Source organism: Patiria miniata, unplaced genomic scaffold, assembly GCF_015706575.1.
Source record: "Patiria miniata isolate m_02_andy unplaced genomic scaffold, ASM1570657v1 HiC_scaffold_7, whole genome shotgun sequence".
Taxonomy (NCBI): Eukaryota; Metazoa; Echinodermata; class Asteroidea; order Valvatida; family Asterinidae; genus Patiria; species Patiria miniata.
The window spans coordinates 11,768,042-11,910,221 of record NW_024037074.1 but is presented as its reverse complement, the minus strand read 5'-3'; the positions used below and the strand labels follow the sequence as shown (position 1 = coordinate 11,910,221).

The following is a 142,180-nucleotide window of genomic DNA, read 5'->3' as shown; positions in this document are numbered from 1 at the left end:
TTGTTGTTTATGTTCATTCCTGAACCAAAGAACTTGAGGACAGTAGACAGTCCAACGAAAAAAACCCTGTTTTTTGTTGTTGTCAAAATAGGAGTCGTTTATAGAGAACATCGGATGGCGTACGCGCAACTTCTTATTACTTTCTTGTGTTTGTAAACATTACACTACCGCCAAAAGGCAACAACGCGCACGCGCCTTTTCGTTGTTCATTGATGATGACGTCACTTTGGAGAGTGATGTCACAGTTAATATATTGGCAACTGTTGCTAAACCGCAACTGATGACGCAATTAAACACTTTGCTAAATTAAAGTTGAATCAAGGCATGCGCCTTTCCAAGGTTTAATTGTTAGGTCATTCACTTTTGTAATTTTGCTTAAAGATTTCCTAAAGCTAAAAATGAACGACACTGTGGAAAAGCCTATAAAGATTAAAGTTTCGCTTTTGATGATTTTTTTCCCTCCTAAATGTTATCCCCTAGAATCACGTTTGAATCGGAGTTGATCGAGCTCGAGGCAGCATTCGGCCGAATAATCGCCAGATTGTGCAAAATCATCCTTGACATCATAGGTCACGAGACTACGGACACAGAGAGCACCGACTCAGACGACGAACCGGAGAGCCGTCGCAAGAGTCGGCTGCAGACGACGCTCGATAGACTCTCCGACCAGTTCAATTCCGTCATCGAGCTGAGTTCTAGCTTGAAAGCCCAGAATGAACCCGCAGATGTCGTCCAGAATACATGGACGGCAGACGGCACGTTCTCGATGAGTGGCGGTGACACGACAGGACGACTGGAGCGGGAGACCAGCGAGACGGATCTCCCCCAGTCATGTGATTTCGTCACCAAACCCCATCAGCTGTGGGCTGAGAACCAATCGCTCCGCAAGGATGTCCGAACTCTTGAAATCGAACTCCAGCAGCTGGAGCAACTTCACAAGAAAGTGGAAGATCAGTTCTTTGAGGCTGAGACTGAACGGGTCGACGCCCAGAACCAGCTGGTGGCCACTGCCGCCGAAAATGAGGCCCTGAAGAAGCAGTTGGACCGTGCGACAAGCGGGAAGGGAGGGAAGTGTGATACGGAAAGTTTTTCGGAAGGCAGTGCCACCAACTTGCTGAGCCGGTTTGCCAAGAGGTTGTCCGGGTCGTCGAGACAAGCATCGCCGCCCAAGAAGGCCCCTTCACCATCTTGCTCGTCTTCAAACGAAGGGCTTAACGATGTTCCAAGCTCAGATGCTATAAAAGAGAAACAGCCGGACCTACTTAAGGAATTCCAGGCGTTGGATAGACAGCACAACCTCCGCTCTGAGATGAAACGCCTACGACAGGTCTACAAGAACATGGAGGAAGACATGGAGAAGTTGGGAGAAGAGAACAGGTCACTCCGCATACGGATTCAGAAAATGGAGAGGGAGAGCAAAGACATGAAAGGGAAGATCCGAGATGCGGACGGCATAGTGGAAGACAGAAACAGGGAGATCGAACAGCTAGACAGCGTCAACTGCAAACTTGAAGCCAAGTGCGCTTTCCTGGCTTCCGAAAAGGTTTCTCTGGGAACAGAGCTCGTCAGGGTCAACGCCCTCTGCGCCGAAACCAGTAGCCGGCTGAGGACAATGGAGAGGGAGTTGACGGAGCTTGAGAATAAGTACAAGGAGGCAGAGACTGAGAAGCAGCAGTGCCTGGACAAGCTTGATCTGCTGAACCAGGCTCATCTCGAAGAGTGCAACAAGACCTCCAAGCTGCTCAAGGAGAAGGCGTCTACCGAAGGGCAGCTTAGCAGATTGAGACGGGAGCACGGGGAAGTTGCTGCCGAGTTGGACAAGCTGCGAGTGGAGAATGCTGCCAACGCAAAAGGTCGACTACAGGCAGAGAAGGAGAGAGACAGACTTGAGCTAGAGCTTCATGACTCCGAGAAATCACAGGCAGAGCTGACCGACGACGTGCTCCACCTTCGCCGGAGTCTGGCCAAATCGGAGACAAGCTGCAAATCTTTAGAAAGGGAGGGTGGAGATCTGAGGAAGAGGTGCAGCAGGTTGGAGGCCGAGGCTTCCGAGTTGCGCTCCACGTCGGAGGACCTGTATCTAGGCAACCGGATGCTGGAGGAGGAGAATGCTTGCCTGAAGGAGATGAACCGGCAGCTTCAGAGAGAGAACGCCGAGATGCAGGAGACCGTGTCATCTCTGACAGACACCAATGCCGGCATCCGGGCAAAGATGAGGCAGTGGAACCGAGATAACGTCAGCATGGAGAACAAGATGAAGCAGCTGGTCCGGGCCAAGGCTGAGCTACACGGCGTCATCAAGCAGCTGAACACCGTCCACTCGGACATTGAGAACCGCTTCGATAAGCTGGACAACGAGTACGCCGACTTCGAGTCGCGTCTCGCCAGGGGAGGGAAGACTTTATCGGCAACCGGTGAGGAAGACCAGGCGCCTATTCCGGAAGAGGACATCCAGAGGGAGTACGAACAATTGAAGAAGCAACTCCACAACCAAGACCAAGCAACACGTGACACGACACGTGGTGAGAAGGTGACAGATCGGAGATCAAAGGTTGGGTTTCAAATGTCGCCCTCGCGGGCAGTTGCCAACCTGAAGAACGAGTTTTCAGAGCTGGAGAAAGACATACTAGGAATAGCAAGAAGTTCGGGAGGGAGGAAAGCCAGCCCCCACAATGCGAATGATGTAACTTTTGTGTCAGCCTGTAGCGATTTGGACTCGGAGGAGCTAGGACTTTGGTGGGACGACACGGGTGAAATTAACAGCTTACTGATATCCGGAAATACGAATGAGGATACGACGCGCAAATCAATGTAACCGCGATCGAGCGGGCTAATTGGTTTTCAAAACTGCTGATGCTGAACACTTTCTCCGTCGTGTACAGCTTTTAGATGAGACAGGGGAGAGTAATGATATTAGATAACTAGCAAGCAATATTTTTCGAGGGGGAACAACTACATTTTTCGAGAAGGGCCCGGGACGTACTTCAGTAGTCCGTGCATAGTATTATGTAGGCCTGTGGGCTACATCAATGACGATAATAGTTCAATGAAAGTAAATGTCGAAATACTTTTTCTTGAGAGTAAAAAAACGGAGGGTGGCGGTGGGGGTGGGGGTGGGGAGGGACCTGAAATCTCGGTATATTCTCGGTATGCTCAAGTCCTTTAGTGGTACGCTCCTGAACAGTTTAGCTGAACAAACAAATGCTTGGCAAATTATCGCACTGAGCAGAAAGTTGTTGAACAATATTAGGAACATACAACTTTACCAATAGTTTTGACTTTCTAATTTCAAGTTTGGATTTCAGAAGAAGGAGCTTTAAATCATTGAAGTTAGTTATGTTCGGCAAATTAATCGGCTTATATACAGTTTATTCGTGCTCTGTTAAATAAACCACATATATTTCTACCTTCAGTTCTAGTAGTGAATTACAATTTAGTAAGTCAAGCGTCGTCTACTTAATCAGGGGTGTTTGCATTGAATTGAATTGAAGGTTTTTATTGTTCATACCATTCTCGCAGTCCAAGGACTGAATTGCGATGGTTTACAATTTTCAATATGACAGAAATCATTTTAGAAGAACCATATATACATATGTTAAACATTAAAATATTCTAAAAAGACTATTTATACATACATGTGCACTAAAAATGTTAATATTCTAAACAAAACTAGTCAAAAAGAATTGGAAACGTTACTTTTTTTCTTTTGGAGCCAATAATTTCGATGTTCCTAAAATTCTAAGTGTGAGTTTCAAAAAAGGTTTGAAAAAGGGGCGATTAAAAGATCTTCGTTTCATCATTAAAAAATATCAAACATTTTATACCGTGAATATGTTGCAGGGAAGTTTTTTTTTTATTACATGTATTCCAAAATAAATCGATGAAATTATTAGTACGTCCGTGAAAGTTATGTGGCCGATAAATTTGGGTACGACAAAATTATAAACAGCGCCCTCTCGTGTTCAGTCTGTATTTATTTCCTAGCAACACAGCCGTGCGACAACAAGATGGCCGCTTCGTAAACTTTTCGAAGCAAAATCTTCAACTGTGAAAAGCGGTTTACAGATCGCTATCCTTTTTAGAAAATGTCAAAGAAGAGAGCAAAGAGTGGTGGGTCTGCTGGCGTCTCGAGATGGGACTCGGGGATTGTTCAGGCGCCCTTTGAAGAGGTAAAACAGGACTAAAAATCACGCCAATTCATTTATCGTCTGCTCTGAAAAACAATCATCAACAACAGATTGTGCAACTTTGTTTGTCTGCAGCTACTTAGCAGCTTAGTGCTAGCTCATCTGACAACTTTGGTTATTACTGTTATTTTGTTAATGTTTAAATTAAAAAAATTATCTTCACTCACGTTTGGGTACATAGTTGCAATATTAAAAGAAGAAAAGGTAAACAATCTGGGGCATGCTTATGCCTGGAAATGGGGCTTTAATTATTGAAAGGATGGGGTGGGGATTTAAATTTGTGCCTTCAGTCAGTCAGCATGTTCAGCATATTTAGCAGTTATTTGAAATTAAAGTTGAACTTTTATTTTGCTAGTCCAAAATTATGGTAATCGTGTAGTTTAGGACCCTAATCCGTATAACTTAAAGGGAACGAATAGGCCTAGATAATTATGTTTTGGGACTTAGGCCTAATAGAATACCTTAACATTAGGCGATGATACAAGCAGGAAAAGTCACTTTATTTGTTTGGAATCATCTAAATAGTTCGCTAAGCCACCATGTTGAATATCAGCTAGCTTAATTTTGTGGAAAGAGGGCAGGGTTTTGATTTATGAACAGAACTTCTAAAACATTACAGATGTCCTAAACTACACAATTACCCTAGCTATATTAATATAATTTTATTTCCATTCACAGGAAAACTGGAAGGCAAGCATTGCTTTCATTGTCGGCAAACGTTTGGAGGACTACGAATACACTCAATTCCTGTGCAGTGCTGTGCATTCTGGCCTCAGAAAACTCTTCAGCGTTATTTCCAAGGGGCTCCTTTTCCAAGAGGTGGGTTTATTTTTATAATTAATTGAAAAATTACTGAGCAATGAAGTGCAATATCCAGGCCTTGATGATATTTGCAATATAACTTAAACAATGTGAAAAAATATTTTAAAACTCCAGGTTCAAGAATTAGGCAATGCCAAAGTCAAGAAGCCTAAAGACGCCGCCGCGTTCTCGGAGATCTGCGAGGCGGTCAAGCCACACTTGGACAACAACGAGGACGTGCCTCTGCCCTTGTTGGCCAAGCTGCTGAAATGGAAGCTGTTGGCTATCAAACAGAAGGACATGAAGAGACGAGACGACGACAAAAAGGTAGGAGTGCATGGGCGGAGATTGTAGAGATGGGGGGGGGGGGGAATCGGACGTTACTTTTTGGCGTTACTCGCCCCTTAAATTTGAAATCATACTTACAGAGTATTTAAAGAACATCACAACATGAGAAAAATCACTGGTTTGAACCCTCGGTAGGAACTGCTCATTAAATGAACAAATACTGACTTAGCATCTTCTTCTTTTTCATTTCGGAAGTCCACTGATGGAAAGGACGGCAAGGACAAGAAAGGAGGCAAGGACAAGCGAGCCAGGAGCAAGTCTCCAGCCAAGGGCAAAGGGAAGAACAAATCTCCCGAGATCCCCTCCCCGAAGAAGGAGAGCAAACTGAAGAAGAGAGGGGAGGAGGAAGATGACAATAAGTACATCGGTAAGAAAATATTGCCAATTACCAAGCAAATTTGTTTGCATAGCGGAATATCAGCTCAGAACCAGTTAAAGTTAGTGTGCATTGCATTACATTTCGGCTGGTAACCTGTTCTTGGTACTCGGCACAGAAATTTGCTAAGCATGAAATATATTTGCTTAGCAAAATTGGGTTACCAGCCAAAATGCCATTTAATGCATATTACCTTTGACTGGTACTTGGCTTATTGACGTTCGGCTTGTCTCCATTACCAAACTTTCAAATTCAGTTGACACAAGGAGTCATTAACATGGAGTTCCTAAGCATGGAAATTTGCTTAGCAGAGAAATTACCCACTAAGCAAAACAGGCTACCGGCCAAAATGTCATGCAGTACATACCTTTAACTGGTGCACAGCTGTTAAGTGCTAAGTGGAATTATGCAGTATTTTCTGCTTAGTAGCGCCATGAAATATGGCCTAGCAGAGTTACTAAGCTCTTTATAGGCTCTATTCAAGATAATTAACATGACATTTTTTTTGCAGATGATGAGCCTGATGACGGACCCCAGCACTACGTCATCATCGAGGGATTTGACCTGGCCCCCTTGCTGGCCCTCCTCAGTGACCTTGGGGTCAATGTGGACAGCATCATCAAGGTGGGCTCGGAGGACTACCAGAGATTTGAGAGACGGAAGGCGCAGGAAGAGGAGGAAGAGGAGGAGAGGCCACCTGAAGGTCAGTCAAAGGGGTCTGAGGTCGATACCAGGGTCAATTAGGGTCAGAGGTCGATGCCGGGGTTAAGTTGGATAGAGGCCGATGCTGGGGTCAATTTGGGTCAGAGGTTGATGCCGAGGTCAATTTTGGTCCGAGGTGACTGAGGTCGATGCCAGGGTCAGTTTAGGTCAAAGTTTGATGTAAGGGTCAATGTAGGTCAGAGGTCAGTGGTGGGGTCAGTGTATTGGTCAAGGGTCGGTGACAGGGTCAATTTTGGTCTGAGGTCAGTCTTGCATTCTATTGGGGTCAGAGGCTGGGTCTATGACGGGGTAAGTTTTGGAGCCAGTTGTGGGGTCAGCGGTAGAGTCAGTTTGCTGCGGAGGTGGGATCTTGGCAAGACTTGGTCAGTAGAGTCAGGACAGGGTTAGTTTGGGTCAGAATCTGGATGATGGTAGGATCAGATTGGGATCGAGTCAGTACACGGGTCTATTTGGGTCGGAATCTGGCGCTGTTGCAGTGTCAGTTGGGAAATGTGCGGGTCAGTGACAGGGTCAGTTTGAGTCAGTTCATTGGTTATAAAGTCACATTGTATTTTCACGAAATTGTGTTACTGATAATCCTCCACAGTTCTGGAAGCTGAGAAGCTCAAACGAGAGAAGGCCGTCCAGAGACTGGAGACCTTCTGGAATCAACACGAGCCCTTGCTACGCAGCGCCCCAAGGGACTCCAAGCTCCACGACCTGGCCAGGCTGACCTACACCGTCAAGGAGAAGATCATTCCAGATGACATGGAGGACAATGAGCTCAGGGTGAGTACAGTCCAAACGCTGCCTCAGTCTCTCAAATTTAAGGGGTGTCCAATCTTAGCTTCATCTCCAGTTGCATCTAAGAGCTCTAAGCCTAGGGTAAACTCCAATTTAGTGAAAGTGTTCTACTCTTCTTCCAATTAGCTTAGGGTGAGTACAGTCCAAACACTACCTCAATCTCTCAAACTTAAGCGGTTTTCAAATCGTAGCTTCACCTGAAGGTGCATCTTGAAGAGATTTAAGGCCTATGAGTTGGGGTAAACCACCAATTTAGTGCATTCTTTTCTCCTCTTGTTTACTTGCAGACGGAGTTTGGCACGGCTCTGTTCGAGGACATCGCCTGCATGATGTACGACTTGCTGGACTCTAAGCGACAGTTCCTCAACTATATGGACAACATGAAGCTCATCCAGATACCATCGGCCTCTGGACCCGCCATGCCTCCTGCTAGTAAGTCCAAGACAAGGTTGAACTAGGAAAATCACTTGACCTGGCTTCGAACCCGAGGCCTCCCTGAACCACTACCGCTCTACTTACTAGCCGCTCCACTTACTGAGCTATCTAACCCGAAACTTTAATTTGTTAAACAAGGTAAGAGTAGGATATTGATCTGATAGGGATTTGAACCCACATCCTCTAGAGCACTGTACTGGTGTACTACCAACTAAGCTATCCAGCCCTTTTTTTTCGCAGTCTCCTGGTTAGTGTTTTAGTTCTGGGACTTGGAGAGAAGACAATACCCCATTATTTGCTGTAAGTCGATATACAGCTGAAATGCTCAATGTCAAGAAAATTGGTCGGAACGGGAGTGAAAGCTCTTGAACACTGTCATGATGATTTGTCAACTGAGTTATCCTGCCCAGCGGTTTAAATAAATAAATACATACAAATATTTCCTTATTGCCAGTGTCTGAGGTGCAATCTGGAGCCTCGCTGACCACGTCAGGGGCCGGAGCCTTGGCCGCAGGGGCACCTGCAGACGCCCAGGGGTTAGGGGTGGCAGCTGAGCAGAAGCTCCTACCTCCCGAGGTGGACATGCGATACTACACCGAGCTGATGGACAGCGTGCCCCATGAGAGCGTCAGCATGCCCATCATCATGCATTGCATGCTGGAACAGGTAGGTGCAAAGCCAATCACGAGTCAATCGCGAGTCACTAGCCAGTCAATCACAAGTTAATCACAAATCAGTTCACAAGTAAGAGGAGACGAATAGTGACTAATTAGTGCCTTTGTCACAGCGTATATGAATAGCTTGTGACTTGAGTGTGAACGACTTGTTAATGACCTGTGATTGTCTTGTGATGACTTGTGATTGACTTGTGATGACTTGTGATTATCCTGTGATACCACTTGTGTTACTTGCTTGCAATCACATGTGATTATTGTGATCACTTATGGTTGACTTGCGATCACGATCACTAGGGATTGACATGTGATCGCCTGTGTTGACCCTTGTGAATGACTTCTGATCACTTGTGACTCGACTTGCGATGATATCAGATTGATGACTTGCTCATACCATTCTTGGCAGGCTTTAAAGCTTGAATATTCCAAGTACCTAATTTTTGTGAATACTACAAAATGTTCTTTCTCATTTTTACATTTGTACAGATTACTGCCACAGAGGAAGACATGCTTCCTCCTAGCGAGAAAGCCCAGACACCCAGAGATGACGGGCTGGATCCCAGCCTAGCTGCCCACATCGAGGGCATGACCTCCAAGCTGCACATGTCAGCCAAGGAGAAAGAGGTAAAGACGTCTGTACTGCAAGACAACTGTACGCAGGGATTGAGCATCCGGAATAAGAAAACTCTAAAGCCCTTTTCACACTAGACAAATCTCGGCGTTGACGCAGGGTTGAAAACATGCATCGCTTCACACTTGAAGAATTTCAACCCTGCGTCAACCCTGAGATTGATTTTGCCCTGGGTTGAACTCAACCCAGCACTAGACCAGGGTTGAGATTTTCAACCCGGGTTGAAATTCTTGCCAGGGTCAAAACAGTAGTAACTGAGCATGATAAGCTTGACTTGCATGAAACAAGTGTGAAATGATGCGGGGTTGAACGTGGGGTTGAAAAATAAAAAACTCAACCCGGGGCGGCACTGGGTTCGTCCGGGGTTGAGTTGAACCCGGGTTGAAAGGCTCTAGTGTGAAAAGGGCTCAAAGGGTCCTTGTCCCATCGAGCAAAGTGAATATGGATTCAAAATATCTACAATTTTATAGTTGCCAATCTTAAAAATTCGCATTCATTTCAAATGGACCTCAATTTTTTTTTTATCTTCAAAGGATCTTGAGAACAGCCTGAACAGTCGGTCTTCCAAGTCATCCCCCGCTACCATCAACGGGGTCAACAACACCCCTTACTTCTACCGCTGTGGGGATGACATCGCCCGGCGCTTGCACCATCTGCGCCCCTTGAACGGCTTCAACCCCTCAGAGGCCGAGCTAGCCATGATGGACTACATTCCAGTGGCTAAGTTGAGGGAGTTCCCTCGGCCCTGCCAGGCGGTGCTGAAGCAGAGGGCTGCCCGACTTCAGGTTGGTAGATAATTGATTGAGTGCTTTAGCTGCTTACATTTTAGGTTTTACTTAGCTTTTAGGGCCAATTTGCGGAGAACTGCATGGAGCCCTTACTTAGCCTATTCAGAGGTTTTTCAACTTTGAAAAGTGCATCAAAGAGATGCAGACAGCAGGCAGGCTTGTTTGTGGTAGAGTGAACTTTTCTCTACGCAGTCTCTGCTGTCGCTCATTATTGAAGCATGCCCTAACTTTCCATTCTATCGTCCCAGGAGTTGCTGCAGCATTGTGCAAGCGGCGCTGTAGACCAGGCCGAGGTAGACCACGCCTTCCGTCAGTTCGTCTTTGAGAGCCTCAAGCTGCGTGGGACGGATGCTGACGGGCAGATCCTGGCCAGCGAGACCAAGGACACAAAGGTCATCTGGGACGACCCTTACCCTCTCTTTGTCAGCAGAGGGGAGGATGACACAAAGCTGGAACAGCCGTTTGAGATTGCAGTCCCAGCGGCTGTGGCTGATGGTATGGAAGAATTGTACCTTTTTAAGGCAGTTTAAAAATTAAAAAAAAAATTAGTTGCACCATTTTTATGAAGAGACAGGTATTGCCAAGATTTAATGGAACATCCTTTCAGTCAGGTTCATCGCCCCTCAGTTAAAAATGCAGTATTCCTCAAAAAAAATTGTACAAAAAGCTTCAGGCCTTGAAGGAGAACAGCACTTTTAAATGAACAAGTTAAAATAGAGGTAAAGCGCATTCGTGTAATTGAAAATGGTGCTTAGGAAATATATGCGCTAAGCAGGAATCAGTCGGGAACCAGTCACAAGCAATATTCATTGAATGCCACTTTGGCTGGTAACCTGTTTTTGCTAAGCAAATTTCTTCTGTGCTTAGCAAATTTCTGAAAATATGAGCAGCCAAATAAGAAATGAATATGGATATATGTACAATATGAATTGTATATATGCTTTTTCTTTTAGCCAATCAAGTGTCATCTGATGAGCCCAGCTCCAAACCGGGCTCAGCCAAGAGTACACACAGCGATCAGACTGGTACAGGGATCTTGAAGAATGAACCCGCTGGGCCTAAATCACGGCAGGGGTCGGCCAGCAGCGCCAGGTCAGCTAGGAGCACAGGTACGACAAGAATCTAGATTGCTGTGGAACTACATTGTATTACATTGTGTTTATTCACTGAAGAATAAAAAAACCATGGAGGGCCTTGGTGGTTTCGGGCGCTACAGTGAGTAATAGGCAGAGCGGATTGGGGCAGTACAGTGTCTAAAGGGTTGAAGGTCTACAGAAGTAGAAAGGGAAAAAATGCTACAAATGATTGTGAAACAACGATGAATATAACGAGTTTGGAGTATTATTTTAGTAATTTATCAAGACTCAAAACACAAGGAAATCTGTCTTCGTGCCCCCGCCCACAGAAAAACCTCCTTTTTGTCTGTGACGTTATCGGCAAAATAACACAAAACTGACTGGAAACTCCAGGGTTTTGCAATTTAGGGCAAACAGGTACAAGTAGGCTGTTATATGCACAATGTACATTGATGCTTTTACCGTTTTGTGAATTCATTATGTGCGTTTCCTTTGGGTTGTTTTCCATTCATTTCTTTGGCGATATGTGTTTAAAATTCTTTAATTTTGTTCGTGTGTCTGTGGAATTGAAGGAGATTTTACCGCGCAGGAAGACACAGAAGGTATTTTGGATAACAGATTTATTCCTGATATCAGAACTTTTTGGTATATACATGCATGGATTAGTATTTTAATGGATGCATGTTGTTAGAAGTTCAGACCATCTATTGTCTGTCTGGTATGTTGTGTCGTCAACTGATTTTTAAAGTTACTGGGTCGTTTACAGTTACCCTGAAACTCAAAAGTATTGACAAACCCTATATTAGTTGTGTAGATAAGACAAAATACCCCCCATAATTAACCTGCCTGGCATGTTTTCTTTTACGAGAAGAAACAGTTAACGGTAGTTACTGTAGGTTTTCACAAAAGTATGTGGATGACAAACTTTTTAAAACTCTGCAAAGCTGTTTCCGATTTTAGTACTCTATGAAAGCATAGTATCAACACCTTATGCTCTTGTTCATGAAATCGGCAAATGGTTCTATTTAATCAACTTAGCAGACTATGGTAATGCTTCATCTTTTAATCTAAGTGCCTGCTGCACAACAACTTGTTTAGATAGCGTACAATAATTACATACATTTATGACAAGACATTGACGTATACTTATTTTAAATGTAGCATTGCATGTGTAGTAACTTTCGATGCTTGTCATCAGAAGAACAGTTTAGTATAAACTGCATGCATAAAATGTTAATGTTAAATTATTTTGAATATTTTTTTTTGGTGGGGGAGGGGGTATTTTCCACAAAGACAATGATAAATTTTGAAGAAATGTGATGCGATCAAGCTAAACGAGTCGTTTGTCCACCAAGTTCAAATTTTTTTTATAACAGATTTGAAAAGAGCACAATCTCAGTATAACTGCTTTGAAAACCGCATGCTGATACCATCTTTAGTTCAAAAATTATGGAAGTTGGAACACCAAGAGATATGCGATGAAGTGATGTGATGAAGTGGCCCTATTTTGGCCTGTATCTCCAAATGAAAATTCCTGACAAACGACTCATTTAGCTTGATCGCATCACAAATGATGAACAATTTTTTCTTTTTGGATACTAATCCACCGTTGTTTTGTTCACAGTCCACTTTGAGAAAGACGCCTCTGGCAACCCCATACTCCCCGCAGTCAAGGACCCCCAGCAATCCTCCTCCCAGCCCCCCTCGGAGAACTCCCTCTCCTTGGAGCTTCCGGGTGCTCCCAAGGGTCAGAGGTCGCGACCCGGGTCAGCCAGCAGTGCCATCGGGGTGCAGGACATTGGGGAGAAACCCGAGCGCAACCTGGACGAGTGGCGCTACGCAGAGTATCTGGAGCCTAGTGTTCTCTTACAGGTATGGAAAATATATTGATTTTGTTTTGATATCAAATTGGCTCTGTGCACATCTTACTGTCTCCCTAATATTTTACTATTTTACTAAGGAACTTTACGGTCGAAAGTTGATTATAATTATGCCTTAAATCGAGAATAGTAAAATTGAAAATTTTGGTTGGGGAACGTTTTTACTGTGTTTATGGGGGAGGGCTGATTGTGTATGGGAATCAGGCATGCAACTTTTCCTCGGATCAGCTGATTTCCTCGTTTTTGACTTCACAGTTATGCCATTCAAAATTGAAAATCACTGTACAGAGTCTGGTAAAGATTAATTGGAGTTTCCTCGTTTTTTCCTTCTTTCAAGTTGCATGCCTGGGGAATGTGTCCCTAAGGTACTGTTCTTGGTAATCATAATTATTAATTTTACTATGGATATTATTTCTGGTTCATTGAACATTTAAATCGTTTTAGGTCTTGCAAGATGCTCGTGAGGTATACCCCTACATGGACACTTACTACCACAAGAGGGATCATTCGCTCCTAGTGGTCATGCACAATCCTGTGGGTCCTGATCTCAAGAACCACGAGCCCTGGAGCGCCAAACTCCACTCCAATGTTGGATTCAGGTAAAGAGGGACAGATTGTAGGTTTACACAGACAGCAGCAGTAGTGTAGAACAAATTAACTTTGACACTTTTTACTGCTAAGCTTCAGATGTACTAATTTTTGTTTTTCATTTGAGCACTAATCATCGAGTCTGATGTCAATTCACAAGCTAGTCAAAATCAACTGTGATCCCAATATCTCAAGTCCATCAGAAGAAAACAGTCCTCGACTCGGATATCAACTTACAAGCTACTCAGATCAATTTTGAAAAAGGCATTTGGCTGTAATTGTTCATGCCCAATTAATTGTGACCGGAATTTTGTTTTATCACAAGTACGTTGACTACAAGACTGCCACTGGACAGCCCAATTAGTAGGGTGCCATTTCAACATTCAGAAGGTTGCAGTGGTGGATCTGGGAGGGGGGAAGGGGTCAGGCAGTCCACCCCCCTTGGGCTACAAAAAAATAGGATAATCACGTAGAAAAAGTACCACATGCCTGTTATCCCCCCCTTGACAGTTAAACCCCCCCCCCCCCTTGAGCAAAAGCTGCATCCAGCCCTGGGTTGCAGGTTTAAATCCCAATTCAGCAAAGTTTCTTTATAATACTGACAATTTAATTTAAACATAATGTTTGTACACATCAACTAGGAACTACATGGAGCACGTTGCCGATCATATCAAGGACTGGACGGCCGAGGAAGAAGAGAAGTACCAGGCGGAGGTACGGCGCAAGGAAGAGGAAGCCATGAGGGCAGCAGCCTCTACCCCGTCTCCGTCTGTCTCCAGGCCCTCTAGTGGCAAGAGTAGGGTCAGGTCTGGGTCACCCAAGAAGTCTCGCTCCAAGTCACCCAAAGGTCAGTCCAATCATTTGAATCAAAGCAAATCAGTTGAATCAAAGCAAATCAATTGAATCAAAGTAAATCGTTTGAATCAAAGCAAATCGTTTTGATCAAAGCAAATCATTTGTATCAAAGTCAGTCATTTAGATCAAACCAAATCGTTTTGATCAAAAGCAAATTATTTGAATCAAAGCCAATCATTTTAATCAAAGCAAATCCTTTATATCGAGTCATTTGAATTACATTTATAAACTGTTTTAATCAAGTAAACAAAAGGGAAAAATAACTAGGTTCCTCTTTTTAATCAATACGAGATTGAATTAACATATTGACTGAAGTCGGAATCGAACCTGTAACGTCAGGAGAACCATACCAGTGATCTACTGACCGAGCTATCCACGTCTATTTTGGTGTTCTTTCAAATTGTTTATATATCTGTCAATATAGACAGTCTTGATGATTTTTTGAGAGTAGTGCCTATTTTTAAAGACCAATAGGCAAGTGAAGTGAGTGTTTCAAAACTCTGATTTCTTGGGCAGGCAAACGCAGCGTAAGCCCCACCCACTCGGTGGACAACCTGGACCCCAACAGCAGCAGCTTCATGCGACCCAACTCCATGAAAGCCTGGAAGGTGGAGCAAGACAAGATACGCGAGGAAGAGGAGAAGAAACGGACGGAGAAGGAGAAGAAAGGACGACCAAGGTCAGCGAAAAAAATCTGAAAACACGAAACCTTTCTCTAGAGTATTAAGAAGTTTGGACCCGGGTTCCAATCCCACCCATGACAATTAGTTGACTTGGTTATGGCATCTGCCTGATTTCATGGATTCCCCTGAAAAATCCATTTTTGGTTTTCTTCCACCTCTGCAACCGAACATGTAAAACATTACATTCTGCTGTATGCTTCTTCAGGCTTCCCAGCCATTGTAACAGTGCAATTTTTCAGAAGCCTTGTAATTAAAATGACAAATCACCTAAAACCTATTTTTCTAGTACCATCTATTTCACTTCTCTCTTCTGAGAAAAAAAGAAAAACCAATAGCTAATCCTGCAACAGAAAGTTGTTCCAAATGAAAATCTGTGTACTGTGATCTTAAGATGATGAATCAAGAGTTTTAGTTGATTTCTAACACAACATCTCAATCCAATCTCGTATCATGAAGTCTCAGGGGATAAGCTATTTACCTTGACCAACACTTGTGATTTGACTTCCAGTTGACTTCTGATGTGACTTACGATGGCCTGTTCTACAACTTTGGGTTTTTGAAAAACTTTTTTGTTTTCTCCTAAGGTCGCGTTCCCGCTCTGGCTCCCCGAAGAAAGAGGACAAGGAGAAAAAAGACGACAAGAAGGACAAGCGGGCCGCCTCCCCGTCCAAGGAGAGCGGACGCAACAGCAAGAAGGGGACCAAGGGGGACAAGGGCGGGGCCGGAGGGGCAGGGGAGGAGGGAGAGAAGGCGGACGAGGGGGTGACAGAGGAACCCAAGGAACCAGAGAGGGAATATCCGGTAAGAAAGTGACCTCATTTCATCAAGTTGCCTGATAGTATAATTTGTGTCAGGAAATTTTTGCGACCTTCTTGCAAATTGTTCTGATTTTATGTGAACTGGGCCAAATTTCAGTGTTTAAGCAACAAACAATTTACTTACCACAGAAAATGATTGCTTAGCTAGGTTACCAATCAGAATGCCATATAATTGCAGTGGCTCATAGCTGGTTCTCAGCCGGTTAAGCAGATAAATTTGCTAAGCTGTATTTTTTTTTTTAGATAGGTATATTTTTGCTTAGAAGAGAAAGCAGTCACATTGCTGGTCCATTAAAACATATTAAAAACATATCCTGTTTTTACCAAATTAATTTCAGTGTTATGTATCATGTTTCTTTCATTTCATCCCAACTTTTAAATCAATTTTCAGGAAAATTACCCAGTTTGACCTCTCTTCAAATCCTGTCCTGACTGCTCCTTTTTCCCTTTATTGTTTCAGTTTGTTGGCTACAATGTGGGGAATGATCTGATTCATGCCAGTGGTTTTGTCACCACCCTGTTTCCTTGCGACGGAGGCCAGATACGCACTGAGAAGACAGAATTCATTGATGGTAAGACACAGTGAATATTCCCTTCCCCCTTTAAAATTAACTATTTATAAGGATATCCGTTTACGTATTCCTCTGATGCTTGTTAGAGAATAATGACCAAAAATGAAGTTCTTCTTAGAACCAAAATTGTCTCAAACAGTTAGCTAGTTAACATGGCATATCTGCAAACTTCAAAGCTGCAAATCATAAAGTCTCAAATCACATTAAAAAGTTTTCCCTAAAATTTGTCTTCGAAAATAAATTTGGAAAAAAGTGGAAAGTTTTTGTCCTTTACCATGCCGTTATAACTTGGGCGTATTTTCTTATTTTTCCAAAAAGGCCCATCTTTTGTGAAGACCTCCGTTCTGAAGGACGGCCACGTCTTTGTCATCCACCTGCTGAATCCGCGGCCAATCAGCGAAGACGAGCTGACAGCCAAGACCAGCCCGGAGGAGGGGGTGGTTGAAAAAGCCGAGCATGAGACACAGGAGAAGGACGAAGGTAAGCTTAGCACGGGAACAATTAGCTTAGCAAAATGACGGTTACCGGCTAAAAAGTCATATGACGCATATCGGTGCCGACTGGTTTACTACTATTTTTGGTAAAAGCAACAGTGTCTGCTAAGCAGCTCTATGAAAGGTTACCAGCCAGAATCTCATAAGACCTACACTACGCCTGACTGGTACTCTGCCAATTTTTCGCTAAGTACGTTAATTTGGTATAAGCAGTATTTCTGCTCGCCCGCATCTTTAAATATTTATAAGCAATATTTGTGCTCGGATGTTATATTTGGAATGGCATTTTTATATAAAGACCTACCCCTCTTCAGCCCCCGTTGCCAAGGAAGCCAGCCTTCTTCAAGATTTAATGGACGAGGACGGTGCCGATAGTCTAGCCAGTGAGGCCATATCGGTCAAGTCTGGGTCGATAAGCGGCTCGCAGTACGCCGACTCGCGCGATGGTCAGTGGCGTGTGTGTGTGACCCAAACTTCTAAACACTGATTGCAGTTGCTTTGGCACTACTTCTGTTTCCTTTAAAGGAGTGACATCATGTAACTTCTTAAACTTCTCAAAAGGCTTTTTTTCTGGAAAAGAAAATAACCACTTGCACTTTAATGCACTCTGTGTGTGTTTCATGATACCAACACAATTTGGAATGCAAAATTAATAATGCTTTTGTAACAAAGTGCTATGCGTAGCTCCATACAGTAGTAATCTATAAGTATAAATGTGCAACTTTTAATTTTTATTCAAAATCCTCTTGGAATGACGAACAATGCATTGGTTACAACAGGTTTGCTTTCCAGGCTGAACAATTTTTTGAGGAGGCGACAAATCTTTCTTGCTTAGAGATAAATGTCTGGTGTTGGATGTCTGTCAATCGCTGTGGCCTACTAACTTTGTGAAGTCTGATGCTATGATGCTAACAGTTCAAAATTATTTTAAAAATTGTTTTAAGTGCAGTGTTTATAATGTAGCAATGGCATTTTGTTTAATTTAATGCGAAGGGAAGTTACTTTGAAAAAAAATGTCGGAAGAGTTTTGTTCAGGTTTTCGGGGAAGGGGGTCTATCCTTGTTTCTGGATCTATTCTATTGCCATGGAAATGCTCTTCAATAGTTTTTTTCTCAACAGTATGTCAAAAAATGATTTATTCTCTAAAGGAGTTCTAAAAAAGTGACCCAAATTAAACAAAGAAAATTACTCTTTTGACACTTGATTAATTCACACTTTTGCATTTCTGAAGTCTCTGGAATGTTTTTTTTTTTAATAGTCAAGATGAGCTGAACTTGTTGTTGATAATTTCTTATTATCATCTGTGTAGGAGACTCCCCAACCAAGGGTGTAGGCCAGATGCAACGGGACGCCCCATTGGATGACAGTAAAGCCCCTGAACCAGCAGAGGAGAAGCCTAAACCAATCAGCAGCTTCGGTTCATTCACGGCCACCCTCAGCGACGGCATGGTGTTTGCACTGAGCAACTACGGCAGCAAAGGAACTCCTTTTGGAGCCGGTAAAAATTAACCATTTTCAAAATTTACTTTTGTTTTTAGTTTTAAAATTTGAGCCGAGCTTTCAAAATATGTACACAGAGCTACAGTTAGGTCGTTAGAAATTGGTCCCAAATTGGAGATATCAACAATTTTCTTGCTTGCAAAAAACCTCGAACATAAAAAAAAATGTTTTCAGATTTAGTGTTGAATCTGGTTTGATTTCGTAATAACAACATTTTGAAACAAGTTAGTGTACACAGTGATTCAACTCTTAAGAGTAAGGTGAGTGGATATATCGCCTGAAAATGGCACCCTCTTCAGATAGTGAGCTCATATATTGGGTTACCCTTCATGGTGCACTTGCTTTAATTTCCTGTAAATAAGACGAGCAATACCATATTCAGCTTAAAAAAATAAAGTCAAGTATTTCACAGGGCAGGGTTTAACAAAGATAGTTTCATACCAAAATCGAAAACCAGACCGCCATGTTTTATAAAGGAAATTTCTTTGCATTGCGTTTTTTTTTCTTTCTTAGAAGAGCCCAAGCAAGAGGTTGAGATCTACGTGCCCCCGCCCACCAGCCCGTCCCCGCCTCCTACTATCTCCTCCCCTAAAGGCACTCGGGCGGGGTCAGGGAAGAAGGGGAAGAAGCAGCAACAGCAGCAGCAACAGGAGGCAGAGAAACAGGCGCAGCTGCAGCTGGAGCAACAGCAGAGAGAGGTAATCATAAGTCAAGTCATAAGGCAATCACAAATCAATCGTAAGTCAAGTCATAAGGTAATCACAAGTCAATCGCAAGTCAGTTACAAATCAATCATAAGTCATTGACAAGTCCATTATAAGTCGGTCACAAGCAGTCATAAGGCATATCACAAGTCAGTCAGAAGTCGATCACAAGTCAATCACAAGTCAATCATATGCCAGTCTTAAGTCAATCACAAGTCATATCATAAGTCAGTCACAAGTGAAGTCACAAGTCCACACAAGTTTTCACAAGCCTTCACAAGTCAGGTGAAAAGTAAATTTCAAGTCAGTCATAAGTTAATCACTAGTCAATCACAAGTCAATCACAACTCAATCATAAGCCAATCACAAGTCAATCACAAGCCAATCACAAGTCACAAGTCACAAGCATGACAAGGCAATTAAACTACATTGAGGTTAGCTCAAATTTTCTGCAAACCGTAAAGTTGTGTGCATGGAGAAGTTATCATTATGCTTTAATAATCCTCTTCTAAGAGTTTCACCTTTATAAAGATTTTCTTTGGAAACTTTTCTATCAGGAGGAAGAGAGGAAGAGGGCGATGGAGCAAGCCATGAAGAAATCCAAGGAGCCTGAGGAGCCTCCCTTCCAGCAGCTCTTTGTCTCCTGCCCAGACGGCCTGCATGTCAACTACCTCCTGGAGAAAGATGCCGGTAAGCGAGTTTGATGGCTCCACTAAGCACCGAAAAGTTTTGCTTAGCAAAAATAGGTTACCGACCAAATCCTTTGTTATGTATATTACATGTGACCGGTCCTCAGCTGATTTCTGCTTAGCGCATAAATTTGCTAAGCAATATTTCTGCTAAGCAGATCTGTGAATTTGGGTCCTCTCGGCTAAGTTTCACGGAGAAGAAAATACAGCTTATCATATTTTTGTGCTTAGGCAAAGTCAGCCGAAAAGAAGTTAAGCCTAAGGACCCAATGTCGTAGAGCTAGTAAGCACATCATATTTGCTAAGCTCAAAATATTATTTGCTTCAGAGCCAAAACAGGTTTACCAACTCATGTCATGTCATCGGCAGATTGTGTCTTCAAGGTTTTTCTGAATTGCATGCTTACTTCCAAAGTTAAGAATTTCGTAGCGTTTATTCAAGTTTGAGATCTCACATTGATTGATTCATTACAAGATGAGTGAATATTCTCCTCCCTTTTTCTCTACTGTCCCAGGGGTCGTGATGTCCGATCCCGGGTCTGCAGGCCTTCTGTTGGTCAGGCAGAGCTACCCCTACAAGACATCTGGCAAGCAGGAGTGCGAGTCTGCCCGCCAGGTACCGGCCATGCAGGAGAAGTCGCGACTCATCACCAGCGACGGCAGCGTCATCAAGATGATGAAAGATGGAACCGTCCAGGTAAGTAGAGAAACTATAAGGGATAAGGCTGCATTCTGATTATTTGGCTATGACTTACAATAACACATGCCTATGGAAGAGCCGCAGCCACTTCTCATAGACACGTGTGTTTACTGAAAGTCGTAGCCGCATAATTCAGATGCGGCTGAACTTAGTAAAGGACCAGGGCCCAATTTTCACGGCATTGCTAAGCACTAAAATTTGCTTAGCACAAAAGAAGTCTGGCTTATAAAAGCAGGTTATCAGCCAAAACTCAATGTGATTTTCATGCTAAGCAAACAATAACTGAATACTAATCACGAGCAATATGCATCACGTGGAGCTTTGGCTGATAACCTGCTTTTATAAGCCAGACTTGTTTTGTGCTAAGCAAATTTTTGTGCTTAGCAATGCCGTGAAATTGGCCCCAGGGGTCAATTTCATGTCACTGCTAAGCACAGAAATTTGCTAAGCATAAAAAATATTTGCTTAGCAGAAACGGGTTACCAGCTAAAATGCCATGCAGAGTAAACGGCTGAGTTTTGCTTAGCGCATACATTTTTGCTTAAATTTTAACAAATTACACAAAGTACACTTGACCAATTTCCATCTTGTGCACAAGTCTATGACATCTTTGTGTCATCTCTCTCAGTTAGTTTTGGGGTACTTGTGAATTAAGTCCATCGTTAGCATGACATTTCTGTTGATAGTTAATAGTAGCTCTTTGAAATCAGCCCCACGTGAATCTCGTTTGTCTAATTTTCACATCAACCTCAGGTGTTGTTTGCGGACGGTGCAGTCAGCATCAGCCAGGGCCCCTCCTCAGGCCAATCCTTCAGCCCCGCCCACAGCAGAGACCCTTCCCCTCAGCGTGGAGGTAGCGCCATCAGTACCCAGGTATCTGAGGCTGCAACCAAGAAAGGTAGGCCTATATTGCCTCTCCATTGCCACAAAAACAAAAATAGCAAGTTAAAAAGGCGGAAGACAATATTTTTATGTATACAAAATTATGGATTCAGAATTTTGAAACTGTGACAATCATTATATATTTCCTTTTTAGAAATTGTAAAAAATAAAATTAAGTTTGTTGCTGACATTTTTTAAAGTTAATTTTTCGACCTGGAATATTTTGTATGAACTTAACTTTTTAAAAGTACATATCTCCAAAGAACATACTCCAAATTGAATACTTTATTCTTGAAAATTTTTCGTCTCCAAAAAAAAAATTGAACTCCAAAATAGATATTAATTTTTTTTTTTTACAATCTCTTCTGTCTAACACAAAAAGGCAAACAGTATTTTTGTACAAATGTCTCCCATTGACCAAAATTAAGTAGAAAATATAAATTCTTGTGACCTTGCATGGATTGACTTGTATAGACTTGACTTCAAGCCTGCCAAAATTTGGTGTAGGTTCTGAATCCACACTTATTTGTTTGTTTGTTTTTTATAGGGTCTGTCCGTGGAGCACCCAGCAAGTCCGGCACGGCCATGGGTGGGGAGAAACCTGAGGATCTTCAGGACGTCAGCGCTACGGAAGACCCTGGTGTCATCAGTGAATGGGTGACTACTGCTAAGGACGGAGTTCGTATTGGCACCAGGGCCGACGGCAGCATGTATGAGCTGAAAGCATGTATGATGTACTCGGCCACGGATCCTATGACTTACGAGGTGAGTAACAGCAGTTGTGTTGGCTCTGTGATCAAGCAGAAGTATAGTACGAGTCAATCACAAGTCAAACTCAAGTTTATGTCCAGATCACAAGTCCATCAGAAATTAATCCCAAGTCATATCAAAAGTCCATCAGAAGTCAATCACAAGGTAATCACAAGTCAATCACAACCTCTCAGATGTCAGATCGCAAGCTAATCACAAGTCCCAGATGTCAGATCACAAGCCAATCACAATTCAATCACAAGTCAATAACAAGTCCATCACAAGTCAATCACAAGTCCATCACAGGTCAATAACAATTCAATCACAGTTCAATCACAAGTCCATCACATGTCAATCACAAGTCCATCACAAGTCAATCACAAGTCAATCAAGAGTCCATTAGAATTAATCACAAGTCAATCACAAGTCCATCACAGGTCAATCACAAGTCAATCACAAGTCAATCAAGAGTCCATTAGAATTAATCACAGGTCAATCTCAAATCTATCAGAAGTCAGTTCACAGTTTGTGTGGACAGCCAGTCACTTGACAAAAGACAAAATGACGTTCCACTTTTCCATTTCAAAACATTGGTCCTACATACTGGCATGTGTCCCGTGCACTAGCTCCCATAAGTTGTCCACATAGTACCACCTGCCAATTTCAATTTTTTAACTGGTAACAGGTGATGAACACCAGGGAAGACCGTGTGGTAATCTTGCTGCGTCCAGACGGAAGCCGTATCGTAGACCACAATGAGGGAACACGGATTACTACCTACTACAACAGGGTGGAACTAGCCGCCGATCACGAAGAACACGCTGAGACAGGTAATGGTGGCTGAAACTTTCAACTTTGACCTTTTTTGAATTTTTCTGTTATTGCTGAGTCTGTGAATTATCAATTTTTTGTTTTAATATTCTAATAGGTGAGGAACCGACGCCCAGATTCAAGCTTGTCAGGCACTACAAGGTTGAGTGCCCCGGCTACGCTACTGTCATCTTCAACAGTGAGGATAGTCTGGCGACCACCATCTTCGGCAGCGGAACGGAGATCATCAGCATTCCAAACGGCTCCTACGAGGTGCTCCATCAGGAGGGCGGTCGCGTGACTGTCAAGAGCGACGGGATGGTGGAATACATCCCGGGTGTCGAGGGGCGTGAACCCAAGACCTACGTCATGAGACACCAGAATCCGATTGTCTTTGAGACGGACGATCCTGTCGGGAATCGCTTCACTGTCCGCTCAACGGGAGAAACAGAGGTCAAGAAGGCGTCGACGTGCGACGAGGATAAAGTCGAGATGGGCGTGGTCCAGGAGTGCCATCAACACCTGCCGCGGTTCTTCGTGATCAACGAGGACGGAAGCGGCGTGGAGCTTCTCCGGGGTGAAGACATCGAGGGGTACCTAGAGAGAGCTAACTTGGACCCCAATACTGCCATCTTGTGGGACCCGCTCGCCGACCATCCAGACGTGAACGGCATCACGGTAATGCGACCTTACACCACGAGTCCCAGCAAGGTGTGGTTGATGTCCCTGGACGAGCCCAACATTGTCCCGCCCAATCTGCGTTCCCGAGACTTCGCCAAGTTCCCCGCTCGGGAGCTCAAGCACCCAGGCCCTAAATTTGGCACCAACGTCGGGAAGGGGCTGGCTGTCGGCTCGCGCACCTCCAAGCCGCGAGCTCTTCCAATCCCGAAATGCCCCAGTGAGTTAGAAATCCGTCAGTTTGTTGAGTACAAGCCCATCAGCGAGGAGCTGAGGCAGAAGATGAGGGCGGGGCTTGAGGCTTATGCTAATGAGATGCAAATTAAGGATCAGCAGTGGGCGGAGCAAGAACTGAAGGAGCCAAGAGATGAAGCAGAGAGGGTCAAAGCAGGAGAGCTCTTGGCAAGCATCTTAGCACAGGTAAAAAAATTGTGCCATGTCCTCATTCTAACTCTAGATTCCTTTATACCAAAATATCTTCGCACTAAAACATTTTTGACATAAGAAAGTGAGTCAACAATGCTTAAAAGTCTCAAACAATGTTTGTCATTTTTTTACCAATCTAAAAAAAGTTTGTCACTGTTTGGATTTTATTTGGTCTCTGACTTTTGATAGTTTGTATTGTTTCGGGTTGATGTAAAATTAAGCGTTTATCCATCACAAACGTGCTATAAGCACGGTACTTGCTGTGTAAGAGCTAGTGGGAAAAGTTACAAGCTACTAAGGTGAGACTCGAACCCACAACCTCCTGGTTACAAGTTCACATGTCTTAACCACTCAACCTCGGACCCTGTTGGCATTGGATGGCTGTTTCAAATCTGACACGGCGTATACAGAATCGTAGCTTTACTTCAGTGAAGATTGAAACCTAATATTAAAATATCTTGTTACCATTGACTTTAGGATGAGCGAGATTTGGTGGCCCAGACCGATGCGGCAACAGACACTGTCCCTCAAGAAGTGACGAAAACCGCCGCATCTGCCACCAAACCCAGAGCTGTGACGAGCAGTGATGAAGCCAAGGCCCTGTATGAGAAGGCAACTGCCCCAGCCCCACTACCTCCACAGCCCAAGCCCAAGAATAAATATGTGCAGGAGGATTGGGACAAAGTTAGGTATGACATTTCTCCCTGATTTTGAACCCTACCTGTACCACCCCAAGCTGCCCTGTATGTTACTCCCTGCACTGCCAAAACCTGCCCTGGTACTCTATGGTCTTATGAATTCATGTAAGGTATGAGATCCCTTACCGCCCGGTTCCCAGACGGTCTGGGCTAAGCCTCGCCCACTCCGAGAAAGGGATTGGGACTCCTCTCCAAAGTGGGCGAGCTCGGATTAAGAGAACGAAGTACAAGTCTGACTGGTGGGCCCTCTCCTGAACCTAACAAAAGAAGCAATTTGCAAGGCGATAATCCTCACTGCTGGGTAACAAAGACCCGGCAAATCAAAGGGCGCGCCGCCGGTAATCCCTCCCGTGGACTGCTATTGTTGTTGACCCATTGCCCTCGCAGGCCTATTGAAAAGCTTGAGTGATCAGTGAACATGGGTTTCAATTAGTTACGTGGTACGTTTTTCTCCCCTTAAATGTATACAAATGTATATGGACTTGCACCGATGAATCCCTGAATCTGACTTTTAAAGCAAACGGGTTTGGTATTTTGTTCAGTATTAAGATCAGAATTCCCCAGTTTGTTCTATTTACGTGCATTAATTAATTTTTTTCGTTCAACAGATAGTCCAAAGGCAGGAAAGGGAAAGAGGTATATCGATGATGAACAATAATAAAGACGGAGAGCTTTCAACCTTTGATTTTCTTTTCGTCTTTTCGTTTTATTGTTGTTATTACCATTACCTTTATTATTTTCCCTTGATCTATTCTGATGGTGGTGTGAACATTTCTTCGTGATGATGATAAAAGCCACCGAAGATCATTAATTACACAGAAAACTTTTTGTAAAAAAAGCATAAAAAAATAAACAACTGTATCCGTAATCTAGTGATTAAAGCACACTATTGATTTGAGTAGACGAAGACTGAACATTAATAAAAGCTTTCCGGTTAGCCCAATATCCAAATACATATATAGACGTTATTTAAATGCGCAATTCAAACAACAACTGATCAGTTCGCTTCCAGGGTTGGGGGGCACAATGTGAACAGATTAAATGTCACTTTTAAGTTGAAGACCTCTCTTTGATTTCCCTCCTCGCTCTCTTGCAGCCATCATTCAACATCTCAACCGTCTTGCACTTGTGGTCGGTGTACCACTCATTAAAGTCTGGGAACTGAAGCTTGGCTTGGCCAAATGTGCTGTGGAGAATCTCGCTATCGATTCGTGGTATTTTGCACTTCTTGTTGTTTTCGTCACGGGAGTTCCCGGTGATATTTTGCTTTGCAAGTGTGTCCTTCGGGATCTCCCTTTTCATGAGGTTCAGACAAAGCAGCCTGGCGCTCTCTACCTCCGAAGCGGTGCGCTTCCTCATCTGTACGTCGCGGAGAATAATCTTGTAGTCGGAGACCTGGCGTATCATGTTGTGATTCCCGCCCAGAAGGTACGTGCCCGGCTCTGGACCCGCGATTAACTTGGACTGGATATTGCGGGATGACACTGGTGTTCCGGTATAGGATGCGGTTGGGTGATGATCTTCAGATGGAGTGTCTGTAGAGGGTGGGTCAGATGTGGTCGCCTGTATTGGAGTGGTGGGCGGGTGCGAACTAGGCGTGCCAGAAACAATCTCGGGTGTAATTTTCATGGCGATGTATTTCACCGCATCTGTCAGCTTCTCTTGCTTGCGGATTGTAGATGCTAAAAAGGGTTGTCAGGCATGGAAAACTGATGATGTAGCCTAGCCTACATGTATTTTGTACAGGCCTACATGTAAAATCGCGTGGACCAATATATCATCAAGGCACATATTTCTTTATTCTCCTCTCACACAGAACTATGAATTGCAATCAAATAACAAATTTAGGGAATTCAATGAGACCCTTTCACAACATTGTTTTCTTTGGAAATATGTAAAAAAACATATTTTTTTTAGCATTCTGGTACACTTGCAATGGCTCCGGGTCAGGGCCTAAATGATCATCGACGGCACGGTTGTAAAGTCTGTTTACTAATTCCCATTACATTCGCCAATGAACCAGTCATGCCATCAAGGTAAACGCAAATGTGACGTTTAATACATGGCTATCTTTTATACTCTGAAGTCACAGGTTTTCTGCGTGTTTGCAATCACGATGACTGTTGTCAGAACGCTGAAGTTAATGCGCTCGCTGCGACATTAGAGTTTCGTTTATCACAAAGTATAGTGAAAGGGTATCAGACTATTATGTTTACAGCGTGTATCACACTTTCTGTCTGACACCCAATCCCGCGTTGCAACAAAGCAGTATACGTCATGGGCTGTTCCTTCGGTTAGATATCCCCCGCTGCGCTGTATGTATTCGATATTAAGACATGAGGGAGACCGTTCAACGAATGACAAAGAAGGTTTGCTCTGCGCTCACTTGACGCCAGTGCAGCATGAATTTAGGTTGTATGAAGTACGGACTCATTGGGGGTATTGCGCATGCCCTTGCATAGACAATTAGGAGATGGACCGGTCACGTGAGAGGGTTTAACCAATAAAAGGGGAAAAGAGTCCGATTTTCATACGAGTCCGATTTTCGTATGACACCGGGTCCCGTACACGGACGACGGGCGGGAACGTGGTCCATGTAGTAGTCATTCACAAGTTGCTTTCACAGCTCAGTGGTTTGATTAAAGAATGTGCGTGTTCACGTACAATTTTGCAATGTCTTATCTTGCATATTTTCTAGATAGAAATTAGAATAGCTAGAAAAAAATATTCCAACTATTAATTGAAATGAGTCTCAGGGTGAACAAAAAATGTACACATAAAAATCTGGTTTCAGGATTTAAAGTGAGTGAAGTTTTTGCGTCAACAGAAAAACTTAAACCTTAAAACAAAGGGGGAAAATAATACGTTGTACGTCAAGCAATCAGTAAAACCCATATAGGCCTACATTTACACGTGTTCATGCAAAGAAAATACTGCCATTCTATACTCTATAGCAAAGAAAATGCTGCAGATAATCATAGCCAGGGCAAACCATAGTTGGCCAGGCGCTGTAATCATCGAACAATAACCACTAATCCGTTGATAGCGACCAAGAGAGCCACTCCAGTCAACCAAGCTCACGCTTGAATAACCGAGCGTTCATACCGATCGGGAGCTACAGAGTGGGTCACTCCCACCTGCTTCTCGAGCGTCACGCTTGAATAAAAGAGTGCCCAGTATTCATACCGATCGGGGCTACCGAGTGGGCCACTTCATACCGATCGGGGGTCAAGCCCGCCAGCTTCTATTCTCAAACGGGTATCAGACTTTTCTGTTTAAAATGCGTATGCATTAACGTGAATAAGGGGCAAGTGCGGTGTTGTAGTCTAAAATTCAACAACATCACATCATTACCACACGCAAAACAATTCATGTTCGTCATATGGGGAATACTTTATTTCAATTAATACAGAATGAGGTATTTCGTACATTTGATCAATTCCGAGAATATAGATATCGAACATCGTATTTCGAAAAGTTCAAAGAAAAAAAATCACACGTTGATCATCTAGCTTTTAACCATTGTTCATATATAGAACTTTGCAAACTAGGCAGTTTTATCAAGTTTATTTGTCAAATGATTTCATGCAAACATAAAATACTTGCATTCTATGAAGATAGAAAAGAATAAAATTCCACACCAACCCAACCTGAGTTGGGCGCTGTAATCCTCGAACAATAACCACTAATCCGTTGATAACAGCTATTGTTGTGACCCAGAGGGCCACTCCAGCAGGCAACCGAGTGTCACGCTTGAGTAACCGGGCGGGTACAGTGTTCGAAGCGGGCGGCAGCTTACTGGGCGGGCCGAGCTCGCCCGGTACTCGAACGGTCCCATTCCGGATCTCATACCTAATACAATGTTATACAAATGCTAATGGGTTTAGTTTGCATGAATTTATTCCGTAGGAGAGACCTAGCCGAGGAGCAGAACCTACGCAAGGCCCTGCGCAACCACGAGGTCCCGCCCTACTTCCAGTCCGAGTGGGGAGAGAGTTTCCTCGTGACCCAAGCCGCAGCGGCCGGCAGCAAGGGTCCAGACATGGACGGACTGACCAAAGACCTGGCCGAGGCTACGAGGCAAGGTGACGGTCAGGGGACGTCCTTCAGTCTGCCTAGTACGCCGTCCGAATCGCCGGCCAGTCAGCAGCAAGGTAAAGGGCAGAACATTACTGAAACCAACTCCAAGATCACACAGTTTTACATCTTAGAAGAAGAAGGGCCAAATTGAATCCAATTTGCTGGGTGCACTAGAGGGGTTATTGAAGTTCAAATTTGCTAGCCATATGTTGTGTCCCTGGGCAAGCCACTGAACAATATTACTAGAGTCGACTTGTGGAACATGCAGTTTACTACCTTAGAACAAGGAGGGCCAAATCAATCATTTCGTACCAAGGAAACGGTGAAGAAGAATACCATTATTTCACTACAGTTTTAATGCAAGGATATAAGCAAAAACAATCTGCTTTATGGCCCATATTTTATTTCAAGGTATTTTTCTTGATTTTTGTCCCCTGCAGCTGCCCCAGATTCTTCCCGACAGAGTGAGCCGTCGGAGAGTGCATCCCCTCAGAAACAACCCTCTCCAGTCAACCCAACCATCAATGGTATGCTAGTCTACCCTTTGTGGTTGCAAAAAATAAACGAGTGAAGAAAATATTTAAAGGATGTCAGTTGTGTTTATAATTTCCAATTTATGTCACTGTCAAAATTTTTGACAAAGTTTAAAAGTAACAAATTATTAATAAGCCCCTTTCATTTTCTAGTTCCCATAACGTCATCCAGTCCTGCCGACGTCCGTCCAACCAACCCCACACCCGCCCATGCCGGGGGTCAGGGCACGCCCACCCCTCTGCGTCCAAACAACCCGACGCCGGCCCATGCCTCACAGCAGCAGGGACCCACAGCAAGGCCAGGTCAGTGCTGTTAAGATAAGTTTCTCTCCCTGAGACACCCTCAGAATTTGGATTGAGTCATTTTAGAGTCATGAAAAAGTTGAAATGACAGCTTTCTCACAATTCCTCACAAGTCAGTCACAAGACAATCACAAGTCAATCAAAAGTCAGTCACATGACAATCACAAGTCAGTCACAAGACAATCACAAGTCAATCACAAACAATCACAAGTCAATCACAAGTCAATCACAAGTCAGTCACAAATCAATCACAAGTCAATCACAAACAATCACAAGTCAATCACAAGTCAGTCACAAGTCAGTCACAAGTCAATCACAAGTCAATCACAATTGAATTAAAAAAGATATATTTTCGTCAACCATTTCAGGCAATCCCACGCCCGGAGGATCCAACGACAACAACGCCAATTCCCAGAATGCCATGCTGCCCAGTGAGACGCCCTCAAGCTACGCGTCGTTCCCCAACCATCCGTCCACCATTCCAGAGCACGCGGAGGAAGGGGCATACACCGACCGCTCCGGCTACACTGGTGAGTTGAAAGACCATTATCTCTGCTGGTTATTCATTTAAGTTAAAAAGTAAAGTCTGTCACGAGGCAATGTGACCCATCAGGCTGGCGTTTATCTCTGGTTTCAGTAGCATGAAACGACTGAGAATAGTTCCTTTCCCCCCTGGACAGGATGTTAGTCCATTGCAGGCTACTCCCCAGCTAATGCCGGTACCCATTTATACTCCTGGGTGGAGAGATCAAGTGGGGGTGAAGTGGCTTGCCCAAGGACACAGCATATGGCAAGTGACTGGCCAGAGAATTGTAAATATTCCCCTAAGAAGTCAAAGCCCTAATTTTGTCCTGGAAAAAACCATGAAATTTCATTTTTAGATTTCTGTGAGAACCCTGAAAGCTAGAAGACCTTGGAAGATCGAACACCAGCATGGTAATCCAGAGGTCCGATGTTCGAATCTCACTTTGGTCAAATGTTCTGTGTCCCAACTGATTTACAGACAGGAACAGCGTCAACCAGCAAGAAGGCCGGCGTTCCTCAAGCCAGGCCAACGGAGACGGCATGGCAGGTGCGGACGGGGACGACGGTATCCCATCAGCCAACAGCGACCTGATCCTGACCAAGAGCCTGCTGGTAGACGTCAACGGGGAACCGAGGAAGGAGAGCGTGCGGCTGCCGGCGGCCATCTTGGGACAGAAGCCCGGCATGGTGCCCAACGAACATGTGAGTTGGCAAAACGTTTATCTATTAAAAAGCTTTCTATAAGCACAGAAAAAAAAACTTGCTTATAAGACATTCTTGCCTTATAGCATGATCGTATACGATCAAATTGCTAAGCGTGGAAACATTTTGCTAAGCAAAATCCGGTTACCAGCCAAAATGCTGTATGATGTATATTGCCTGTGACTGGTTCTCCGCTGGTTTTTTTTTTTGCTTTACGAGTAAATCTGCTTAGCAGTATATTTTGTGTAGCAATTCCATCTGATTGATATCCCAGGTGTGCGGCAATTTTGTTTTCTCAATCTTGTGTTTCTGGTCATTTTTTTCCCAACAGTTCCAAGTTTTGGAGGATCCCGTGCGACGCAAGGTCTACACCTCCTCCATCGCAGGAGCGGAGGCCAAAGGCATCGCCCCGCTCTCCAAGATGCGAGGGTTCGAGGTGGTCCCCGGCGAGGTCCACTTTGGCACCCTGCGGGAAGGCTGCACCTACGCCTTCAGCGTCAACCTCAAGAATTGTGGGATTGATACGTGCAGGTACAAGGTGAAGCAGCCGCCACCGGCCACGGGACTTCAGGTTGTCTACACTCCGGGACCCGTGAGTACTTTCCCATATTTGTATTGTCATATTGGCCTTTCATGGTTTCTAATTTTGATCATGCCATAATTTTTAAAGGTATGTCAAATTACAAGAGGACAAACTCACTCTATGAAGTGTAGCCTGATTTTGCCTATGGCCGTCTGTGCCCAATCCTATGGAAAACTCAGATATTGTAATGGAACGTTTGGAAATCATGATTTGTATTCCCTTCCATGCATTGAAGATAGCTAGCTAGACTGCACAAGTATTGTTAGTTAGCAACATGTTTTGGCCAGCTTTTCTGACGTTTACAAATGCTTAAGAGCTCCGCGCCAAATGGAAATATACGAAAAAAAAATTATGTCAGTCAATCCCAGATTATATACTTTCCCAGCCCTGCCCCGCCCCAAAGCGCGCTAATGGCACTCCATCAAGTTTGCAAGTTACAGGTTTACTTTTCACAAGAGATGGGCGTTGCATCTGTGATTTTCTCCTCTCATTAAATAAAATGCACCAGAGGTTATTTCAAATCCCAGCAAACTGGACCAGTGGTCCCAAACAGAATTTTCCAAATGGAAACTGAATAGAATTGTGAATCTTCCAAAATTCTTGAATTCTATATTCCAACGTATTTGTCTTTTTCTGTGTTGATCCCCACGTTACCAGGTTTCAGCAGGCATGAAGGCCGTTCTAGAGCTCCAGCTCTACGCCATAGCCGTCGGAGTGACCGGGGATAGCGGGCAAGGATCCATCGGGCATCACGTTGAGATCATCACCGAGATGGAACAACTATTCCTACCAGTCACTGCAAATATCCTTATCTTGACTTTATTCTATAAGTATTTTGTCTTTCTTTTTCCATCTTTTGGACCTGCAAGGGAAGTTGTCTCCTTGGTGGTGGAGGGGGGGGGCTATACTTTGCACACATCTAGTGGGCAAAATTTCAAAAAAGATTGTGCTATTTTTTAAGCCGATTTGTTGCATTGACAGGATTGATTTTTTATTAAGATTGAAACCAGCGGCATCGCTTGATCCCTGGTTACATGGCATATACAGGTTTATGGCTTCTGACTAGCGCCCCTTGAACAGAGACTTTGACAACAATTAGGAACTGCCAACATAGGGCTGGATAGCTCAGTTGGTAGAGCACTGGAACGGTAATCCGGAGGTTGCTGGTTCAAACCCCGCTCCAGTCAATTTCTTTGTTTACCTTTACAATTAAAATTCAATTTCCATGGCAGTGACACTCCATTTGGCTTGTAATGTTCTTTAAAGGCTAGAGCAAATCTCATAGGGCAGGACAAGTTTAAAAATTTGGTCACAAAGGTTTTTCGGCTGAAGTTTTTCTTCAGAGGTTTCTGAGTGCAGACATGGATTAGAATCACTAAAAAGAAGACATTGACAAATTGGGTAAACGGCAATATAGGTAGTGCTGGACAGCTGGCTTGGTAGACCATTGATAAAAAAAAATGGGGAACCGCCAACACAAGGCTGGATAGCTCAGTTGGTAGAGCACTGGAATGGTAATCCGGAGGTCGCAGGTTCAAACCCCGCTCCAGTCAGTTTCTTCGTTCAGCTTGTATTATTATTTCAAAGTGGATTTGATGACTATGTAGCTGTTCAATCCTTGACCGAGCACACATATCCTGACAGCCCACGAGTACGATGAACGGTGCCGCACCCAGGGGACGCCCCGCGTTGCTGCCGGGGTCCGTATGATATCGGCACGGCCTCCATCCCGCGAGGGGATCATCAGACCCAGGAAAACACAACAGCCAGGTAAGCAGATTGGGCAAAACTCTGGGTACAAGTTGCACATATCCAAAAAGCCCATTATATAAATATGTGAAATTCCTGTAAACTATAAAACAAAAAAAGTAGATTTTTTTTTTGAAAGTTGTGTTAGAATTTCAGGAACAAAATTGGGCACATTATACAAGACAATTTCAGGAAAGTTTTGCTTAAAACAAATATGCATTTATTTTCGGTGGTGGTGAAGGGGGGGGGGGGGTGGGGAGGGAAAGGCTATGCCAAAACTTGTGGGATGTTAAAACCCCATTGCGCTAGCATTTGTTTCTTATGCCTACTCCAAGACTTGCTCTCTCAATTCGCGAGAAAAAATGTCCATGGAAAACACGGTAAAAAATATAATCAGTAAAACCTGCATTTTGCATGGAAAAATCTCATCAACATTAGAGTGTCTTTCTGGCTCTTAATTGCATTCCTGCATTTAAAGGCTGCCATCCAATGTTGCATTTTACTGAGATTTACTCAAACCATTTTCAATTTTCAAAATATATTTTCCGATTTTTGATTCTTGATTTACTAGGAGCCACCCTCGAAGCCGATTCACAACTGGTCCAGTGATCGGGCCGTCGGAATTGCAAGAAAGTGTGGTTTATGCCTTGACAGCGACCATTCAAGATTGTCTGTACACTTGATTATTTCCTGGCCAATTGTTCCTATTTGACTAAAAACAAAGAGTGGCTCTTATCATAGTGTTGCTTCAGAAATCCTCAAACCCTCATAAATCTTCCGATTCAGAAAAAGATATTAAGAAGGAAAAAAAGCATATTAAGAAGGAAAAAAACACCATGTTGTAATATCTGAATGAAAACACTACCTGTTTGAATTGATACCGTGTTTTTTTTTATTCCTGGGCCACTTTTTGTTGTAAAATTCTTGTAGAAAACAATTAAAATTATCAGACTTTTTTAAAGATGAAATGTACATATTTTGCAAAACAATAATTGATGCCAATGGTTTTCCCGATGCTTATGTATGCTGTGCTGTTTCTAATCCGTCCAACTTCTTTGCAAAATATAAATGAAAGAGATGTAACTTCGAAAACAAAGTCGGTTAAAAAAATATTTACTATTGTATATTGACTTCACTTCTTTTGATTGGCAATAAATACGTTCTTTAGTTTTTCAGTTACAAGAAAATTGTAATTTTCGGTATTCATTGAAGTCTTTGCTTCTGTCAGGTACATAACTTTGCTTGTTCCTTAGACATTTTTGTGCAATTTGTTTTTAAATTCTCGAAAAAGAATTCCTAAAAAGTACTGATGAAAAAGTTTCCGTCTTGAATACGAACAGCATTGGGGGAATGTCTTCTATACGTATTACATGGGCCATAATGTTCACGTGTGTAATCAAAACGAAATAGAACATCATCCAGTGTGTAGTATTATCAAATAAAGTAATACAAAAAGTTGTTCGACTATTACATAAGATCTGTAACTTAAACCAAACCCAATTTAGTGAAATACACATTAATGGCCAACAGTCATTGGCAGACGATTGAGGGAGATTGAACTCAGATGCTCCATCCGCCATCCACTTTGTACTCGGTGCCTGTCACAAAACTTGCCTGCAATATAAACAAAGGAAGGCACCTTTACTACATTGTATTACATTGTATTTATTCCCTGGCCAATCCATGAAGCCATACAGTGCTTAGTTCAGTAGATAAAGAGGCTGGGCGGTTTTGGGCAGTACAGGCACTTATGAGCTAACACAGTATATTAACCAGACAGCTAAAGAAAGTTAAAGCTATTGGTTGAAGGCCCATGGGTGGTTTTATACGGTTGGTAAAACACCGACTGGTTTTTAAACACTTTTTCCAGCACCGCTGCATTCTGCGCCACATTGTGCAGTACGCACAACCTGAGCCCCAAATTGCACAGTATGCGCAACCTGTGCGCCAAATTGCGCAGTACGCGCAACCTGCGTACCAATCTCCATAAGGAAATCTTATTAGTGCAGAAATGCTCTGAACAATACAGTCAATCGTTACCTCATCTGATGCCAGGAATAAAGCAACATTTGCCACTTCCTGGACTGTCCCAAGGCGGCCAGAAGGCTGGCGTTGCATGAAGTATTCCCTGATCTGGTGTAGAAGAAAATCAGAAGAAAGGCAGAAGAAATCTGTGATATTTGAAAGATTGTGTTAAACTGAGGGTTGGGTTGGGCTTGGGTTGGGTTTGGATGGGTTGGGTTGTTGGAATGGGATGGGTTTGGCTGGGTTGGGTTTGACTATTTTTATAGGTTGTGTTGGGTTATGTTTTGGTTGGGTTGGTTTGGGATGGGTTGGAATGGGATGGGTTTGGCTGGGTTGGGTTTAGATGGGTTGGGTTGTGTTGGAATGGGATGAGTTTGGCTGGGTTGGGTTTGACTTTTTATAGGTTGTGTTGGGTTAGGTTATGTTTTGGTTGAGTTGGGTTGGGATGGGTTGGAATGGGATGGGTTTGGCTGCATGGGTTGGGTTGGGTTGGGTTGGGTCGGGTTATAGGATTAGTTGGGTCGGGCTTGGTTGGGTTGGGTCGGGTCAGGTCATGTTGCATGGGTTGGGGTGGGTTGGGTTGGGATGGGTTTGGCTGGGTTGGGTTGGGTTGAGTTGGTCAGGTCGGATTGGGTTGGGTTGGGTCTGGTTGGGTTCGGTTTGGTCAGGTAGGGTTAATTGGGTTAAGATTGGTTTGGCTGGGTTGGGTTGGTCTGGGCTGAGCTGGACTGGGCTGTGCTGGGGTAGCTTTAGTTATGTTTGGTAGGATCAAATTTAAGAAAAAACTTGGATTGGGCTTGGTTTGGTTGGGCTGGGCTAAAATGGGTACTGGGTTGGGTGGGATCGAGTCAGGCTACCGCTGATACCTTCTCTGGGTCCCCTATGTGTTCCATCCTGTCGCACAGCCATGGTGTGTCCACAGTTCCAGGAGCAATGCAGTTACAGCGAATACCATCCTTTATGAAGTCACATGCCACGGCTTTGGACATCCCAATCATGGCTGCTTTTGTTGCCCCGTAGATGCATCGCTCCTTAACTCCTGAATTACCAAAAAAATGACGCCATTGATTACATGCATCAAAAGTCTCAGACTATAAAAAAAAAATCCAGACTAGTTTTCAGAAACGTAGGCTCTGAACTTTGAGCCGACTCAGAAACAGAACTTCAATCAACTGGTTCTTCTCAGAACCACACAACACGCAAAGAGATACCATTCACATGGTGTTACCGCAAACCTCTCGTTCATAACTTCTAACTTATTCAAAAGTTAAAAGAAAAGAATTTTGGGCCATGTTTTCATTTTGAATGTCGTGTCTGTTGCTGAATTGAACTGAAAAGAGCACATATGATAACTCTTTTGAATTATCGGTCGAGCATTTCATATATTTTCGTTACCTTTAAGACTGGAGCATATAGAAGCCACGTTGACAATGCTGCCTGACTTCTTTTCAATCATCTGCACAATTTGGGGGAAAAAATCAAATGAAGTAATTAAACTCCCAATACCTGCACATGCAAACAGACGTTTTATACATTGTAACATTTTATTGTTTGTGAGCGACATGTCTTTCTCCAGAACGCAATATCAAAAGTAATTGCCAATTAAGTTATCGGCCATGTTAGAATAAGTTACAACTTGCAAAAGTATCGGTGACTGTACGACCATTGCAATGACAAAAGTTAAAACTCGACAAACCTTGGGCAGGAACGCCTTGATCATGTTGAACATGGACTTCACGTTTACGTTCATGGAGAAGTCAAAATCCTTCTCCGTTGTCTCCAAAATGGTTCCATGGAACACAAAGCTGTGTAAAAAAATAAAAAGTTCACATTGGTACTTAAATAATTTGCAAAAAAAATGAGAATTCTAGTTATAAATTGGGACGGCATTTAATTATTGCAAAACTAGATCCCCGAATCCCAAATTTGTGATTGGAAAATTTCAAATTCCAAGTCTTTGGAAAGGCTTTTGCCTCAACGCTAATATGCAGTCTGAAACCAAGACTAAGGAAATAAATATCCATTACCCCACACAATTGAAGATAATGTCGACGTGTCCTATCTCAGCGGCCAAGGCCTTGATTGCTTCATTGTCTGTCACGTCCAACTTCCGAATCTCAATTCCTAGAAACAAAACACATAAAACTGGAAAATTATTTGGGTCTGTCCCAACTCTACATGAGATGATGATGCAGTCAGGTCTAGTGTTTACTCTTTCGAAGCATTTCATCCTTTTTATTCATGTGCCAAACCTGGTATTCCTTCCAGCTCTTTCAACTTCTCCACGTTGATGTCCGTCGCGATGACCCTGGCACCTTCTCTTGCAAATGTCTGCAAAGGACAAAAAATGAACCAGCAGAAATATAGGCCTAAGTACAAGTCAGTGAGAAGCAATAAGTGCATATTCTGCATGGGGCTCGGGTCATTCTGCTAGAAACATAAAGGTGACCTCTCCATCTATTTGGATTCAAAGTTTTTACTCTGACAAACATGTATACCAAAAGATATATGACCCTGCAACCTTAGAACCCTAAATTATTTCCACGGTGTCCATAATTTGTATATGATTGTAACTCGATAATGTCTAAAGGCCTACCTCAGCTGTTCCCCTGCCAATGCCTTGGGCAGCCGCCGTGGTCACTGCCACTTTCCCGTCTAGCCTACCCATGTTGACCGTTCTTGTTCTTCGTGGGACGATGGTCCTTCAGCAGTTTTTACGCTGTATAATCAGATCATGGAGCTATAATCAGATAACGTCCGAAAACACCAAGCTATACATAGTACAGTAAACAATATCCATATGGCATGGCCTTGTAAATTACAAAGCACACGACCATATCGGAGGCCTTGGGAATACGGGCGATTCCAAATAGTGCGCCTCCAAGAGTTTGCAACGCGTTGGCCAATCACAATGCGCGAAATCAGTCGACCTTTTCCAAACGCGCATTGGGTCGACAGATTTTGCGCATTGTGATTGGCCAACGCGTTGCAAACTCTTGGAGGCGCACTGCAAATTGTACTTGCGTGCACGTGCGTATCGCTTCTTCTTCCGTCTTTCGAGCTACAAAAACCGGTGTAGACTCCGATCTCAAGTTTGGTATAGGCCTAAGTATCTTCACAACGGCTCTTTTGACATGTCCTAGCTGCCTACTCAGTGAGTGAAAGAAAACAGACATCCGCGATGATGTGCCGTCTGTTCTCAGTCACATGCTGGGCTACCGTGGCTTGAGCCCCATCCGATGTTGGAATTGAAACATCCCATACTCCCCAGTTTGCTCACTTTATCCGGGCATCACGCAGTTCACTTGGCCATGATGGGATTAAAGTGCGCCGGCAAAAATAGTGAAATGTGACTATGCCAGCTTTAACTTTCACTTTTGAGGTCGTTACTAGTTGCTGGAAAAGTTGGTACCCTTATTCTACACAAAACCCTTAGCGCTGGGGGTTGTGCATGCACAACCTTATCAGACGGCCAATCAACCGCTCAATTCAGGGCCTACTATTAAAAGGCAAAAACCGTGAGCCTCATCATAAAGAATAGGCTTAAGTTAGACAGAAGTACCAACTTTTACCAAAATGTACGGTCATGGTTGCTAGTAGCCCCGGCCCTCTGACTCAGTTTCTTTCTGGGAAAATTAAGCAAATAACTTTAATACTGATATGTAATGACGTCATAAAAGTGCGCAAAACCCGAATATTGCTAAAAAGTGATCTTTAGAAAGCAAATCCCGACACTTTGCATTGAGTTAAGGGGAGCTACTTCTCTTGCACATTAAAGTTTATAGTGGAGGAAATTGCTGTTTCATACTCTGCTCTGTCAGTGAGCCTAAAAACGATGTTTTGCTATAGTTAACCCTTAGATGCGCAGTTGAAATTATTAAGGGAATCAATGTGTGTTCGGGAGGTATTATAACACTCTGTTTAAGACCGGTTTGAGTCTGGATGGGCGATAATTACCCGAGGCGAAGCCGAGTAATTATCGCCCATCCAGACTCAAACCGGTCTTAAACAGAGTGTTTAATACCGACCGAACACACATTTATTCCCATTCATAAATACCTTTTTGGTCCAAAATAAAAAAAAATTCAAAATCTAAACGTTGCCAACCATTTTGTTCAACAATTTTGCATCATGTTTTACGAAACACCCCTCTGACTATAATATGGAATGCCCCTTCACAACTCGTTACCTAATAGGGACATTAATTGGCGTGCGCGTCGCGCGTACTGCGCGATGTCGCGCAAAACGCAGCTGGGCTGGTAAAGTGTGAAGTTTGGACCATGAAATACTGATTCACTGGTAGTACATTGCGCATGCATACGGGAGGAATTTGAACGTTCAGCCAATGAAACGTTAAAAGGCACCGGATTTCATAGGAGTCCAAATTTCATGTGACACTGGAAAAGCGTTTAAGACCAGCTAGCCATGTCTTTATCATCCGTTTAAGACCGGCCACGTGACGGGTTCTCGACCAATAAGAATGCGTAAACTGTCTGAGGTATTTATGAATAGCGTGTAAATGTGTTTGATAAATATAAATAAATGTATTGTCGATAATGGTCAAGTTGGACGACTTTTGTTATCATCATCACCAAAAAGACCATGGCACGGTCGAGAAACCACAGTGGACATAATAAAGAACCCATAGACGGACAACAGGGGGCGCAATTGCAAGCCGCCATTTTTAAAAACGTTGTTCGTCACGCTGCGATTCTGGAGTGGTCTTCAAAGAAGAATCGTCACAGTCACAGAGAAAGGTAAATTGCAGTGTTATGTCTTTTAATGAGAGCAGAACAAACCTGACAGAGTTTGTGTATGTTATATGTGGACATAGAGCAAGGAGAGAAAGCAAGTAATTTAGGAAATTGCATTCGATATTTTGAGGAAAAAAAGTATCCAGACGCCACTTTCATGACTTTACATTACATTGGCCCACTCGCCATGGTTTTCCTTGCTTGCATGGTCCATGGCACGTTGCATCTTGACTATACTTGTTTATTAGTTATCTCAATGAAGATCTCCTCGGCATTTCATCCGAATTTGGATGTTGCTGAGCACCACTGTAGAAGCAGAAGTGTGAAGTCAGTTATTGCAAAAAGGGGGAAATGTTGCAACATGACGCCACTTTTTTTCTTCGTAAAATCGTATATCATCTCAATGCATTGCAAAAATGACAATTAGACATGCATCTGGGACTGAGAAACATTTTCAATTTTGTTAGGAAATACTTTGAAACTTTTTTGGTGGGCCTTGGCTCGCTGGACACCACGTGACACTAGGGGGCGCTGTTCACGATACATATGCGCATCTTATGTTATGCCCCTTAATCTTACATCTAAATGGTCAACTCGTACGCGAACCAACTCGTACGCGACCAACTCGTACGCGGGTCAATTCGTACGCGAACCGACTCGTACGCGGACCGACTCGTACGCGGACCGACTCGTACGCGGACCAACTCGTACGCGGACCAACTCGTACATGTGAGTTTAGATGATTGGTTTAGCTCACATGGACAGATGAAATTAGGTTCGGTACGGTAGGTCGGCATAATTTTACCTTTTCTGAAAGGTTGAGATTTTCAAATTAAATGTAGTTGATTTTTGAATCCGCCAGTGCTACTTACATTCGCGATTTTTTAGAGAAGAATTCTGCGTTTGTTTGTTTGTTTTTTTACAAGTTCGCTTGATTGATTGGGAAGTTGTCTTCGCGATAACCAGTATGATTGGTTCCCGCCGCACCGCGCACTGTATAAAGAATGCATGATTGAATCGCTGAAACCTGTGTATGCCGCGGTACAATTGCTGGTTGGTTAGACAAGTAAAATGACAAGAAAACACCGATATTTGCGAGGTCTATTGTATAAAAAGGAGCTACTATAAAAAAAGGAATATAGCATCACGCATGCTTATACAGTTGTACGGACAGTGTCCGCCAGTTTTTGCTTGGGTCAGATAGTTTTTTAGTCCTAATTATTGTATATCCAAATAATATTTTGTAAAAAAGAAAAAATGGGGAGTTGATTTTTATTTTTTGTTAAAATCTGAATTTTATATAATTTCACCGGAAATGCGAGGTTTCTTGGGTCAAATGCGATTTTCTTGGGTCACTAAAAATCAATGTTTTGCTTGGGTCCGATTATTTTTTAGTCCTAATTATTATGTATCCAAATTATATTTTGTAAATTAAAACAATGGGGAGGTCAATTGGGTCAGTTTGACAATGGTGACAATTAATTGACTGACAGGTACATTGATTAAAAAAACACGAAAAATGCAACTGGTACATCGTTGCATTAATATATGGAATTAAATTTGACGTGACAAGGCTACAGTACAGGTATGCACAAAACGATACAACACTCGTCTAACTACAAAAATCAGTTACTTTATTATCATCATTCACGGGTTCACTCCCAATCACACACAACGGTCACACATTGAACTACGGACTACCCGTCACACTATTCCCAAATTCTTCCCAACCATGCCAACCCAATCCTCGAAACCACTCCTAAAACGGCCCGCGTACGAGTTGGTTCGCGTACGAGTTGGCTCGCGTACGAGTTGGCTCGCGTACGAGTTGGCACGCGTACGAGTTGGCTCGCGTACGAGTTGTCTCGCGTACGAGTTGACCAATCCGCGTACGAGTTGACTCGCATACGAGTTGGTTCGCGTACGAGTTGACCTGTTTCCATTTAAAACTCTTGTACTTATTGTCCTTTTTTCAGTACTATTAAAAAACATTTTGCTTACCTCAAATCAAAATCAGCCTTTTTTTGTTTCTCAACATGAAAAGTGGGGGGATGATCCAATGGCCCATCTCCCTGGTCAAAAGGCGGGGGGGGGGGGGGGGGGGGTATATACGCCTCTCCCCCCCCCCTTATTAACAGAGGTAGTCCAGTAAATTGGTCACATTTATGGGGCTAGGCACTGTTGAATTCTCCATCATGTCACATGATCCTCTCTCGACCAATTCAAATTCACAATCTACATGTCATGTACTGTAACAATTTATTTTGTGTTCAGCAGATTGCCGCAAGATCAGACAGCTCGACCAGGGGCTTGGCACAATTCAGATTCCATACGGGGAGGTGACCATTTGTTTGCGGCTGTGAACATGCAAGAATTGACAGGCCTGACGGGATGAAGGACTACTGAAGGACCATTGTCTGAAAGGAGTCAGTATGTGCATTCTTCAGGCACGCATTCAAGGGAAATTCTTCCATACACGTACGCCACTTTTTTTTCAATCAATTTTCAAGCACCAAAAATTAATTTATACTGTTCTTTCATCTATTTTCCCTCCTTGTCTCTCACTCTCTACCCTCTTCCAAACCTCTTTATTTACCAGTTACCTACTTCACCGGGATTCGAACCCGCCTTCTTAATCACACCAGCCTTATCCGCTACACTAGTCAAACGATCATTGCCAGTAAGGGACTATTGGATGTATTTAAAGTACATGTATAAGGCTAATGAATATTTAATAAACTAAATAATCATGACAAATTTAATATTCCTGATGGCGTATTACACTATCATTGGGTTCAGGTGGTGACGTGTGTCAATGTTACCTCATGTTCACCGCATACATCAATAACCGGACCAATGCCAAAGATTGCCGCCAAGACGATCTGCTGCCAAGCTGATGTGTGCATCCAAAGTGTGCTCTAAAAACACATTTTTCCGAAAATGTCTTCACATTTCCAGAGCTTTCTGGATTCGTCTTAGATGAAATCACAAGGTGAGGTGAACATTCCTTCCTCCATGGTTTGAGATAACGTACTAGTGACAAATTCATTCCCAATTTCTTTCAAAAGAGTATATTTTATTTAAAAGCATAGCAAGAATTAGGCTGAATAAAAAAAAACATGTTTCTCGTCCGAGTTTTTGGAAAAAAGGAGGAAGACCGGCTTTTTATTTTTCATTTTAAATTGTTTTCAAGATGGCCACCATTTTAAAATTTCCTGCAACCGTTGGTGTTTCCACTGTTAAAAAACTGTTTAAAATGAAAGACAAGTTGGACGAGAGAACTGAACATATTAACAGTGTCATTTAGAGTTAAATTGGTCTACAATGAGCAGTTTTTTATTTTCCGATGAATTTGTAGACTTTTTCAGTGTTTTTTTACTGCACTTTTCAAAACTAGAAAATAATTTTAAAAATCCAGGCGGCCTCCAAAAAGGAAGCGGGCGGGGACGAGAAACATGTTTTTTTCTTACTTCGCCTTACATGAATTTTGTTATACCTGTACAACAATAAAGTAAGTGGAACAAGACCAATACAACTTTTTAGGGGAACGATTTTGTAAAAGCTCTTTTTTTTTTAAAGAAAGTCCTTTTTCTTTGTTTTGTGTGTGTATGTGTGTGTGGAAATCATGTTAAATAATATTTAATACATGTTACAGGTCATTCTAAGGACATATGACACATGGTGGCCAAAAAGGTTTTTTAATTGCATTTTTAATTTATGCCAAAGCATACATGTAGATTCCCCAAAAATCTAATCTTTACCTCTTAACGTAGCATTCTCCTGCACTATTTTCAAGTTTCATCCCTAAAAAGGATAAATTCTAACTGCTGTTTTTGAAGTATACAAAAGTTCTTCACTTTTGATCGCATCATTGATTGCATCATTGCCCGTGTTAGATTGTTGAATTATTACTTCACAAATTTCTAGTTTCTTGAAGCCTGAAAATAAGTCCATTCTCCTAGGGTTGGCTGGCTTCCGCCCCACAATAAGTATCATTAATGTGCAGACTGCTGGGAACCAGTATGCTCCCAAGGCACATCTGTTCATTTCAGACGGTTGAAGAAATTAAAAAGGAGGTGTTTTTTTTTGGCTGCAATGAAAAAATCAAAAATGTATTAAAGGGAAGATACAACATTTGCAAACATCAAAAGGCAAAACTACTAAATTATTATGAAAGACCTTACTCAGGCATGCAACTTTTCCTCGGATCAGCTGATTTCCTCTTTTTTTGACCTCCCCTGTGTGTCATTAAAATAGAAAAACACTGTACAAAGCGTTGGAAAAAAAGAGGCTTTTCTCAAATCTGCCCACAATTTACCATATTAAGTTAGTCCGCATTTTGTTTGCAATAGATTACACACCTATGAACGGTTACAAGCCAGCTAGACTGGTTTCCTGACCTCACAATCCCCCAGCGTCGCTAAATTGCTTCGTTTCACCTTACAAGTGGGGTCAGGGAACCAGACTTCGTGAATGTAATTTTTTTATTTGGTTCTTCCAGCATCTACAAACACAAACGTTCAAACAAGCCAGTGTAGCAATATCCGCCGTAAAATACTAACCCCCAAATCCATCCATTTCTGAAAATTACAGCAAAGCGATTGTTGTGTATTTCCTTTAACAGAAAAGAAAATGAATTTGTTCAAGAACACACATACTGAAATTTGTATCACTGTGGAGACATTTCTTTGTTCTCGTGTAGTAAAGTTCTCGAGTTTGAAAGTGAAGTTTCAAAATGCTCTTATTTTAACCAGAATTAATTTCCTTGTCTGAAATTCAGACTTAATATCCCTTTTCTAAAACTCTTCCATTTGCGACGGATCAACCCACCTTGGAAATTCCTAGTTTTTGAGTAAAATAAACTTAAATTAATTTCATCTACAGAAATTGCCCTGTGGAGACGCATACAATCTTTTGTTCCGTATTGTGTGCATGTCTCCACAGGGTACGGTGTATCAGATCATCAGGACACAACTTCCATCCCAATTCATGTAGATTTTATATTGCCCCAAAACTCATAGATGTTTGGCTTATTTTGGTTAGTTTCAACAGATATGAAACAAGACAGAAGCAAGCAAGACAGCAAGCGAGCAAGAGAAGCAAGCAAGTGGTCAGCGAGATGTGTTCACTAAGGTAGGACTGACCCTTTGTTTCAGCCGTTAGCGCTCAAATTGAGCCAGTGAACACCCAAGACCCAGGAACTCAAGACCCAGGAACTCAAGACCCAGGAACTGTGTATACAGAGTGAGTCTAAAACGTTTATGTTACACGTATACAAATATTGAATGCTTCGAGTGGTGTAATTCGCATCGGGAAAATAGAATGCTCCATGGATCACCGAGGGAGGCTAGTTTTACTTCACCACGAGATAAAGCATTCAATATTTGTTTTACAACACTTCACCCACAGATTCTGCTTGGTTTTAATATTTCAAATTATTTAAATCTGAACACAGATGAAATAAACTTCAATTTCAATACAAAATTGGAGGAAAATGTATTTCTCTCTTCCACATTACCCCTTCGAGAAATGTTTGAACCTAAGTCTGCAGCGCGCTCTCTTTGGAACAATACACACGCTCTACGCGCAACGTGCACACCAGCATGCATTTGCACACAAATACCGCGCTGTGGATATAGTACTTTGGTTGCTAATGGTATAGTACTTTGGTTGCTACGGGTATAGTACTTTTGGCCGTGCACAGAAAGATAGCAAAAATAGAAAGTAACATGTGACTCGCTCTCGGCCAATCAAGACGCAGAATCTGTGGGTGAGGTGTTATAATTTTTATTATTATTGCCAAGCAAAGTTGAATGTTCCATACAATTGAACGGTCAATTTCCCAGCGACAGTATTGTCACCTATTGCACAATTTATATTGCAAGGCTCTAATATCTAGAGTGCATCTGACTACTTTTCATGCCAGAACTACAATTCCAAATTTGCCAGGTGACCAATGATGCGCATTTTATTTTGATTTTTTTGACTGGTTGGTCAAGTTTGCTTGGTTCTATATGTTTGTGATGTGTGGGTCGGTGGTGGTAGGTGTCGTGATTGTGCAGGGTGGTGGTTTCTCCGCAGGTCATCGGCTCAAATTGAGCACATCTCATCGGCTCAAATTGAGCAAACGTCGCAGGGCTAGGGATCTGCTTTATCCCGACGTCCTCGAGGACCAAGACGGATTATGGGATCAGTTTTATCCCTATGTCCCACCGTAAGACCAGCAGGACTATGGGATCATCTATATCCCTTTGTCCATCCGGGGAAGGATGTTGCAACTGGACTCGTCTCGGTGCTGCAAGGCTCCACTAATTTAATTCATATAGTGCACCGCCTTTAGGGCATAAACACGTACTTCCATAGGGACCTTTTTTTGTTAAATATTGATCAACAATGAGTGAAATATAAAAATTTCACTGAATAAATAGGGTTTTTTATCTCTTAGTTTAGCCATGGGATCTGTTATATCCCTATGAGAACAATAAGGCTATGGGATCTCCTTTATCCCTATGCCGTTAGGGCTTAGGGAGGTGCGGCGGTCTCGATTACTAATTGGGGTCTGACTGGGTGCTCCAATTGAGGTGCGGCGAAAATCCAGCACAGATTCAAGGGGCGAGTTGCGTCCGCGTGGTAGGTCCGCCTTCCACGTGGGGCGTGGGTCCTACGCAGCGGCCTGGAAACCCTAGGATGCCGTGCCATAAAGGAGCAGGTAGTGCGTTCCTCTTTATAGGGGCGTGGCCCTGTATTCACAGCCGGCAAACGCTGCTACTTCCTATCAGACCGCATGAACCCGTAAGGGGGATGGACTTAGGGGGGCGTGCATATAGGTTAGGGTGCTTTCCTGGTCCTTCGGGGCTGGGCGGGCGGACCGGACAGTCGATAACTGTGTCTGGCCCTCCGGGGCCTACCTTTTATCCAGCAATGGGCCTTACGATACTGAAAGCGCGTTGGGGCTGGTATCCTGGGACCTTCTCGTGGTGGCCCTGTTTAAACAGACCTTACCAGGATATTTGACCTGCTCAGTGAACATTAATCACAGTGTTACGTTTTCTTTTTTACGATTGTTTTAGATCTTCAGCTCTTGAGTGAAAATTTTCAGGCTTACCTTACAAAATTGTGCTTTCTAAACTTTAAAATATCCAAACTTTAAAAATCACATTTGCATAGATAAAATGAAATAAAAAGTTCCTTCCGTGCAACATTCTGAGTAATTTTGACTGAGCAGGTCACATTTATTAATGCGTTGTTTCTCTTTCAAACTATGAAAAGCCGCACAGAATTTGGAAAATTTTATATCCACTGAAGTGACAGGAACTCATTGCAGCAATTGAAAATGATGTAGAATTTTAAATATTGATGGCCAGTTCTGTGGACTCGGTTTTTGTAAAAACTTGGATTCTCAAAAATTGCTCATCTATCAGTGTTGAGACTAGGAATGCCTTTTTTGTGAATGATTTTCTTCAAAATTGTTAACACTGTTAGGTCATTAATTGTTTGTTGTATTTTGATCATTAAGTTGTTCATTGATTCAAAAAAGTATTTTCATTTAAAAATGATTGATTGTGAATTTGTTCACCTTTGTGCAGAATTACTGGGTATTTCTTGTGTATGCATTCTTGCCTTTTTGAAGCAAAAAGTTCAATATTTGTTGTTGAAATTTCTAACTTTGTCAACACTGTATCTCTTTTGAATTGCATTTTGGATGAAAGAATATTTGGGAATGTGTTCTAGGGCCATCAGGCGTCTTTGTAGCAAAATTTCAAGCGATTTCATTTTTTTCGCCAAAATTGTAAAAATTGCAAGGGGTTAGCCTTACATTTTTATCAAATTTCGACTTTTCAGGAAACAACTCAAAAAACACTTTACGATGCATGATAAACATATTTTAATACTCAAGTGATATTTTCAGAGATTTTGGCAAATTTAAAGATTTTATGGGAATTTTTTGTGTTTTCACTCAATTTTGTCAGTTTCTGGATGCCGTATTTCTTTTCAATGGCACATCTGTCAAGAGAACGTTTTGGAATGTGTTCTAAGGGCCCTCAGGCATCTTTCTAGCAATTTTCAAGCAATTTCATTTTTCGGCCAAAATCGAAATAATTGCAAGGGGTTAGCCTTACATTTTTATCAAATTTTGGTCAAAAATTTACTTTTTAGGAAACAACTCAGAAACACTTTAGGAGGCATGAGAAACATATTTTGATACTTCACAAGTGATTGTTTCAGAGATTTGGACAAATACAAAGATTTTATAAAAAACAAACAACTTTTTTCCATTCAATTTTTTCAATTTGTGCACGCCATATTTCCTTACAATGGCACATTTGGCAAGAGAAATTTTGAGAATGTGTTCTAAGGGCCCTCAGGCATCTTCCTAGCACTTTTAAAGGAATTTAATTTTTCGGCCACAATTGAAAAAATTGCAAGGGGTTAGCCTTACATTTTTATCAAATTTCGGTCAAAAATTTACTTTTCAGGAAACAACTCAGAAACACTTTACAATGCATGAGAAACATATTTTAATACTTCATAAGTGATTATTTCAGAGTTGTGGGCAAATACAAAGATTTTATGAATTTAGAAAAAAAAATTTACATTCCATTTTGTCAATTTGTGGACGCCATATTTCTTTACAAATGCACATCTGGAAAGAGAATGATTTTAAATATGTTCTAAGGGCCTTTGGGCATCTTTCTACCAATTTTCGAGCAATTTCATTTTTCGGCAAAAATTGAAAAAAATTGCAAGGGGTTAACCTTACATTTTTATCAAAATTTGGTCAAAAATTTACTTTTCTGGAAACAACTCAAAAACACCTTGGGATGCAAGACAAACACATTTCGATACTATAGAGCTGATTATTTGGGAGATTTGGTCCAGTTTTGAGAAATTTTGGAGGAAAAATTACAATATCTGTTGAATTTTTTTACTGATTTTGTCCATGCCCTATTTGCTATGAATTACACATCTGACGATTCAAAATGTGTTCTAAGGCCCCTTAGACATCAATCTAGCAAACCTAAAGCGATTTCATTTATCGGCCAAAATTGTCAAAAATTGCAAGGGGTTAGCCTTACATTTCTATAAAAATTTGGTCAAAATTGACTTTTCTGGAAACGACTTAAAAACAACTCCAGATGCAAGACAGACATGTTTTGAGTGTCTTCTGAGCTGATTATTCCATTTAATAAAATGTAAAGGATTTTTGGAGGAATAATTTTTCGGCCATTTTTTAAGGGGTAAACCTTGATACAAATCAACTTTGTATACTTAAATATCAAATATGGTAACTTTTTCTACCAGTGTCTAACTTGTTCAAATTGTTGGTGAATTATTTGTAAATTGTGTTCTGTGTTGAAAATAGATTTGTTTTAATAAACCTGAAAAAAATCTTACCGTAAACTGAAGCTGAACATGCCTCATTTTGTCCTTTATTGTGACTGTCCGTTTTTAAAATTATTGTTAAATAATTTTGGGCAGGGAGATATGTAAGAAGTAATTTCTTAATATAAAATAATTTGCAATAGAAATCAAATAAAAGTCTAGTTATAAGACTTAAGAGGCATTATTCTTTGGGATCGAGGTTAAAAAGCACTGGGAATGAGGTTAGAAACCCTGGGGAGGAGGTTGATGCCCTGGGAACAAGGTTAAATCACTGGGGACAAGGTTGAAACCCTGGGAAGGAGGTTAAAAACCCTGGGGATGAGGTTGAAACCCTGGGAAGGAGGTTAACGCCCTGGGAACGAGGTTGAAGCTCTGGGAACAAGGTTAAATCACTGGGGACGAGGTTGAAGCACTGGGGACAAGGTTGGAGCCCTGGGAAAGAGGATAGTAACCCTGGGAATGAGGTTTAAACTGAGTAAGGGGTTAACCTTGCATTTTTTTCAAATTTTGGTCAAAAATTGATTTCTCTTAAAACAACACAGAAACTATTGAAGATGCATGATAAACATTTTTTAATACTTCTAAAGTCATTATTTCAAAGAAAAATATTTTTATTAAGTATTTTTCACATTATTTCAATTTATCCAAGATGTGGACACATTGTTTCCTTTTAACATCACATCCGGCAAGAGAAATTTTGGGAATGTGTTCTAAGGGCCCTCAGGCATCTTTCTAGCAAATTTCAAGCAATTTCATTTTTTGGCCAAAATTGAAAAAAATTGTAAGGGGTTAGCCTTACATTTTTATCAAATTTTGGTCAAAAATTGACTTTTCTGGAAACAACTCCGAAACTCTTAAGGATGCATGATAAACACATTTCCATTATCCTCAAGAGGGTATTTCAAAGTTTTGGACAAATATAAAGGATTTATGACAAAAAAAACCAACTTTTTTTCCATTCAATTTTGTCAATTTGTGCATGCCATATTTCTTTTGAATGGCACATCTGGCAAGAGAACTTTTGGGAATGTGTTCTAAGGGCCCTCAGGCATCTTCATAACAAGTTTCAAGCAATTTCATTTTTCGGCCAAAATTGAAAAAAAATGCAAGGGGATAGCCTTACATTTTTAGCAAATTTTGGTCAAAAATTGACTTTTCTGGAAACACCTCAGAAACACTTTAAGGTGCACCATAAACATATTTTTTTATACTCCTGAACATATGATTTCAGAAAATTTTGCAAAATTGACTAGAAAAAGAGTTGTCTTCACTGATTTTCACAAATAAAATTGAAAAAAGGAATTGGTTATGAAAGAAATACTTGACAAAAGGAAAATCTAAATGTACACATTTGCATTAAAATATAAGGTAAAAAAAAAGGAAATAGATATCCGGAACTTTGACATTTCATGTCTAAGCAATGATGTTGAAATCTGACGGAGTTATCTTATAATAGATACTACAAAAATCAATTTAAAGCTCAATAAACATGTACATCCTCGTCATGGCACAAATTAAATACAAGAGATATGAACTTCTCCTTTCGTCTGTAATAATCCCTGATTTGAAATAGGCTGCATGAGATATGTTGTACTTGTTAATGACTGAATGATGTTGATTCCAACTTTCATCAGGAAAAAAAACTGCTCTGTACGCTACAATGCAATTTTATCAGTAGCAATATGAATCGAGTAGGGAAAAATGATGTTAATTTGCACATGGAAAACATGATCCACACTTCAATAAACAATCTAGTAGGAAAGAAAAAAAAGGAAAGATCGAATTTAGCCAAGTTTCAGTAGTTTTAAGTATCTTTTTGAACTACTAATCTCTTCATACTTATCCTCTATTTACAATAGAGAAAATCTCTGGTATTTTGAGCACTGCAAAACCGACCTAATACATATTGCATCAAGGTGTTTAGAGCCCTCTCTATCAGATAGCTGCTGTAAAGAAAACAAGGTTTTCACTTCTTTTTTTTTTTTACTTATTTTGAAATTTGAACCATTTGTTCAAGTGACTGTCTTTTTGCAATATATGTACACCATCTCCGAAATATGAAAATGTTACGCAGTAAATGTCAGAATTAAATGTCGGAGCAACTTGACTTGCCAGTTGCAAAGCATATGACCGCCCCTTGCCAACAGGGGGCGCTCTTTATGTGACCATTTAGGAATTGCACAATTGCACATTATAGACAATCATTCCTGGTATCCTCAGAGAGAGATTCAATTTGACAGCCACTAGCCGACAGAGGGCGCTTTTTATATGATCATTTCGGACTCGCAATTGCACTTTACAAAAAACTAGTATCCTTTTGAGGAAGCCTAATTTTTGTCGGTGATGGGTGAGGTTCAGCAACATAGCATTTGACTGCCGCTTGCAGAGATTTTGACTGCCACTACTTGACAACAGAGGGCGCTTGAGCGTTATCCACCTCGTCTATCTACACTCCAAGTTTCATGGTCTCCAAGGCTTTCCTCAGCCCCTCGTCCTGGATCTCCTTCTCCAGGGCGGCCACATCGTCCGCGAACCCCGCGGTTTCCTTGGACAGCAGGCCCAGCAGGTTTCCCAGTTTGACGAGATCGGGTCGTGAATTGGACAGCTTGAACTGCAAGGGGTGGTACCCAAGCTTGTTCAGGGCCCCGACCATCTGGCCCGTGGCGTTCTGGCTGTGCAGGAAGGAGACGAAGACCAGCTTGGCCGGGTAGACCTCCTCCGAGTACTTCTGAAACAGCTTGTCGAAGCTAGGACACCAGACAGGAAAACATGAATAGTCTTGATAATAAAAGATTATTAAACCTCAAAGGTTCAGAATTTTTTCATGTCAATGTGCATGTCTTGTGCATACTTGAACCCAAACATGGCTGCCAAATGCAAAGGCTCTATTGCTTTCCAACAATGTCCTTCTTGCAAAGCAATAACAGGAATGCTTACCGGTAGCTGGTTCCGTCCACACTAACACAGCCGTTTTCCTCTTCATCTGTGACCATGATGATTGTCTTCATGACCTTCTTCTGCTCGTAGTACGGCTGGAGGCTGGCCGCTGGTGCGGTGCTGCCCTCGGTGTTCAATGTTGACGCCAGATCAAGAACCTTTGGTGACAAATTAAAATATGTGATCAGTCCATTTTCATGTAACATTTCTGAGCTTATGGGGGTGGGAATTGGATTCAAACCCTGATCCTCTCAACTGCATTAACAAAAAAAAAGATTCGATGCTGGGATCGAATCGGAAAGAAAAGATATAACTGTATGTACCTCCTCGATGGTCTTGGGGAGTTTGTCGGGAACGTAGTTTCGATGGCTGAAGAAGGACAGTTCGGCGTTAGCGATGGCGGTCAGCAGACTGGCGATGATGGTGCTGGTCTTGATGGCCGTAGCCATGGACGGCGACCGGTCACCGATTACGGCCACTGGCGAGTCGATGGTCAATCTGTTGAAACAGCAACAAATAAAATCAAGTAAACTTTAAACTTCAAGACAAATGTCACCAATCTGTAGTCCAAAATTGCCAGATCTAATAGGGCTGTCACACACTAAGCCTTTTTTTTTTTTTTAATGAGGGTCGGCCATCACAAGGTAAGGACTACACCAAAAGAAGGGATAGAAAAGGAAATCCATAAAAAAAAGATTATTTCAAGCAGAAAGCTTCAACTGGGCAGATTATAACAAGAAAACTATCGGTAAGGACCTACAGAGTAAGGAAGTATGTGTGACAAAACTGATTGTATACTTCGGGTATAGCTTTAGGTACTCTTCCTAAATCCTCCAAAATCCTCTTTGCTAAATGGAGGATTTTGCAGGATTGAGGCTACATGGCAAAAATGTGTGGCTGATTTTGGAGGATGCACTGTGTCAAGGTCTTAGGCCGGACCTTGTGTTGTTTATGCTCAGCCGTGCATAAATTTAGGCCTAAATTATAAATGAAATCCTCCGCACTGCTCCAGGATGTTACTGGCTCTGCCTCAATATATTGACAGTGATTGCTGGAGGATTTTGTAGGGTTGAGGCAGTGGTCACCCCTCCAAGGACCACAATCAAGAAAGAACAAAGGATTTTGCAGGACTGTATGCTATTTTTAAGCTATTTTTAAGAGTATAAGCTCAGTTGTGCATTTGTGGGAAAAAAGGCCGTTGTTGCTTACTGTGTCTTCTCCAGTTGTTTTTGTGCTATGGAGATGAGTCGCTCGTACAGTTCTGTCGTCTCCTCCTTCTTGACAGAATCATCTAAATTACAAAACAGTACGAGAATAAAAGTAAGAAACTAGGAAAATTTTATATTCTGCAGCCCCTGCAATTGCATGAAATTAAAACCTTGTGTAGCATCACACAAAATTAAAATAATATGGTTTCGTTTGATATGGAACGGTCTCCTCTCAGCAGAAAAGTTGCTTCTTTAAACTAATGTTCACAAATCCATCTTAAATAATTACTAAAACTGACTTTCTGGTGAAACTACACCCATTTATGTTTGTGATGTCAAAAGAAGGCAAACAGATAAAAAGCATAAATCTAAAAATTAATGTGGCCTGAAGTTGCGAACTTAGCAAGTTCTTCTGCAGAGGCTAAAACAGAAAAAAAAGCATGTTAAACTTTTGACCCATGCATTTCTTGATCCGACACGCCTCCACAAATCGTGTTTAAGGATTTTTAAAAACTACAGTCAGCAACTTGTCAGCGTATATTTTAGACATTTTTCATCACGACTGAAATTGAACAATATCGCCAACACGTCACAATTGTTTTGGCTGCATTTCAATATCAAGCTCTGCTAAGTGTTGCGTCTGATTTCGTTACGACAAGTTGCACATGGAATCACTTACGGTCTCGCATTCCCTTGATGATCAGCAGACGTTCCATCAGCTTGCCATAAGGGAGGTTGATGTCTTCGCCACCCCTCAGTCGCTCGGCGATGACACGGTCCACCTCGGAGCAGGTCAGATCCTCGTAATTCCTGCAAACATTTGGGGAAAAGTGTCAATTATGTTGCAATCCGGTCCATCACATGTAAATCTTTAGGCGATTCAAAAGTATTGTGACAAATAACAGGAGGTGAACGATAACAAAGGAATGCTTTTGTCACTGGTCAGGTGACCTCTGTCATCACAAAAATGTAGTACATTATCATTGAGGTATCTAAAAAGTAAAGTTGGCTGTAGGGAAATGCTTTCCACTTTGTAGACTTGTTCAAACAAAGTTTCAGGACACTGACTCCTAAAAATGAATTTCATGAAATTGTCTGTGATTCACTGACTCACCACAGCAATGAGGTTATGTCCTTCTCGGCCCTCGCGATGCGCTCCTTGGACTCGTTGGACGGCTTGATGTGGAGTGACTTGAGATGAGCGTAAGGGATATTGACGGCCGCCATGATCTCGTTGGCCTTCTCCTGCGTGAGGTCTGCGCACTGGGCGACGATGGAGTCGTCAGGCGCTGGCGCCCCGAAGCAGTAGGGTAGGAACCAGGGAAGCTGGAAGTCCTATGGGCAAGAGGAAGGACGGAAAAGTTGCAGTCAAAGTTCTCACAAATAAATCACAAATCCATCACAAGTCAATCACATGTCGTTTTAGTCTGTCACATCACAAACTATTCAGATATGAACTGTGACAAAGGCATTGCTCTTTCTCTATTGTTGTGATTGACTTGTGATTGACTTATGATCTGACTTGAGATTGACTTTGTGATAGACTTGTGATTGACTCATGATTGGCTTGTGATTGACTTGTGATTGACTTATGATCTGACTTGAGATTGACTTTGTAATTGACTTTGTGATTTGACTTGTGATTGGCTTGTGATTAATTTATGATCTGACTTGTGATTGACTTGTGATTGATTAATGATCTGACTCGTGATTGACTTGTGATTGACTTTGAGATTGACTTGTGATTTGACTTGTGATCTGACTTGTCATTAACTTGTGATTGACATGTGGTTGTCTTGTGTGATCTGTGATTTGACTTGTGATGGAACTGACTACAATGCTAAAATATGGCAGCATTAATATTAATGATTTTGAGTGCACAAACAACCTGAAATATACCGACTGCAATGTTCAAACCAGGCTAAAGGACGGCACATAAAATCTGCTAAAGGTAATATTGTTGTGAACCTAGGATGCCATGGCAAGTATTCATACGGCAAATTCGCCGTTGAACACATTATAGCTCAGGAAAATTTCGCCCCGATGGGTCATTGTCATCAACTTTGCTTCGCATTATCATTCACGGCAAGTATGAACAGGGCTTAACACAACCCAACCAAACCAAACCCAATTTTATCCAACCCAATATTAGGAGCTCCAGAAAAGAAAGCTTTCAGTAAAGAAAAAAAATCTGAATCTGTCCAAGGCAGTACTTACGGTTTTGGGGTTGAAATGCACAAGATCGGCTAGTTTCTTCCAGGGCTCCTTAGGCAGGTGAAGAGCATAGAACTGCAGATCGTCTCCCGGGATGGTACGAACCCAGCCGTGGATGTGGCGAGAGATGGCTCCACTCAGAGACCCAACCTGGAATCAGAATAAAAGAAACCAAACAGTTTAACCCATTAGCACCTGTACTACATTGTATTACATTGTACTACATTGTTCTACATTGTATTACATTGTACTTCATTGTATTACATTGTACTACATTGTATTACATTGTACTACACTGTATTACGTTGTACTACAGTATTACGTTGTATTACGTTGTACTGCGTTGTATTACGTTGTACTGCGTTGTATTACGTTGTACTACATTGTACTACATTGTATTACATTGTACTACATTGTATTACATTGTACTACACTGTATTACGTTGTACTACACTGTATTACGTTGTACTACAGTATTACGTTGTACTACGTTGTATTACGTTCTACTACATTGTACTACATTGTACTACATTGTATTACATTGTACTACATTGTATTACATTGTACTACATTGTATTACATTGTGTTTATTCACTGATGAGTCCATAAAAACATAGCATACTTGAGCGTTTTGGGGTGCTACAGAGAGACAAATAGGCAGGCTGGTTTGGAGCTGTACGGTGACTAATGGGTGAATGCCAAACCCCATTAAATAAGGCTTGTTACGTCTGGTTAATAACTTACATTCAAGTACTTTCCGGGTGAGTATTTTTAACATGTCTTTTCTCAATATGAGTGCACAGTTCCTACTTCCAAATGACTAGATAATTTAATAACGTGTTTCATATAGCCATTGATAGGTTTCCTGCTGATGTTGGGCAAGTACACAAATTCAGCAATATTTTTCTGCTTATCGGAAATTGGGCCTGGAGTTTCTACAATGTCCAGACCTGGGCCTCACTTCACAGAACTGGTCTTACCGATGGTTTGATGGCGTTCAGGTTGTGGATCTGCGTCTTCATCTTGGCCACCTTGCTCTGCTTGTACTTGGGCTGCATCTGCAGACGCTTGAGCTTCTTCTCCCACTCCCGCATCCGGCGGCCCGAGTCCAGCAGCGTGACGGCCTTCAGCACCTCCACCAGGCCAAACTCCTTGCGCTGGGACAGCAAGCCGTCGGCCAGGTCGTGGTCCTTGCGGGCCCAGGCCGTGGCCAGAGCACGGGCTTTGGAACCTAAAGCAAATAGGAGAAACACAAAGAAAACATTACGTCATACCCAAGAAAAAAAGGACAGAACAACAAAGAATTCCTCGCAAACTTTCAGTGTGATGGATTCTGCTGTTGACTGCTTCTCCGCTTTTTGTTATTTTTAAATCCCTTTGCTCTGATAAAAATCGGCTGAGAAATATCTTCTGCTGTTTAATAATGCGTCAACTGTTCTTGTTGAAAACTGCACGGGCAGAAACTTTTTCAAACAAGTATATTTGGTGTGCTTTTCTCTTCAAGAATTCAAAAGTCTTACTTTGTTGGACCTCTGTTCCAGCCCTCTGAAGCACCAGCAGGGTAGCGATGTACTTGGTGCGGTCCTTCTCCTGGGCAGTATAATGCTTCTCAAAGGAGCTCTCTGATGTGAAGAGAGCGGGCAGATCGGCCATCACCTGGTAAAGACATTTGGAACTTGTCAATTTGGGACCATTTTTTTGACACGGATTGATAAATTTACGGAGTGCCGTAGTGGAGCATTGAATTCGTGGTCTGCGGGTAATTCTGCAGGTTGTGAGTTCCAGTCCAGCCTGGGGTTATGGTGCGAGTGACCTTGGGCAAGGCACTTTGTCACTCATTGTTTCTCCCCGCCCGGGAGTAAATGGGTACCTGTGAGAGCAGAGATGGTAATTGTGGTAGATTTTAGCCGCCTTGCGCCGAAATGGCAGCAAGCTGTATAATCCCGAAGGGAGTAGTTTTACTGGCCCAATGAGCACGGCCATAATGCATCAATACTGGTGGATTTGTGTGCTTTATAAGTAACACATTTTTATTATTTATTTCCATTAATTATTAGTTATCCTACAAATTCAAGCAGAACAAGGTTAAAAAAAGACCTTGTTTTTGGATAACTTAATCAGACTTTGTTTATTTTTGATAAACGATGAAAAATTAAGTGCTCTCCCAAACAACCACCCCACATTAAAAAAATTACAAACCAAAACCCCCCCCCCCCAAACTTTTACAATAAAAGCCCAAAGTACAAACTTACATTAACATAAAAATGTGGTCACTTTTGAGAAGGTTGTGGGTTAAGTCCCATCCCAGAAACATTGGGCCGTTTTTTTTTATTATTGGCAAGCTCTCCGACTTCACTGAACTTACAGTGCTTATAATTTAAATTTAAACAGAAAATGGAGAATTATTTTGTATGCATTCTTACATCGGTCTCAGTTTCATCCTTGGCAGTTGCTGTCAGTTCATAGGTGTCGTCCTTTGGTGTGCTCTGTTGGTTCGCTCCTTGCCGACCCTGCCTCCCCCCACGCCCACGTCCTCGTCCCCGGTAACCTCCACGTCGTGGTCGCGGCATTCTTCAAAGTGTGTTGATTTCCTTTGTTTTGGCAAGAAAAAAATATTTTAAGGAAAACAGAAAAAAGAAAAAGAAATGATGTACACGAACTGAAATGTGCACATAAAAGTTAAAAAGTAATATTTATTAAGTTAGTACAGTATTGAAACGTAGACAGGCCACAACAAAGCAAAAACGGGCGCAGAATCAATTTTCACTGCAGTTTTATTTAGTAAATTAACAAAATAAATAATTACACTTTCTACAACTAAGCAAGGCTGAGACTGGGGCAGTTCCGAGACCAATTTAGTGAAATATGAAATTGTGTAAACAGGATCCAGTGACAAACATGTACAAAGAACATGCACTCTACAAACCTAAGGATGCTGAGAACCACACCCTCTATACCCCTAGAACTATGGTACACGCCCTTCACAATATACTTGTAGATGTGCTTTCACTGAACTCAACTGCTGGACTCAGCCCGAAATTCCAGGCGCCTAGTTTAAACTGGGCTGACACCCAGAGCCAGAAGTTATTATGGGATTATGCAAATTCAACATTACTAAAATAAGCTTGAGATTAAAGTTACTGGGTATCTTGGTTTAAGGCTAATTCACAATAAAAGGATATTGTGGGCGTGCCTGGCTGGACTAGTCCACGTATTCCTCAGAGGGGGAAAGCCATGACTAGACTATACCATTCATGTACGGGGCCCCTGGTTTCCAGTACAAAGCTGTTTTTATTTTTGTTGAGGTACATGTTCAATTTCTGATAACGTTTATCAAAATAGGCCCAGTATACTTGTTAACAATTGAATTAAGAGACAGAAGATTTTAGAGTGAGTTGCATGCAACAAGTACAAAAAACTAAAAAGACAAAAAAATTATAGTCACCCTGTGACTAGGTCACAATTGTATTATAACATTACTCGTATCTCAAATAAGCAATAGTACAAGTTACGTACTTGTAAATAAATATTGAGGCTAAGTAAAATAACCAAAACAAAATGGGAAAATTAAAACAAACACAAGAGATCTACCCAAAAGGCCTACGATCATTGCGCAGAGGCTCAAGCAGTGTGTTATAATAACATCAAGTTTTCTAAAAAAAGAAAATTGGCCTACTTACTTTCTTTCGCTATCTGAAAATTAGGTGCATGCAGAGCGCAGTACTGTGTGCGCTGTCCTGTGTCCCGGAAATTTTCCCGGTGTCTTTCGTCTCGAATCCTCACAAAATGTCGCAGAATGACGGTACACCGAGACCGACGCCTGTTATATAGACCTGAAATCCGATTGCACAGGCAAGTGAAACTGAAAGATGGGCGGTTTTGCAGACGCTGGCGGTTACGAGCGATTTCATCATGATAAACCCAGGGTAGCGGAGATAAACAAAGATGACTCATTTTCCGTTTTTTTTTCATGCAAGGACAAAGTTCACTAGTTCAACTTCGGTATCTGTCCGCGAAAATTCTGCAGTGGCTTTCTCATCAAATGACGACACTGGTTGAAAAACCAGAGTTTGTATGACCTTGATAAATTGAAGATCTTCACAAAAGAGTACCAACTGTTTACTTTCAAGGATAAATTTGACAAACAAATCACCTTTCAGCAACAGAACTAGAACTGTGCGGCAGCTGATGAAAGATTGGGACACATTCGTTTGTATGATATGCGCACACGCATTTTGCATTGGTCCGATCCCCTGTCCTCTTCAAGCGTGCTAGCGTCGTATATGGATGGGGCAACCCGTCTACGCATACTTAGCCGTGTTACCAGTCGCAATATTGCGCAACATGTAAACAAACTCCATTGTTATGATTTTTTTGCTGCGCTTGCAATGACGTGTACTTCTAGACATAGTGATGACACAAAATGAAAATTTTGACCGACGGAATATTCTTGAACCGAATTTTTGACTGAAACTACACATCTTTCTCACAATTTCATCAGTATTAATGCTGCATGCAGTATGATGTACTGAAAATAAGAGGGACAAAATAGATTATTTTCCAGTGAAAACATATTGTATGTAAATTGTAATTGTAAATATCTGCGTCTTTGAACGGCAAGAAAATGATAATAACGATCAACCTTTTCTTGGTTTGAAATTGAATTTCGTGAAAATACGTCTTCCTGGTAATGCTATATTTTTGCTATTACTGACCAAAAAGCACTATTTATACATTTTTATAACGTATAAAATGTAGCTTAATTTCAAGTTGTAAAGATCAGCCCCTATTATATTCAAGATCAAAACACACAAAAACAAAATGACAGTGAGAACAAATTACTGACTGCATGAGAAGCCATGAGACTAAAGACCAAGATGACATCACGTCATGAATATGCAAATATATATTCACATAAAACTAAATTTAGAAAAATGGCTCTGAAACTCCTTCAAAATTGGCAACGGAAAGATGAATGACAAAAAAAAATTGCTGATACAAGAGTTAATTAATATTGCAATCTCTGAATTTTTTTATTGCAAAACAAAACGTAAAATTCATTAGTTAATTTTGTACATATACAATGCAAATATAGTTTGTACAGTTTATACATAAAAATATTACGCTCAGAAACGGTAATCAATCTTGCAAAGAAAGTAAAATAAATATGAAAAAGGCAGAAGTTTTTGAGGGGGGGGGGGTTGTAAAATAGAAAGTCAATTCCAATATTCTGAACATGGTTGAGTAATATTTTCACTTTGGCAAAGTTTATTCAACAAACCCTAGCACTGTCTTAATAGCCTAATCTTATGGTGTACAGTTACAAAGAACATTAATTGCTTGGAATTTTCTGAAAGGAACTCTCAAACCACAGGAAGTCGGATTCCTACACGACCTGAAGACATAAACTGACAATTCTCATATCAAAGGTGATACGCAACATTTTCTTTGCTGTCATTTTCAGAATTGGATGGATTTGGGGGTTAGAATTTGGCAGCCAATATTGTTACACTGATCTGTTTAAAGTTTTGTGTCCGTAGATGCTGGAAACACCAAGGAAACAAAAAAATGTTGTTCTTGTAGTCTGGTTCCCTGACCCTACTTCAGACAAAACGGAGCAATTTAGATGTCAGGGAATTGTCAGGTCAGGGAACCAGACTAGCTTGCTTGCACCTATTCGCGGATGTGTCAACCAATTGCAAACAAAATGTGGACTAAGTAAGTTTAGTAAACTGGGGGCAGTATTTGATAAAAAAGTCTGTTTTCTCCAAAGATGGTTGGCTGACCATCGTCGGAAATTGATACAAGCATTTCACTTTCCTTGAAAAGGACAGCACACCAGGATGCTGGAGACTATCATTTACTTACAGTCATGTAAAGTATTTCATAATAATTTGGTAGTTTTGTTTTTTGATGTTTGCAAATGATGTATAACACCAAACCACAGAACTTGATTTGTGTGCATGTACTTTTATTTTATGGGAGTAGGTAATAAATATGTATAGATTTTATAACTTATTGCATGATTAATGTTTTTTTTAAATTAAGATGCACAACTTATTGGTCTGAATAGTGCAAAGGGTTACAATTACAAAATGGATTAAAATAAAAGAACCTTACTAAAACAATTTGGCAGTGACTTGTTTAAAACAATAACAAAACGTTTGTGAAATGCGTTCAGGAATTTTGCAATAAAGGATACATTTTGAAAACAGACTGCATTGAATGAAGTGATAGCTGCAACAAGAAATATACACTTCAGGGCGAGTAAAAAAAAATGAATCCCAAATGTCGTGCCTATTGTTTTAGTGAAGTTCTTCATGTAGCACTTTCAAAATCTAGGATATAAAAGCCCAATTCATAAGCTTTCTTTTAGTACAAGAATCATTCAAATCACTCATGTTCTGTTCAAGTTACAGAGTTTTAAACACAACCACCGTTTTAAGGTTCTGTCCACAGATCACGAAAAAGTTCAGTGTTCTTTAAGCAAAACAAAAAGAAATCACATAGGCATGTGTGTGAATTGTTTTCGTTTTGCTGAAAGAACGCACACTTTTTTGGTGATCTGTGGACAGAACTTTAAAATGGTGGTTGTGTTTAAAATTCCATAACTTGAAAAGAACTTGAGTGATTCGAATGATGCTTGTACTAAAAAAAAGCTAATGAATTGGGCTTTCATGTCCTAGATTTTGAAAGTGCTACATGCAGAACTTCAATAAAACAATAGTCCCGACATTTGGGTTTCATTTTTTTTTGACTCACCCTGTATTTGTAAGAAATATACAGCATAGCACCTGTATTTGGTGGATCCCACCGTATTGTCCACAGTGTCACGACAACGTGGACTTGACATACAAAGTTTAGTTCTCTTTCCATTAGGGCTGTCCGTTTCCAAATAATATAGTATTCAATTACTCAAAACTGTGTGTGCCTGAATATTCAGATATTCGAAACTTGCATGCAGTGCGCGCCAGTTAAAATTTGCTTGCGACGATCGATATGGAGTGTCTTGCAATATTTTATAGCTGTCAAGGGCTTTGACCTGTTAAAAGGATAGAAACAATGAAATCCCTTTGACAAAAAAGTTACCATCGACAAAAAAAGTGGCACCCGACACTAAAAACGCCGCAACTTTATGATAACGTAACATCACAGTTGTGTGTGTGTGAGTTTGTTTCTGCATTGAATAGGGGACGTTGAACAATAGAGGACAATAGGGTCCTCAATTCCTGAAGGTCCACGATTGACTATCGTGTACAAAACATAATGGGAGGTCTTCCTAAAAATTAGAGTACAAACAAAAGAGGGACAATAGGGGGTCCACGATTGAAGGTATACGTAACCCCGAGGACCGACACACAAAGGGAGAACAACAGATCCTTTCAATCCTTGGGAGTTGGGTCTTTTGTTCAAAACGGTCCTCTGTAGTAGGTTTGTGTGCTTAGTCTATGGGAGAGTGTTATGTTACAGGGACGAAGGAAAACACAAAGCATTGTCCTTGGGAGTAAAGTAAAACAAGAGTATGTGTGTGTGTGTAGTTTTTTTTGTTTTTGAACACTCAAAATGGCAAAAAGCTTTTTGAATATTCAGTTGATGATCGAATATTTGGTATATATGGGGCAGCTCTAATGTCCATAAGCAGGGCAGTTTCATTAGCAAAGCAGTTTACATGGTTTTGGTAGTCCTTCAGGAATCTTGGTCTACAGGCAGGCACCAGTCTGAGCAAAGCGCTAACCCGCAATACTATGAAGAAGTCAAGGTACTGGCAGCCATGTGGCTCAATATGAACTGGAGTTTAGCGATACTGGATTCAAAAACTCCGGCAATGGGAAAAAGAATTCATAATACTGTGCCACACCCAGCAGTTGACTCAAAGAGGTCACTTTTCAACTTCATTGTTGATTGCTACATGCATATTATCTTGTAGTTATCCATCTGTCCGTTATTATTTCTGTTCGATGCCACAGAGGCACATAAAAATTTGGAAGCAATGTTAAGAAAATTTGTTTTTCAAAGAACAAAATTCCATACAACTTCCAAGTTCTTGTTGCCCAGTGCGACACTGTTTGGGAATGTCAGAAAATGGACGTCATTTTTTTCTCGATGACGCACTGCGGGTGAAGTAGTACAATTTCTGTATTCTAAAATGCTCATTTTTGTTATCGCTGTCTTCTTATTAAAAAAATAGCTTTGTCAAAAGTTGCATTCTGTTCTTTGCATTGTTTACTATGGCTTTGGCAGCATTCAAGTTCTGAAAGACGTCACTTGACGCAGAGGAAACCGCGGACGTTGAACAAAAACGTCTCCAGCCTGCTCAGGAATTGCACTTTGTTCTTTCTGGCCAATTGGAGGGGCTCTTCTGCGGGCGTCAGCTTGCTGAAGGCCTCGGCCAAGCGCTGATAGACGGCCGGATCTGATTGGCTGCTGAGAAGCACGTTGACCAGTTCCGTGTACTTGGCCTTTTGGGAAAAACACGGACAAGATATGAATTCACCCTTTCAGTCTGTAAAATTAATTGACTCGGATTCATACCATATTAAAGCTAGCAAATTATTTCTTGATATGCTCTTAACTGTCCCCTGAATTTTCAACATATGGTGAAGTGTGGTTTTAAACTTGGCACTAAAACAATGAAACTGCGTATTTGCGATGTCGAGGTAAGATTTCGCACTGCGAATATGTAAAAGGTGAACAAGTCTTGCAAAGTAGACACAACTCCAAAGTTCAACTCTGGCATATTTCAGTTAAAGGTAACTTGACGTCAAACTCACCTTGAACTCGCATTAAATTTGAACTGATCTTAAAGATGAAAAAAATGAAAAAAGTAAAACTGCTGCAAACTGCTTACTGACTGGATGGACCTGAAATATATAAATCTTAAAATTAATGTGGCCTGACGTTGCGAACTTAGCAAGTTCTTCTTCAGAGGCTAAAACAGAAATGACAGAGATACATACATTAACATGGGGGTGCACACAAACATGCAGGGCTGAAAGAAGAAACACAAAAGGAGGATTAGGAGGGAAAGGTGTGGAAAGATGCAGGGGAGGGTGGATGAGAGAACAAAGAAACAAAGGGAGATGGCAAACCACAAGGGGTCTGGTGTAAACAGGGGAGGGACCAGAAAGGGGAAGGATCAAAGGTCACAGGGAGTGGGAACGGACAAAAGAGTGTGAGAGTGAAGGGATGATGCGGGGGGGGGGGGGGGGGGGGGGGACAGTATAGAGGTGGAAAGGGATGAAAGATGGTGGGAGATGTGTTAACACAAACAAGGAAGACCAGATGGATTATCTGTAACAGAGGACAATGGAGGAAGAAAAGGATTAATCATTTCCAAGTTGGATGTTGAGACCATGTGGTTGAATAGTTCGAAGACGATTCATCCACACCTTCTCTCTGCTGAGGCGAACTGACTCTTTGCGATGGCCAAGAGATTCAATGCCCTGCAAAATCATATCAGAAATGGAGTGGTTAGGCAGGTTGAAGTGATGACCAACAGGGGTGTCTAGTTTCTTGGTGTTGACCGTTGACCGATGGGCATAGAAACGCTTCTTGAGCGTATTCTTAGTCTCACCTACATACTGCACTCCACAGACCCTGCAAGAAATGAGATATATGACATTAGAGGTGTTACAAGTGATGTTACCAATGGTTCTGTGGGTAGTGACAGAAGAGTGGCCAGAAAAGGAGTCAGACTCCTGGATATGAATCTGGCAGACAACACATCTGGAACTGCACTTGAAAGTACCATGCTGGGTGGGAGGGGATGCATCTAAGGATGGGACTTCAGCTCGAACAATCAAGTCCCGTAGATTTCGAGGACGCCTGTAAGCCAATGTGGGGCCGTTGGGGATGGCGCGGGCAAGGCGATCTGAAGTATGGAGGATATGATGATTGTCATTAGTGATTTTGCGGAGGGGAGGGAGATTGGGGTGAAACGTGGTAACCAAGGGAATCATGGGTTTGGCCATGGCATCAGGGGCCTTTCCCGTGAGAGCTTGATTTCTGGGGATAGATTTAGCTCTGGCAATGGCACGATGAACTTGGCGAGAGCTGTGACCCCTGGCCACCAAGTTGTTCTTCAGTATCTGTGTATGGCGGGAGAAATCGGAATCATTAGAACAAATTCTTCTGAGTCTGAGTGCCTGGCTAAACGCTATGCCAGTTTTGCTGTGCCTGGGGTGACAGCTGGAGGAGTGGAGGTACTGGTGGGTGTCTGTGGGTTTGGAATACAGGTCAGTGGTTAGTGAGTTGCCTTGCTTGCGGACGGTGACATCCAGAAAGTGGGTTTGGTGAGCCGAGAACTCCGATGTGAATTTGATGGTTCTGTGGAAGGAATTGATGTGGTTAGTGAAGGTCAAGAGACTGTCCTCATCACTGGTCCAGATGAAGAAAACATCATCAATATATCTCCACCAGATCCAAGGGCGACATGGGGCCGAGGCAAGAATGCGTTCTTCGAGGTCGCCCATGAAGAGGCAAGCCATCGACGGGGCCATGCGAGTGCCCATTGCAGTGCCGTGTACCTGTAGATAGTGTTCACCAAGGAAGGAAAAATTGTTCTTCGTTAGTATAAGTCTCATGAGGGTGCCAACATCACTGATGGGAGGAGTCGTGTGTCCTGCCTTGGCCAGAGCCAAGGAGCAAGCACGAACTCCCTCCTCATGTGGGATGTTGGTGTACAGAGATGAGACGTCGAAAGTCCCAATGATGGCTGTGCTGGGAATCTGGTCCTTGATTCCTTCAAGCTTGCGTAGGAAGTCTGGGGTGTCGTGAATGTATGACGAAATCTGTGGGACAAGGGGTTTGAGAAAACTGTCAATGAACAGGGAGATGCGTTCCGTGGGTGAGCCATTACCGGAGATGATGGGTCTACCGGGGTTGCCAGCCTTGTGAATCTTGGGTAGCAGGTAAAATCTGGCAGTCCTACAATCACAGGGAGAAAGAAATTTGTGAGCTTTCTTCGACAACTGGTCACGTGATCGCATATCGTCAAGTACCTGTTGTATATCTTGACAGAAAGTGCCTGTGGGGTCAGAGTCAAGGCGGGTATAGTTAGTGCGATTATCCAACTGGCGGTGGGCCTCATCAATGTACTGCTGACGATCCATGATGACCACAGCTGAACCTTTATCTGCTGGCTTGATGATGATGTCGGTGCGAGAGCGCAAGGAGTTGAGAGCCAGGCGCTCCTCTCTGGGGAGATTATCATGAGTCCTGTGGGGGAAGTTGTCCGGGTTAGTGACTTGGGAATTGATAACTTGAACGTATGTCTCTATGGCTGGCACACGATTCTTGGGGGGTACCCATGAACTCTTGACTCGAAAAGGCTCTGGCTCACACGGTTCACTGTCCAGTGATCTTAAAGATGTTTTACACAAGACACTGATCTGAGAATAGTCAAAGTGAATGAAGTAAAACATCATTCTTCATTACAGAGAGAAAGATGTAATGTATATGTGCAGGTTTCCATTCTAAAAATGTTTGACAAGACTGTTTGAGGAGTTAAATGACTCTCATTTTTACCTGATGACAGCAAACAAGGGAATAAAAAGCCTCAGCTGCTGACGATATCAACTCCATGTCAAAAGTCTGCATTAGCACTATCTTGAAGACCACCTGTGTACAAATTTATGCAAACAGAAAGAAAAAATGACGAAAATGAGGGGAATTAAAAATATAATCAGTTTTGTACCAAGACTACTAAAACACATTGTGATGAAATCCAAACCCCTCCCCCCACCCCACCCCACCTCCCAGGAGCTTGCCTCGGTGAAATGCCTCATGGCCTGGAAGAGGGCGCCCTCCCTCATCTGGTTCTCCACGCAGTGGCCGGCCAGCGTGGCCAGCCCGTCCAGGCACATCTTGGTCACGTCCGCGCCGTACTCCGACAGGCCCACCTCCAGCGAGGCCATGAAGTTGGTGAAGAGCGACTCGGCCAGCAGGCAGATCTTGTCCGGGAAGAGCTCGCAGATGAACGTGATCAGCTTGAAGTACTCCGAGCACAGGATCGGAAACTGAAGAGAAAACAAGAAAAAGGTCAATTTTTTTCAACATCTGTTTTTTTGCTGAGAAAATGGCATAAAGGTTTTGAATTTCTAGGCAACTTTACCATATATGTTACCTGTGGAACTGATTTCTTTGGGTCAAGTTATAAATAACCTTTCGTTCTAATTCCTTAAAAAGGGCGCAGAGAAAAGCCATCAAACATTTCAGCTCGGAACAATTTCTTTTTGGCACATAGATCAAGTCGACCGCAGCCAGCATGAACTGAATTGTACTGTGACTGATTCAATTACACGTTGTCACTTACTTTCAGGAGGTTTGCGTTCATGAGCGGCACCACAATGTTCAAGCCATGCAGGACGATATCAGACGACTCTATGGCATTGTTGACGTCTTCTACACACAAACCAAAAAAGAAAGAATTCTAAAAAGTGGCACAAAGTTTTAATTATGAAGGATAATATTAAGACATAATGTCAAAGTGTGCGTTTAAAGTGCGCCATCTTGGGAGGCCAAAATATTAACACTGTACCAAACGCGTTAATCTCCATTGGAGAACACTGGCTATGGGCTGAAGCATGCAGCCATGTTGGGAGGCCGAAAAAAAGTGACTCCTGGTTCTGCACTACTGGGATCAGTAACTGTGGCATGAACCATGCAGCCATGTTGGGGGCCCAAAAAGTGACTTGCAATGGCTTCATTGCCTTGTGCAAGGCATTGGTTGGAAGAAACAATGACATCAAGCTAGTAGACCCTGGTTTAATAACTACTCAAGGTTTTCAGTGAAGTTTAAAATCCATGTGGGGCCCAGGGATCCAGGTCAGGGATCCTACCAGTATCCTGCTGCCTACCGTCGTCCAGAAAGACAAACATGTCTCTTGAGAAGAGACTAGACAGCAGCTCCATCATGAGAGACAGGTCCCGGTACTGTTCCTCCTCAGCTAAGACCTCCACGCTGGTCCTGCCTAGGTTGGCTTCCGAGTAGGCTTGAAGTAAGGCTAGCGATACCTCGTACATCTTCACGGACTCCGCCTGTATCGAGGGAAAAAAATCCATTGTGAGTTGGCTTGTGAATGGCTTGTGATTGATTTTTTTGTTATGGATATTATTTTGCTGATGGAGTTGTGACAGCCTCTCAACTGACTAATTATTTAATGGTGTTTGACTTGTGACAGACTTGTGATTGACTTGTGATGACTTGTGATAGACTTGTGATAGACTTGTGATTGACTTGTGATTGACTTGTGATTGACTTGTGATTTGACTTGTGATTGACTTGTGATTTGACTTGTGATTGACTTGTGATTGACTCGTGATTGACTTGTGATTGATTTGTGACTGACCTGTGATAGACTTGTGATTGACTAGTAATTTTCTTGTGATGAATCATGACTGTCTTGTGATTGATATGTGAGTTGATTTGTGATTATTGTGTGATTAACCTGCGATGGACTTGTGATTGACTTGTGATTGACTTGTGATTGACTTGTGATTGACTTGTGATTGACTTGTGATGACTTGCTACTGAACTACAACTGACTGTGATGGACATGTGAAAGACTTATGATTGACTTGTCTTGTGACTGAGTCATGATGAACTTGTGATTGAGTCATGATCGACTTGTGACTGACTTGTGACTGACTTGTGACTGACTAATGATTGACTTGTGATGTCTTGTGATAACTCGATCACAAACTCTTCTGATCACCTGCGTCAGGAAGCACAGCTGGTGCATAGCCACCTCCACAAACACCTCCAGCACCTGCTCCACCAGCTCCGGGTAGTTGTGATAGATGCGCAGCAGCGACACCCCGTCCCGCAGCATGGGCAGGCAGAAGGTGAAGAGCTCACTGGCCCGGTTGACCTGGGTGCCTAGGACCACGCCCCGCAGGAGGCACAGGAGATGGGCCACTGAGGACTTGACGTTGGTCTGCAGGGCACGGCTGGCGAAGTCCTCGCGATGGAGAAGCTCTCGGAAGGCCTGCTGGACAGGGTTTAGGATCTTGGGAATTCGAATGAGAGAGAGGGAGAGAGTTAAATATAAGGCATAGCTGCAAATTGATATGGTGAGCAAAAAGCAACATAAATTTTATAATAATTTGGCTGTCAGGCCAAAAAAAAAAAATATTCGGTCTCTGGTCAGACCAAAGTTCCGGAATTGACGCGGGGACGCATTTTTTTTTTTTTTTTTTGGCTTTTTTTTTTTTCTTCTTCAAGCTTGGATTGTACAGACAAGGTGGGGTACTATTTTGCTATTTGGTGTCCTCATGTACATTGGTGTCCTCCATAATTTGCCTTGATGCTCTCGATCATTTGCCTTGGTGCAATTTCCCATTCCTTGGTGCTCTTTGGTAAAAAAAATTGAGGAGGTGCGGCAACAGAGGGCGCTGTTGCAGCTACCGCGGAACATTTTGGAAAAAAAAGATTGACGCGCGCTGACCAGAGACCGACTTATTTTTGGGGGGGGCCTTATCCTCTTTTGCTTTGTGGAGATGCTTGGTACAAAATTTGCTAAGCACGAAAGAAATCTGCTAAGCAAAAACAGGTAACCAGAGAAAATTCCATGCAATGTTAATTGTTTGTGGCTGGTACCCTGCTGAATTGTGCTTAGCACACTTATCTGCTGAGCAACAGTTTCTGCTTAGAAGCTCCATGTAACTAAACCTGTTTGCTATATGGTTCAACAATAATGTACCTCATTCTCAAAGCGCTGCCTCTCGTTAGTCTTGTCCGGTATGCAGGAGCCTGCCATGACTAGGGCCTGCATGAGGCTGGACCGGACGTCCAACGGAAGGGTGTCCAGCTTGGAGGGCTTGGAGGAGTGTAGCTTGGCCAGGACCCAGTAGCTGTCGCACTGCGTGGCTGGGATTGCCCTGGAAAGAGTGACAAAATAAATACTTCCAAGCGTGCAATACTTGTTCCAAGATTCAAGATTACAAATTGACTTAATAGGATGGCAATCTATGTTATAACCAAAGGGTACTTAGGACTGAATGGCATGTGATTGACTTGTGAGGACGTATGACTTGTGAGGACGTAGATGACTTAAGAGGACTTGTGAGGGATGTGAGAACTTTCGGGGAGTTGTGATGGCTTGTGATGACTTGTGGGGACTTATGGGGACTTGTGATGACTTGTGGGAAATTGTCAGGACTTTTGAGGACTTGTGAGGATTTGAGATGGCTTGTGAGGGCTTTTGAGGATATGTAGTGGTTTGTGAGGACTTGTAATGGCTTGTGGGGACTTGTGTGAGTTGTAAGGACTTGTGAAGACTTGTTTGTGCCTTGCAATGTACTTGTGAGGACTTGTAAGCAATTGTGAGGACTTATAAGATCTGATAAGAGCTTAAGAGGATTTGTTTGAACTTGTGAGTACTTGTGAAGATTTGTGAAGACTTGTAAGGACTTGTGGGGACTTGTGATGGACTTGGACACAACACTGAATGGGCTGAACTGTGCCTCATACTCACTTGTCCTTTCTGTTGACCAGTGCCACCATCAGGTCAATGGTGTCCTTGGCCAGCTCATGCTCAGATGACCAGACCACGAGGTTGGTTACCACCTTCTGCAGGAGGAAGTTGACCATCCACTGACCGCCGGCCGAGTCCTGGCCAAAGACAGTGTTGAGTGGAAGACTTATCTGGGGAATAAAAAAAAATTGACGATATGATATTACTGATTTGTATTTTCACGGTTTTCTTACTGACGGAAACATGAGTTATCTATAATTAGACCAAATTTATTACCAAAATTAAAATTTCAGAATTTTTTTTTTAAACACACTAGTATTATCTGCACTGTGCCTCCAAGTTGCATCTGAAAACTGCCTTGTGTGAATTGGCCAATAACCAAACACAATTGGTCATTTCTGAAACTCAGGCTTCGTTACCAGGTTTGACTGAGCTTCTTTTTCAGATCCATGCCCTTGGAGACTCAAACTCGATGTATGCCACTTTTATACTAAAGGAACATCAAGCCTTATCACAAAAGCCAAAGTGTTTAGTCTACCCATTGGTACAAACATGAAATGTTGACAAATGATTTTTGGGGCCAAGGAAAAATACAAAGCTGGAAAATAAGTCTAGGTTTGAAAAATGGCCATTATCTGCATCAATAGCCACTTTTCAAAACGTGGCTTTGTTTCAGACTCACCTCTGAATAATACTTCTCGTGTAGTAGTAGGTATGGTATGAGCCACCGTCTCAAGCACCAGACGGTACTCCGGCCAACCTGGGGGCTTAGGACTCCGGCAAAATCCGACAATGCTTGCCTCTCGACTTCCGCTAAGCGTACAATAGCTGCTATTAACCTGGACAAGACAGAACCCCGGAGCAAAAAACAAACAAACAGGGTTACCGACCAAACTGTCATGCAGGGTAAACAGTCCTTGTAACTGGTGCTCCGCTGATTCATGCTTAGCACAAAAATCTGCTAAGCAATGATTTCTGCTTTCTGTTAAGCAGACACAAGTAATCAAACAAGCAAGTCATCTTACCTAACTACCTTATCTACTTTCTCGTCGTGGACTATGGGCTGGGATATATTCGTGGAGGACGTCAGTGCGTGAAGCGACTTCTGCACGTCCACGTTGCACGCTTGGCCGATGGAATACTGCATGATTTCGGCCGGGACCATGGGCGTCTCTCCCTTGGACTCGTTGGCTAAGATGAACCCTGCATCGGTGACAGAAATGACAAATCTCAAAACTTTCAACAAATTGTGAATATCTGTATACATTATAACCTCAATGTTTGCCTCATGAATATTATTTGTTCATGAATTCTGATCACTGATTAGCAAGAGTATGCTCATCAACAAAGAAACTCATAAAAAGAGAACTGACCATAGTTAAAAAACAAAATTCTGGTCACTCTTGATGCTGAAGTATCATTTACACCAAAATGACATCCCTAAGATAACATCACTATTTTGTCATGAATATGCACATTCATTACCATAAAATTACAAACAGTGCAAAAATACCCATTTAAAAAAGCATTTTAATGAAAAAAAAAGTATGATGGATAAAAATGCATACTTCAATGATTTGATAAAAAATCAAAAATATGTCAACTACATGGACCTTTAAATTCTGATGGATATTTTTTATCATTTGGCCCTTTTTAGGGGTGGGGCCTGGGTCGGTGGTGGGGGCGTACCTGTTATAAGGAGCAGCCAATGCAGGTCCTCATAGAGGAAGTGGATTTGCTTCATGTTTTGGTCTAGGTCTAAGTTGTGGCTGGCCGCGGCTCCCGTTCTGTGATGCTGTAACCGCATCAGATGGGTCTGTAGACTGGTTACCCTGTCTTCCAGGATTCTATGCCAAAAAATGAGTAAAAACTTGTCAAATTCCTTAATCCACAGGTACAGTTTTCAATAGAAATAATGAACCCGTAACACCATTGAGAGCTTGGGCAGTTTTGGGCAGTACAGGAACAGACAGGGTGGTTTTGGGTGGTACAGGGGGTAACTGGCAGGGGGCTTCGGACAGTACACGAATTACATGTAGGGTGGTTTGGGCGGTAAAGGGAGTAACAGGCAGGGCGGTTTGGGCAGTACAGGGAGTAACAGGCAGGGCGGTTTGGGGTAGTACAGGGAGCAACAGTCAGGGCGGTTTCGGGCAGTACAGGGAGCAACAGTCAGGGCGGTTTGGGGCAGTACAGGGAGCAACAGTCAGGGCGGTTTCGGGCAGTACAGGGAGTAACAGGCACAGTGGTTTGGGACGGTACAGGGAGTAATAGTAAGGGCAAATTGGGGTGGTACAGGGAGTAACAGGCATGGCAGTTTTGGACAAGTAAACGCTTACTTTGACAACAGTGGAATGCTATGTTCTGGAATGGCTCGTCCCAAGACTCCGATGCATCCAAGTTGCTCCTCAAACAACTCCCGGTCGTCTTCCTCGACCTCATTGATTTCTTCCTCATCATCGCTAGACTCTCCGTTTTCTCTCTGAAAAGAGGGAGGTTTGTCAAATCATACTGTGTATGCATTGGACTGTTTGGGTAAGTCTTACAGGGAATATTGTCATTATAACCAATTTATTAAAGTTATGTGTGAACAGCAGTGTTCTATTCGCATCCATCACAAGTCCTGTCACAGATGAATCACAAGTCCATCGCAAGTTCTCACTTGAGCACTTGTGATGGACTTGTGAGGACTTGTAATGGATTCAACTACAACACTGGTGGACAGCCAATAAACTTCCCAACCTGTCGATTACAGATCATCGACTGCAAATTTTTACCCTCTTCAGCAGTGAGTTCTACAAAGTAAGCCGTGTAGATCACTCAAATCAAATCGAATCAAATCAGATCAAATCAGATCCAATCGGATCAAATAAAATCAAAATCAAAATCAAAATCAAAATCAAAATCAAAATCAAATTCAAAATCAAAATCAAATTCAAAATCAAAATCAAAATCAAAATCAAAATCAAATTCAAAATCAAAATCAAAATCAAACTGAACTGAACTGAACTGAACTGAACTGAAATCAGATCAGATCAGATCAGATCAAATCAAATCAAACTATCAGTGTACCAGATTGCGGAGTCCATCTGGCGCCCCCAGGTGGCACTGCAGGTACAGATTGAAGATCTGGGTGGCGTGAGGTTTGAAGTAACCGTCGGGAAACTTGGCAGCGTTGTCCAGCAGGCTGAGCCAGCACTCCAGGAGCTTGTCGTAGGCCTCCATGTACTGCTGGTCATCCTTGTGCATCTATTAAGACAGCATGGGAGAAAGCAAAATGTCAAAACAAAAGCCAAAAAGGTAGTGACAGGTCCTGTTCCTAAACAAAATGAATATTCACTGTTAGGTTATTGAACTCACTTAACTAGTTCACAATGTCGAAAACCAACAAGAATGTTGTTGATAGAGGGCAGGGTTTTTGGTAATTTTTTTTTTTGGGGGGGGGGGGTTGTAAGTAAAGTGAAGTTGTAAGTAAAGCGAAGATGAATGATGAATTAACAACATGCATGAAAATAGATATTGTTATCACTGCAAAGTACTGTGAATGCACATTGATTCCCATGGTATCAGCTGGAAAATCAGTAAGACAAATGCATTTTCTTCTAAAAGATACTGTTCAAAATTACAAAAAAATAGGGTCATTAGAAATAAAAGATTGCTTATAGTTTGCAGAAGCCATTTAGGAATGATAAAAACAATCTGGGGATTAAAACGAAAGGCTGGCCCATAACTTCACAATCACCCAAAATAAAATCATTATTAAACCCATTTGTCCCTGTACCCCAAACTGTGGAGCACTTTATAGCTTCAATTTTGAGTGGCAAGCTGAAGTCAATGATAAGAAGTACAGTGATTTATAAAGGGCGCCCTCGTTTGACAAACAACTACTTTGGAGTTCTCTAATCATCAGTTAAACTACACAGTCAGGTCCCTACATGTATATCATTATATGGTTTAAAGTATTTTTTTATTTTAAAGAGTGGTGGTAATCAACTGAATATTGCAATAGAAATTCAGAAAACTTAACTTTTCCACTTTGTATTTAAAGAAAAAAAATCATTTGGAGTATTTTTATTGGGTTGTGACAGGTTTCAAAAAAATTCAAGCTGGAGCCTCGAGATGCAGCCCAAGCCAAAGAGGAAGCCGGGATTTCGTAAATGGCACATGCTTGCATGCTGCCCACCTCTCCCCCCCCCCCCCCCCCAATATCACCACACAGAAAGGAACTATTATTTTCTAGAAGAGTCAGGTCCCTGTCAATCTACCCCAATCATAGAAGTGCGACCTTGAGGGCTCCAGACCACACTAAGGTCACCTACTGAAACACCCAGGGGCGATTACAATCTTCAAACACTGTCCTCCATTGTACTGGCGCTAGCGTGTGTTCCTCCCAATGGACATGTGTTTGTTTATGAGGCCAGTTTAGCAGAATTGAACACCAATGGCTAAGGGCCACGGGATAATTGAAAAACTAATATTGCGTGGGCTGCTCTTAGGATGGAGGGCTGAGGTTTAGGACCAGGAGTTTGAAACGTTTTCTTTCACATAATTTTATCAAAAACAATTTGGTGTGTGAGCAAATAAATTTGGGGTCCAGTTTTTTCCTGTCCCTGTTACATCTGACATCTATGATTTTATGATTCTGATGCACTCTTTAATGCAGTCATCCTCCAAGGGTGATTATGAAAAGAAAACTACCTACCCAACAACAGGGTGTGAGAGACCACTGATGAAAATAACTGAAAACAGCTGAAAAAGGTATTAAAAAAACTGAACTTTGGAAATTCCCTATACTTTTGTACACAGCAAGTGAGGGGGGAAAAGGGTGCAATCCAAAACAAAAAAGCTGAAATCAGCTTTAAAGCTGAGATTTCATACCCCTGCAACAATTTGAAACAATCATTTGAAGTTATTCTTAACGAAACTTCAATGGCCAATTATAAAGTACCAACGAAACAGGAAACGGGACAAATGTCACACTTTGGACTGCAAGTTTATAGAATGACCCAAATACAAGAGTAAGAATTTTTGCAAGTACTGCGGTTTGGGAGTTTTCCAAACTTTTATTTTTCATGAAGTTGTTTTTTTCAGTAATATTTGGACACTGACTTGTTTTTCTGTTTTGTTTGTGTGGAACAATTTTAGTCCACTCCTGTCAAATTTTGTAAAAAACAAAAACGGCAGTCAAATGATGCTGAAATGCATGATTTTTTTAGTTTTTTTTTGGTTTTTGGTAAGGTAAAGCAGAGTCATTATTACGAAGTAGACTGACAGTTATAAAACTTAACACCTAATGAAATATGACATTTCAGATAACATCTGATACAAGCGACATGAACGTATCCTGTTTTTGGCTCAAACTTGCCGGTAACTTTTATATATAGTTCTACCTTATAAACAGGAAATTGCTGTAAAACCTTTTCTTCGCTTTTTTGCTACCGTCTGGGAAAATATTGACACACTGCCCCTTTAGCCGGTGAACTTGCCGGCTTTTGCCTTTCAATACACTTTCCGGGGTCAGGACACCAGATATGCTGGCTCCCTCTCCCTCAACATGGAAATACAACCGGAGCAAATTAATCCTGACAGACGTTTGGACCGAGCCAACTCCCTCGGAGAGATAGAAAGACAGAGTGACAGAGTGACAGAGGGGGGGGGGGGGGGGGGGAGAGCGACTGTCACGTGTGGCTATTATGTCGATGGCTTCAAGACATTGTGCATGACTGCTTTTACAAACCATCTTTATAAAAATACAACTGCTTAAATTAATTTTAAAAAATATCTGTTATTTATTTATAGGCATGCAACTGGGAATTTAGGGGAAAAAAACGAGAAAAATACAAGACGTTCAAGTTACATGTACAGTATACAGTGTTTTCAATTTGTAATGGTATCATGAGAAGTAAAAAACGAGAAATCAGCAGATCCGAGGAAAGTTGCATGCCTGCATGGCAATTACTCTCAAAAAAGGGATTCAACGTTTCAACAAAACTTCAATGAAAGTTCGCATTTGGGTTTCATGCACTCTTGTAATTATGAGTCATATTTTTTGTTATAAAACCTCATTCTCTGTAATTTCAATTAATTATATTATACAACCTTTTTTTCTAAGATGAAAACCTAATTTTCGAGACTGCAGGGAATGTTTTCCTGTTACTAGGAGATGGTTTGTTGTTCACCAAATGAAAACCAATTTTCTGAAGACTTTTTTCCCAAGACATTTTTTTTTCCTGTGGCTTTAGTGTGAGCAGGAAAACCTTCAGGGCAGTGTTTTGTAAAACGCATTGTCCGTGCACTTTTTCGTGATATTTTAGTTGGAATAACTCTGCAGAAACTTAAATCCATTTGCTCTCTACAAACCAAACTTGTTAAAATCATCTCATCCAGTTTTTCGTTCAAGGATATATTTAATTGCCAATAGTGCAGAATGCCTTTAAGCAGTTTAAAAAAAAACAGTAGCAGAAAGCCCTGATCATTTCCTTTCGCCCCGGGTCGGAATTTTGCCGTTGATTAAGACAGAGCTCCTTGGAATAGCTCTAGCAGGCCCCACTACATCAACGTCTTGGCTCTGCATTTTTGCAGATGGAGGTTGCTTGAACTGCTGGCCCTATCTTTTTCTATTTTACGACGTGCAATTATTTCAATAAAGTTGAGAACAAGGGGGCATTCATGAGATGCAGAACTTGGGGATTGGGGTGGACAACAAGTTTTGATGATGAATTAATTTTGATGATGAATTACAGCGAAACTGAAAATTGGATGGAATGGTTCTCCGCGTTACTTCATCAATGTCTTGGTGTTGGTGTGAAAAGTGGGGAAACTGAAGAAAGAAAAAGGAGGATTTCGGAAATTGATTACTGTGAATTCCTGCGGGCCCTCCCAGGTTGGTTGCGGGTGAAATGAGGTCCGTCACATTTGCACTTTCGGTGTTGAGCAATCAGTCTTAATACAAGGTTTTTATTGTCTTGTACCAATATTAATAAGATCAGAGCTTTCAGGAAAGCAAGATAGTAAAAAAAAAATGACAAAAGCTTACTGTGGTGAGGCTTGAACTTAAATTTCCAACTTTTATTAGGGCATTTTTGAAAATTGACCAAAAAATTAGAAATCCGTTCTAAGACATTACTCTAGTCCGGTACCTTACTCCTGTCTCTGATAATAACATGTGTTAAATGAATACAAATCGCACCAGGTGCTAGACTCGTATGATGTCGGAACTGGGATCAGCGGTAAAATTGCAAAAACACGTGTTCAGGCTTCTCTCTTCATATCTTACTTGTAGAGCCCAGGTTTTCTAGTTCTTGACCGAGACGTAATCTCCCCCAATTTCTTTTCCATCAAGCCAGCAACTGTTGATATTTCGGGGGAAAAATGCTCGGAATGGAATCGCTCTGGCGATTTATACAAAAAAGGTTCGACAGCGGGACGCTGTACACTACAAATGCAAAGTTAATGATGGACTAGTGTTCTGAATGTTGAAATGAAATTGCAAATCCAACTAACAAACTGTGTAAAGCCCAGTTCATACTTCACGCGAAAGCAAGTGCGAAGCGAAATTCATGTCGTCAACAATGGTGGACGCGCTTCGAACGTATTGTTGACTTCACGAATTTCGCTTCGCTTTCGTTTTCGCGTGAAGTATGAACCGGGCTTAACTGCTTTGTCTGAAGGCTGATGCATGCGAAGGAAACAGCGCCCTCTCTAGTCAGAACGCAAATAGGATGCGATGGCTGTTTCTCAATCGCCGACTCCAACTCCATAGTTTGACATATAGTTTTGGAAACAGGTTTGCGAGACAGCATAGATTTGTTGTTCTAATGCACTTAAAGGGAATATACATCATTTGCTTTTGCTGTAATTTTCAGAAATGGATGGAATTGGGGGGTTGGAAATATAAAGCAAATATAGTTACACTGCCTTTTTGGAGGTTTTGGGTTCGAAAATGCTATAAAAACCAAGAAAAACGATCATTTTCCTGTAGTCTGGTTCCCTGACTCCATATAAGAAGAAACAGAGCAGTTTACATACATTGGGGAATTGTAAGGTCAGGGAACCAGTCTAGCTGGCTCGTACCCGTTCATAGGTTTGTAATCGATTGCAAACAAGTGCAATGGTCAATTGGGGCCAGTATTTGAAAAAAAAGCCAGTTGTTTCCAACGCTGATCGGCCGATCAGCGTTGGAAATTGATACAAAAATACCACTTTTCTTGAAAATGACAGTATACCAGGTGCCATAATTTTACAGGATGCTTTAGACTGTCATTTACCAACATCCTATTAAGGTATTTCGCAAAAACTTGGTAGTTTTATTTTTCGATGTTTGCAAATGTTGTATATTCCCTTTAAAAATTGAGTTTTGCTCAAATTTACTTGTGAATTAGTTGTTTATATGTAAATGTAATACTAAAAAACAATACAACCATTATACATCAGAGGCATACCATTGGAGCAATACAAGAAAATGATCAAATGCTGATGAAAGAAATAATGCAAGGCCCAAGAGAAAATCAATTTCTTTTCCATTTGAAATTTGATACTAAGTCTCTTTGATAGTGCACAAATCCCCAAAGACTGTGGCCATAATGTACAAATTGCTGCCAGATAATTGTGAGCAACTGTTGCAGAGCAATTTAAAGATGGGAGGCCATTTTCATACTGAAATTGCAAACAGCGGGCATTGGACGATAGGTTACAACTTTCAATTTTCATACCAGAAAATAAATTAAGGGGCTGGCAGTTTTATGTTTCTAATTAACTTCTACTAATGGTGATGACCTAGATTTCAAGTCATCCCCCCCCCCCTCCCCAAGAAAGATCACGAGGAATTCCTGCTTGCGATACGGATTTCCAAACCAATTTTCTTTGGAAAAAAGTGGAAAGACAACACTTCTACTACTGTAACTCACAAAATTGAGATTTAATTGACCGCGAAATTGTACCTAAATGCCCGATTACACTCTAGAATAACAAGAAACAAATTGAATCAAGAAGGAAAAACCTCAAAACTTCCCACAGGAATTGAGCCTGTTTAAACAGGGCCACCAATTAAAAGTGAAGTGTTTACATAAACACAGGAGAAGTGGATTATTTGTAACTCAAGACCTGATTGGCCAATGGCGACCCTTGAGTGACCCGGGGGCTTGGAAAGGTCAAGAGGTCAGATTGGAAACTATAACCAGGGCAGATGAGATTATTTTGTGTTCCTGAATAAGACAGGAATTTGACGAATGATGTTTTAAACGTTGATAATTTGTGTGGTTCTCTTCAAGGTTATTTGTTAGGTGCGTTGCTTTTGACCCCTTTTTTTATGCGGCCATCTTGATTTTTTCCCATTCAAATCAACGTAACCAAAGCAAGGCTGAAAGGAAAAATAGTCTGGTTCCTTTTTGCACCAAAAAAAAATTATCATTCAGTGCTGTTATTGGATACAGGGAACATGACTGAAATTGTTGCAGCATGATAAAAGGTCTTTTTCATTACTGTGAAAATCAAGTTTTCGGTTCAGCTTTTAGCCAGGAAAAAAGGTCATCTTTTCAGCAACAGCCAAACTTTAATGCAACCTAACTTTTAAAGCTTCACAAAAAGCCTAAGTTTCAAGATGACCTCCTTTTTTTGGAGGGGGCTTCCAAGTACAATTTGTTCCTGTTTGATGAGGGGGTAGCTAGGGGCCTTACACTTGGGATATTTTACAACCCTGGGATATGGTCCACTTGGGTTGGTAGGGGTTACCAGAGGGCCAGCTACTAATGGGGCTATCAGCCTTGTCAAAATACACCATCCCTGCTCCCCGCACTCCAAAAGACCCTTGGGGTTAACAAAACAAGGTCAGCTGATTTGGGGAAGCTTGTAATAAAACAGTAGGACGATCTGTAAATCTGGATTGTCTTCTAGTTAATGGTAGTGTAAACAGGAGGCTGGGCTGTCTGGTTTATGGGGTATTAAAGAGAGTCTGGAGGATGGGAGGAAGTCCGACTGTGCTTAGTGGGTGGGCTGAAGAGGATCACACATGGCATGCTGTGCACAGCTCATGTCTGATTGTCAAAATGAGGACCCTCCGCTATCGGGATGGACCATAGACTCACTTTTTGTCCATAGGCTTTTCACGACCTATTTATGAAATCTAGGCTTTGTTTTTGACTTTATCTCTGGCCTGGGATTGCACATGCCATGCTGCTCATCAAATGAAGACGAAGAGCGTTCAAATGAAGACCCTCCACTTTCCCTTTTTATCTCATTGTTTAGCTCCATGGTGTTCAATTCTACCTTTGTGGTGGCTGCTTATTTGTGAAACTCGGTTTGGGTTCTGCTTTGGCTTTATTATCTTGTACATGGCATGCTGTGCAGAGCTCACTGCTGAATGTTGTTCATGTGTCAATGGCTGGCCTACATTATCAGGTATTTAATTCGTGGCCCAATTTTGAAAGTACGCTTTATCTCAGGCTTTGGGTTTTTAGGCCTACAATAAACAACATGTTTTTTGTAAGCCTTTTCAAAAACCAAATATACGGACTCTTTCTACGTCTTCATGTTATCAAATTTTATGTTTCTGTACAGGAGATATCAGAAATGGCCATTGATGCTGAGCCAATGGTAGTGATTCAAAATATCAGAAGTACTAGGAGCTGAAGCCAGTATCAAAGCCACAATTTCAGAAATGGCAATGGACAACCAACATTATGCAATGACAACTACTACAGTGCATACATGGCACAATTGAAGGCAATTCTCCATGATGGTTTGTGAAAGTTCGGCTTACTCTCCAGCGTCAGGCACAGAGCAAGATCTTTCTTTCCCACAACATTTAGCCTTGACTAGCCCAAGGCCTCATTTAGGGGAAAGGCCCAGAAGGAGGCTTGTTAATTACTGGACTAATTGGCCACAGGGCTGGCTCCTTGATGACACAATTATCAGGAGACTTATAAAGGGAGGGGAATACAAGATGATGATACAAGACCCAAGGGAGTTAGGTTGAATCATTGAATTGTGGGTGGCAAAATAGGAAGAGATAACCAGGAGCTATTATTAAAGGTATATACAACATTTGCTTTTGCTGTAATTTTTTTTAGAAACTACAGCAAAATTCCTGGATCCACCCCTACATGTGTATCCCCGAACTTGAGTAGTATCCTTAAATTTCTCAAGAGAAAAAACTATAACAAGAATCAGTTTATAGGAGTTTTTATTTAGGAATAATTTTCACAAGGGTAAAGTACATCACCATAAAATTGCACAAACTGTATGCTTTACACTGGTAAACAGACACTCATCCACATAAACAGAGACAAATTGACTGGCTCCCGGCCTCCACCCAAAATGAACCTTGAAATGTCCCCTCCAGATGCCCCCCACCCAACAACCTAACCACGCCTTTCAAGAGGATATGAACAACAGGAAACACTTATACTTCACAATAGGGGAATCTTTTTCCCTTGAGAGTTCCGCTAAAAGAGAGAAATAATGAAAAAATCTGAGCAACGGCATCAGAAGGTGGACCAATGATTAGGAAGTTGGAATGAAATAGCTTCCTGGCGTGTAAATTGCCTCAATTTATTTTCATTTAGTCGCAGGCCGATGTTGGTTTTATTGGTTATTTGTTTAAAGCCGAGAAAATTAACGTTTCCTTCGTGGTCATGATTGATTTTTGGAGTCGTTCAGAGTGACTTTTTGGCATGATTCACGGCAAGAAGTTTAACAAACATGTTTAAGGAGAACCTAAAAAAGTACTTTCTTTGACACAATAATCATGTACATGTACACAAAACATGTAGTACTTTGTACAAATGTCTCTAAGTGCCTCACAATTATTAACTAGTTCATCAGTCAGACATCAGTTTTTATTGCAGCAAGATTGGGATCGTCGCAATCTCTGTCCTGAGTGGAAAAGGGGGATTGTGGTAAAGTGTCTTGCCCAAGAACACAAGCACCTTAATCCCTGTTGAGGTTCGAACCCAAGTTACAGTGTACACAAAAAGGGCACTGTATTAAACTATTGATCACGGCGTCAAAAAACAATGGGAGTTGTTTACCGAACTATAGCTTCCAAGGGATGGAACCAAAATCGGAACAAAGCCAAGATTTGAAAAATGGCACCACTCTATCTCTGTGCAGTAGACAACTAGATCACAAATTTGTGCCAAACTTCCTTAATCGCTTCCCCACATTCCGGGACATCTGTATTAATGAGTTGTCTTAGGCCTTTGGCCGACGGCTCAACGGGGATGTCAAAGACATTGTTATTTCCTGGACCGGATGATTTATGGCCAATTTCCGAGGGTTGTTTTGACGACTCTCTTGAGCTCGGGGAAATAATAATGTGCTTTTCCTTTCAATTTTCAAAATGTTTGAGCTGATGCACAATAAAAGAATTATAAGGTCAAAGATGCAACCAGAGGACACACCTATGTAAACAAAAAGCGGGTCCTGTACGTGTAAAAATTCAACAATTAATTTAAGATATTTTATTTTGTAAAAACTTCTGGTTAGTGGAGTGGTATCCAGACTTCTCCCAAAACTAAAGCAATAACCCCAGTCTGGTACACTGCTCTGTGGTATCCTGACTGCTCTCCACAGAAACAAATCTAAAAACAACCATAGTCTGGTGCATTGCTTAGTGGTACCCTGACTTCTCTCCAAAGAAAAAAAAGGTAACAATAACCCCAGTCTGGTGCACTGCTCTAAGGTACCCTGACTTCTCTCCAAAGAAAAGTTAACAACAACCCCAGTCTGGCACACTGCTCTGTGGTACCCTGACTCCTCTCCAAAGAAAGTTAACAACGACCCTAGTCTGGTGCAATGCTCTGTGGTACCCTGACTTCTTTTCCTGAAAAAAAAAGCTAATAATAACCGCAGTCTGGTGCACTGCTCTGTGGTACCCTGACTTCTCTCCAAAGAAAGTTAACAACAACCCCAGTCTGGTGCACTGCTCTATGGTACCCTGACTTCTCTCCAAGGAAAAAAAGTTAACAACAACCCCAGTCTGGTGCACTGTTCAGTGGTACCCAGACCTCTCCGCAAACTAAAAAATAATTAACAACGACCCCAGTCTGGTGCATTGCTCTGTGGTACCGGACTTCTTCCCAAAGCAAAAGCCGACAAGAGCCCCTTTAAAAATTCACACCTTGTTATCTAATACGGTACTACTTTCCCTTCCAGTGGCCAGGATGTGATTTTATACCCTAATGTCACGCTCTGTGATTTATGACTTGTCGCTCTGGAGCCTGGGTAATCATCATGTTTCTTGGCATTGTCCTTGTGAAGAAATGAAGGAAAGTGTTGGGTAAGACGATCTTCTGTGACGACTGAGTTAGGGATCTGCTTTCCTCATTATGGAAGTTCACTGTGTCAATGTGACCATGGAGCTATAAAGCTCCATGATGTGACCCAATCAAATTTAGACACCGAGAAATAATGTGATCTGCTGTAAAAATCAAGCCTCAAATTCAACTTGTGGGCAAGATAAAAATGGGCTTTAACAAAATGTTATGTGGTTTAGCCAGATGTTTTTGATTGTTCAAACTGAGGACCCTAACCCTTTAATTTGTAATTTCAATCACTAGAAGATCATCCAAGCTCAATGGAATTTTAACAAAAATATTAAGAGAATATACAACATTTGCTTTTGCTGTAATTTTCAGAAATGGATTTGGGGGCTAGTATTTTATATTATAAGATGGATTTTTTTAGTATTTTATAGCAAATATTGTTACACTGAACTGTTTAAAGTTTTGTGTTCATAGATGCTGGAAAAACCAAGAAAGAAATGCTGTTTTTTTTTGTAGTCTGGTTCCCTGACCCTACTTCAGACCAAACGGAGCAATTTATAGACGTCTGGGAATTGTCAGTTCAGGGAACCAGACTAGCTGGCTTGCACTCATTTTACGGATGTGTAACCGATTGCAAACAAAATGTGGACTAACTAAATTTGGTAAAGTGGGGGCTGTATTTGAATAAGCTAGTTTTGTTTTCTCCAAAGATGGTCGGCTGACCATCGTTGCAAATTGATACAAACATTCCACTTTTCTTGAAAATGACAGCACACCAGGTGCCATGATTTTACAAGATGCTCAAGACTATCATTCAGTAACAATCCAGTAAGGTATTTCATAATAATTTGGTACTTTTTTGGTGTTTGCAAATGTTGTATTACCTTCAAAAATTATTGCAGTTTATTCCTTAGATAATGTATTTTTTTAGTCATCTTTTATCTTCTCGAAAGAAAAGACAAGGGAAAGGCATAAATGTATTTTACATTTCGAAAAAAATTGACAGGATTTAAAATATATTTCTAAAAGGCGACTCAAAGTGAAACTAAAAATCATGATTCAAATTGAGAGAGACAACGAAAATAAGTTTCCAGAAACTCGAATCAAAACATTTTAAAACAAAAACCGAAACCAAGAGTCTCTTAACAGACTGGGCTCAATGTCCTGATAAGACCAAGCAGGAAGACGGGGAAAAAGTCAACTCTTAACTGAAAATCCTGATGCTATCTGGGCGTTTTTAAACAAAACAGGATCAAGACAGAGGAAATGTGATTAACATCCAAACTCAACTAGACAGCGTGCCCTGTAGGGGGGCTTGAACAGGCAAACGGTTTCAAATAACCAACTGAAATGTCCTGGTGAGGCAAGATAATGAAGCTTTGCACTGGTGTGCATCTAGACACAAAAAAAGAAGAAATCAACTTAAATAATACGATACAGAAATAGGACTGATTTAATATTTACAAATGGCAATTATTTGTACAATTCTTTTTTGGTGGCTGTTTACAATTATATTTTATTGGATCAGATATAGTGACTTGGAATAAATTAATTGATGAATTCAGACTATCCTAAATCCATCAAAATCCATTAAACGGTTTGTAATATTTTGAAGGAGTTAGGACAGTTCAGGTTTCATCCTAGACATCATTACTTCCGGGCTTAATATTCCAATTATGTTTGAAGTTTGAGGTCATTGGTCTAACAGTACACTAAAATTACAGCATTGTTGGATGTGCAAAATTCAGGAAAGGTTTGAGCAAGAACATGCCTAGTAGATTCGGGTAAGGGTTCATTCATAATTGAAATGTTTCTATAAGGAAAACCAACTAGTGTTAAAATTAAAACTGTCGTGGAAGCAAAGTTAAGAGTTTTGTAAGTTTGTGAGCAAGACCTAATTTTCTTGTTTTCAAATTGACAGGAAAAACCATTGAAGGTCGGGACTGTGAGCAATTTAATGGACAACAGATATAAAAAGGAGAAAAAAAAATCAATTAACCTCTACTAAATTCTGGACCATCAGTCTTGTTTCTTTAGTATCATGTTATCTTTCAACAGGATAAAATCCCTGTAATCTCTTACAATTCCTCCCGGACATAAACTAAAAAATGTGAGGGGTACACAGGGCTCAACCATGGCATCCTTGTCCATTCATTTTGTATGGAACATACAGAGATCCTTAATGCAAAAGTTGGAATCACCCCTCGTGATTTCCAGCAATGGTACAGTCCAACAAGAAAAGTTGCTAGGCTCCGCCCACTGCTATCCAGCAGTGATAATGATGAATGGGCCCTGTGTGCTCCCAGCGTGCCTAATGGCTGTCAGATGGTCAGGGCTCCACCCACTGGGCTGTCAGTCAGTGACATTTGCCTGGTGGGGGTGTGCTGGACCATGTACCACACAACCATGTGTAATGCACTTATTATGTGTACAAAACTGCACCGTAGACCACACTCAATCAACATTTTGGCGGTTAGCCTTTCTCTGATGACCACCAAACCTCAGTTTATCACCACTTCAGAATCTGAAGCTACTTGAGTTGGGGCCGCCAGAAAAATTTTGACCAAAAGCTAACATTGGACTGTACTTTGTGGCTGAAGCTTTTGATGTCACTGTCACTGTCTCTGTGCTGGGTGCTTAACTCTAACACCAAGCCAAATCAAGGAATACTTGCTCGATTGAGTTGGATTTTTTTATCGGTGGAAAGGATTTGCTATTTCCTCATCAAAACCTGCCGTTAAGTGGAGCTGGAGATAAGTTGAACAAGCTCTGCCTTACCCAAAAAACGCTGATCCAGTTTTGGCAGTTGGAGGGGTAATGACAGATTCTCTGGGCAGCCGAGTTTTCAAAAGACGGTTGAGATAACTTGCTCCTGAGTTAAACTGGAACTTGGAGAAGTCTTACATTGATCATCTTTTCGGATTTGATTTGAGAGACACCGCAGTGTGCTTCGGAAATGGAGGCGACATTAATGTGGGCATTGGTCACGACCTTGGTTTGCGGTGGGGGTCTAGTTGGAGCTAATCCCTTCAGGGTCGAGCCGCAGGACGCCACGGCCGCATTGGGAGAAACTGTGGTCCTGCCTTGTATTCTCCGCAATACCACCCTGTCGCACTGTAACGTGTTCTGGTATCGCTCTGACGAACAGATCTACATCAGCCGCAACCGTCGCATCATCGACCGTTTGTCGCCCGAGGTCCGTGAGCGCTACTCCATCCTGGGCAATCGTTCCAGCGGCATCTACTCTTTACAGATTCGTGACCTTGTTGCGAGCGACATGGGCGAGTACAAGTGCACGTGCTTCCCGCGATCACACGCCAATGCCTACCTCTCACCCCCGGCGGCGATTTTTATCGTCGCAAGGCCTCCGGAGGAGTACCCAGTCTGTCGACTACGTGAGGGAACTGGTCCTCTGATGGTCGGGCAGAAGGTATCCTTTCTGTGCGAGTCAGTCGGTGGAAGACCGTCCGTTGCTCTGCAGTGGATGCGAGGACAGGAGAACATTGCGGCCGATTTCACCTTCAACCCGCACTCCATCAGCGTGTATCGCAAGACGCTGACTCTTGAAGACAGTGAGGAGGTACTGACCTGCGTAGCGTCTGGACTGGCAATGAAGACGCCACGCAACTGCACCATCGGTCCTCTGAGCGTCATCTCACCGCTCCAGATCCAGACACAGAAAATCATCGCCAAGCACGGCACGCGCGAGGAGTCTCCGCGCATCGTGTTCACGTGCAACTCCAACGTGAACCACACGGGACTGGCCACCGTGTACAATTACACATGGTACGCCAACAGCGTTAGGATTACCGCTGCGACTCCAGGGTTCAATCTTGCAAGTGATGGCATGTCCGTCCAGGTGACGGATGTATCGTTGTTCTCCCAGAACATTCACATCATCTGCGCGGCCCACGGAACCCAGGGCTCTCTCGGCAACGTCAGCACTTTTTTGGACGTGGACAGCATCGCAGGCTTCACGGCCATCCCAAGCGACGACCCCACCAAAACTGACCCGCCAAACAAGGGTGTTGTTTCTATCTCCGGAAATCAATCTTTTGACATACGACCCTTCATCTACTTAGTCCTTGGTGCTTTCGTCCTGATGACTACCATGATCGCAATCGTAGTCTGCACTCCGCGTTCGTGCTGCCACTCCAAAACCGGTTCCCGACTCCGACGCCGGGACTCCCGATTCACCACCATGCACTACGTCCAGCAGCCCACCGGTTCCCCGGCCCGGGCCATTGCTCACCAGGAATCCCTTAACTTGTACGAGTCCACTGCAGACAGCGACACCGAAAGCACGCGGCAGGGTGCGGCCACGACTTCCCTCACGCAACAACAAAAGCAACAGGTGCAAGCCACGCTGCACGTCGTTGTTCACTCCGGTAACGATCCCAACAATCAGACCATGCCGAGAGGTAACTCGGGGACTTTCGGGGACGACCAATCCTCCATCTACCAAGAGGTGCCTCCTCCTCCGCCTCCCCCGCCCCCTCACGCCAACACCCTCCGGTTCCACCCTCCGAAGACCTCCTCCAGTGCCGGTCTCCGAACCCAAACCTGGGGTCACTCATCCTGCAAGAGCAACCCGTTCAACTACGAGCACATCCCTTCGGACCTGATGCACTACGATCATCTCGGAGGATGCTACGTCCATACCCTACCCATGCGACCCACCAGACCGTCGGTTCACCAGAAGTTTCTGTATACTCCGCAGTACGCCGCACTGAACAAGTTTCACCATCCCCATCAGGGAACACATGGAACAGTGGAGAGCATGTATGAGAACGTACCCATGCATCACGCTCGGAGTCTTTCACTAACAACTGGATACTAAAACAGAGGACATGTTTCTATAGACATGCATACTTTGTAAATACGCAGACTTTTAAAACAGGATGTATTATATTGTGTACATATTTGACAAGTTACATTTTAAATATAAACAAACATCTTGAAGTTTCCTCACCTTATACATTTTTACTGACCTCAAACAAAGTTTGTATGTTTGTTCTGTGAACCAGAAAAAAAATACAAGAAAAATACATGTACATTTGAAAATGCATTTTTACTTTCTTGTTACATGTGGTTTTTTTTGTAGTACTGAGATTAAAAGTTTGCTCTATTAAGGTTTTTTTCACAGAATTATGCTATGTATTGTGAATCTAGACCAGAAAAAACTAATCGAAAAAAAACAACAAGTCGAGCACAGTAACTGGTTCACACGTACTGATTACCGATGTATATTTGACAAACTAGACATCATGTGTACAATCTCTTTAAAAAAAAGGGGGAACTTAGGAGTTTGGACAAAATTGAAAAACAACTTTTGTTTGTGACTTTGGCCTTTTCAGGGCACATTTCTCTCTATTTTGTTGTTGTTGTTGCTGGGGGAGAGAGGGGTCGCTGGATTGTACAGAACTGTTGAAAAGTGTGTATTCTTCATATTGTGTACATGTACAGTGCGTGTATAATTCTAAATTATTTTTAAGTGTTTTTTAAAAAATCGACCCGATTATTAGGCTCGAAATGCCACTCTTTCAGTCTCTTTTTCAGTGAGTGGAATGTGCAAATAGAGAATCCAAACATCTACTGGGCCACCAAGGCCAAAGGAGGCCAACAGTGGTCTCATCAAAATTCCAAGCCTGAATTGTGGACTTCAAAATATTTGTCAAATTCTGTCATTACAAATAGCCAGAGGGCGAAAATAGGGTCAGACGTTTCCATATTTATTTGAACAAAAACGGATGTTTTCTGTCAATTTTTGACTGACAGTGCATTCTAAATTTGTGAAGGAACTGGACACTTTGTACTTTAACATTTAAAACTGATTGTTCTAGTTCATTTTGCTAAAGCAGTTTTTGTGTCAAAATGCACCGTCTTCAAAGTTCACACCAACCACATTTTTACGGTAACGAGTAGGCCTAATCTTCGACACATCAATGACTTGTTTTCTGTTACTATGCATAAGTAACAGCACATGTACTGTAAGACTTTTACATACATTGTACTTTATATTACATGCCAGCTGATAAGCATTGAGGAAAACAAACAAGAAAACTTAGAACTAAGTATTAAAACACAATATTTGTCCTAACTACTAGAAACTATTTTTCAATTACTAGAAATGTATGCATCACTTTTCTACTGAAATTAAGAAGCTCTAGAATTGTTTTGAATAACCGTGACAGTTGTTGATGTTTTGCACGAGTAGAACTTTACTCCTTTGTGTACTTTATCTAAATAACGTAAATGATGTACAATGTACATGTACAATTATCCTGTATCATTATCATGATTATCAAGAGTGGGTTTATGACAGTTTTTACCATTAAAAATAGTATTTGGAGAAAACTTCCAAGTTTGGATAGAAGACTGCTTCCACGTTCTCTCACTTTTTTTATACTAGAAGTGCTGGCATATGTGTACACAGATGCTAAAAAATAGTAAATAACAATCTGCGCACCCAATTACACTGGAGGCCCCCTTCAATGATGAAAGCATTGTGCTAGGTTTTTATAAGATGGAATTTTTTAATCAAATTAGGTTTTACCGTTCACCGACGTATAAACACTGTATACTCAGTGTGTTACCTCCCGAGTGAAAGTTGGAAAAAATCACTCGGGTGGGACTCGAACCCACGACCTCCTGCTTTCTAGTGCAGATGTCTTACCACTCGACCACCGAGCTTATGGGATCGGTTGGCCGGTTCGAATCTGATGTACATAGCAGCGGGTACCGCATTAACTATTCATAAGATAGAATTTTTGCGTCGGGGTGATGTAAATCAAATTAGGTTTTGCCCTTCACCATGGTATAAACACTGTATACTCAGTGTGTTACCTCCTGAGTGAAAGTTGGAAAAAATAGCTTTTGAACCTTTTGTTCAGATAATCTGTCAAAGGGTAGTCAATTTGTACAATAGCGTGCACAATGCTTTTATCACTAAAGAGGGATTCTGTGACTGTACAGTGGTAGCGTGCTTGGATGTGGCAGGACAGGTTCGATATCTCAAAGGCTGAAATGCAAATTAATGGACGGATCCTTTTGGGAGTTGTCAATCGGCAAGAATGCAATATGTTGAGGGGGGGGGGGGGGGTAGGAATGCAAGGAAAAGTCAACGGCTTCCGAAAACAGACACCGGCATTAAACTTTTACGAGTGATCGGTTCCAGTTTCACAGCATCATCTGTGTGTATTGCGTGTTGGGTCGGATACCGGTTGGTTTCAGATAACGGTTGGTGTACATATTGTACAGATTTTTCAGCAGTCAACATTTTCTGCAGAAGGTGTGAAACGGATAGAAAACATGAATGTCGCACTTGGCACATTTGATACCTTATTCTAGTTTCAGGAAAAATTTACGCTAAAGTAAAAAAGTAATCAAATATTTTTGGTGAGTGAGTCACCTCAGATAAATTTTTCAATTTTTTTTTGTTCGTTAGACCAGTTCTGTTGATGCAAACTTTTCAATGGATTTTCCATTTTTTTTTTCACGGAGCCCATATGAAATTCTCATTATATGCAAAAATGACGTGTTAAACAAGCTTTTTGCAAGCTGAAGAATTGCCGAAAACAACAACTTAATAAGCATTTGGGATGATATAGATAAGCGAAACAGACTATTTTGGGGTGGAGATAAGATTGTCAAAAGGGGATGGGTAAGACAATAACTCTTTAATTTTGCCAATTTGTCAAAATTGTAGAGCAAGGCTAAAGTTGCTCAAAGAGTTAAAATAAGAATTATGTCAAGTATTTTAAGGTTACTACAAGTAAATACTAAATCAATCGAAGAGCACGCCCAGGTTTTTACTTTTACCGTGCCCTTAATTTGATTCTAAGCACCAGGAACGCGGCAGTCATTTACTTCACCTCGTTGACTTTTATGGAGCCTTTGCAACAAATATTCTCAAATATTTAAGATGATCAAAAGTTGTCATCTTTTTGGCATCCCTATGGCAAATGGTCCCTACCCCTCCCCCTCCCCCCCCCCCAAAAAAAAAACCCCACCAACAACAACCAAACAAACAAACTAACATTAAAAAAAAATCACGAATTAAAAAAAAAAAATTAATTAACCCTTACTCTCTGAGGGTAGTTTACTGCATGTCAGTTGGTTATGCCAATGCCCTCCAGCTGCAGTTATTTGGCAGATAACAAGTCTTAACAGTGAAGGCTCCAATTGGCAGGAGTTGGAGGCCCTGGAGGGTGCCTGATACTGACCAGCTGGGGGCACTCACTTTGTTATCAGAGGACTCTCATTGTTCTCTGTGGCATGTATTGGAGTGCCTGTCCAGTTACCCTTGAAATGACATGGCAGATATTGGAGGGCCATGCAAAAAACATAGGAGATTTTCTTGAGGCACAATTGGCATGCGTTGGAGGGTCAAGTAGGGTAAGGGTTAATTAAAGCTAACAACCCTGAGAAAGTCAGATCATATTATATTCACCTCATCCAATGACAAAATAAACAAGTTCGCTTGCCGGAACATTGAAATTTCCACATGCGGCTTTTGTGAACTGCAGGCCTGAGCTTCAACATGATCCATTATCTGTCATTCAGGGAAGTTTAATTGACCCACTTTTTTTTACGGAATGTATCAATTTCCTGTTGTCTCATTTTGTAATTAACCAATGCATGAGAGTATGCCCCACTACTTCATCCATTGTGGTCGGCGCAATGAAAAGAAATCAACCGTGCATTTGTCCTGTTCTAGTTTGAACGACACACGTTTCATCATTTGGCAGGTGATGTTATTGATATCTTGTTTTCGGAGTGTGCAGGTTCTACATTTACTCTACGCCCCCTCCCCACTCAACATCTGTTTTGTGTTATCTGCCTTACTTAGAGTAGAAATGAATTAAGAACTCATTTTGCATGCTCCAGCGAAGCGTACTCTTTTCATTGATGAATTTTCGAGTTCATTTTTTTTTTCTCTTCGTGTATGCAACTGCGGTGAGTGATTGTTCATGCAAGCAGGGAAGTTTTGTGTGAAAGATGAAAACAATTGTCTTAACATCAATTCCTTTTTAAAATTCCCTCTTAGAATTCACTCTTTAAAAATCCCATCTAACATCGTCCGCCCCAATTGTTACTTTGAGCTCAACTGTCTTACTTTGAGTTCAACTATGCCCTTTATAACCATTAAAAAAAACAAATTGGGCTGAAGGGTTTTGAAGGACAAAAAAACTATGTAATAATAAAAACATGTACCTTTAACCCTAACCTTCCCAAAACCCTCTAAAATCCTCTTTGCAAAATTTTGCAGAAGTGATGCTATATGGCCAAAATGTGGGGCTGATTTTGGAGGATGCACTGTGTCAAGGTCTTGGGCCGGACCTTGTGTGTTTATGCTCAGCCGTGCATAACTTTAGGCCTAGATTATATTTGAAATCCTCTGCACTGCTCCAGGATGTCACTGGCTCTGCCTCAACATATTGACAGTGATTGCTGGAGGATTTTGCAGGATTTGAAGCAGTGGTCACCCTTCCAAGGACCACATTCAAGAAAAAATGGGAGGATTTTGCAAGGTTGAGGCTGTATGCTACTTTTACATGGAGGCAGTTAAAGTATTTTGCAGGATGAGGTTACATCCTGGCAAAAATGCCTAGAAAGTTAGGGTTAATCACGCATTTTCACCCCTTGATAATATTGAACCTGACTTTGTTTCCCCAAAAAAAGAAATTCTGGAACATTTTCAGTTTTTCCCCAAGACCCTGAATGTCCAGAACAAAATTGTTGTGCCTCTGACTGTACAAATAAAGGACCCCAGCCAATTTAACATCATGTGAATGTGTAGATATTTCTGAACTTTAGTCAGTTGATGGCAAAGTCAGACAATAAACATCTGCCTCTGTATTTTCAGAGCAACTACATCGGCCAGAAAGAAAAGTGCAGCCAACTATTGTTTTACATAACAAAAAACCTCAAGTATTATTTCCAGAGTCTTGCAAATACATTCTGTATTATTCCAGAGGCCAACTGATGATCATACAAGCTGAAAAAAATGGCCAGCGACTGTTTTAGTAAGTGGGACATTCTCAAATTTGATAAGAAATCCACGGCAAAGTATCGCTAGGAATGCCATCGCTATCTGCTTATCTCTTTTCCATCCTCCAAAAATCTCCTTTCGCAGGCTGGTCAAGTTTACCATGCGCGTGGGCTGTTATGATAAACCTATTCATGTCCAAGTATGTATATCTGGCCTTAGGGAATGAGTTGAAAAACTCCAGTCCTAAGACTCTGGGATAGAGCTGTGCGTCCGAACCGGGTACTCGAATACCCGACCGTTGATGTCAGGAACCAGTTTTACCTTCCAAGTTTTGACTAAATTCAAATTTCAAGACTGGCTCGGCTTGCGTTGCCAACGAAAACATATCAAACAATGGTCCTGTTGGCACACCTATTGGCATGGCAACAAAGGAAGGAATGATAAAATGAAGAATTGGAGAAAGGTTTGACTTTTACAGGAGTCAGATTTTTAAGTCAAAGTACTCTTCTTCCAAGTTTACGACCACAAAAATTCGGAAGAGAAAAAAACAAAAACACTCTCCAATCTGGAATTTTTTCAATTCCCACTTGGCTAAAAACCACTCAGGATCAATTCACTGTTGAACCATAGAGCTGTTATTTCGACAAAAATTCCCTGAAGAATCAAAGCAACAAAGATGGCATTCATAAGGGCCCAGTAAAAGTCATGGGAAGACATTGGCTGAACAATCGTACTTATTGTAGGGATTTATGTTTCATAGGTTTTAGAGTTGTTCAAAGCAATTTAATTTCTATGGTACATTTAGGTCTATGCTTGCAGCCCAGGCACTGCATAATCTAACAGGAAAATGCTTGCATTCAACAGCCGTGTAACGGACTAGACATCAGTTTAAACGGTAACAATTTTAAAGTTAAAGGTTCAACAACAAAATTGACTGGAGCAGGGTCTGAACCTGTGATCGCCCAAACGCCGCACCGGTGCTCTGTCAAGGGAGTGTAGAGCAGCGGTATGGTGTTCCAGAAACTGCAGGTTCCACTCCAGCTCCAGCCAATTTCTTTGTTCATTTAAATGACTAAAAATGCACCCAGTCAGTTTCCCTTTGAGATTTATTCAGAAAATTTTGAAGTTGGGGATATTTTAACTAATTAGAACTTTCTTTATAATTAGAAAGTTGCTTTGCTACCCGCTCCGTTCACAAGTACCCCCTCACCGGCAAAGAAAGTACAGTTGGGGGTGACCGAACGACGCCATCTTGCTTGACTGCAATATAATTTGCCGCGAAGCACGGCCACTGCGTGTATATTACAAATTCCCTGGTGTACGTGCTTCACACACAAGGAACGGTGCGCGCGCGTCAACCAGCAAAATGTATGTGTCCCGCCCATGGGACGTCGTTGCTAGTAAAAGTGCGCCCTCTTTTGTTGGCTAACGGAGCCCATAGTTCAGTTAATTGTTCTTTCGTTCTGGCATGACGTCCACAAACCTTGCTGCGCAAAATTTTCCATTTACATTTTTCATTCAAACACATATTAAATCACAGAAACGGTCAAATGTTAATGGAAGCGGCACAAATTTCAATCTCACTGCCTCACCCGCACAGAACCCTTTCCAGTTCACCATCCTAATCCCCTTTGATCTCCTAATCCCCTTGATACAAACCAACAAGCCCTTGATCCCCAGATCCTAATCCTTTCCATTTGTCTTAACACCTGAAAGTGTGACCTTTTAGCAGCTGTGACAGCTGGAAGTGTGAAATAAGGGCTGGGCACTACACACAGCAATGATTTTTACCCTAGAAGGGGACTTTTTGGGAACAAAAGGGGAATATTTCTTTTTAAGGTGGCCTTTTTTGATGACATGATTTTCAGGAAACTTCAAGTAATCATATTTTTATGTTGATAACTATTTTTATGTTGATAACTTTCGGACAAAAGTTGATTCTTGTAATATTGATGAAGTAGTTATATATTAGGCAAAATATTGAAAGCTGGCCTTAACTTTGAAAAAGGCTACAACCCCCTCCCTAAACCAAAAGAATGGTGGAACATGAAAACCTTGAAAATAATCTATTTTGTCACACTTTTTGTACTTTGCAACACAAGAAGATGGAGCCTGAACTCTCAACTCTTGGGAAATATTTGGCAAAGCTGGCTTTTCCATCGAATTTACAACAGTTCCTTGGAAAGATAGGTAGAGAAACATTCAATTATAGGAGTCTGAAGATTTGATGAACAGTCTGAAAGATGCATTTCTTTCTGTAGTGATAAGGCCGAAAAGAACTGCTTCCAGTTACCCTACCTACCCTATTCTGACAGCCCCTACCCTAATTTTCTTTGAGAAAAATGAGGAGGAAAAACCTCAAAAAATCAGTTACTACCTTTTACCCTTGACTACACGCAGACACCTACATATGATCAACCAAAAAAAAACCCTGCGAACAAAAATAAAAAATCCCCCACCTACCTACCCTATTTTCAAATGCCATAATCAGAACCAGAACTATTTTTATTTTGGGGCCTAATGTCTTTCTCCCAGGTTCAAAAAGTCTGATTTCAGACTAAAGTCTGAAAAATATCATGCCTGATGTACATGTATGCTTCATTCAACTGTTAACTTTAAAAGCATTTTCTAAGAAACAGACTTCTTTTAATTAATGATAAAAAGTTGACAGCTGTACAACGTATTATATTTAGATAACCTTGCTCACCCCAAATTTCTCAAAAACCCAAAAAGTAATTCAGAATGCATGATTCTTTTCACAGTTTTCAACATCAAACTTGTTTGACAGTGACGCCCAGTTTTCTGACAGGTTGGCCCACCCTTGATACCCCTGGACATGAACCAGTATGAATCAAGTTGACAAGCGGATCCCAATTTTTTTCTCTTCTGACATTTTTGTCACCTTGCCATTCAGGTTTTTGTCAAAGCCGGCCCAGCCCCCCTTTTTAGGCAAGGGTGCGTAACCGGGTCAACCTGAATGCATCCTTAAAATGAGGTGCTGAAAAGTGACCCTGGTTGTCTAAATATGTGGTCCAAATTCCATGAAAAAAAATATTTTCAAGGTGAATTTCAGTCTACAAATTTTGCTGTCCAAAATATATCTAAAAGCAAAATCTCAAGGCTGATTTTCAAACCCATTGACGGACACTATAGTATTTACTTGACGAGTCATGTTTTGACTCATCGAGTAAATGCTTGATGAACTATCAAATAATAGCAACGACACACGTGTGTGCTTCCTGTCAATGCTTGCGCGCGCACCCCTTCACAGATTTGCCGAATTACAATTTAGTTTCTAACAAAAATTTCCAAAAAATGCGTCACTTGACTGTATCTTTGGAAATGGCCTTTTTTATCGTTTTCTTCAAAATGACAGCATGCCAGAAAAAATAATTTCACAGGGAGTTTAGTGCCACAATAATTTTGTCAGTTACTTTTTGGATAGCTGCAAATGATCTACTTGCTTAAAAATGATTTCAAATGATCTTTTAGTTCTTAGGCAGGTAGCTTTACCCTTCATAATTTACTCTTGCTAGACGATAAATGGTACTTTATAATTGGCCATTCAAGTATCACTAAGGCCAAAAAAAAAGTCTCCGGTTTCTGGTATGGAGCTTGCTCCAAAAGTGGAGCGGCGACGCGGCTTCTTTTTTTTTTTTTTACCTGCTTTTTTTTTTTTTTGGCTTCAAATGTCGGCTGGTGACTGCAAATGGTGCCCGTCTAAACTTAGTGCAAATATATGGGAGTCCAGAGAGGCCACATAAAGCTTATTCTCGATCATAACCCCATCGTTAAAATTGTGCAGCAGCAGGATTCCAGTCAAACCAGTGAGTTTGGCGGTTTTGAGACATCATCTTGTATTGAAAAAAAAAACCTTTTTCATTTTGCCGACGCGCATGGCTACGGCGACGCGCGCGCATACCAGAAACCGGAGACTTTTTATTTTTGGCTTAAGAAGTAAGAATGACTTCAAACGATTTTAAATTTGTGGGTAACTACCGGTAGGTTATGATGACTGCATTAAGGAGTGCATCAGAAATATAAAATTGTAGATGTTACATACATGTATAACATTAACAAGCCAAGGACAAGTGAAAAAGTAGACCCCAAATTTACAGAATGACCCGTATACTCTTACACATAACACTTTCCTTGACCTAAATATTTGGTTGGAAGACCCTCTCACCCTAAGGACTTCAAACAAACCCAAGAACCACCAGAGAATATAACCCTTATCAAACCCAGGCTGTGTTCCCTTGATTGGAGAGGTATAACCTTGATTAGCCTACAGTAGGCCTACCCAGACAGAATAGGGGCTCTTTTGTGGAAGGGTGCTGGAAAGGGTCCCCCTTTATTTCTGGGATCAAGTGGGGTCTGGAGGCGAGACATTTTCCAGAGCTGTGACAGGAAATCCGGGGTGTTGAAACCTAGGGGCGGGAATCTTTTAAAAGGCCAAGTTTTCTTGACCTTGCTTGTATGAAACAAGTGTGCTTCTTGAGTTTAAAAAACTTGGCATTTTGTGGGGGGGGGGGGGGGGGGGGGTTTTGTGGGGGGGGGGGGGGGTTTGTGGGGGGGGGGTTTTTGTGGGGGGGTTTGTGGGGGGGGGTTTGTGGGGGGGGGGGGGGGTTTGGGTGGGGTTTGGGGGGGGGTTTGGGGGGGTTTGGGGGGGGAGGGGGGTTTTGGGGGGGGAGGGGGGTTTTTTGGGGGGGAGGGGGAAGTTCAACATTTTTGTGAAGTGATATTCAGTTAGTTCCAAATAATTCAATGAAATTCAAAAATGGGGAATCTTATTAAATCCTTTAACAAACACTTGAGAAATGAGGAGAATTTTTTTCAAGTTTTACTTTGACAGTTCAACAAGGCTCACTTTTGTGAGGAGGAAGTTATTTTTTACAAACAGCGGTTTGCAAATCAGTATGCAATTTACTTATCATTTCTGTCTATCCATTAAAAAAAAATGTCTATTTATAAATACATTTACAGCTTGATTTCAACTCCATTCAATGTAATGACAATTGTATATTCTCCAGTTGCCCAATATTGGCGAGATCAGAATAAAATACATACAGAATCCTGTTTGTAAGCTGAATATATAATTGTTATCAGTTTCAAGAAAACCAAATCTCCATTACTATCAAAATTCATCACTTCAACCAAAGAGAACTGAACATCACTTCACTTGCCTAAAAAAATATTCAGTGTCTAAAGTTGACCTCGGGAGAAGTTGTCCATCAACTCAGCCAGGCTGCCTTTGAAAAAATCCTTGCAGGCCGTCCAGGGTGAGGAGCCTGACCAATTAGGAATGGGAACAACCCTGGCCATTGTTCCTCTAGCATGGACACAAGCCTTACACCTCCCCTAGGCCCAGTAATATTAACAAATGTTTATGTGTTCCTGTCTTTTTATGACGCTGTCATAACTTACAATGCTGTCCAAACAATCAGTGGTGGTCCATTTTTCTTCAGGTTGCAGGCCAAGATTTAAACCGGCCCTAAATTACGATTTACAGGACCTTAAATTCTCTTTGTGGCCAGTGCAAATTGGGGGTTTGTGAAAACAAAATGTTCTGCTGAATAGGGCTGTGAGCTTGTATTTCTGAGAAATTTGGATGAAACAGGAATAAACCAAGAAGATGGAGGGATTTTTTTCTTCCCTAAATGAGATTTTTCATTGTAATTTGTGCATAATGTGCTGAATATCACGTCAAGATTGCACCAACTTGGGGTTTGTGGGGGAAAAGTCTGAACAGGGCTGTGAGCTTGTATTTCTGAGAAATTTGGATGAAACAGGAACAAACCAAGAAGATGGAGGGATTTTTTTCCCCCCCTAAATGAGATTTTTCATTGTAATTTGTGTATAATGTGCTGAATATCACGTCAAAATTGCACCAACTTGGGGTTTATGGGGACAAAATCTGAACAGGGCTGGGAGCTTGTATTTCTGAGAAATGTTGATGAAACAGGAATAAACCAAGAAGATGGAGGGATCTTTTTTTTTTCTTTCCAAAATGAGATTTTTCATTGTACTTTGTGTACAGTGCGCCTAATATCACATAAAAATGGTACCAACTTGGGGTTTGTGGGGAAAAAATACCGGTATGAACAGGGGTGTGAGCTTGTATTTCTGAGAAATTTTGACTAAATGTGGAAACCATCGTCCACGTCTGCATCTAATGTACACCATCAATCTTATTAACTTTCAAAAAATCTCTTTGTTGGTTCATCCAGCTGCACGTAATATCAACTAGTTCTACATTCACAGGAAAATGCATGTCTCATTTGCACAAGATGGCATGCTCGTTAAAGTCCACAACTTGGGGGGAAAAAACAGGAATTTTAACTGGCAATCCTTCCCCACAATACAGCTAAGATTTGGCAATAATGGAAACTAAATCCCACTGACCTTCTGGGTCAGTGCAAAGTTTGAACTGCCACAACCTTTCCATCAATGCCCTGGTGCCAAATTAATATTGATTGAAATCCCACTACCCTTCGGGTCCCCCCCCCCCCTCCACCCACAATTCAATTTCTTATCTTGGTCAGTTGCCAAGAAGACGAAAAGGCCATGACTTGGTAACACTTTGACCCGGACCAATTGATCTCCAAGGCTAAATCATTCAACATATGTGATGCAACTGGGGCTGTCTTTACAGAAAAAAACTAAATCTGCAGAGAAATTGATAATTGATGTCTTATTAAATTTCCTGTGCTGTATTCTGATCTAACTTAAAGCCTATAAAGTTTACTTTGTCAGTCCAGATGGTCACTTTTATGAGAGAACTTAAGAAGTTATTTTTAATGTAATGACTGTGTTATAAAGGGCAATTCCCTAAATTTGGACGTACATACATGTATGTCAGAGGTACACTTTAAATAAGCTGCTTTTAGAAGAGTGAATGTGATACATCACTAATAATATGACATCTAAAGAGTAAAAAAACAATTACAGACCAAACCAAGGCACCACCACCTTAACGACCTTGTACATGAACATCATGTGGTCGGACATATGCAGTGAATTGGATTTTACAGAATTGCCCAAAACCAAACACATTCTGTTTTATGTTGAAAAACAGTACGGGAGAGTTTATCTTTTATGTTTAGAAACTGATATTTTAAAACGACAAAGGAACTTTTGGTTTTTTCACAAAGTTAATTATCTAAATGTTAAAACAAAAAAACAAAAATAACATGGAAACAAATTAATCCTATTTTACAAGGAATTATTGAAATAAGGTTGCTTACGCCGCAAAAACCCACACAAAAAATTACTAGATAAAAAATATTGGTGCCATAATATCTTAAACCCTTACCCTCGAAGATCCCACACAAAAAATCCAATGAGAAGTTTTGGGGGAGGATTTTGCAGGATTGAAGAACGTAGAACCCAGCTTCTAACACTTTACTTGTGGGGTTTGGGCCCTAAAAGTCGAATCACAAACAATGTGTGAGGATTTTGGAAGACCGAAGGATTTCGAAAGGCTACAGAAGTTTGGGTAATATAACCCCAGAAACAGATAAAATGCTGTGCAATTTCTGTTGAAAGGTGACAAGTACTTCGCATCAACAAAAACCTACCCAGAGGTCAACCAATATAAATCACATCATCGACATATAAATATTTATTAAAACCAAACCTCGCTTCAGTTGGACTACAAATGCACACACAAAAAACTCTTTTTTTTTACCGGCAAGCGCTAGAAGCCGACCAAAAAAAAAAGATATAAATAAAAAGTGACGACTTGAACGACAAATTTACAGCATTCTATTAGTCGAGATGAAAGTCCCAACCAAATTGCAATTCCATTTCGTCGTGATTTACAACCTTCTGTCCGTAAAAAAAAAAGAAGGAAAAAAAAAAAGTAGAAGTAATCGAATTCGAACTTGTAAACTTGGCGAGTGAACTCCACTGGTTTAAATCCTTTCCACCTGGGATGTTAAGGGGCTTCTGACGTTTTTCTGGGGTCGTCCCCGAGAAGAAAAAAAAAATTGGAGAATTACTGGGATGCCGGGCATTGCGAAGCCTGTTCTTATCATCTGTTCCCTATCAGGGAAAATCTATTCGGGGCTTTCGCAAATGCCTCATCCAGACAAGTGCAAGTACAGACTGCGTTTTTGATAGAAAGAGGCGAGGATTGGAATATGGAGGAGACCAAATTCCGGCGACGATAGGCTCATCGAGAGTTCACCAAAGCAAAGAAAAAATGTCATCTCTTTTTTACTCATATCAGAAGGAAAAGGTTATATTTTTATAGAGGTTCAATAAGAAAAAGGAGCTCTGGTCTTTTCCGTTTTGACAAATTTAGTGGACTCACAACCAAATATAACAAATTTAAGTCACTGTCACTTTTCGATGTGAAAATAGTCCAACAAGTACTTTTTTGCAGTAATGGTCATTCTTTGGGGAATTGTTGAATGAAATACAATGTTGATTATATGAGAAACAAGAAACAGAAACATTGTATTATAATGTATTTTGTGGGGTTACATCACCTGGTAAACGCATTGTCGGTTTTTAAGTGTACAAGCATTTTGGAGATACAGGTAGGCCACACAATTACATGAAGCACAACAAATGCAATCTACAGTAATATGGAACAGCGCCCTCGCTTGTCAACTGCAAATTATTTTATAGAGTTCTGCAGACAGATTCAAATGAAAAATCGTTGTCTCCACGAGCTCCAAAGGGGAACAAGCAGGATTTTGTTTCCAGACGGGGATCCAAAATTTTTAGCTGATGATTTTCTATTTTGGTTACCAAAATGTCCACTTTCCACTTGAGAAAATGTTGAATTCTAAGATAATTTAGTATGGTTAAACTAGAATGGCAAAGGACCGTTTGCTGCCTCAAAAGACTCCCATTACTGCTATCTACAGCAGTATAAACAGCGCCCTCGCTTGTCAACTGCAAATTATTTTAACTAGAACGGCAAAGCCGCCATGGCTCACTGCCGAAAGGGGGAAGGAAGCTGAAGGTATGGTTACGGAAGGGGGTTGTTGGGAGGGGATCAAGATGATGTGCCAGGGTGTAGGGGTCATCTTCGCAGCTCACCTCCCCCCCCCCCCCCCAAAAAAATCAATTTCACAATTAATCCATATAAAATAGGAAAAATTTGCACTCACGGCTTCTTCCAATGCAGATTTTCTTCCGAAGACACACGTCAGGGAGGACAGGCAGCTGATGAATGACGTCAAGAGATCGGCCGGGATGGCCAGCAGGGCAGATGGGGGGAATCTGGTGACCAAACCGTTGAAGATAGCGGCTATGCCGATGGCTTCATGGTCTTGTAGGACAGAACTGGATCCATGGGATTTAGAGAGAAAAACAAAACTGAAAACTAGAAATCTATGTGTGTACTTCTCTCGATGTAGGACTTTGAAAAATGTACCTTTAAGATGACATCACATGACTCACTACACATCTTTAGAATGCTCCTACTGTTTGATAAGTCACAGATAGTTAGAAATTCAATCCACTTCCCCTCCCATAACTTATACATGGGCTAGTCACCAACAGTCAAATTCCATCAACAGACAAAAGCAGGTGACTGGTTGGCACAGCTGGCTTATCAATCTCCTACAGTCAAAGCATAGTTCTATCAAGTTGAGTAAATGGTCACAGCCAGTCAATCCTGCTTTATGGAGACAGGGAGCACTAATCTGTTTAAAACAGTCACTTGATTGATTTTGACTGCTGTGACGGCTTTTTTGAATTTGCCAGCCAGATAGGGAGGGATAGACTATATGGTCTATGCCTGTGCCATGTTTGATTAGGATCGGAGTCTTTTAAATGCCCGAAATGTTGTTTAGAAAAATGTACACAAGATTCTTGGATTTGGGGGACGAATAAGAAGTACCAAAAACAAAGGGGAAAAGAACGAATCAGACCCCAAAAATATAGCTCTTCCATGAAGTTTTGCGAAAAAGCCACAAGAGAAGATTTTTTTAGTTTAGAGTGAAGCTAATACTATTTGACAACCTTGCTTTTTGGAGAAGCCCACTGCTTAATCTTATCCGTTTATCTAAATTATTGTCTGAACCATTTCTTTTCAAAATGATCAAGTGTAAATATATACGAATGAAATGAATGAATGAATTGCTTCAATAAATACACTCTTCTGACAATTTGTAACTCAAAAATCGCATCATTACAGCGTCCCCATGCGGTCAAAAATATGCCTATTAATGAGACCCAGTTTTCACTGGTGCCCACCCACCTGTTCAGCATCTGTAGCAGGCACTGGATGTAATGGGACAGGTACTCCGCGGTGATCTTGTCCGAGCTTAGGACTGGTCCACCGAGAGATGCCAGCTGGGCCAGGCACTGTAAGGCGTGGTGACACATCTCCCCGCTCTGTCGGACTTTGCCGTGAAGCTGCGGGGGAAACATAGTAAAAAAAAATTATTCCGCAGGGTTCCAAGCACTTTATAAACATGAATTCCATGAGAAATATGTTCACCCCAGCATGTTTATTTTCCAGTAAGTCAGATTTTTTTGGAAAAAAAGGATCTTTTAGTTTGTCTGCAAAGTAAATTATCTAAAAACAAAAAATAATTCAAAAATAAAATATGGAAACAATTATTCTTGTTTCACATCAAGGAACTATAAATAAGATTGCTTGTACACAAACAAATAAAAATACTCTTTCATGAAGAGACACATTTAGGGTGGGTGAGGAAAAGAAATAGGGATATCTGGTATATTGATCTCCAGAAACTTCAGATTTATTTTTTTGAAAACGATATTTAAAAGGGATCTTGTTTTTTGGACAAAGAAAAATATCTAGAAGTAAAATAAAAAAATATGGAGAAAAAAATTAATCCTGTTTCACAAGGAATTGTTGGAATAAGAATGTTGACACAAAAAAACCCAGAAAAAAATTACTAGGTAAAGAACACGGGTAATTTCTAAACCCTCACCCTCTGAGATCCTACAAAATTCACCAAGAAATTTTGGGGGGATAATTTTGCAGCACTGAAGAACGTAGAACCCAGCTACTTATACTTGGGGTTTGGGGCCCTAGAAGTGAAGCGCTATGTGTGATTTAGGAGGATTTTGGAAGACCTACTGCTGGGAAGTCAAGAGGTGGTTGCGGCAAAGCAACTAAGATACTGATAATACACAGGCAACTTGTTGACAAGTGATGACCTCCCTTCTCCCCTTATGTATAAATCATGAGCAAGAGGAGATTTACTCTTACCTTAAAGAATAACTCCAGCAATCCCTTATCCAGCAGGACGTCCTTCCAGTTGGCGTCGGGTTTGAGGGGCGGGGTCTGTATGGACTCAAAGATACCCACCCTCCTTCTAGGTGGTGTTGCTCAGAGTTAAGGAGAATGGCATGAAACAAACGAAGGACTACTAATAATTAAATGATCAGTGGGCCTACGGTAGTTTTGTTTCCCCTACACGACAATCGCCGATGTCTCTAATGGATTGTAGGCTACAGGTAAGGTAACTCTCACATTCAAAAAAAAAAAAAAAAAAGAAACATAGGGAAACTAACTAGGTGCATTACAACCATTTTAAAGTTGAATAAAGAAATTGACTGGAGCGGGGTTTGAACCTGCGACCTCCGGATTGCTGTTCCAGTGCTCTACCAACTGAGCTATCAAGCTCTATGTTGGCAGTAAAGTCTGTTACTATCCAATGTGGCCTATTAAACCTGCGTTTATCTCCGGTTTCAGCTGCATGAAACGACTGAGAATATTTCTATTCCCCCTGGATGGGATGCTAGTCCATCGCAGGTTACTCCCCAGCTAATGATGGTACCCATTTATACTCCTGGGTGGAGAGAGGCAAGTGGGGGTGAAGTGGCTTGCCCAAGGACACAACATTTGGCCAGCAGCTCGATTCGAACCCCTGACCCTCTGATCATGAGTCACAAAACATTACCACCAGGCTACAATCCATACATGGTTTGAACCTGCAACCTCCAGATTGCCGTTCCGATGCTCTACCAACTGAGCTATCCAGCCCTATGTTGGCGGTTCCCAATTGTTGTCAACGTCTTTGTTTAAGAGACGCTAGTCACAAGCTATAAACCCGCATATATGCCAACAATTGTGAACATGACTCTTTACTCAATTTACTCAATACAGGCACTAAAAGCAACCAGCTGCAACTCGGCTTAAAAACCTATGCACAAGGATATGCCTGACCAGGATGAGGATGAAGTCCCAACTTAGAACCTGAGCGGTTATGGCTAAGACTCTAAACCAACTGCGAGAGATTTTGAGGCTCAAGTCAGACTCTACGAGTACTAACAGCGACTTGGCTTATAAATCTAAAAGGATATGCCTGACCAGGATGAAGTCCCAGCTGAGAACCTGGGCAGCTATGGCTAAGAAGCGGCTGCAGACGGTGGTAGCCTCCTGGCCCATGGCGGCATGGTTGGACTCAAACTGGTGCAGGACTTGAACGGCGAACAGGAAGACTCGCTTCAGGTCGTTGACCTAAGGGGTGAAGCATGGAAATCCATGTTTAAAGCTTCATGATCCAAAGCTTATACCTATCTCAATGACTGACTGGCTGGCTGGCACTTTTGACTAATACAAACCATAATATATTATTAAAAAAAAAACCTGAAGTTTTAGAATAGGCAGGTTTGGGATGGTACAGGGAGTAACAGGCAGGGCGGTTTGGGGCAGTACAGGGAGTAACAGGCAGGGTGGTTTGGGGCAGTACAGGGATTAACAGGCAGGGTGGTTTGGGGCAGTACAGGGATTAACAGGCAGGGTGGTTTGGGGCAGTACAGGGAGTAACAGGCAGGGTGGTTTGGGGTAGTACAGGGAGTAACAGGCAGGGTGGTTTGGGGCAGTACAGGAAGTAACAGGCAGGGTGGTTTGGGGCAGTACAGGGAGTAACAGGCAGGGTGGTTTGGGGCATTACAGGGAGTAACAGGCAGGGTGGTTTGGGGCAGTACAGGGAGTAACAGGCAGGGTGGTTTGGGGTAGTACAGGGAGTAACAGGCAGGGTGGTTTGGGGCAGTACAGGAAGTAACAGGCAGGGTGGTTTGGGGCAGTACAGGGAGTAACAGGCAGGGTGGTTTGGGGCATTACAGGGAGTAACAGGCAGGGTGGTTTGGGGCAGTACAGGGAGTAACAGGCAGGGTGGTTTGGGGCAGTACAGGGAGTAACAGGCAGGGTGGTTTGGGGCAGTACAGGGAGTAACAGGCAGGGTGGTTTGGGGCAGTGCAGGGAGTAACAGGCAGGGTGGTTTGGGGCAGTGCAGGGAGTAACAGGCAGGGCGGTTTGGGGCAGTACAGGGAGTAACAGGCAGGGCAGTTTGGGACAGTACAGGGAGTAACAGGCAGGGTGGTTTGGGGCAGTACAGGGAGTAACAGGCAGGGCAGTTTGGGGCAGTACAGGGAGTAACAGGCAGGGTGGTTTGAGGCAGCGTAGGGAGTAACAGGCAGGACAGTTTGGGGCAGTTCAAGAAGTAACAGGCAGGGCGGTTAGGGCCAGTATACGGATGGACAGGTTTCATTCAGAATTAAAATTCCCAATTCTCCATCCCATTTCTGTCATTGTTACAATTGTCCATACCTCAAAGAGCCGTTTGCAGTCATTGTGAAACTCCCAGCTAAGTCCGATGGCGCTGGTGCGGCTGGAGCTAGAGTACTCATTGAGTAGCGCTGTCAGCATAGAACATGCCATCAGTTGCTGCAAGAAAGACACATGCAACAACGCTCAAACACCCCAAAAAAAAATAACCTGTTGAAGTTTCAGCTCAGTGGATATTACACTTGTCCAGAAAACAGTGATAAATCATGCATAACCCCTTTGATCATGAAACACGATTGCGTCTACAGCAATCTTTTATTTCCAAAATCAGTCATTTGACTAATCTTTGGAAATCACTTACATTTCTTGATTTCTTTTAAATGACAGCAAGCCAAATTGAACAATTTCACGGGGTGTTTAGTACCATTACGATTTTCAATCCAAGTAAGCTTTTTGAAAATAATTTGGTGGGTTAATTTTAGAATAAAATGCAAATGATCCTAAATGCCTTTAACAAATTATAAGATGGAATTTTGCGTCGGGGTGATATAAACCAAATTAGGTTTTGCCCTTCACCGACGTTTTAAACACTCTATACTCAGTGTGTTATCTCCCGAATGAAAGTTGGAAAAAATCACTCGGGTGGGACTCGAACCCACGACCTCCTGCTTTCTCGTGCAGATGTCTTACCACTTGTTTAAAACGTCGGTGAAGGGCAAAACCTAATTTGATTGGCCTTTAACAAATATCGTCCAATTGTACAAATTGAGCCCACACAGTATCCAGTACTAGTCCTTTCTTCGCTTTGAGTATGAAGGTTTATCTCATTAAAATCAATAGTTCAATTTCCTGAGAATTATCAACTTTCCTAAGCGCCTTTAAATCTTGAATTTAGAAAAGCATTAGAGTATTGTGTTTTCGTTCTTACCAGCTGCGGTTGGCCACTCGCAATCATCTGCGACACGTCTGCAAAGAGCGCATCCCGCCCGGTATCCTTCATGTCCATGGTGCCCCGCTTGAAGATGACGGCCACGGCTTGAAGAATCTGCTCACGGACGTAGTTCTGGAGTCTGAATAAAAAACGAGAGAAAGATAACAAAAATCAGAACAGAGAACATACACAAATATCAAATATTTCTTAAGATATATTAGCCACATCCAAACTCTTGTACCATAAAAAAAATAAAATAAATATAAACCAATAAAAAAAAATCCCACAAAAAACAAGACAATTTTTTTTAAAGCTATAGTCCATCATTTGCAGCCATCCGAAAAGTAACTGGCGTAATTATTGTTGAAAAACATACTTGGTTGAAAGATAGTAAGGGGACTAAACTCCCTGTGAAATTATTCTTTCTGGGAAGCCGTCATTTTGAAGTAATCAACGAAAGAAGGCATTTCCAACGGTGATTCTTAAGAAGCACCGTAGGAAAATTTAAATTAGTAGTTCGTTTTGTTATTCAGCGCAGCGCGCACAAGTATTGGAACGACGCACACGCGCGCGCGGTTGTTATAATTCGTCGGATCAGTGCGCGACGTCGCGTATAGCTGCAATTCAAAACAATTCAAAACATGATTCAGTAACTTTTCTTTTGAAATTGAGATCTTAGAATGCTGTTTTTCTTGGAATGTACAGCTGAAGCTTAGCTGAAACTTCATCAGCTTAGTTGCTCAGTATCCTTCATTAGATTTTGAACTCTTTTGTTGCTTCAAACGAACAAAATGCACAAATTACAAATGATGGACTGTAGCTTTAAAGTAAATATAAAAGTACCTAAAACTGACCAAAAACCTACCTTTACATTGATTTATCAATCCATAATGCAAGTCTCAGGGCCAAAAGTCTAAAACTTTCAGAAATCAAATGCTGAACGTTATCAATACTAGCAGATGAAAAACAACTTTGCCGATCACCAAACTTTAGACAGGGCAGAACATTGTGAACATGATGAATTGATGAGCACGTACCACAATGTAGGCATTGTATGTTCATGAAGTGCCCGAATGACATTGCACATCCATGTGCACGTAGGCTAGTGCCTCATTGCTATTTCTTTCTTCTTCTGCCTCTCTCTTTCTTTCGTTTTGTCTCCTTTTTTTTTCATCCCTGACAAGAACCGACATCAATGTGCACGTAGCATGAATCACTTCCTGGATTTTGATTGGATAACAATGGCCAAGTGCCTTGTGGGAGTCTGCCCGAACACCGCTAACAGCAATGTGAGAAAGGGCAAAAAGTGGCAGACTGCCGAAACATGCTTTCCAAAACATTTTAAATTACTTTGAGTTTCACTTAAAAAGTTAAAATATCTAAGTGCAGGAAAAAATTGAGTTTTGTATAATATCCATGTAGTTGAAGTTTATTTGTGAATATTTTTATCAGCTGAAAATTGTGCCTGTTTCATTTTCGCAGTGGCACATCACTAAATTATTGTTTTATATCAAAAAATGAACTGTGATAATTATCATTTGATTAAATCAGTTATTTTTGCTAAGTAAAAAAGCTTTTAAGAAAGTCTACCCCATTCATTAAAAATGTCAATTTGTTAAGAATTGATCCCACAAAATGTTCACTTTTTGGGGGCTAATTTTTAATATGTTGTTTCTCTTAATATCCTTCTGATTTAAATTTAATTTGAAAGTAATTTTTTGGGAAACTTTTTCTTTTCTTTTTTGGTTTTTTGTTTTTTCTGTTGTAAATTTAGTTCTTTCAAAATGACAAGCAACTTATGGATGTGTCTGACAGAACACAATAGAAAAAAAAATTCCTTAGTCTGAGTTCTAGCCACATAACAAATTAAAAGAACCAAGTCATAATCGGTTTAATGTAGGCCACAATTCCCACGGGAAAAAAAGTTCAATTCCTGTTCTAGTTTTCGCCAGACAGGAGGGGGGGGGGGGGGGGTTGGCTGGGGGAGGAAGGCAGTGCAGTCTGGCATCAATTGTCTCCTAGTAGTTGCCAAGTCTGGATCCCTGATCACTGCCTACTGTGGACACACTATGTGCAGCAGGGGAGCATGCCACTGGGAGTTCCACTTTTTTTTCAATTTTTTTTTTTATGTACAAGTTCATGGTAGCCAGGTTACTGAGGGCCATTTTTCAAATCTCGCCTTCATTTCCAGCTTAGGCTTTTTATGGAAATCCAGAATAATATTGAAACATTTAATATTTGAAACCAAATGCAAATAACTTTGGTTTAACACTACTGACTTGATGTTTCTGTAAAACTCAAAGGGAGCTGGCAGACAATAGAAAATAGCTTGTATTATAAAAGTTATTTTTGCTCAGCAAAATCAAACGATGTACATGCAGAGCATTGCACAGATTTGTAATGCTTTTGGGCTCCCAAGATGGCATCCCAGTGACTTCAGTGGGTAAACTTGACATGCTATCCAATAATATAGAGATTTGTGTTATGAGTGTTCACTCAAATTTGTAATGTGCATACAGTAATGTAAACATTTGGGCCTCCCAACATGGCACCCTAGTGACTTCAGCTGGTGATATAGAAATCCATTTGTCTGCTCGTACTTACTTTGTGTTCTGCATGACATACTTGAGGAGGAAACTCTGCATAGATTCAATCTCTTTCTTGCCAAGGAGAATCCATTCCCGGACGGCCGCTTCCTTGATGGTGGAAGCTGCCTGGAAAAGGACATAATCTGCCTTACTGTGCTCTGCCGGACAGAATGAGAGAACGGGAGAAAATGCGAGAAAATGTGAGAAATGGTGAGAATTTGTGTGAAACTGTGAGAAAATGCGAAAAATTGTGAGAAAAGGTGAGAATTTGTGTGAAACTGGGAGAACTGTGAGGAATAACTAGAATATGTGTGAGAATGAGAAATTTATGGAACGGGTGAAAATAAGTGAGAAAATTTGAGAAATGGTGAGAAAATGTGAGAATTTGTGTGAAACTGGGAGAACTGTGAGGAATAACTAGAATATGTGAGAGAATGAGAAATTTATGGAAAGGGCGAAAATAAAAAGTGAGAAAATGTGAGAATATGTGTGATAAATTGAGAAATGTAAGGAATGACAAGAACATGTGTGGGAATGAGAAAATTACGAAAGGGTGAAAATATGTGAGAAAATGTGAGAAATGGTGAGAAAATGTGAGAATATATGTGAAAATTTGAGAAATGTAAGGAATGACCAGAATATGTGAGGGAATGAGAAAATTACGGAAAGGGTGAACATATGCGAGAAAATGTGAGAAAAGGTGAAACTGCCATCTCTAAAGTTTGCAGCATTGCTAATGTTGCATGCATCGTGACTGTGGGCGTGATCCCTGGCTACACGGCAAACAGGTGTATGGCTTCTGACTAGCACCCCTTGAACAAAGACATTGATAAAACGGGGGAACGCTAACATAGGGATGGATAGCTCAGTTAGAAGAGCACTGGAACAGCAATCTGGAATCTGCTTGTTCAAATCTCACTCCAGTCATTTCTTTGTTCAGTTTTTTTCCGCCCTCAGCCAATAAAAAGATTCTACAGTGGCCGCAGCCAACAGCCACAGACCAAGAAAGTTTTGTCGCTGTCTCAAGATTCAAATACCCACCTAGAATGTGTCGGCAGGCCGCAAAGGGGGTTTTAGACTTCCTGAATGCCATGATGACTTGTTCTGCAGACTGACGCTGTTCATGGCTCACCACAGAGGGCGGGGCCTAAAGAGACAAAAAAAAAGGGAGGGAGAAAGGTTACTAAAATGTGTTTAAAACTGAAACAAGGAAACAATTTGTAGATTAAAAACCTTAAATAATGCACGAGCAAAATAATATTGAAAGCAAACTACAGAAGTATCTTAAAGGGAATATACAACATTTGCTTTTGCTGTAATTTTCAGAAATGGGTGGATTTTTTGGGGGGGATAAGGATTTTATAGCAAATATTGTTACACTGACTTGTTTGACGTTTTGTGCTTGTAGATGTTGAAAAAAAAAAGAATCAGGAAACTCTTGATAGGCGCATAACAGTCCAGTAAGGTAGGCCTATTTCATAATAATTTGGTAGTTTTTGTTTTTATGTATGCTGTTTACTCCCTTTAAATTGGAGAAAGGTTGTGGCAAGTTTTATAGAAGTCGATCGTTACTACGGTACTTGCATATATGTCAGTTGCCAACTGAAAAGGTTCAGAGACTTTATTTTCCTTTAAAAAAATTCCATTACCGCAATCAATTCGAAAGAAAAATTAGTTCTACTCCACTAAAAAGTAGGAGCAATAATTGGGCAATTTTTTAGGATTTCGAACTCAGCACCTTTAGCATTCAAAACGAACATTTTTGAACTACCTTGAATTGCTTCAATCGCAATCGCAGTAGGAATTGAAAACCTCAATTACATTTACAATATTACGTTCCATTTCTCTAACTAAAGCCAGGGAAAAACGCGTTACGGCTTCCGTAAAAATAGCCAATGCATTTGAGAAAACTTGTTTCCAGCTAGCTTCCTCTTCGGGCAGAATTCCATACGTGGACATCTCTAGTATTTCAGAAAGTTAAAACATGTCCTTAAATATGTAAAAGGTCAAATTTAGCAGGGAAAATATTGAAGCATTGACTGAGAAAACACTTGGAATTTTTCAGACCCGTCTCATAGTTATTTCTTAACAAAACTGGAAATATTTCTCAGTCTCAGATTCACGTCTTTTCAACATTTCTGCAATTAGGCCTACTGACTCATTGACTGAGTACGAGTCTTTATTGAGATGATTGATGAACAAAAAAAGTGGTGTCAGTCACTCAACAAATGCAATGCTGTCACAAGTGTCAGGTTGCTAGCTGGAGTTACCCAGCCCTGAGTTTTATCATTGGGTTGTCTATAAGGGCTGGAGCGAATTTTTCTCGTAACTTGTAGTATTTGCAAAAAAATTTGGAAAATGTTCAATTTTGTCCCCGTTACACACTAATTGCAACTGCAACTCACCCCAAACTTGCCTGGAATAACCATTACACAGGTCCTTGAAGTAAAAAACGATCCACGATGAAGATTCAGCCTACAATTGCAGTGAAAACAGGAGGAATAACCGCTAACCTGACAACCTTTCAGGCATGGCCAGGACTGCTATTGGTTTGTGCACAAAAAAAATTGTGTACAATGAATGGCGGTCGATTAACAGGCACAGAGAGCGATCGCTGTCAACTACTCGTTTTTGCCGGCTGCGCTGGCGTTGGCGCGTGACGTCACGCGGAAGCGTAACACCCGATGACTGTTTCATGCACTAGTATAAGGTTTACCACTCGCATCACAGCTTTGGTACTGGAACCGCAACCAATAGTGCATGAAACAGTCATCGGGTGTTACGCTTCCGCGTGACGTCACGCGCCAACGCCAGCGCAGCCGGCAAAACGAGTAGTTGACAGCGATCGCTCTCTGTGCCTGTTAATCGACCGCCATTCATTGTACACAATTTTTTTTGTGCACAAACCAATAGCAGTCCTGGCCATGCCTGAAAGGTTGTCAGGTTAGCGGTTATTCCTCCTGTTTTCACTGCAATTGTAGGCTGAATCTTCATCGTGGATCGTTTTTTACTTCAAGGACCTGTGTAATGGTTATTCCAGGCAAGTTTGGGGTGAGTTGCAGTTGCAATTAGTGTGTAACGGGGACAAAATTGAACATTTTCCAAATTTTTTTGCAAATACTACAAGTTACGAGAAAAATTCGCTCCAGCCCTTATAGACAACCCAATGATAAAACTCAGGGCTGGGTAACTCCAGCTATCAGGTTGCAACATTCTTTCCGATATAACTATTAAAGATAATAAAGAGCCGCACTAATCCCTCCAAACCCCTACCCATGAGTCATGACCTTCTGCCGTACCATTTCCAACCCAGCAGCCGCTAGCCGAGAGACATGGATGATGGAGAATAAAACTCCATGTAAATGAATTGGTATTATTTTATTAATGTTATTGCGAAATGTAAACACATAAATAAAATCACAACCACAATAATTAAACACACCACAGACCTCAAAATTCACACAAGGGCTCTACTTTATATTTCGCTTATTTATCTCGCGGCTAAACTTAAACATCTCTGCCCTAACCCGTGATTTTCTTACCATAATCACTCGTGCCGCGTGCTCCAACTCGCTCAAGAAAGCCGCCATCTTGTTGAATGAAACACAAACCAACGTAGGATAGAGGGCGCTATTCCAAAAATATTGCGCGAAATGTTTATCAATTTTGAATTTGTAATTCTCAATTCTTTCTTTTATATCAATTCTCATTTTTTTTTTTTACTTCCAGCGACAGCTGAACTATTAAAATGAAAAAAAAAAATTAATATCAGCTCATTTTTCTGAAAAGTAGATATATTCGATGTAAAATGATGTACCAAATGCTAGGCCAGTTTTGAGTTGGCGCTAGGCCAGTTTTGAGTTGGCGCATGGTTGGAGGTATAATTAACCAGTAATAGAAAAACAGTGGCTCTGCTACTGAAAATGTACATATTGACAAAACAAATCTAGGATTTCCAACCCCCCCCCCCAAAAAAAGGGTAGGCTTCCCCTCCCCAAACAATGTCCAGTTGAGAAAAAGACTGAGTCAATAATCAATCCAAAAGTTAAAAATTATCAAAAAAGCTCTCCCCCAAACTAAGAAGAAAATGGGGAATCTGATAAAACTCAACACATGACTTTCTGAAGACAAAAAAAAAATTATGTTGGCATTCCATCTTTTATTCACAATCTTTTTTCCACAATAAAAAAAATAATTTTAAAAGTTTTGAACAATGAATCTGGAGTCAAAGACAAGGCCAAATAAAAGCCGGTGTCGTATGGAATTTAGACCAACGTGAAATCTGGACTCTTTTACCTCATGTGGACTCTTAACCCTCACACATGTCCTGTCTCTGTCCTAAATTTTATCTGCAGTAAGGCATGCCAATACACAGGCATGCAACTTGCAATTAAAAAAAGAGGGGAAATTCCAAACCACACAAGACCTTGTAGTGTTTTTCAATTTGTAATGGCATTCATGAGAAGTAAAAAACGAGGAAATCAGCGGATCGGAGGACAAGCTGCATGCCTGAATTCAACCAAGGAGTCCGTATTTCACAGAGTCTAAATTTCATACAACACCAGAGACAAAGCTTAAACCAACCCTAGTTTTTTGAGAGGCAAATAATTGATCACCCTCATCAGTCCCAAACATCAGCCTCTTCCAGTTCATTTTACTCTTACCCAATTTCAAGTATCCGCTTAGCAGGAAAAAAATACTGCTTAGCAAATTTATGCGCTAAGCAAAAATCAGCGGAGCACCAGTCACCAGCAATAGACATTGCCGGCAAGACATTTTCACCGGTAACCTATTTTTGCTAAGCAAATATTTTCCATGCTTAGCCAGTTTCCTTGAAATTGGCCCCAGGTTGCACAAGCCACCACCAAATTTGTTTTTATTGAATCACAGAAGAAAAATAAACATTATGAATAAATTGCATTGATCTGTATTGATGAAAACATTAAACTCTTAAATATTCAATAGGCATTGAAATATTACTGTGACCTCCCCTCTTAATCAACACACACAAAAATATAACCACGATTACAGTTACCTTAAAATTAAAGCAATGAAATGTCTTGATGTGATGGTCAAATGAGCCAATATCACACTTGATTTCAGTGTCAATTTTCGAAAATGTCTTCCAATAATCACTTTTTGCTCCTAGTGAGTGACAAGGGACAGAGAACTCGTTGTGATTTAAGTGTTAAATATTTAAGAGATATTTAAGAGTTCATCTGATAGAAATGTACATTTCTAAACATACGAGTATGAAATTTTCCTATTACCATGATAGTTGGTTGAACTATTATACATAAGTTATAAAAACATTAGCCTAATACCAGTTGTATACAAACGGTTTGGCAAAAAGCTTTCTTTGTGCAAGTCAAAAATCTTCCATTAGTATAAAAGTCAGTTTTATAATTTTACAATTGAGCACACATCACCATATCTTTTCTCATCATTCCTTTGTGGCTGAAAGATTAATTGGGCAAGAACATTATCTCGTTTAATTCTTTCCAAAGCTTTCTCTCGGACGATCTTTTAAATAGATTTTGTTTTCCCTTTCCCACCAAAAGTGTGTGTTTGAAGACCACCCCCCCCCCCCCCCCCAGGGCTATTTCTAAAATAAGGATCAAAATCTTTTTTTATAAATAAAAGATCACATTGTCTGTGGAAATGTAACAACCAAAATAAAATGGTAAGTCAATTATCTATTGAAAAACTTGTTTTAAAATGACCCAAAATGTTTTCATATAGATTGCATTGAACATAATTTAAAAAAAAAGACGATATGGAACATTCTTTGCATACATTAAGTTATAACAGAACTCAACCCATCAAACCCAAATGGCACGTTTTGTTGGAATCTGTCAGAATGGGTACAGTACCCCTAAACTGACAGTCTTTTACATTGGGTTGGCACACCTCCAGAATCAAAGTCAGAAATATGTGTGTGCAGTTCCCCATATGGTGTTGGAATTTGCCAGGATGGGTATGGCTCCTAGTAAATCATGCCAAGGAGTTAGGGTTAGAGACCTCTGTTTGAGAGAAGACATAATTAAAAAAAATCAATTTCTGCCGTCGGCGACAAGTCACATCAGAGTTTCTTGGGTTGCAAGGACTGAACGCACAGTCCGTCTTTGTCAACTAGCTTGAGCTTGGAGAGGTCCGGATAAACGGGCCAATCAGGGTAGATCCTGGTGGAGTCCGTGCCCAGGTGAGCGATGAGCATGCGGTTCATATCGCCGTACCTGTGAGAGTACGGAGGACAAAGAATGAAAAAGAAAAAATTAAAGAACCTATAAAAACCTTAACAAAAATATTGGCTGTTTGATAAAAAAAAAAAAACCAGTTCACATTTGGTGTGGAAACCCTGCATGAATGCAAATTTGTGACGTCAAGATATTTTTTTTGCACTTTATCTTGCCAAAACTGCTGGAGTGAGAAAAAAAAGAAGAAAAAATGAAAATAGCCTGAACAAAAAACAGAGGCAGTTCGATGAAATTATATAGCAAGTTCAAACTTGGCATTGATGCGAAGTTGTGACATCAAGGCAAAATATTCGCAAGCTGATTTCGCAAAAATCTAATACATTTTAACTGCGGACAAATATGCGGTGGCTGTTTCTTGATGCTGATTACTGTTCATTCACAAGTAAAAATCCAGTAAAAAGGACAGCACTTGACATCTAAATCTAGACAGCTCAAGACTAAGGTTGTGCATTGTGGCCATTGGTAGCAGCTCAATCTTGACCAATTGGATGCCATGGATCAGTCCAACTGATCACGCTGCTCGTCAAAGCTACAAGAGGAGTCTCCAGAGGATGAGGAAGGCAGCGACTGTGGTAAAGCCTCTTGCTCAGGAACATCAATTGATCAGATTTCACCACAATGCTCTACACATTGTTATGCCATTGGCAACACCAAAATCTGTCAATACCTGTTTTCTCTCTTCTTGGGCTTAACCATAGGCCAAGTTCGCGCAACGACTATAGTTGACCAATGGTTAACTAATGTTTGCCTGAACTCTGTCTAGTCGATGGTGGTTGACTACGCTAGTCGACTATTTGGAACCAGCCTACTGGGGTTGGTTGCTTCGCTGGTAACCAATAGCCGCGCGCATTCATAACGTTAGCAGAGAGCCAGGATCCAGAAGTTTGCGATGACATTTTGACCAGCGTTTGACTAGAGACGTTCGCACGTTGCTATCAGTGCGCAGGTGTAAGGTACGTCACAAATCAACCACTAGTCGACTAATGGTCCTTGCCCGAACTTGGCCATAGCTGTTGCAAAATGTAATTTGTCGTTGCGTCTGAAACAGGCACTGTTGTCTACGGCTACGACTATTCAGCATTAGTGCATTAATAGTGGAAACAATCAAAGTCACAGACAAAAAAACACTTGGTTTGAACAGTCATAGAAAGCTAAATACACATGGTGGCTTGCTGAATGACTTGCGTGCTTTAAATGAATGGATGGGCGGGTCAGTTGATGGAGTTGAATGACTGTTCTGGTTCTACCGGAAGTTACTTACAATTCTCAGAAGGCCTTGGTGGAGTGATTGGATCGTAAACTGTTGGACAGCATTCTAACTCTGGAAGGCAAGTTGTCGAGATTTGGTTGTTGTTTGTTCTTGGTGTTGTTTTGTTATTGTTTGTTTTGAAATTTTTAGTAATGAGTCGTTTGTGGAGACTGGATGAGTTTCAAGTTTGGGAAAGAATCTGCGATGCGTTGCTGAGACAGCTTTGAAGACAAATATGTGGAATATGCGACGTGCTACCGGTGAACCACGCAAACGGTGACAAATGATGGAATGTTTGGTGTCCGGTAGAGATGTACATATTATATTTGGTTTTGCCGTTCATTGATGTATTTTATGAAATGAACTGATTATACATGGATAGTGCTTGTAATGTGCGGTGAACGTCAAATCAACTCTTAAAATTGAAGCCAACAAAGTCACTGAAGAAAATTGTGGACAACTGTGACCGCACTAATCAATGACAATGCCACGTGATGATGCATGAGTCTGTGTAATAGCGTAGTGTAGTTTAGTCGGTTGGACAATGTCTGACACTAGGTGGCACTGTTCTATTAAACCTACGCCAACATCTATAGTTCCTGTGTGGGGTTATATAATACGTGTACATGTATGTGGTATGCATACAATCCGTTTCACAATGTGGGATGAAATGGTGTGACGTTAAGTGGAGTAAGATTTACATATGAACTGGATGTACTGATCTGATACACCGTGTCCTCTGGAGACATGCACACAATAGGGAACAAAAGATTGTATACATCTCCACAGAGCAATTTCTATAGATGAAAACGTCTCCACAAGGTTTTCACGAAATAGATATATCGATTTTACTCAACAACTAGGAATTTCCAAGGTGTGTTGATCTGTCGCAAATGGTAGAGTTTTCGAAAAGGGATATTAAGTCCGAATTTCAGCCAAGGAAATTAACTCTGGTTAAAATAAGAGCATTTTGAAACTGTACTTTCAAACTCGAAGACGGTGCCTGACGCTCACGCGAAGACGCAAATGGTCTGTGCACATTTAGAATACAATTAGCAGTGCGTACTTCACACAATACGTGCACGAACCAATACACGCACATAGTGTGTCCCGGCCCGTCCACTGGCTTCTCAATAGTGGTAAAAAAGCGCCCTCCACTGTTTGCGTACGGAGTCCACTGAAGTTTCATTTGAAACAAAGTGCACGTTCCTTTGCCAAAATGAAATGTCTTGGATGGTCTGACAAAAAGCAAAGCGTAACTTGAACTTGACATTGATATCTGGTGATCAGCGTGCCAGTTTTTTTCACTCACCTCTGTCCTGTTAGATTCAGCAGGAAGCTCCAGTAGGCCGGCCGGATGTTGTGTGGTTCATACGCTCCCTGCGGAGAGTGGAACAAAAAGGAGTTATTAACAGAAATCTTGGAATAATGATCGTCATTTTCTGACACCAACAGCAAAAGCAGACAATAAATCCGTCTAAAAATAAATCTGTCCTGACATACACATGGGGCACGTGACTTACTGCATGCAAAACTGTCGCCGTCGACAATGCGAACAGGATGGACGGGGCACGGGGGATGACTGGGACGATGCCGCGCTCTTGACCCTTGACGATAAGGTTCTGAAAACAGAAATCAAATCAGATTGTGTAAATCAAATCAGATTTGTGATCAAATCAGATTTGTGATCAAATGACTACTAAATTTGCTAAGCTGAGAAGATATTTGCTTAGCGAAAGACAGGTTACTAGCCAAACAGTCATGCATTTTTAAGCTCTGGCAATAGAGCTTCTATAAGTCACTCGGGTGTCGGTCAGTCAGTTGATCGGTCAGTCTGTCCGTCACCCCCCCCCCCCCAAACAAAATGACCAAATAACCCTGTGCTCAAATAATGTATTAACCCTAACCGCCCTGAATCCTCCAAAATCCTTTTTGCAAATTGGAGGAATTTGCAGGATTGAGGTTACATGGCAAAAGTGCGTTGCTGATTTCGGAGTACGCACTGTGTCAAGGTCTTGGGCCGGACCTTGTGTTGTTTATGCTCAGCCGTGCATAAATTTAGTCCTTGATTATACTTGACATCCTCCGCACTGCTCCAGGGTGTCACTGCCTCTGCCTCAACCTATTGACAGTCATAGCCGGAGGAATTTGCAGGATTGAGGCTATATGCTATTTTTCCATGAGGCCAATTGGAGGATTTTGCAGGATTGAGGCTACATCCTAGCAAAAAGGCCTAGGGAGTTAGGGTTAATGAACCCAAGGATTCTACTGCAGTGAACAAGGGCACTGCAGCCCTGAAGCCTGCAAGAAACACCAAGACAGAAGACTGAACATTTTGTGATCAACTGGTAAATTAATGCGAGATTATACACTTACCTCGAGGATCTTGGAAGCAAAATACAGAGATATGGCTGTACTACGGTAGAAGATACTAGATACGCCAGCTGCTCCGCCTAGAGAACAGGTCATAACCAAGACAGATTGATCAATTGAACCAATTAAACAATCGATTATCAATTTGATAATCAATCCTCAAAAGATCAATTATCAGATGATCTTTCAATAGTCAATCTGGACCACATTGATAATCAAATCAACTGTTAGCAAAGAGATTGATAAATAATCCATTTTTATATAACTTATTCATCAATTGTTGATCAATTGAAAATATACATTTCGATACTACAATATCAATGACAGGTCATCTCATATTCAGGCATGCAACTGGGAAATCACAAAAATAGAGGAAATTCAAATTTTTCCCAGACTTTGTACAGTGTTTTTCTATTTATAATGGCACACGTGAAGTAAAAAAAAGGAAATCAGCTGATCCAAGGAAAAGTTGCATGCCTGCATATTACAAAAAAAAATTAATAAATCTCACTTCTGTGACTGAAAAACGCATTCCAAGACTTTAAAGTCTTTTCTGAAAATAAACAAAGTCTGAAGTGAACCATTAAAATCCCAAGTTCTTCCAATTAATGTGACAGTGCCACACAGCTACAAATAAAATGCACCAACCAATTCATTCAATTTAGTTCAATTATAGCTTATTCTGAAATATGAGTGGACTTACCTGCTATTAATGCATGCAGAGGGCTGTCCTTGTTTCTAAGCCAGCGTAAAAGGCAACTAAGGCTCTGCAAATACACCAAGTATGCAGGAGAAACATGTTAGTACTTTATAATGCTTTATACAATTTGTCTCCAAGTGCTCCACAGTTATTACCCCAGTTCACCGGGTCATAAGACCAGTTTTATGCAGCAGTTTACCCTCACATGTTCCCACATTTACCACTGGATTGAGGGAGGAAATTGTAGTAAAGTATCTTGCCCAAGAACACAAGAACCATGACCAAACAATCTTATCACTACACACCATATAACCATTGACTGTGATGTTCTGTTAGGCCAAAAAAAATTAGTCGGTCTCTGGTCGGCGCGCGCGTCGATTTTAATCATGCGCGTCAATCTTTTTTTTTCCAAAATGTTCCGCTGTAGCTCCAACAGCGCCCTCTATTGCCGCACCTCCTCAAAAATTTTTTTATCAAAGAGCACCGAGGAATGGGAAATTGCACCAAGGCAAATGATCGAAAGCACCAAGGCAAATTATGGAGGACACCAATGTACATGAGGACACCAAAAAAGCAAAATAGTACCCACCTTGTCTGTACAATCCAAGCTTGAAGAAAATAAAAAAAATAAAAATAAAATAAAATAAAAGCAGCGTGCCCGCGTCAATTCCGGAACTTTGGTCTGACCAGAGACCGTATATTTTTTTTTTTGGCCTTACATTGAAAATTGAAAAAAAAAGAAAAAAAGAGTTACTTACTCGGAAAATTGCTACAAATAGACTGAGAAAGAGCGCTAGGCCAAAGTTGTCTTGGCGTACGAAGGCTTGAAGTAGAAGGCCGGGCCTGGTTGCTATCTTGGGTAGAGCTCTCAGGAGATTTAAGGCCGCCTGCACGGCGTAGCCTACGGCAAACTTGCGAATACAGGCCTGAAAGATGAAAAACAGTTTCTGTTTTTAACAAAAGTAAAGTTTTGTGCATTGATTGAGGGATGAACAAGGCAAGGAAAGTCTAGTAAAGATGGTCCCAGAGTGCACACAATTCTATTCAATTGATTCAGAGTGGTAATTCATTACGTTATGGGGTAATCCTATACGACAGCACTGCCCGGCTCTCTTCACCAGTCTACAATCAGTGACAGTCCGTCAGTAAGTCAATCAGTCAGAGGACATATTAGGCTGAAACTCAACATCATCACTTTAAAAAGTCTGATGGCTTAATTTACCTGTAATACATAGTAAATGCAGCTGGACTGATGCTGGCATAGTCGATGCTTCTGGAGTGACTTGAGCCTGCAGTGGACAATGAATTGTATATATTGTAGACAGTAGTTAACAGTTGCTTGTTCCATAACGTTTCCCTACTGCAACATTATGCACTAGACTAGAACTTAAGCATACTTAACCTGAAGATTACAGAACTACAAACTGCTTCAATAGAGAAAGATATTGTGGTGGAGGGGGGGGGACCCACAAGTTTACTCAGGTGGGACTCGAACCAAAGACCATCTCATGGAGCAAGCAAGATGCTAGATAGCCGGTGAACTTTTTCTCAAAATCTTTCAGAGAGCACCGTAGATAAAACAGTGCTCTTGAAACATTGGGGGCAAAACCACCAAACATTAAAAAATTCAAACAGATTATACCTGTCTACAAACTGTAAGCATTTGGTCTTGAGCGTCTCTTGGAGAGCTGACATAAATGTCGGCCGCTGCGTTCTCTGTATGCCCTCATGCTGGGTACCATTTTCTTGGCTGGCGATAGGCAGTCGTACCTCATCAGGCTGAAGCTCGACTGGCAGTTCTTGCGCTCCTACTAGCATTCTTAAAGACAAAAAAACACCAAATGAACAAAGCTGTGGTCCAGTCAGTCACAAGTCATCATAAGACATCACAAGTAACCATAAGTCATCACAAGTCAATCACAAGTCATCACAAGTCATCCAGACTCAATTCCAGTCACAAGCTATTCAAAAGAGCTTGTTGTCAAAAATTGACTTAAGATTTGAGTTTGCGATTGATTTGTTCACAGCTCTGCAAATTGCATTGTTTCCTTTTATTTGATTTTTTAGGGATATGGGACTGTGGACAGTGTAGAGCCGGTATGAAGTATACAGTGCTCGACATCCAGACTTGAGTTTTGGATGTTTAAAGCTTTTGGAAATGTTTGGAATTTTTGGAGGATGCTGAAGATATATATCTGCCAAACACATTTTAAAAAGCCAGAGGAGGGGCTCTATACTAAGTTCGTATCTGTCAACAATCGACTGATTTCAATGACTGAGTGATCAATTATTGAATGACTGGCTACTTTTTTGGTATCTTTCTTTCTTGCTTGCTTGCTTTCAATGCTTACTTACTTGATTGGCTAAGGTGAGTAGGAAACCTGTATTTTACAAATGTTACTGCCAATTGATTGGTAAAAATTCTAACGGGATCTCTCACTTACTTCAATGCCGAGAGGGAATCATTCTTCAGCACGTTGCCGTATCTGTGACAGACACAAAAATACAAACAAAAATAAAAAAAATTCAGAGACAGAGTGCAAATAAATTACCGCTTAGCAAGTTATGCTTCTTCTGCTAACCACAAATGACAGCAAAGCAAATTGAGGAATAACCAAACATCAGCGGAGAACCAGTCACAAGCAGTGTCTATCATATGACATTTTAGCTGGTAACCATTTGTGCACAGCTCTGGGTATTTGGTGCAGGCGGGTTCAAGGCACTATTTTCCAGGATTCCCAGCTCCAGCGTGGCATGCTGGGAGTTCATGCCGTGAACAATTACGAGTCGCTACCTCAAACCAACAAACCATGCTGTGCCATCAAAACCTGTACTTTCTTCTTTGTTTTTTTGCTCAACAAGTTTTCTGTTTCATTGGGTCACAAGTTTAAATCTGGCACTAGATTTGGGGCTAGGTTTCAAAGGGCGAAATAAGAACCCCCCCCCCCCAAAAAAAAAGCCCTGATAATAAATATCATGTACCATGGCATGCACTTTGAATGCACTTAAAAGTACAAAGTTGGACTATTAAAGCACATCCGAAAACATTGGGTAGTTTTAATGTCCAACTGCAACTGGAATTTAAACTTTGAGGCTCAGTCTCAAGTATGCCAAAACAATTAAAAACAAGATTTTTTTCACTGGCCATCTTTTTAAATTAGCATCAACGATTGTGTCCTTGAACATTAGAACAGCAGCAGAATAATTATATTGAAGATTTTTCCTCCAAATGTTTACTGGATGGGATTTTAGATAATTTCAAATGATCTAATGGTCCCTTTACCAGAATTAAATGTGTATTAATCCTAAACCATAGCCCCCCCCCCCCTCTTCAGTACCCTTCACAAGTGAATGGACTTTTTGAAGAAATGTCAGCTCAAATAATAACATGGTTAAACTGACAGATCTACCACCCATGAGCGTAGCAGATTGGACAAATTATCCAAGGCATATTTCAGTGTTCATATTTTTAGAGACTGAAAGAGTCCAACAGTTGTCACAATTGGTGGCTACAATTGAGATTTTTCACTTTTGTCTTCTACAATTTTCTTTCTGGAATTGGGTGGTGAGTTTAAACTTCTTTCTCTTAAACCTTAGGTTTGGAAAAAAAACCAAACAGTGGAAATTAGCTGTGTGGACTGGTCCACCGGCAGTTCAAGGAAATGGATTTTGAATTGTATCCTGCGTATAACCTTGGATGTTTTTGTGCCCAGTGATCGTGTCACCAAACTTTACTGTCCTTGGGGTTTGTTTTGACCATTGCTTCAAGTTCCTTTGCATTGCAATGTTTACCATAGATAAAAGTTTAAAAGTGACTCGGTCAAAAAAGAAATTTCTTGTGGAAGTTTTAAGAAGGTTGCATACACCACAGAGCACAAATTATCGACCCAGATGTAAAAACTTCCAAAATTTCTACAATTCATCATCACATTAAGTATTTCTGATAATGAACCAACAAGTTTTGTTAAATCAGAGTTGTGTAATTCAACCTTTGAAATTGAAAAACTTTTTCAATTTTGTTAAGAAATTCACGTGCGAAGAAATAATCACAGTTCTGACAAACAGTCCCAGGCAATACACATCACATGAAATTTCGGCTAGAAACTATTTTTTTCTACGCTGAGCAGCATTTTGTTCTCCAAAACATCCGGTGAATAATGAACTTGCCCACAAAGGGGCTTTCTACTTTAAATGCAAGTTTTCAATCAAAAAAAACTTGTGGTGGATAAAACCCTTGATCCCACTAACTTTTTTTAACAGCCTACATGTGCATGTACTTTCTGTGTGCCAAAAGCACATGGATTAAAGGGAATGTATATCATTGGCTTTTGCTGTAATTGTCAGAAATGAACTATTTGAGGGGTTAGTATAATAGATCAAATATTGTTACACTGACATGTTTGAAGTTTTGTGTTCGAAAATGCTGGAAAAAACCAAGAAAAACCAAAAAAGTTCAAGTAGTCTGGTTCCCTGACTCCACTAAAGATGAAATGGATCAATTTATAGATGCCGGAAAATTGTAAGGTAAGGGAACCAGTCTAGCTGGCCTGCAGCCGTTCACGAACATGTAACCAATAGCAAACAAAATTGGACTGAAACAAAATGGTAAATTTGGAGCAGTAGTTGAAAAATAGTTAGGTTTTCCCAACGGTGGTCGGCCGACCACCGTTGGAAATTTATACAAAAATACCACTTTTCTTGAAAATGACTTCACACTAGGTGCCATAATTTTACAGGATGCTTTAGACTGTCATTTACCAACATCCTAGTAAGGTATTTGGTAAAAATTTTGTTGTTTTGTTTTTCGATGTTTGCAAACGTTGTATATTCCCTTTAATCAAAACTGTGGTCCCGCGATCTGTAACTACTTCCTTCCAGTACAAACAATTTGATTGAACTGGAATGGTTTCTCGATTGTCTCCTGTTGACCACAACACAGGCACATCTGGTAAATCGCCTGGCTTATAAAGCTGCCAGAAAAATCTCAAGTGGTTTCGGGAGAGGCTGCTTAGAACTTCAGAGCTTGTGTCGTGGTGAAGTTGGACGGGGTACAAGACTGGTTTAGGTTGGAGGAACGACAGTTCAATCTGTGGTCTGGTGAACATTGGACGGGGCCATTCTAAGGTAATTATAATGAACTGTTTTTTGGACAAAGCTTTCTGGAAATGTAGTAAAGTTTCCTTCTTTTTTGTTTAAGAACATTCCAGATAGATAATGGGCCATAACATGTGGAATAATTTTGCAGTAGTAAAGATGCCTTTTCTACAGTGGTACAGTGAGTAAAAGCTGCTTTTTTTTTATATCAAAACAATAAGACAATAAAGAGGCCAACTACTAGTACTAAATGAGTTGTTGAAATTGATTGTAGCTACATGTATGCTAACTATGCATTAGCCATTATAACCCAGCAGTTTGGTGACCGTTTTCGCAATATTATAGAAATGCCTAAATGCTGATTCACGCATGTGCAAATGTGAAGCATATTGGGCATTGCGCCAAATTCATGACAAATTTTGCCACATTGCAAATGCTGCAATTCAAACAGTCAATTTTTTACGTCTTCTAAATCAAACAGGAGGATTTTTCATTTCAAAACGCTGGCAAAGATGCTTTTCTCAGGGAGGACCTTACTGCTCGCGGCAGTCCTTGTGACGTTGTCAATTGGCCCTGCCGCGGCCGTCAACTACTGCCCTCCTGTCTGGACCCAGTACCAACTCAAGACCGGAAGTTTCTGCTATCGTCTGTTCAGCCAACCCAAGACCTGGCAAGAGGCGGAGGCCACGTGCCAGCGGTACACTCTCTGCCAAGGGTTGGGGATCGAGGTAAAGATGGAGACGGAAAAAGAGTCGAAGCCCGAGACAGGGAAAGTGACCAAGATTGAGATGGGAGGAGAGAGGATAACGGGCCCAGAAACGAAGGGAGAGATGGAGACAGCTCATCTTGTCTCCATCGGCTCGGCCGAGGAAGAGGACTTTGTCAGCTCTTACTGGAAGGAGATGCGGGGACCATTCGAGGGTAAGTCTGTCCCAAGCCATATCAGGATGGCATTTATACCCAGTGTCTTAGCATGAAATGACTACGAATATTTGTATTCCCCTGGACGGGAATGGCAGAAATAAAGGGGGGGGGGGCCAGAGAGCATGCAAGTTTGAAAACTGATGACCTTGACGTCAGATTTTGTTCTTCAATGATGTAGCCAGGGGTGTGAGTGACCACTGATAAAAATAGCTGAAAACAGCTGGAAAAGGCGTAAAAAAAGCTGAACTTTGGAAATCTCCTATACTTTTGTACACAGCAAGTGAGGGGAAAAAAGCTGAAATCCAAAACAAAAAAAGCTGAAATTAGCTTGAAAGCTGAGATTTCACACCCCTGGTAGCTTTGTAAGCACTTTATACTCGCTGCTTTCCAGGAGCTTGAGAAAATATTTACAAGGTTAGTCAGGTGGGAATCGAACCCGCGACTTCTAGCCCACTAGTACAGAGGTCTTACCAACTTGACATGCAAACTTTGCATCAGATATCGCAACACACTAATTGCAAACAATGACTTATAATGGCATTTTCACGTCAAGAGATGTAAATGTTTACAATGGGTTTTATCCTTTGCCAAAGTAATTTCATAATGTATACAATTTTGTGAGTGCCCAATAGAAAAGTGAATATTTTTGTCTGTTTTACCAAAAAATTTTGTGGTGCATTTCAGGTGAACAGGGCATTTGGTTGGGCAACCACAAGATCGCCCCGACGTCTGGAAACCTGTGGGCATGGCTAGACAAACTAAGGACACCGTACGAGAACTGGGGCACCCGCACCAGCCGAAACACCGCAGGGAACTGCAGCCGACAGGTAGCGACTCAGTACGCATGGCCCCGCTGGGATCGAGTCAATTGTGACTCCAAGCAACAGTTCATCTGTAAGATGCACGCTTTGTAATCTTTCTTTTTAACCCAGCTTTGTATATTTTAAGGGAGAAATTTCTCTTATAGTTTCCCAAAACTGACAAAGATATTCCATAGTTTATCATTTGGCTATCTGTCTTAAATAGTTTGGGTGCAACACAATCTACTGTGAATTTAGTTTTTTTTCAGCATCAGCTTACTCAACAACAGAGGGCAGCAAACGCGATGCACTGAAACAGTTTACTCAATATAGCAGCAAATAGAGGGCGCTCTTCAAGTAGTCCAATAGTAAGACTTCATAAAAACAGAGGTTTCTATACAACTGTATGTACTACATGTATATCAATGTTCAGAGCCTAACTTTTTGTACTGGTGGATATGTATTAACATGTACATGCCAATCTAAATACCCTTTTATTTATGTGAAAAATTATTTTATAACAAATAGTCAAAATTTTTAACGGCAAATAAAAAGCCAAGAATTATACATCATGTTGTATTAACAATGTAGTTATACTCTCCTCCATGCCCCCCCCCCCCCAAAAAAAATCAGGTTTAATTATGCTTAAAACACCCAGAAACTGGGTCACCAGTTTGACAACCAGCTTCAATCTTCAAACAGTCTTTGTCGCCACTCTCATTGTCCTCTTGCACTATCTCCCCCTTCCCCTTGTGTGTTTCAATGTATTCTGACCCAAAGGCATGCAGCTGAAAATATGACAGGTTTTCAGGTTTGGTCGTCAAAGAACTGGTCTACAGTTGTTGGTGGAGTTGCCTGAGGGGTGGGGGAAGGATGGAGGGGTGGGGGGGGGGGGTCCTCGTTGTTAATGAAAGAAAACTGATTAGTCATGTTTGCTGTACTGACCAGGTTTTTTTTATCAGGGATGCTAAATTAAAGTCGGGGATGGGAGTTGGTTAAAAAATTTATCAAAAAATTTCACATCTCAAGGGCGAGTTGCAAAAAGCAGACTCAAAACCTTAGTTTACAAAGAAGCTTTCTACGCTGGCCTGGAAACCGGAAATTTGAAATTGCAGGTTTTGTACGACTAGGATTGTTACAAGCAGTGCTTTTAAACTTCAAGCTTTTCTGACAATGTAAACAAAATGTCCGGCTAGTTTCCCCCCTTCCCCCCTTCAACAATCGTTTTACTCATTCGCAGACAGGCGTGCCCCAAAAACCAATGTCCACAACAATGGCCCACATTTTCACCTCCAGCTACCACTGGCCCAATTTTTCCCCCCTTTTATCCAGGGCACCCTGATTGGAAGATCATTTGAATATGAATAGGGTCCAAGATTAGACCCAAGGGGGATTGCTTAAAGTGGCCAGAGGACACACTTAATTGGGCCAGGTATCCGGGTTGGGGTGATGATTAAAAATGGGTGAGTTAAGTAAAAATGGCTGTTGGGGAGGCGGGGAGAAGCGTTGGGTGAAAAGAAAATGAGATGGGCTTACAACAATGGTTCTTATTAAAAGTACAGGAAGTAGGCATGGTTTTGCGTTTTCCCTGACCAAACTGGAGTGGTGGTCTGGTATTTTCTTTTTTAGCCAAACAATCACTATTACCACATTGGCAAGTCCTATTCCATGAAAACAAATTTTCATCTTCATTAACAGATGTTCGTCTGAACAAATGTTTTGTTAGAATTTGTGTTTCTTATTTATCAATGAAAAGCAACATTCTTGTAAAATTTGACTTTAAAGTTTGTCAAATAAAACCTTTTTTTTCCAATTCAAACTGTGCGTGTGTCTCCTTATTTTGGCACTTTTTAACCCAGACATCGTCAGATCCAGTGACATTTTTACAAATATTAGGTTACTAGCAGAGCAGAAATACATGTAGCGCAATCAATTTAGAGCTGTCACATGCAAAATGTGTCAAACACTTTCACTGATACAGAAATTTGAGCACATCCATTTGTCGTTAAGACAAAATGGTAAATGTTCAGAAAATCGCTGATGTTTAACCGTAATTTCATCTGAAATTTGAAGCCCTAATCCATGTACATGTAACTGTCCTTCAGATTCCGGTTTTGTCCAGATGACAAAGAGAAACCTAATTACAGGGGCGTTTTAATGCGTCTTGATTTTATTGACTTTTTCCTCTCCAGAGGTCTAACCCTGGAAATCCTATTAAATTTTCCAATACACGATTAGGGTCTCGCTACTTTCGGCCATTTGTCACTGCATCAAAATGGACAGTTAATTTGGCTAATCTTTTGATTTGAAAACCGTTAAAATCTATCTTCTGGGGCTGTGCCAATGTCTGGTGCAGTGTTTCTCGCATTCAGGGCAACGGAAACCACTGATGATGGAATCGATTCGCCAGTGGGATGAAAGGGGATTAGTCTTAATCCTATTAGTGGGTTTTTGGCTATTAATTTGCCCTTTCACAGCAGTCAACTGTGGGCCCGTTTGATCTGTGGCAATAAGTGTTTGACGCCGTAACAGTGGTAGTATCGCTAAGCTTCTTTCTCATTCTGTCGCTTCCTGGATTTTCTACTCTCACAGCACTCAATTTTGGAGCTGACCACTGAGAGCTCTTGTACAAGCTCATGATTTGAGGCCATAAATTTTGACACCTTAACAGAGACGATGTATCTACATTTACAGCATCTTTCTCATTGCTTCAGATGCAAGACTTTGTGCTATGTGGATTTTCGGGTCAAATAGGTCTCAAGTAAGGCGAAGTAAAAAAAAAAAGTTTCTCGTCCGGGGTTTTTGAAAAAAGGGAGGAAGTGGGGCCTTTTATTTTTATTTTTTTCAAGATGGCCGCCATTTTTAAAATTTCCTGCAACCGTTGGTGTTCCACTGTTCAAAGAGACTTTTAAAACGAAAGACAAGTTGGACAAGAGAACTGAACATATTTACAGTGTCATTTAGAGTTGTATTGGTATTGGTATTGATTTTCCGATGAATTTGTGGACTTTTTTGGTGTTTTTTTTACTACATTTTTCAAAAATAAAAAATAATAAAAAAATCCAGGCGGCCTCCCAAAAGGAAGCGGGCGGGGATGAGAAACATTTTTTTTTTTTACTTCGCCTAATCAAACAAGATCCACTTTATTTGCATGGGCGTCGCCAGGAATTTTTCTAGAGGGGGCAAAGCAAATTTTTCCCACCAAATCCCTATATTTTCCAGCATTTTCCGGATTGATCATTTTTTCAAGGGTGGGTAGGGACATTCTTTTTGTGCTTGTCCAGGGGAGGGGGGGGGGGGGTAAGCGCCCTCCTTGCGACGCCCATGTTTATTTGGTGTTTGGACATGATGAGGAACAACAGCAGATGAACTGTCCGAAACATTTTCAATCAAAGAGTGCGGTTTAATATAAATGGAGAAATTCAAATCTTACCTGAACAGAAAGAGTCCTAATGCTGATGATACACTGAACAGCATGACCTGGAACAAAATAATCAAACACATTCCATTCCTGAATGTTTTTTTTTAATTGTTGTCTTTTGTTTTGTTGTTTTGTTTTGTTCTTTATTTTGTTATTATTCTATCTTCAAGTATCTTGAAAGGGTTTGATAGAAGAATGAAAAAAAAAAAAAAATTCTTAGGTTGGTTTTCAGGATTTTCTTTCACAAGGAAAAACAGGCAGAGAATCTGTCTTATAACTTTCAATGCAAAGTACATAGTTGCCTCATGGTTGCTCTTACTTATCCTATAAAAAAAATTGGGGGGGGGGGGAGGGGAGGGGGTGGAAGGGGAGGGGTGAAGTGGGTTTCTACTGTCATGTCAATCACAACCTGTTGCAATGCCCTTGAAGTCATACCACACCAGGGTGGATTTGTCTTGACACTGTGACAGATGCCGTTTTTTTCCTTAAAGGATTAGGGGACAGGCAATCTTGCAAAACAAACAAGGAATTGCTTGGGATTACAGAGATGTCTCGGGGCAAGGTTGACGAGTACCAGAGAAACGGAATGAGGGGCCTGATTGGCCAGACTGAACAGCTATCCTTGCTAGTCTATGCTTAGGGATGAAATGAGTCATGAAATGCTCCCACCGCTGTTTCATGTTGACTAGCTTGAGACATGGAACGGTACAAGTTTTTGTGCTAAATTAAAAACTAATCATTATTTTTTGTATTCTGCCCCTGTATCTTCATTGCATTCTGCTTTTATGAATATAAAACCCATTTTTGAGACAACAAAAGTGTGACAAATTTAACCTCCATTGAATACATCGCACTTTCAAAATTTCTCTACAAAAAAATGGAATATCAGGTTTTTGATGTAAAAATGTGATTTTTTTTGTCTGGCCATGACAAATTTTTCCCCTCTTGAGATTTCCGATAGTAATATTGTGAATTCCTTTTACTTAAGCAACTGAATGAAACCCTGTTGCCATGGTAACCTACCTCCCCATATTTGATCGGTTTCACCCATCCTCTGGATAAGACGATGTTGATCAAGAGCTCAATAGCCTACAAGAAAAAAAATGTATAAAAAAGACAATAAACTCATTTGATACTACATGCGTCTAACTTCAATCGTATGGCGTGTTCTATGTTTAAATGACATGCATACCACACAATCCCACACTTTGGTCCAACGCTATTCGACAAGTAGTAAACGTTTGATGCATAAATTTATAGGCTAATTCGGCAAACAAAATTAGAAGCCGTTTTTGAGGTAGAACCACATTCGCGCATGTGTTCTTAAAAGGGAAAATACAACATTTGCAAACATCAAAAAATAAAACTACCAAATCATTTTGAAATACCTTGCTGGACTGTTAGTGAATGACAGTGTAAAGCATCCTGTAAGATCATGGCACCTGGTATACTGTCATTTTCAAGAAAAGTGGTATTTTTGTATCAATTTCCAACGCTGGTCGGCCGACCAGCGTTGGAAAAAAATGGCTTTTTTTTCAAATACTGGCCCCAATTGACCATCGCACTTGTTTGCAATCGATTACACACCTATGAACAGGTACAAGCCAGCTAGACTGGTTCCCTGACCTAACAATTCCCCAATGTATGTAAACTGCTCTGTTTCTTCTTATATGGAGTCAGGGAACCAGACTACAGGAAAATGATTGTTTTTCTCGGTTTTTATAGCATTTTCGAACCCAAAACCTCAAAAAAGTCAGTGTAACTATATTTGCTATATATTTCCAACCCCCCAATTCCATCCATTTCTGAAAATTACAGCAAAAGCAAATGATGTATATTCCCTTTAAAGACAAGGTGCGCGCGTATTTTGGTAACCCTATTGGTTGAAGGAGTCCAGAGTGCCTGCGTACTACCTGAGCGCGATTCACGCGAGCCCGATGCCACCTCAGAAAAAAGCTGTTGCTGAATTGGTGTTTAACAAAAATGCAATGCCCAGCATTCACCACGGTGTCATAAAACTCACCAGTGTTACCATGTAGAGCGCTAACGGAGCCCTCCTGAAATAAAAAAAATATAAATTTGAATTAGTCATAAATAACCAATACATGTGTTAACTGTTAGCCAAGCTTTTTAATTAAATATGACCAGGGCATTCATATTTTATTTGTTCTCTGGACTTAAGCTATGCCATCACAGTATTCAAAATCAATCAAATGATTGTTTTTAACAGTTAAGAATTCCTTTGTAACCGGTTCCAGATTATGGGATCGGGTACCCGTAACCAACTTTACAAAATTACTTAGTAACTTCTCAGACAATGAAAACGAAAGGTTTTGAATGCCATTTGTGGACAATATTCAAATTGAAAAACAGGCTACATGGGTGCATTTTTACTCTGCCGGGAACCAGTCACAAGCGGTGTACATGATATATGCCTGTTTGGTTGGTAGGCAGTTCCATGAAATCGTACAGACTATGCCAAAAAGAAAGTACTTCAACAACGTTTCCATTGGGTACTTATTGTAGGGTACACTTCGCAAAAAATGCGAAGCCCAAATGTCGGGACTATTGTTTTAATGAAGTTCTGCATGTAGCACTTTGAAAATCTAGGATATGAAAGCCCAATTCATTAGCTTTCTTTTAGTACAAGAATCATTTTAACGTGCGACAGATGACGCTTGCGACGGTTGCAGTTTACACTGTAAAGCTAAGGGCAATTCCACACCAAAGTGGACATGACACCAAAAAATTCAAATACATGTGACTTAAACAAATTTGGCATCAAATGAAAGCTAAAAGTCTATATTTTCAAGATTTGAAGTCGGAATTTTATTTTTATACATTTCGGTACCAAAAAATAGGATTATGTAATAATCCTGTTTTAATCCTAAAAATGTGATTAATAGTGATATGAAAGTATTCTACCAATACACACACAAAAATATGTACTAATGCCATCAGTTTCTGTCATGAGAAAGTATTGGTCTTGAAAAACCGACTAAAACTTGTTTTTAACATTTTGCGTAATTTGTTTCGCTTCAGTGACTTCTAATATTTCAGCCTTCGAAAATGTCCTTCCGTTACCGAAAAAATACATATTTTTAATTTATTTTTAAAACTTGCAGTATGAATGCATTGAAAGTTATTGTGCAAAGCAAGTTTAGGTAGGCCTTCAATATGACATTATAACTGACACTGCTGTACTTCTCGTTTTTTAATTACAATTAATTAAATCACGTCCTTCCGTTACCAACTTGGTAACGGAAGGACGGTAACGGAAGGACAAATCGTATTTTTATCAAATGTTACGACATTTGCGCTCATGTTTGAAAAATGAAAATCACTGCAAATACATGCATGTATAATGAGCATTGAAAGGACATTAATGTGACCCACCTTCACAAAAGCAGGATAAGAAGGGCAAGGTGTTTATTACAAAGGAAGGTACAGGCATGTACAACATGTACAATGTACATGTACATATATGCCGATGTACCAGTACTTGTACATGTATGGAGTTGTTGCAGAAAATCAAATCATAAAGTTGCTGCCATCAGCATTCATGGACAATAGAGAAAGATATGAATTCTGTGAAGCCATTCCAGAAGCAAATTAAGTCATAAATGAGATGGCAGAAAGTACCGGTACTTTGGGGCACTTTCATTCAATTTACATGTGTAAGACATGTGAGGTGCAATCTTTGACAAATTATGCCCAAGTTAACAATTTCAGTTTGGATGTTTATAAATTAATTGTTACTACTCTAAATCATTGTAATTTGCTTTCAAACATTGATTTTAGAGTTCAATTAAAAGCAACACCTAACTGAAGCCATCAGTTCTACCGGTAGATGTTTTTACCTTAAATGTACATGTAGGCTGGTCGCCCCCCCCCCCCCAACCCTTTAGGTAAACCACTGAACCTACCGGTATTATTATTAAAAGTTGTTGGTGAACATGTAACCAATATACTCAAGTGTTCAAATACTGTGTATTTAAACTTTTAAGGATTGAGGTGATGGGTTTGAAGTCCATTTCTGTAGTTGTCTTGTGTTCGTGAATTATGTGTTTTGGGTTGTTTTCGTATTTCTTTTGTTATCATTAATTAGCAGGCATCTATCTTTATCTCAATAGTTTTTTGGGTATAATTATTTATGCCAGGTCTGCATATTGTTGATTTCACATTCAGTTACACATTTCAGCAATTTGTTTCACTTGTATAATTAGTGTAAATTCACATTTTGTTCATGCTATAATTGAGTAAACCTTTTGTCCTTCCGTTACCGTCCTTCCGTTACCAAATTATAATCTGCTTAAAACGTTGTAATTATATTACCGAAACACTTAAAGTCAAATGAAAGGCAGTATAGTATAGATAAAGCTTCAGGGATTCCATTTCCTACCTTTAAAATATAATTGCCCCATAAAATTCACAGAGTTTACGCAAAACGCGAGTAAGTTGGAAAACCCTTGTCCGTTTTACCGTCCTTCCGTTACCGACCTCATTAATATTCATAATTCATAAACGGGAGGCATTCATGCCCCCCAAAAGTGTGGAAATTGAAGGTAGCATTATAGCAATACAATTGTGACATTTGTTTGCTGTAACTATGAACAGTGTCTGTGATACACACATTTGAAATTTTGTTTAATGAGTGAAAACGTCCTTCCGTTACCGTGGAATTGCCCCTAAGTCCTTCGGAAAACTTCCGGGACATTTGAATTTTGGGGTTGGGTTTCTTTTACGGGTACTCGGGTACCCATATTTTACTCCAATGGGGTACCCGGTTCCCGTACAACCTGTAAACGCACACCACTAGCGAAACTCCAAAGTGACTTACCGACTTTTCTTCTCCATTGAAATGGCTATACCTGAGGCTACGCACGCAGGCCCCCAAACGAACCAAGCGAAGAAACGACCAAGTAACCGCCTGGACGAACAACAAACAGAGAAAAGAAACAGTAAGGAATTATCTTTGCCTGCGTTACGGTTGTATGGGCTCCGTGCGCCAACAAAAGAGGGTGCCCTTTTATCCAGCAACGATACCCATGGGCGGGACACGCATTTCGCTGGTTGACGCGCGCACCGTTCCTTGTGTGTGACGCACTTACACCAGCAGATTTGTACTACGTATACGCAGTGGCTGCACTTCGCGGCAAAATATTGCAGTCAGGCAAGATGGCGTCAATCGGTCACCCCCAACTGTACTTTCTTTGCCGGTGAGGGGGTACTTGTGAACGGAGTGGATAGCAGGCAAAATGTTGCTAATCAGTTGAGGAATGAATTCCGAGGCGGTGTTACGTAATGGTAGAAAGGGCGTGTCAAATTTGCATAAGAAAGAATGTGCATAGAACCGAGGCGAAGGTGTGGTGGGATCTTTCTAGCTTGCAACTTCAGTTCAGTCAAGAACAAATTCAGAATGGATCAGCTTTAAAAAATAGCTTTCTGTAAATGTTACAAATGTTTTGTTTTGGTGGCAGCCACAAAGTTTTCCAGAGTTTTTGCTCATTGAGTTTTATCTCTGTTTTTTTTTTTTTAGAGGAGTTGGAAAGAATGTTGCAACCTGACGCTACTTCAAGTCTATGGAGAGTCAAGACAATTTTCTAAGCATTTCCTAACAAAATTGAAAATGTTTTTCAGTCCCAGATTCATGTCTTATCATCATTTTTGCAATGACTGACCTCATTGAGATGATATATGAAGAAAAAAACAGCGTCAGGTTGCAACATTCTTTCCGAGGAGTTTGTTAATGAATTGCATTGAATATCTGTATAATTATTGTATGTAATTAATCAATTAAAGAGCCAGCTTCGACTGGTTGACTGCCCCATGCCAAGCCATACCCTTTACTATGGTAATATGGTGTGTATCAATTGGTGTTGTGTCAATAGGAAAGGACGTATCATTAGAATAGACTATTGAGTGTTACATGGCCTTGGTAAACTATAGACTCCGACTTTGATATTTTTTATGTGTAAGGTGTTCATTTTGTTGAAATACCTGAAGACACATATTGATGACATGAACAGGATGGCATTGGAGGCCAGAAAGTTGGTGGAGCGCAGGATGTCCACTATGAGCTTCCGTACATCGGGGATGCCTTTATGAAAGATGAGGGTCGAAATCTTCGAAGAAAGAGGGAAAAATATCAATCAACCAATAATTAAAAAAAAACCTTATCAATTGAACTTCCACTGATGTGACAAATTTAATGGTGGTATGACAAATGAACTACACATGTACAGCTTTATCGTAAAATCATATTCACAGAATATTTCATAATGATTCACTGTTTCGCAAACTTTCCCTTAAAGTTAAACACTGCACTGTTTGCAGCATGTAACTTCACTGCACTGTTGTAACTTACACAGGAATATCAACTTGGGCACTCCGAAGTATTTGGTTTCTGTGTGATTTCTAGAAGGAATTTTGAGACCAAAATTTCTCAAGTCAAAATTCTCTTGGAAATTACATGCATACTCGACATCTAAAAATGCAAAAGTCAATTTTCCTCCGTACAAAAAAAAAGAGTGAAGGCCCATTTCGAAACCCCAAAAAGTTGTATAAATCCTCGGAAAAAATGTTGCAACCTGACGCCACTTTTTTCTTCATATATCATCTCAATTAATGTAATTCATTGCGAAACTGATGATAAGACATAAATCTGGGACTGAGAAACATTTTCAATTTTGTTAGGATATACTGAAAATTTTCTTGACTTTCCATAGACTTTGTACACAATTGTGGAAGTGGCGTCAGGTTGCAACATTTTTTTTCAAAACCTCTTTATTTCAAAGATGTCAAATGCAAACTTTATCTGTGGCAGTGGGGCCAAGCATACACAAACTGAATTTGACAATCCTGAATTTGGGGGACATTCAATGTCATTTGTGGGAATTGTAGCCCGTTTGTATTTTTAAAGTACCATACACGAAAAAGCCTGAATAGTGCTACTGGTAAAGGAAAATTATGTACATAATTAAATACCTTAGGTGGTGGTTTCCAGCTTTATTCAACAACAAACTCACCGTATAAAATATGACATACGTCCGGAACGAGAATTTGTAGCTGGCCTTTGCAATGTCCCACGATGCCCCGATGCAGGAAGGATTCCAGCAATGGCACATCTCGTAACACGAACAAACTTTCCATATTTTACTAGGGGCTACCATCTTGCCTTCCGAGCTGATCGAGCTGGCTGGTCCTCGTCGCTGGTTCCAAACGTATGCTACTGTTTCTCATCTACACGCATGGCCGGGAAGCAGCGATTATGCCAGACACACACAATGCATAACAGGTCATGGTACGGTCATGGTACGGTCAATGTTACATGCTCGTCGCACGTGTTCACTTTTTGTGCGCTTGTTTACACTGTCGAAACAATGGGATTTTATCATTTTACTCGAACACAATGCACTCGTACGGTGGTCTGTAATCACACCACCTATTTCTTTTATTTTTATTTAAATATAATCATCGCCACACACGCATTCACATGTTCATGACAGTTTTAATGCGCCACCATCGGCCGTGGATGGTCGTGTTCCCTAACGTGATGCACTTCGAAGCTTACCCGACTTTCCTCGTAGTCGTACGTACTGTTGCCAAACGTCTTTGTTGACAAACCTCAAATTCATGCAGTACAATACTCGTACTTTTACCTTATTAATGCTTGCTATTTAACCTCTGTGAACAATTTCGGTTTCATAAAATTTAATCTGAAATTCAAAAACGGTGGCGTCCGGAAATTGGGCACAAATTGGCGGAGTGTTCCCTAACGTGGCGCACTGAAATAAATCTCGGAAAATTCCAAATTAACATTTAAGAATTTCTGTAAACTTGATAAATTTTGATAAACAATTATTATCTCTACTTACATACCCAGCCAGATGTTTGTCAGGAAATTATTTTCTTATTTTTTCGGGGCATTTTCAAAGGGTTCACTTTGCACTTGAAAATAAAATCGGAAAATCACTCCAAAATAATGTTTTCTTCTAACTTGGTTACGGGTAAATAAACTCGCGATTTATGAACAGGAGTGTTTGGAACTTGATGAAATTTCACTTCCTGTGAAATTTCAGTTAAAACTTTTGCTCTAGGTAGGCGCTACAGGCGAAAAATCAAAGTGCGCCACGTTGGGGCCACGCCACGTTAGGGTACATCAACAATACTTCTAAAGATGCAGGTTTTTTTTTTTTTTTAACTTAGTCTTGAAACAGTCTATTTTGCACTAACATTAACTTACTGTAGATAAAGCCTTGCATAAGTACTATGAAACTTACTGTTTTCAATAGGCCTTGACTTCCAAAGTCCAAGTTCGCATCGCCTACTTTTCTTGAATACCGCCCTCTATTGTTTATTTATTATTTGACGTGTGGTAACACGTGTTGTTTATTTTCAATGACTTCCATGCAGTCTTACTTTTCCTATGCTTTGGTTAGCTACTATAGTTACTGCTTAAACGTTGTGTGCCAGGGTAAAATACATATACATTATAAAGAGAACTATAAGTTGACGTTTTATGAGGTAAAACGCTAATTCCTACCACAGTCAACATCCACATTATGGTCTTCACTTGTACCCTATACTATCCGTCAAGTTTGACAGGACTATAGGCCTAAACACTGAAACTTGATGTGACTTGGCCTATAAGAACTACTCGACAATCAATCTTTACCAAGAGGTCCAAGGCGCTGTTACTTCCTCAAGGTTAAGCCCCCCTTCTCCCCGGATCCTTCGCACGGAACAGTTCTTCCATCTCCAGAGTGCAGTGCCCGCCTTTTGGTGTCTGTGGATGTTGCTTTCGAGGTTTTGCAACATAGCTCTGACGTAGCACCATGACAAAGTTTGGTGAAACATGTTACCTGGTACCAATTACTTGTGCGGCTGTGACTGCGGCATGGAAGATCTAAATTCTGTTAATCTCACTTTTCATATTTATGCCAACATTAATCGATGTTCTGGTGTTTTCGTTGTATCGTGCATAACATGTGGATAACTTTTTGTTGTGTGTCACACCCGAAACGCGTGGTAAGTATTAGTTTAATTGACCCGGGATGACAGTTTCGACGACTCCTACACCGGAAAAAGTCATCATCACCTTCGTGTACATTAACCTCATTTCTGTTCCATGGAGGAAGTCCATTCTTGGAATCAGGTTTACATTTTAAACCGTCATAGTGTAAACTGACTTAAGAACAGCCAAACTTGCACCCACTACTACGTCATAACCTACATGATCTTTGATGTTGGGCTTGAATTGGCGCCCAGTTAGGCTATTGGTGTTGGTAGGAACTCATCCCTCCATTAATACCATGTTGTTCTTGCAAACTGATGAGGAAGTTATATAGTGCCAAGCTTTAGATGGGGGTCAAAATGGGAAAGGTCAGGTCCAGCCATCAATATGGATCAACTGCATGTTGACAGCACATGATGTACTGCCACACTACAATTCAGTCAGTACGCAAACATAATGTCACCATTTTATTGAAGCAGGACGCCCTCAAGAGTTTCTTGTAGATTCGACACACCGTGCATTACTATTATAAGACAAGTATGCATCCTCGATCGTTGTGCCTTCAATTCCTTTAAAAAAGAAAATCAAAGTCGTGAACATTTACAAGGATTTTGACTTTTTTTTGACGTTTTCAATTTGTCGGTAGAGACGCCAAAATGGCCGAAACTTATAAAATCACCATAAAAATAGCGCCACCTATAGTACTACATGGGTGTCCAGCTCGTCCACATTGAATACAGCGCCCCATGCGTCACGTGACGCACATATTTAACGCCTATGTTCAACAACCAAATAAGTGAGAAATTAAATTGTACTGAGTTTTTGTTGATATATTTTGCATACCGCAGAGACATTCCTTCACACCACAGCTACCCAACTCAGAACTGTTTTTGCAGATTTTGAAAATAATCTGACAGTCAAAAACCGCAGAGCAGGTTCATGATTAAAATTTATGAATCTTTACCGGCCCTTGATGCAACATTTCGCAAATATTGATTGTTTATATCGCCCGTTTTATTGCTCACATAATGTCGTCGTGGGTTTTGGCA

The 142,180-nt window shown here is 41.2% G+C and overlaps 7 protein-coding genes, 1 long non-coding RNA gene and 2 other non-coding genes across 15 annotated transcripts in view; 5 read left to right on the top strand and 5 right to left on the bottom strand.

The window, feature by feature from the left end:
* Positions 1–2,957, top strand: part of LOC119746479 (myosin heavy chain, skeletal muscle, adult-like) — a 4,550-nt gene extending 1,593 nt beyond the window's left edge. The window contains exon 4 of the mRNA XM_038223442.1: positions 481–2,957. Within this exon, the coding sequence (XP_038079370.1) occupies positions 481–2,815 (2,335 nt within the window). The 3' untranslated portion in view covers positions 2,816–2,957. The remainder of the gene's footprint in view (positions 1–480) is intronic.
* Positions 2,958–3,965: 1,008 nt separating this feature from the next.
* Positions 3,966–34,210, top strand: LOC119746475 (sperm-associated antigen 17-like). 3 transcript variants are annotated; one of them, XM_038223439.1, is made up of 38 exons: positions 3,966–4,169; positions 4,866–5,006; positions 5,124–5,315; positions 5,532–5,703; positions 6,224–6,415; positions 7,022–7,203; positions 7,506–7,650; positions 8,108–8,319; positions 8,814–8,951; positions 9,492–9,743; positions 9,995–10,241; positions 10,700–10,855; positions 12,447–12,694; positions 13,147–13,301; positions 13,932–14,137; positions 14,662–14,824; positions 15,413–15,629; positions 16,107–16,218; positions 16,537–16,698; positions 17,027–17,158; positions 18,022–18,210; positions 18,729–18,910; positions 19,474–19,606; positions 20,120–20,301; positions 21,058–21,202; positions 21,734–21,951; positions 22,622–22,766; positions 22,865–23,844; positions 24,328–24,539; positions 28,458–28,702; positions 29,069–29,155; positions 29,315–29,464; positions 29,833–29,994; positions 30,468–30,691; positions 31,023–31,283; positions 31,932–32,076; positions 32,907–33,044; positions 33,595–34,210. In XM_038223439.1, exons 1-38 carry the CDS (start codon positions 4,086–4,088, stop codon positions 33,630–33,632), a joined length of 7,344 nt encoding a protein of 2,447 aa, XP_038079367.1. In that variant the 5' UTR covers positions 3,966–4,085; the 3' UTR covers positions 33,633–34,210. The 3 variants fall into 3 exon arrangements, with proteins under 3 accessions (XP_038079367.1, XP_038079366.1, XP_038079368.1); XM_038223438.1 differs by having other exon boundaries at positions 18,726–18,910; XM_038223440.1 differs by lacking the exon at positions 17,027–17,158 and having other exon boundaries at positions 18,726–18,910.
* On the top strand, positions 32,389–32,461 carry Trnat-ggu. Its single transcript has one exon. It is a non-coding gene; the product is annotated as a tRNA-Thr (tRNA).
* On the top strand, positions 32,755–32,827 carry Trnat-ggu. Its single transcript has one exon. It is a non-coding gene; the product is annotated as a tRNA-Thr (tRNA).
* Positions 34,123–37,939, bottom strand: LOC119746476 (3-hydroxybutyrate dehydrogenase type 2-like). The gene is made up of 8 exons (XM_038223441.1): positions 37,645–37,939; positions 37,301–37,379; positions 37,076–37,172; positions 36,745–36,853; positions 36,444–36,504; positions 35,915–36,087; positions 35,064–35,156; positions 34,123–34,637 (listed from the first exon to the last, which is right to left on the bottom strand). Exons 1-8 carry the CDS (start codon positions 37,714–37,716, stop codon positions 34,584–34,586), a joined length of 738 nt encoding a protein of 245 aa, XP_038079369.1. The 5' UTR covers positions 37,717–37,939; the 3' UTR covers positions 34,123–34,583.
* Positions 37,940–40,716: 2,777 nt separating this feature from the next.
* Positions 40,717–41,592, bottom strand: LOC119746478. Its single transcript, XR_005273753.1, has 2 exons — positions 40,830–41,592; positions 40,717–40,795 (listed from the first exon to the last, which is right to left on the bottom strand). It is a non-coding gene; the product is annotated as an uncharacterized LOC119746478 (long non-coding RNA).
* An 8,727-nt stretch (positions 41,593–50,319) lies between these two features.
* Positions 50,320–59,739, bottom strand: LOC119745626. 2 transcript variants are annotated; one of them, XM_038222125.1, is made up of 11 exons: positions 59,226–59,739; positions 57,969–58,136; positions 57,066–57,201; positions 56,526–56,776; positions 55,549–55,695; positions 54,446–54,666; positions 54,011–54,141; positions 53,333–53,414; positions 52,447–52,621; positions 52,124–52,281; positions 50,320–51,933 (listed from the first exon to the last, which is right to left on the bottom strand). In XM_038222125.1, exons 2-11 carry the CDS (start codon positions 58,113–58,115, stop codon positions 51,633–51,635), a joined length of 1,749 nt encoding a protein of 582 aa, XP_038078053.1. In that variant the 5' UTR covers positions 58,116–58,136; positions 59,226–59,739; the 3' UTR covers positions 50,320–51,632. The 2 variants fall into 2 exon arrangements, with proteins under 2 accessions (XP_038078053.1, XP_038078054.1); XM_038222126.1 differs by lacking the exon at positions 59,226–59,739 and adding an exon at positions 58,472–58,827.
* A 3,368-nt stretch (positions 59,740–63,107) lies between these two features.
* LOC119745609 (exportin-4-like) lies at positions 63,108–114,920 on the bottom strand. Of its 2 annotated transcripts, none has more exons than XM_038222095.1 (22): positions 114,840–114,920; positions 112,339–112,444; positions 111,314–111,455; positions 108,707–108,848; positions 107,821–107,937; positions 106,572–106,728; positions 105,475–105,587; positions 104,491–104,648; positions 103,397–103,571; positions 74,091–74,267; positions 73,358–73,500; positions 72,711–72,868; positions 72,047–72,224; positions 71,704–71,860; positions 71,022–71,191; positions 70,248–70,425; positions 69,261–69,554; positions 68,385–68,583; positions 67,859–67,947; positions 67,314–67,562; positions 67,072–67,164; positions 63,108–64,004 (listed from the first exon to the last, which is right to left on the bottom strand). In XM_038222095.1, exons 1-22 carry the CDS (start codon positions 114,885–114,887, stop codon positions 63,807–63,809), a joined length of 3,441 nt encoding a protein of 1,146 aa, XP_038078023.1. In that variant the 5' UTR covers positions 114,888–114,920; the 3' UTR covers positions 63,108–63,806. The 2 variants fall into 2 exon arrangements, with proteins under 2 accessions (XP_038078023.1, XP_038078024.1); XM_038222096.1 differs by having other exon boundaries at positions 63,807–64,004; positions 68,403–68,583.
* On the top strand, positions 86,695–89,472 carry LOC119745610. Its single transcript, XM_038222097.1, has one exon. It carries the CDS (start codon positions 87,237–87,239, stop codon positions 89,118–89,120), a length of 1,884 nt encoding a protein of 627 aa, XP_038078025.1. The 5' UTR covers positions 86,695–87,236; the 3' UTR covers positions 89,121–89,472.
* Positions 114,921–115,436: 516 nt separating the features above from the next.
* On the bottom strand, positions 115,437–139,383 carry LOC119745620 (transmembrane protein 135-like). 2 transcript variants are annotated; one of them, XM_038222116.1, is made up of 15 exons: positions 139,144–139,383; positions 138,116–138,240; positions 136,956–137,045; positions 134,139–134,172; positions 133,139–133,204; positions 132,128–132,174; positions 124,321–124,362; positions 123,519–123,695; positions 123,099–123,165; positions 122,635–122,802; positions 121,880–121,943; positions 121,180–121,256; positions 120,327–120,425; positions 120,116–120,183; positions 115,437–117,533 (listed from the first exon to the last, which is right to left on the bottom strand). In XM_038222116.1, the coding sequence occupies exons 1-15, from the start codon at positions 139,285–139,287 to the stop codon at positions 117,380–117,382; spliced, it is 1,422 nt and encodes a 473-aa protein (XP_038078044.1). In that variant the 5' UTR covers positions 139,288–139,383; the 3' UTR covers positions 115,437–117,379. The 2 variants fall into 2 exon arrangements, with proteins under 2 accessions (XP_038078044.1, XP_038078043.1); XM_038222115.1 differs by having other exon boundaries at positions 134,139–134,175; positions 136,959–137,045; positions 139,144–139,377.
* Positions 139,384–142,180: the final 2,797 nt, after the last annotated feature.

What these genes read in the sequence shown, in the direction of transcription:
- LOC119745620 (XM_038222116.1), bottom strand. Translation starts at nt 139,287, where the DNA reads ATGGTAGCCCCTAGTAAAATATGGAAAGTTTGTTCGTGTTACGAGATG. An exon ending in TCATCAATATGTGTCTTCAG is followed by an intron (nt 137,046 to 138,115) that starts GTATTTCAACAA and finishes TTGTTCGTCCAG; the next exon opens with GCGGTTACTTGGTCGTTTCT. An exon ending in CTGAATCTAACAGGACAGAG is followed by an intron (nt 117,534 to 120,115) that starts GTGAGTGAAAAA and finishes GTACTCTCACAG; the next exon opens with GTACGGCGATATGAACCGCA.
- LOC119746475 (XM_038223438.1), top strand. Translation starts at nt 4,086, where the DNA reads ATGTCAAAGAAGAGAGCAAAGAGTGGTGGGTCTGCTGGCGTCTCGAGA. An exon ending in TGGAGCAACAGCAGAGAGAG is followed by an intron (nt 18,911 to 19,473) that starts GTAATCATAAGT and finishes CTTTTCTATCAG; the next exon opens with GAGGAAGAGAGGAAGAGGGC. An exon ending in TGAAAGATGGAACCGTCCAG is followed by an intron (nt 20,302 to 21,057) that starts GTAAGTAGAGAA and finishes CATCAACCTCAG; the next exon opens with GTGTTGTTTGCGGACGGTGC.
- LOC119745610 (XM_038222097.1), top strand. Translation starts at nt 87,237, where the DNA reads ATGGAGGCGACATTAATGTGGGCATTGGTCACGACCTTGGTTTGCGGT.
- LOC119746476 (XM_038223441.1), bottom strand. Translation starts at nt 37,716, where the DNA reads ATGGGTAGGCTAGACGGGAAAGTGGCAGTGACCACGGCGGCTGCCCAA. An exon ending in ATTATCTTCAATTGTGTGGG is followed by an intron (nt 36,854 to 37,075) that starts GTAATGGATATT and finishes TTTTTTACACAG; the next exon opens with CTTTGTGTTCCATGGAACCA. An exon ending in TCAAGGCGTTCCTGCCCAAG is followed by an intron (nt 36,505 to 36,744) that starts GTTTGTCGAGTT and finishes CAAATTGTGCAG; the next exon opens with ATGATTGAAAAGAAGTCAGG.
- LOC119745626 (XM_038222125.1), bottom strand. Translation starts at nt 58,115, where the DNA reads ATGCCGCGACCACGACGTGGAGGTTACCGGGGACGAGGACGTGGGCGT. An exon ending in AGGATGAAACTGAGACCGAT is followed by an intron (nt 57,202 to 57,968) that starts GTAAGAATGCAT and finishes TGTCTTTACCAG; the next exon opens with GTGATGGCCGATCTGCCCGC. An exon ending in GTGGACGGAACCAGCTACCG is followed by an intron (nt 51,934 to 52,123) that starts GTAAGCATTCCT and finishes CTGGTGTCCTAG; the next exon opens with CTTCGACAAGCTGTTTCAGA.
- LOC119745609 (XM_038222095.1), bottom strand. Translation starts at nt 114,887, where the DNA reads ATGGCGGCTTTCTTGAGCGAGTTGGAGCACGCGGCACGAGTGATTATG. An exon ending in AAAGTAGATAAGGTAGTTAG is followed by an intron (nt 71,861 to 72,046) that starts GTAAGATGACTT and finishes TGTCTTGTCCAG; the next exon opens with GTTAATAGCAGCTATTGTAC. An exon ending in CTGGTCAACAGAAAGGACAA is followed by an intron (nt 70,426 to 71,021) that starts GTGAGTATGAGG and finishes CACTCTTTCCAG; the next exon opens with GGCAATCCCAGCCACGCAGT.